At 46.2% G+C, this 143,026-nt stretch overlaps 3 protein-coding genes across 8 annotated transcripts; 1 reads left to right on the forward strand and 2 right to left on the reverse strand.

Moving 5' to 3' along the window:
* The first annotated feature begins 4,552 nt into the window (after positions 1–4,552).
* Positions 4,553–15,519, forward strand: UBE2A (ubiquitin conjugating enzyme E2 A). Of its 2 annotated transcripts, none has more exons than XM_043973917.1 (6): positions 4,553–4,612; positions 5,075–5,216; positions 5,406–5,486; positions 12,791–12,880; positions 13,816–13,904; positions 14,193–15,519. In XM_043973917.1, exons 1-6 carry the CDS (start codon positions 4,568–4,570, stop codon positions 14,319–14,321), a joined length of 576 nt encoding a protein of 191 aa, XP_043829852.1. In that variant the 5' UTR covers positions 4,553–4,567; the 3' UTR covers positions 14,322–15,519. The 2 variants fall into 2 exon arrangements, with proteins under 2 accessions (XP_043829852.1, XP_043829853.1); XM_043973918.1 differs by lacking the exon at positions 4,553–4,612 and adding an exon at positions 5,826–5,851 and having other exon boundaries at positions 5,028–5,216; positions 14,193–14,563.
* Positions 15,520–18,779: 3,260 nt separating this feature from the next.
* On the reverse strand, positions 18,780–35,129 carry NKRF (NFKB repressing factor). The gene is made up of 3 exons (XM_043973894.1): positions 34,493–35,129; positions 28,034–28,164; positions 18,780–21,090 (listed from the first exon to the last, which is right to left on the reverse strand). The coding sequence occupies exons 1-3, from the start codon at positions 34,729–34,731 to the stop codon at positions 19,163–19,165; spliced, it is 2,298 nt and encodes a 765-aa protein (XP_043829829.1). The 5' UTR covers positions 34,732–35,129; the 3' UTR covers positions 18,780–19,162.
* A 12,177-nt stretch (positions 35,130–47,306) lies between these two features.
* On the reverse strand, positions 47,307–111,859 carry SEPTIN6 (septin 6). 5 transcript variants are annotated; one of them, XM_043974025.1, is made up of 11 exons: positions 111,590–111,859; positions 92,654–92,768; positions 81,148–81,343; positions 79,139–79,325; positions 78,040–78,201; positions 71,309–71,405; positions 69,779–69,947; positions 68,188–68,320; positions 64,599–64,783; positions 60,565–60,609; positions 47,307–48,323 (listed from the first exon to the last, which is right to left on the reverse strand). In XM_043974025.1, exons 1-10 carry the CDS (start codon positions 111,617–111,619, stop codon positions 60,606–60,608), a joined length of 1,278 nt encoding a protein of 425 aa, XP_043829960.1. In that variant the 5' UTR covers positions 111,620–111,859; the 3' UTR covers positions 47,307–48,323; positions 60,565–60,605. The 5 variants fall into 5 exon arrangements, with proteins under 5 accessions (XP_043829960.1, XP_043829958.1, XP_043829959.1 ...); XM_043974024.1 differs by lacking the exon at positions 47,307–48,323 and adding an exon at positions 48,514–50,376 and having other exon boundaries at positions 111,590–111,858; XM_043974023.1 differs by lacking the exon at positions 60,565–60,609 and having other exon boundaries at positions 47,308–48,323; positions 111,590–111,855.
* Positions 111,860–143,026: the final 31,167 nt, after the last annotated feature.

The raw sequence follows: 143,026 nt of genomic DNA on the forward strand, positions 1-143,026 counted from the left end.
TATCTGTCCTTGTTTCCATCTTCTATACGCATCTTCAAATCTAAAAGATCTAAAAGGTTGGTGAGTTCCCTTCACATCCAGTTCAGTGAAGGGGGCTGAATAATGGGATGGATGAATTCCTAGCCTATAGAATCATTCATAGGCTTAGAGAGCTCTAACAGAAAATATTCCAAGATCATTCAGTTCTCCCTGCTGCCTAATGCCTTCCAGGAATCAGTCCAATACTTATTAAGCACCTACTATGTACCAAGCACAGTGAAGATTAGACTCCCTTCTGAATTTGAAGATTCTTGTGGCCAGAGATTCCACAGCCTCTCATATTTCAAAACCCTCACTTTTGTGTTCAGGTCAGGTTTGAGCGGAAGGCTTAGGACAGAACTAAATCTCACATCTTGGCCTGAGCATTCACTCTAAACCTGAGAAAGGCCCCTCTGGAGAAGCTTCGTGTTGGGGACTGAAAGACGGTTTGGAGTCTAGTCGGGCCTGGGTGTCTGCCAGGGGCCTGTTGGAAGCAACAGAGGAAATGACAGGGATGCTTTTAGAATGGAAAATGATGTCATTCCCTGGCCCCCTCCCTCTAGAAAGGGCACCCAGAAGAGACCGTTTGGATGGGCACAGAGATGTCAAGGTGGGATGGGGGTGGTAGGGGCTTTGCAGTCAACAGAGCTATAGTTAGGTTGTACCCGCCTGGTGATTGTCTGCCTCAGAGAGTTCTGCCACTGGCCCATTCACTATGGCAACCTTGCTTCTGGGGAGGAGCGTGGGGGCACAGTCTTCCTGAGGCACAGTCCCTTTCTGAAATCCGGCTCTTCTGGCCACACACAGGGAGGCCACACACAGAGGCTTTGGAAACAACTTTTGCCGATGTCTCCGAGAGGTTTGTTTTGTTTTGTTTGGCGGGGGGTGGGGGGCTGAGGGGGGTTGGTCAGGTAGTCCAAGGGAGCAAGGAAAAAATGCTACATGGAAGAGAGGCAAGCCCATCAAGTCAATCAATGGATCGATCAATCAGCATTTATTAAGCACTTACTATGTACCAAGCACTAGGCTAGGTGCTTGGAATACAAAGATAAAAGTGAAATATAAGAAACATGCAGCTCACGGTCGTTCAGGGCTAGGGGCTAGGCTTATTAACCTGGCTCTAGGCTTCCAGTCTCTTTTTGCCACCCCCTCCCCTTGGCAATCCTCAAAAACCTATTTTTGTCATGACACTCATCCTAGTTCAAGGACCTGCAATAAATAAAAACTTCTCAGCCTAGCATTCTAAGGCCCATTATCAAGTATCCCCACCTCCCCCTTCCCTCCTCCACCCCCAGGCACTTTTCCAAGTTCCTCTCTCATTTCTCCCCGGGGAAATTCTGCAGCTCCAGTCATGCTAATCTGCCTTCCTACTCGCTACACGATTTACTTCCATACCCCTGTATAAGCTATGTTCCTTAGTACACAGTAAATGCTTGATATTTGTTTAATCGGAACCGTGAGGTGTAGTGCAGAAAAGATTCAATTTGGAGTCAAAGGGCTTCAGTTTGGATCTTGGTGCTGCCACTTACTGACTTTCCTTCCCTGGGCCTCAGTTTCCTCTTCTGTAAAATGAGAGGGTTGGACTAGATCTAGGCCTTAGAGGGCCTTGCCAACTCTAGAGCTGGGATCCATGTTGGAAAGGGAGGTGGGGAACAGTATCAAATTCTGCAGAGGGAGTAAGACAATGAAGACTGAGTAAAAGCCATTGGTTTTGGCAACTGATCAGTGAATTTTGAGAATAAATTAGTTTTTATTTTTTAAAATATTTATTTTATTGATGTCTTTTCCTTTTACATTACAGTCATTCCAGTATACTTCGATTCGGTCCCATCATCGAATTAGTTATGTAGCCAAGAAAAATATGAAAACATTTAAGGAAAACTAACCGACGTGGTGACTGTGTTCGACAGCATATGCAACATCCCATCCAGTGGTCCCCACTCCCCAACCTCCCTCTCTACTGAATAGAGAGAGGTGTCTCTTCACTTAATTTCCAAGGCCAAGACTGGTCATTTCAATCACTCAGTCATTGGTTTTGTTGGTTTGATTTGTTTTAATTCTTTATAATATATAATTTCTTTTACTCTCTGCTTACATTCTTCTTCTGGTTCTGCTTATTTCCATCTGCATCAGTTCAAACAAATCTTTCCATGTCTGAAAGAAAGCAATGTCAGTAGGAGAAGGTTTGGATAGGGGGAGATAGAAGCCAGATTTCAGGAGTTTGTAAAGCGAGGCTGAAGAGATAATGACTGTAGAGGACTTTTTCTTTTTAATATTTGCTGATAGCTTTTGAACTTATATCGACTAAAAAAAACTTATATCAACTTCATTTCCAAACATATCCATTTCCACTCCCACCCCAGAGAGCTGGCCATCCCTAGTTACAAAGAATACAAAAAGAAAAAAAAAAGTACTGTGCTAAAACTAAGGTTAACCACATATGCAATGTCCCACATCTACAATGAAGTGCTTTTTATCCTTACTGTTGTCAATTTCTCCGGAAAAAGTAATTTATCAGCAGAGAAAGTTACCTCCTAGTCCTTGTGAGTTAGTTTTGCTGAACTGTTTTTCTTGCCTTCTTTCTTTTAAATTCTTTGTAAGAAGGCATGGCTCCCTGGGGGAGCTGTGTGATTCTGGGTAAATTATTTAAAGTCCTTTCTCCTCCACATTTCTTTTTCGTTTGGAAAATGACCATAATAATAGCACTTACCTCACCAAGTCTTTGAGGCCAATTAGAATGTAAGCCCCTTGAGGGCAAAGATTGTTTCACTTTTGTCTTTGAATCCCCTGAGCCTAATTAACATCTAATAGATGTTTATTGATAGTTGCCCCTTGATCAAAAGTGATAGTGAGCAAATCCCTTTGCAAACCCCAAAGTTCCTTAGAAATGCTAACTACTTGGTGTAATTGTTACCCCTCTGTTTTTTTTTTTTATGGGTAACATCCCTTGTTTTACTTTAGCTTTAAAATCTCCTTTCGGTTGTTGATTCAAATTTCTAAGATAAAGAGCCATTCCTCAATAGTTAAAAATGGTCAAAGAATATGAACAGGAAGTTTTCAGAGGAAGAAATCCTAGTTATGATTGCTCTAAATCACTAATAATTAGATGTAGTAAATCATTATTAATATTATTTATTAAATTTAATTTATTATTTTTTGTTTGTTTTGTTTTTTGGTGAGGCAATTGGGGTTAAGTGACTTGCCCAGGGTCACACAGCTAGTAAGTGTCAAGTGAAGTTTAATTTACTTTAATAACTAATATTGATTAAATTAAAGCAACGTTGTGGTTCCACCTTGCCAAGATGACCAAAGAAGAAAATGACAAATGCTGGAGGAGATGTGGAAAAACAGGTACACTAAAGCAGGAACTGTGAATAGGGCTAGCCATTCTGGAAATCAATTTGGAAGTATGCCCAGAGTTACCAAATTTGTGTGCCCTTTGACCCAGCGATGCTGCTTCTAGGCCTATACCCCAAAGAAACTGAAGAATTCAGAAGTGTCTATAAATTAAAAAAATAAAAAAGATAGCAGCTCTTCAGGTAGTAGCCAAAAATCGGAAATTGTAGGGGTATCCTCCTTTTGAAGAATGGCTAAACAAATCGTGGTATATATGTATGTAATGGAATGTTATTGTGCCACCAGAAATTAAGCAATGGCCAGTTTCAGAGCAGAACTAGAACGGTTTATACGATAGCATTTTAGACAGAAACAACCTTGAAAGACTTTAGAACTCTGATCAACTCAAAAACAAGGAAGGAAGGAAGGAAGGAAGGAAAGAAAGAAAGAAAGAAGGAGGGAGGGAGGGAGGAAGGGAAGGAAGAAAGAAAGCCGAAATGAGCCACTCTTCCTGAGAGGTGATGAACTTGAAATGCAGAGACTTTTTTTTTGGACATGGCTAACGTAGGGATTTGGTTTTGCTACATGATTATGTGGGTATCTAATGAGAGATTTGTCTTTCGAGTTTTTTACGTGCTAATAGGGGCAAGGGTAGTGGGAGGGAAAGACCACTTAAAAAAATACTTGCTATTTGAAAGTAAAAATAATAAACTCAAAAAGAGGGGAGGTGAGAGAAGCTTTTTGGGGGATGCTGTTTCCCATAACTGCTAGCGTCTCCCCGGCCTGCTGCTGTCCAGGCATCCTTCTGGATCCCGGACGAGACAATATCTAGTCTATAACTGAGTCCTGGTTAACGGGTGTTTGTAAACGTGGCTGCAGAATCACAGGGCTGGGACAGAGTAGTTGCTGGCTCCTTTTCCGTCCCCTTTCCCTCCCCATCTCAGAGGGTGGCCCACCTTGACTCCCGATACTTAGGGCTTCAAGTTATATTTTCACTCCCCGTGGCCTCCCCCCCCCCTTCCCCAAGTCAGCAGACTCAGTTGAACTCTCTTTCCCTCGGGGCCCCTTTGATGTCGATGGTACAACCCTCCTCCAGGATCTCGCTGCCTGGTCCCGTGGGTGTAAGCAAAGCTGGAGCTCTGCTCTTCCCCGGCCCCGCTCCAGGCTGGGCTGGCGGGGCGGCTCGTACCCCCCTGAGAACGCCTTTCGCTAAATGGTACAGCCCCAGTGTTTCTGTGGGAGCGCCCTAGAGCAGGAGGTTGGCGGCCGGGACCGGGCGGGGGGGTGAGGGTGTGTGTGTGGGGGGGGGGGTTGGTTTAGGACTAAACCCATCCTTCCATGGACGCCCCCAGTATGGCCCCTCCCTCCCTCTCCCTGGAGTTGCACTGTTAATTATTGCTCCTGGGAGCCTGCTCGTCCCCCCCCCTTCTGGTGACTTCGCGCAGCTCTTGTCACCGCCTTCCACCCGTCCTCCCCCCCGCCTCGGCAGTGGTGCAGCCTCCTCCTCCTCCTCCTCCGTCTCCCCTCTGGGGCCACTCGGGTTGGTATCGGCCCTCCCTCTTCTGGGCGCGGGGCTCCAGCGTTCCCGTCCGAGTCCGACTGTGCGCCGGCTGCGTCTGTACTAGGTCCTCCTTCTCCTCCTCCTCATCTTCCTCCTCCTCGTCCTCCTCCTCCTTCTCCTCCTCCCCTTCCTCCCCCTCCCCCTCCTCCTACTCCACAGCCGCCGCCTCAGCCTCCTCCTCCTCCTGCTGCTGCCGCCGCTGCTGCTGCCCGGCCGCTGGTCTATGCCCCACCCCTGAGCCCGCAGCAGTCCGCGACATGTCCACCCCGGCTCGGCGGCGCCTCATGCGGGACTTCAAGCGGTAAGGAGGGGCAGCGGAGGCCGGCCGCGGGCCGGGGGCCGGGAGCCGCGGGCCTCGGGGCGCGGGGCGCGGGGCGGGGTCCCGGCCGGGGGCAGGGGCAGCGGCCGGGCCGGGCTAGGTCGGGCCAGGGGCAGGGGCAGGGACAGCGGCCCGGGCCGGGCTGAGCTCCGCTTGCGCTCCCCCCCTCAGGCTGCAAGAGGACCCCCCTGCCGGGGTCAGCGGAGCCCCGTCGGAGAACAACATTATGGTGTGGAACGCGGTCATTTTCGGGTGAGTCCGCCGGGCGAGCCGTGAGGCGGGCGGGTGCGCGCGCGTGGGGGAGCGGGAGGAGGGGGGGGAGGGGGCCCGGGAAACTGGCAGGAGCGGAGCCGGACGGGACAGGAGCGGAGAGGACCGGACGGGACTGCTCGCCCGGCCGGCCTGCGGGCCGGCCCGAGCCGGGGGCTGGAGTAGCGGCTGCCCCGAGTGCCGCTAGCCCGCTGGGCCGTGGTGCGGCGCGGCGCGCCCGGGGCGGGAGGCCCGCGGCTGGCGATGCCCGCGGGGGCCTTCGGGGCGGGAGGGGGCGAGGGCAGCGGGGCAGCCGGCGCTGACTCGGCCTCTCTCTTGCAGGCCCGAGGGGACCCCGTTCGAAGATGGTAAGAAGCGCTCTCCTTCCTCCCTTTCAGAGCCGGCTGTTGAGCTGGGGCAGGAGTGGGGCCCCGCTCACCCTGCCCCGTCCCCCTCTTTTCTTCTCCACCTCCTGCAGGCGAGAGGAAGCTGCCCTTGTTTGGCAGGTTGTTCAGGCTGCTGACCACCTGACTCCACTTTGGTACCTTTTATCGGGGCTCGAGAAGGGGGCACTAGAGCGCTGATCGCCGCTGCTTGCTCACTGGGGGACTTTGCCTGCGGGACGGCCGGCCCCTGGCCCGGCCTTGCAAACTCCTTTCCACCCGACCTGTTGTTAATGAAGTCGGAGGATCTTTTAAAAACCATATCGGGGACCGTAAAGCTTGTGGACCCTATTCGTGCTCTGAACCAATGCAGAGAACCCACCCCCTTGTGTTCGTCTTCGCCTCTCACCGTGACTTCTATCTAACATCCGCATTCTCAGGGAGCCCATAGGAGACCTTTTTTTTTTTCCTCGAGTAGCTCAAGGATTGTCTAGACCAGGGCTTCTTAAACTTTTCCCACTCCTGACCTGAGAAATTTTGACTCGACCCCGGGTATGTAGATATATAAAATGGGTATACGTAACTTTTACTGTTGCCAAGTTTTTCTCCACCCCCACATTTCGTTACGTGACCCCCCCCCCCCCCGTAGGATCTAGATTCACAGTTTAAGAAGCTTTGGTCTGGAGGAATCGAGATGAGGCTAGCTTGAATTCAGAGGACAGGAACTGGGAGTGATGGGAAAGGTTGCAAAGAGGCAAACTTCTGAACAATTACAGGGGAATGGGCTGTCTCAGGACTTAGAGTTTCGGAGGCTTCCTCCTCATTGGAGGGGATAGATTATGGAGGGGATTCTCATTAGGGCTGTGGGTTGGATTAAATGGAGTCCGAGGATCCTTCCAACTCTGAAATTCTGGGATTTTTGCTTTTTTTTTTTTTTGGCCAGACTAAAGTAAACATAGTCTGACTGTGTCCTTTAATGGCAAATTAAGGTAAAATACAAGGTGACCCCAAGAGTCTTAGTGCAGTTTTAAACTATTAAAGATTGAATAATGAAAGCTTTTGTTTCTGCAACATTTTAAAAATTGCAGTGGGTGAAATTCACCATCTTGGTACCTCTTCAAATCTTAAATTAGTTTTCATTTAGCCCGGCATCTTGGTGGTGGTCGTGTCTAGAACCAACATAAATTGCCAGCTGACTATCTTGAGAGTGTCCTTTCCTCTCTCTTCAGTTGCTGTTAAGTGAAATAAAAGTACCAAGATGAAAAGAACTGATAGAACATTGGAGGGCAGTTTGCAGAGGCAAGGTTAAGTGGATAGATAGATAGCCTCTGAGGCAGAATGACCTGGGTTCAACTCTGGCCTCTGACTGGCCAGTCTGTGGGAGCCTGGGTAAGTCACTTAACCTCACTTAACCCCAGGCAGTTGAAGATCAGCACTGGTAGAAGTAGTTTCTTCATCCAGAGTTCCCCATAACAATCCAATCACAGATCTGAAAAAATCAGTTGGATTATTTTTTATATAACAACAACAGTTCTTACTTGCACCTATATTTGATTTTTCACTGATAGATTTGTGTTGCGTTCTTTACACTTCAGTCCTATGTGCACATTAACAGTGTGTATTTGTTTTAGTAGCTGAGCTCTCACAGCATTTGTTTTGGTTGGCTTCCCATCTCATTTTCCTCAGAAAGCTTTCTGCTGGGCACAGCTTTATTGTGCAGCAAGCACTGTGATGGTTGTTGGCAGTTTAGCTATTTCACAACCTTGTCTGACTTTGGGGTGTGGGGGGGGAGTGGTGGGGTGGGGAGGGTTTCTTACCTACCTGGACCTTCCCTTAAATAATGGCTGTGTTGGTGATGATGTGATAAGTGCATACTGACCTCATTATTAGGTCTGAAAGGCACTGCCCATGTTGACTGTCATTCCCCCCCTACTTAACAATCATATCCTTGACACTGTACTTCCTCGGGTATTTAGGGTACTAACCACCTGTGGCTATCTATTGCCTGTCTCTATCTATGCAATCTTTTTACCAGTCTATGAATACTCATTTATCAGACAAAAGATTTGCATAGAAAAGACTGACCTACCTGATGCATGATTGCCTTTGGCTATTTCAAATATATCATGGAAATAAGGAGCAAGAGAAAATGTCAAGAACAGTTGTTAGTGGATAGTCTACCCATAGAAACTTCAAAGCTCACAGGGGCTTACTTATCAGTCTTTGGAAGTTTCTGGAACGACCAGTTGCTAAGGAGAAGCGCAGCTTGAGCCCGAGGGAGCAAAAGAGAGGGGTTCTTGAAGTTATTTTGAAGTGAAAATCGTGGGGAGATGATGTCTCATCATTTACATGAATCCAAAGGTTAGACAATCCCTCAGATCACAAAAAAATGGTGCCAGATGCCAACGAGAGGCTTCTGAGAGTTCACTTGCATCACTTCATTAACCTACTGAAAATTGGCACATACAAAAGAAAAGAGAAAAAGTTAAGAGCTGGAGTCTCATGCATTTCTAAATTATTGCACAGGATTATTATTTAAAGGAAACTGTGGGGGGCAGCTGGGTGGCGCAGTGGATAAAGCACTGGCCCTGGATTCAGGAGGACCTGAGTTCAGATCCGGCCTCAGACACTTGACATTTAACTAGCTGTGTGACCCTGGGCAAGTCACTTAACTCTCATTGCCCCGAGGGAAAAAAAAAAGAAACGAAAAGAAAAAAAAAAAAGGAACCCTCCATAAGCACAGCTCACATTTGTACAGGGCTTTAAGGTTACAGGGTGCTTTCCTCTCAACAGTTCTGCGGAGGTAGTGCAAGTGTTATCATCTCCATTTTACAGATGAGAGAACTGAGGCTTTGCTGAAAGGGAAAGTGACTTGTCCTGGGTCACACAGCTAAGCATCTTAAGGCATGATTCAAACCCAGGGCTCCTCGCTCTAAGTTCCTCAGTATTCTGTCTAATATACCATCCTGTCTCTCAGCCCATTAAGCCCTTCAACTATAACTTTAAGAAGAGTGGCTCTAGTGCATCAAAGACCTCTTACCCCATGGTTCCACCTGTGCAGATCAAAAGTGAGCTCTAATTTAGGAGATTGCCTGAGAGAAGTCGTTTTTTTTTTTTTTAAATCAGCCGGCCATCAGTCTGGTGGTAGTGAGCCTCTCAAAATCCATGCTGCTCTTCATGCAGCCTGTATTCCATCTCTCCAGCTCGGGAGGACCTGCCAGAACTCACAGCAATGGCAGGCAATGCAGAAAGGCTTTCCTAGGGAGGGAAAAATACCTTCTTATTTTAGAGATGTGTTCTTAAGTTATGTAGAAACCTTTTTAAAAAAACTTAATCACTTTAAATGTTCTAAGGGAGTTCTCAGGTTATTGGCTACAAATTCAAATGTAGCCATCAGATTTCTCTAAATCAGGGTACTTTCTCCATAACATTTTGACCTTTCTGGCAGGCTTAACTTAAACCAAAATAGATTATATAAAACTAGGGCCTAATTCTTACAGTTATTTAAAGATTAAACAAGCTAAATTTTCAAGGTACTAAAGAAGAGTTAATATAAATACTTTCCATTCACAAAGTGCTCTCCATTTATTACTTGAATGGGGTGTTGCAGTCATTCTGGCTGTTAGGTACTAAAGATGTTCTGGTTTTACAGGAAACTGAGCCTCAGAGGTTACAGTAACCATTCTGGGTTACATAGCTAGCCAGTATTTTTTTTTTTGAGGCAATTGGGATTAAGTGACTTGCTCTGGGTCACACAGCTAGTAAGTGTCAAGTGTCTGAGGCCAGATTTGAACTGAGGTCCACCTGAATCCAGGGCCAGTGCTTTATCCACTGCTCTATCTAGCTGACCCCTGCTAGCCAGTATTAAGAGATAGGATTTGAACCCAGGACTCTATTGACTCCTAAATTGAGTATGCTTTCTACCACATACCCTTGCCCCATGTCTTTGAAGACACGGCTTTAGTGCCAAGATGTTTGTCACTCCAGTGTTCATTGCTCATATGACTGAATTAGTGGTCCTGACTTTGGGAAGGAAGCTCAGTTCAAGATGATTTTGTGAGTCCCTAGTTCTCACCTGGCAAAGAAGTTTGTGCTTTTAGTGTCACCAGAGAAGAAGGAGCCTCTTCAATTGAGGACATTACAAAAATTGGTGTTAAGTTCCCTTTCTAACCAGTAGGTCTGGAAAAGATAAAATTTAATCTGAGCCCTTTGGAATTATTATTCATATGTATCTTAATACATATGTGATATAGTCAGATTCCTGCTTTAGAATCTTAGAAAATTAGGGCAGCTAGGTGGCGCAGTGGATAAAGCATAGACCTTGGATTCAGGAGGCCCTGAGTTCAAATCCGACCTCAGACACTTGACACTTACTAGCTGTGTGACCCTGGGCAAGTCACTTAACCCTCATTGCTTCACACACAAAAAAAATCTTAGAAAATTGAAATTTAATTAGATTCTGAAATTGGAATTAGCATACCCTTTTGGAAGGGATGAGAACGCTTTGAACTCTCTGAAGCTTCAAACACTCATGCTGTTGCATATACTTAGAACGGCCCTCCTACTGAAGAAGAGCTTAAACTTTTTCCCCCTACATCCTCTAGATGTAGAGCAATTGCAAAGATTGATTTGTGGCCAGGTGGTAATAAAAAGTGTATTCGTTTATTCCATGACATTTGAGTTTTTTCCTCAAAAAATACTTCAAATATCCATAATTTTGTTGGTGTGAGTATTCCATGTCTTTCTTTTACTGACAGAGGATAAGTCTTCTGTAAATGAAATGGCTGTCAAGAGTTATAGTATCATAGAGTACTCAAAGCCCATCCAACTGGGTGTAGGGTTTGAGCTTACACTCTTCTGGCATAACCTTTGGGAACTTAAAGGCGTCTCCAGGCCATGGTGAGGATTTGGGTGAATATTATTAAAATAGCGAGGAATAATGTAGGGTGGAGCCAGACTGTAGAAGGCTTACAATGCCAGATGGAGCAATTTCTATTTTATTCAAGGCATTTGAGAGCCACTGTAGGCTGTTAGGCAACTGGTGATTGGTTTTTCTTGGTGGCAGAGAAACTTGGGTGCTTGGGTGGTGTATTTGTTTCCTCTAAAATTTTAGGACATCCCAATTGACATGTTTTGGACAGAGAATTACAAAAAGTACAGTGCTGTTATAATTAGTCAGGGCTGTGTTGTTCAAATTTTCTGACTAGTTGGGATTTTTTGTGGGGGGAGTGCAGGGCAATGAGGGTTAAGTGACTTGCCTGAGGTCACACAGCTAGTAAGTGTCAAGTGTCTGAGGCTGGATTTGAACTCAGGTCTTCCTAAATCCAGGGCCAGTGCTCTATCCACTGCGCCACCTAGCTGCCCCTAGTTGGGATTTTTTAAAAAATTCGATTTAAAACATACCTACTAGGAGTAGTCTGTGTCTTTTGCTGTGACTTTGTTCTGGCCTGATTGTTAATTTTGTGTCAGATCTAGACTTTCTGTGTTTATCCATGCATATGGACCATCCCCCAAACTGGAAATGGGATATTGTTTTCTGGAATCTGAAGTGTTTCAGGAATTGTACTTCTAGTAGTCATTGTTTAACTAATGTTCCATATTGAACTAATGTTTAAAAGTGAGAGGTTTATTTTTTTTTACTTGAAATGAATCTTGAGTCTGACCATGTTTCCTTTAGAGCAAAGGTGTCAAAAGAGGTTGCCCACAAGAGCCCTGAGTGCGGCTTGGACCAGAGTCAAATGTCGTTGGGAAATATTTAACAAAATAAATGAAATACGATCAATCAGAGACAGTATTAATAATGTGATTTTCTAAGTCAGCCCAGAGGGACCCTTCGGTACAGTTTGGGAGCCCCCGTTTTCTATTTGAGTTTGACACCACTGCTTTAAAGGACTTAACTCTCAGTTTTTGTTACCTACTTTTGGTTAAAAAATAAAAAAGAGAAGCAAGCGCTTATATAAGCACCATATACTATTGTAGACATTGGAAGGAGGAGCAAATATAAACAAGATCCCAGCCCTGAAGATGATAGTATGGAAGATAGGGATGTCTATGATTAGCATGATCGTAGTTTATGTATGTACACACACACACACATACTGCCTATGAGGATTATAAAATGCTATAGAATCACATTGCTTGAATTCAAAGGACATTGGAGCTCAGCCTAGGAGGGTGGATAGATCGACAAGTTGAGAGGGGAGAGGGGAGACATTACAGGAATTAGAAATAAGAACTGGGGGGAGAGAACACAGGCTCCTGTTGGGGAGAAGAAACAGGAAGAACACCTCTGGGGGACAGAGGAGGAAGTAGTAAGGGTCAAGCCATTTCGTGGTGGGCCTTGTATGTCAGGCTAAGGAAAGTGGACTTCATATAGTAAATAGTCTTTTTAGAGACTTGCTTTATTTCATTTTAGGTTTGTTGTGGCGTGTTATATCAAAGTTAGCAATTCTGAGCCCAAGATGGACTGGTCTGAAGTTTGAGGAAAACAGTTTAAGCAATTTCAACATTTAGAGGAGTAAAACAAACGTTGGGTTAAAGGGGTTGTCACACAAAGGAACAAAATTGTACCTTTGGAAAGGGCTAAATGGTATCATTTCTTTAGGTCTCATTTTGCTTCCTCTTTTCCTTCTTTATGTGTTTATGCACATACACGTGAATAAGTAATATACATAGCCACGTATGTATCTGTTTTGCTTAATACAAATTATATTAGCTATGATCATGGGCAAATCTCTTCACCTCTGAATCTGATTTTCTCATCTGTAAAACAAGAATGGCTTTTGTACTCCCTACGTGCACACTGCTGTGAGGAAAGAGCTTTGCAACCCCTAAAGCTGAATACAAATGTAAGTTATGATTAAGCAAATCAATATTGAGCTGAAATGCTTGTAAATATGGTGGTTTAAACTTTTCTGTCTACAGGCACATTTAAACTTACAATAGAATTCACAGAAGAATATCCAAACAAACCACCTACAGTAAGATTTGTCTCTAAAATGTTTCATCCCAATGGTAAGTATGCTGATCGTTTTATCTGTCTTTCTGGTGGGAGGGTACTTATCTGTACACAAAGCATTCGAATTGCTTTAGCTGGCTTCTAGTTCAGTAAAAGCCTAGTCTTTTGTTTGGGGTGGGGAAGAAGACGGGTAGAGGGAAGTGAAATCACTTTCCTGGACCAGCAGTCTCAGACCCTAAATTCTCCCTAAAGACCTTTAGGTTTTACAGGCCAAAAATCTTCAGGGGCAGATTGGAGTTGCCTTTTGGTGTTGGTCCCAAAGGAAGAGCAGTTAAATGGCTCCTGGATGAGGCTTTCCTAGTAGTTGGGCAGGCTCCCTCTTAGGCACAATGAGATCCATAGTCTATAAGCTGAGTCACAATTCCTGCAGTTTGTAGCTGTGAGAACAGCTAGCAGAACAGGTGAGGGATTATGTTATTGGGGGGCGAGGGGGAGAGTTAAATTATGGAAAGGCCTGAAATGGCTTAAGATCAACCCTTCTTTTTCAGAACACCTCTGAAGCACAGCCAGCTTGACCTATAGCATGTTTTTAGATTTTGATCATCCTTCAAGGACATCTTAAAAGTTCTTCGTTCTGACACTTGCTTTTTTCTAATCCTAATTATCAGTTGGCATATTTGAGCATTACTTGCCCTTCTGCCCATTTCTTTTTCTGGGTGAGATAGATGGTATCTTCTTTCTAGCTGGAGACAGAGATGGTTTCTCTTACCTGACCGGTATCGGCAGTTTAGCCAAACAGTTGCCCACATGAGGGAGGCCCCCGAGAATCAGAGTAGCCAAGTTGTGTGTGACAAGATGCTGAGCTTGCTGACTACAGTCACACAGTTGAGTGCCTGTTAACATGCTCTACTAAAGAACCACCCCCAACTTTGTGTACACAGTCATAATAGCAGTGGATACTGTATGCACACTGATACAGCTATGCTTTTAGTCTATGCAGATGGGAGTATATGCCTGGATATACTTCAGAATCGTTGGAGTCCAACCTACGATGTTTCCTCCATTTTGACATCCATACAGGTGAATTTTCTAATTTTCACTGAAGTCTATTGAACATTTATATACATGATTTAGTTTAATATCCTAAAGGAAGGGAAAATTATAGCCATTTTCCTTGCTTAGTTTTGTTGATGTTTGTAAATTATATTAAGCCCCAGGCCACTAGAAAATATTCTGCTAGAATTAAGAGACTAGACACATTTCCTGTCTGGGCACTTGAGCTCAAATAAATAGCCCTGGTTGATAGTTTAGCTTTATTTTGAAATGGTTTTTAATGTTGGCAAGTTGAACCTTTCTCTTTTTTTGTAGTCATTATTGGATGAGCCTAATCCCAACAGTCCAGCAAACAGCCAGGCCGCTCAGCTATACCAGGAGAACAAGCGGGAATATGAAAAACGAGTTTCTGCAATAGTAGAACAGAGCTGGCGTGATTGTTGACCCAGGACGATACAAACGAACAGTCTGGTCACAAGGAAAAACAAATCTGTCTGGCCCCTGCCTTCTTTTCCTGTTAGCATCATTACATTTATTTTGTTGAAAACAAAACAGCCGCTATGCTGTTGCCACCCTTCCTTGCTGAAGCTTTCTTTCTTCCCTCCCCTTCTGACATCCGAGAACACCTACTACAAAGTCAAATGTATTGTACTTGGGTTACTTGTAAAAGAATTACTAATACTGAATTCCTTTGCTGTGGTGCTTCATCTCCAATTTTAGGGTAGTATCGTACATTAAATGTACTTCCCAGTAAGCTTTAAAAATGATAATGGTTATACACAGGGGTACTTACTTATGTATGTAGCTTGGTTACATATTCCTATGCACATATGCACATTATATATATGTATATATATGTATATGTATATATATATATATATATGTATATATTAAAAACCCCAACTGATTAAAGTGATGAAAAATTAGTCCAGGCTGGCCTTAGGAACAGATTGAAGCACTTACTCTACCCCACTTAGAATGGAAAAACTTGTTTCCATGTAAAAGAAGCCATTTATAAAGTTAGTCTGGGCTATTCCTCAGAGATGGTAGGTTAATGACAAGAAGGAAAGTGTTGTTAAATAGGAGCATTGCTTACAAAAGAAAAAGCAACCCCATCCACCCACATTTGCAGGCTCTAACTGGTCTAGTAACCAGGTATTGAAGGGACAATCTCAGGTTTGAGCTAGGGAAGTAAAGAACTCTCCCTCTGCTTTGGATGTTGCTGAAAAATGAGATCCATTTTTGGTTTTTGGAGGAGGCCAAGCTGTCCATACAGTTTTCTCTGTTTCTTAGGAGTTTAAATTACCCAGGAAACACCGAGTACCTCTTGGCAAAAAAAGCATCTTGTGCAATCCAAGGCTCTGGATCAAGCACTAAGTATGCTTTTTAGTCCCTTCAGATTCCCAAAAGGCTCCCTCTTTTTGGGTCAGAGTCCAGACACCCTTCAGGCTAAGGTCGTTTGGACTTTCTGATAAATGATACCTTTATTAGAACAGTGTGGGACACGGCTTATAAATGTTCTGTTTACATCCATTGTCATCTTTTGTGCAGCTCAGTCTGTTCAAGTCATTTTGCACAAGTAGCCCATGTAAAAAGTGTACATTTTTCCGGAAATTGTAAATAAAAAGTAACCTTAAATTTCCAGGCAAGCTCTCCCAGTACTACTTTTTTAGCTTAATGTAGTGGACTAGTGATCAAAAAGTTAGCAGAGGAGCAGCTAGGTGGCGCAGTGGATAAAGCACCTGCCCTGAATTCAGGAGGACCTGAGTTCAAATATGACCTCAGATACTTGACACTTACTAGCTGTGTGACCCTGGGCAAGTCACTTAACCCTCATTGACCCACCAGAAAAAAAAAGTTAGCAGAATCTTGGTACCTTCCCAAGAGCCCAGTTATTGCTTAAGATCAATACCAACACCAAAAGGTGACCGACCTTTTGGAAAGGGGCAATAACATCAGCATAATAGCAATTTTAAAAAATGTGGAGGGGCAGCTAGGTGGCGCTGCAGTGGATAAAGCACCAGCCCTGGATTCAGGAGGACTTGAGTTGAAATCTGGCCTCAGACACTTGACACTTACTAGCCGTGTGACCCTGAGCAAGTCACTTAACCCTCATTGCCTCACCACCACCACCCAAAGTATGGAGAGATGAATCTTGGAAGATATAAACTGTCAGCAAAATAAAGATATATTAGGAGGTGGGGAGACAGTATGTGCAATCAATCTACTAGGCTAAAAATCCGGGTGGACTCTTTAATTCTTAGACAAAGCTGGGGCAATAGGAACATTATTCCAGGAAAGGCAGGCCTTTTTCTCAGTGTCTCATACATAGCCTTTCTGGTGGATGCTGCCACTAAAGAACATGGGGAGTGTCTCAAAGGACTTAGTGCAGTTTTAAGCTTAACGTACTGCATTTTATCTTCACAATCATAGGCATAAATGCCACCAGTTCAGTGAACTCAAGTCATATAAACAGCCAGGTGGGGAGTGGATAGAGCACTTGGCTCTCTTCTTAACTCATCTTCCTGAGCTCAAATCTGGCCTCAGATACTTACTAGTTGTGTGACCCTGAGCTAATCACTTAACTCCATTTGCCTCACTTTCCTCATCTATCAAATGAGCTGGAGAAGGAAATGGCAAACCACTCCAGTATCTCTGCCAAGAAAACCCCAAATGGAGTCACTGAGAGTCAGACACAACTGAAAAATGACTGAACAAATTGTACAACAATAAGGGTTATTGGGGGCCTACACTCTACATCCCTCAATAGCACGTTTGAGAAATCTACATGTGCCAGGTAGCAGTTTGCCTTTTGCTGCCTTTGTTTACACCAAAGAGTCAGGATCAATCAATCACCAGCTTCCAAGCCACAAATTATTCCAAATATTCTTTTGCATTTTTCTCCATATGAAAATGGGGGGGGTGGAGGTGTTAGTAATAAATGTGATAGCACAACATGGGCAAAAATAATTATTTAAGGTGGGACACAGCTCTGAAATATTACAAATAATTGGAGTTAATAGCAACTAATACTTTGGAAATGGGCCAGCTAATAATATATGTGAACTCTTAAGTATGTTGGTGGCTGCTGCTTATTTTCAGCTTTGGTGGAAAACTAGAAACCTTCCTCATTGCAAACTGTACTTGTACTATAATACTATTATAATTTCTCACATTTATATAGTGCTTTCCTCACAGCCCCTCCAATCGACATAGGGAAAATATAATCAGATTTTCACCTCTATTTTGTAGGGGAGAAAACAAGTTCAGCAGTCAAGGGAATTTCACAGGGTCACAAGCTGTACCTCCCAATTCCAAGACCAGAGTTCATTAGACTGTGAGGTCCTTGAGGGCAAGAACTGTCTTTTGCATCTTTTTGTAGCCTCAGCAATTCATGTGCACAGTGGCTGGCACATAGCAGGCGCTTAATACACCATTCAGAAGAGTTGGGGGACACCTAGGTGGTGCAGTAGATAGAGCACCGACCCTGGAGTCAGGAAGACCTGAGTTCAGATCCAGCTTCAGACACTTGACACTTACTTGCTGTGTGAGCCTGGACAAATCACTTAACCCCAATTGCCTCCCCCCTCCTCCCAAAAAAGAAGAGTTGGAATAATTGCTGGTGTCTTTCCTGTTCCCAATTCCTAGCATCTTAGGATTTGGGGGAGCAGGAAGGAAAAACTCAAAGTTGTTTCTTCTAAATTTCCAGACACTTTGATTCAGAAACTCAACATTTTAGCAAAAAAGGAAAACCAGAAGTTTGTTCTACTCACTAAAGGAGTACAACTATAAGGTGCCTTTAAGATTCTTAGCCATGGGGAAAAAAAAACACCAAAAAAACAAAACAAAGATTCTTAGCCATGGCATTAAGGAGTAACATTCACTGGCTTTCTACAGAAAACAGGGAAGCCAATCTATGCTCTTAGCAAACAGTGAAACTCACTTTTGTTTTCTTCCTATCAGAAAGGGTAGAAGGGAGAGAGGCCAGATCCTCTGGAAGGAGGGTGGTTAGTAGTTGAGGACCACACAGGACATGGTAGGTATGAATAGCAATTGAATACATTCATCTGTGAAAAAGTAAAAAACAAATAAAACAAACCACACCACCACCACCACCACCACCACCACCACCCCCCCCTACCATGGACTAGCGACTTCTGATGAAGTGCAAAGTTAGATAGGTACACAACAGTCAGACTAAAGACAATCATGGTTCTATTTTAGCTCAATACCTCATTGTCCTGAATGATACTTTATCTCTGTTATTCACATTATGGATTTAAGGTTACAACCTGTAGAGTCCAAAAAAAAAAAAGTTTCAATAATAGTCTAAATACATTGCCTCGATCCAAAGAGAAAGTTGTGTGATGGATACTTCCAAGGATAAATGACCATTCTGGTACAAAGTTGTTCAAGTGTTTAAAATATCTTAATGCTTCAAAAACAACCTGTCCATTTCCCAGGTGAGCTCCTGCTGGTTTTATAGGATTTACCACTCAAAAAACATTCCTTTAGGAATACGTGAAAAATAAAGGCTAGAGATACAGTATCAAATTGCCCTTTTCAAGGGAAGGGGTGTTCATCTGCTTCATGGCTATCTGTGGATATGTAATGAATACAAATCATTCAAGCTTACTTTCCTGAGCTCTGATTTTTCATATATTAAAGAATTCTTTCTATGGTTCTCTCTCAAGTGCTGTTTTCCTATAAAATGTCAATTCTCAAAAACTCCCTTAACTGTACACTTAAGAGGATTCGGTAACTACCTCATTCTAGACAACATGGTGACTAGGTTAAATTATATGGATTACTGGCTGATGCTTTTTTATACAAAGCATGTTTAAAAAAGAAATTTAAAAATTTTAAATCACCTTAGCACAAAGTACAAGCTCAAAGACAAAGTGTTGTTGACAGTTGTTGTTTTATTGTAGTTATCATTATTAGCACATTTATTCCAAATCGCTTTGCTCTTTAAAACAAATTAAAAATTCTTGTAGGGCAAAATACAAGGTATACTTCAAAGGGAAAGGGTACATTTGGGTGTATTTTTTATCACATGATCACATCACAATATAAAATAACTAGTAACATCAATGACATCAAGGACAATTGTCTTCTGGACTATATACTAGTACAACTTGAACAGGAGCCTTCCTACAAAAGCATACGTAAAAAGAGCAAAGTTTTACAACACTTTAGAATGAATATTTTCTACGACCAGAAAATGCAACATTTCTAATTTGTGTCACAAAATGTTAGGAAGTGTTTACATGATCATTTTGGTCTCAATTTGCTTGAGGCATAACAAGTTCATAATGTCCGACATGGCCTTCCTGTTTGAGCTGATCTAATAAATCTTCCTTACGCCTTTTTCTACCTACCACCAAATATCTTTCACGGCCTATTCCATGAGATTTGCTCCTAAGACCATACTTCTGGGCAATCTGATGTATTTGTTTCCTTTCATCATTGGTAAGCTCCGTAGAAAAAGTTAAATCGGTGTGGCTCTCCGACCGTGCATAATTTCTGATGATCTGTTCAATATCTTTCTTGGCAATTTTATTCCCTCTCTCTACATCAAGGCCAAGCCCTTCCCGTTTATGCTGCTCTTTGACAGAGATGGGTTCGCGGATACCCTCCCCACACTTCCCTAACCCACCCCCTGTCCAACCCATTTTTCTTAAGAGCCGATTCCCAATGTTATCCTCTTTGATTTCTTGTTTATAAGCTTCTTCTGCTGAGCGACCCCGAATCTCATTTCTTGAAATCACATCCTCAATGGTACCTTTCTTCAGGTTGTTAATGACAGTTGGCTGTGTCTTTTTAAGGATCTTCACAGCTTCTTCTGCAGCTGCATGCTTGACAAACTTTTTCACCCCAACTGCTTCGGTGATGAATTCATCCTCTAGAATCACCTTGCATTTCCACCTTGAGTCTGTCAGCCTTTCAAAAACATATTTGACAGTCATTTTGTTGAACTGAGCCGTATCATTTAGTGTGCATACAGGGTTGGAAGAGTTCTCATAAATTACAAGATCCTTTAAATCTTTGTTTCCAGATCCCTTAGGTGAATAGCCTACTGTTTGAACCTGTGTAGCTTGGACAACTGGGGTATCAGATTGTGTCTTTTGAAGAATTTTCAATGCTTTAGAAGCAGCTGCATGTTTGCTTATTTTTTTGCTTCCATAACCTTCAGCTAAGCAGTGCCCTTGCAAAAACACCTGACAGCGCCACGTGCGGTTTGGCATCATCTCATGCTTGTATTCGATTGTCATTTTGTTGAATGAGGCGGAATTGTTTAGGATTCCAATAGCATCATTTGCGTTTTCTATGAGGACGAAATTGGTCCAATGTTTGGAACTGGAAGCAGAGTCTGACTGCTCAGCTCCGTTCTTGACAGAGAGATCTTCTGGGGCTTTCAAGGCTGGAGGAAAATCATATGAGGATACGCCAATCTGACACACCACAAGGTCATCTTGATAAATATGTTTGAATTTCCTCCTAATTACTCTAACCTCAACAGATTTTTGCAAGAGCTTTATGGCCTGCTCAGTAGCTCGATCCCTAGAGCCATTTTTGCTGCCAGCGTAACCTGTAGTCAGGTAGATACTCTGGCATCTAACTTCACAAGCAAAGCCGTCAATTAAAAGTTTCTTACTTCTGGGGATGTCAACAGGGGGGATTTCTTTTAAAGAGGCATATATATACTCAGGATTTGTCTTACATGCCTGAATGCAACGAGTTAACATATATGTATAATTGATTTTATCAGCTCCAAGATTCATCCCTGACAGGCTCTTGCAAATAACTGCAGAAAGTCTTTCAATAAACTGTTGCTTGCCAGCTACCTCTGATTCTGAAAATTTTACTGATGGGGGAGCAGCAGCAGCTGACTGAGAGGATGGAGGAGGACGGGAGGTACCACTTAGGGCAGGGGTCACACTATCTGATAACATGCTGGTACTTGCAGTCTGGTTATTAGCGAGAGCACAACTTGTTTCGGAATACTGAGACTTTTGATCTTGGGAACTGCTGTTAACATCATCTTGGTAGGTGTCTAACGGCGTCATGGTAGAGTCTGCTTGCTGTGTTTGGGTGTCTGAAGGATCTTCCATTCTTTCATCTTTATTACTACTAGCTACAAAGTGTACAGGTTCAAAACGAGGTTTCACCTGGAGTCTGGAAGCAGCTTGCTTTTTGGGAGGGATTTGACCTATGGAATGAGTGAAATTTATAGTTAAAGAAAAGAATTTCAAGTATCATTCCCCAAACACCATACTACAGGTAGCTGTGATGTTGTGATTCAAAAGAGAATCTTCAATAGCTTATTTCAGGTTTTTCAACTTTAACACATTTTTGGATTAAGAGATGGATGTTTCATTAATAGACTATTCAAAAAGGTCTTTAGTTTCACAGCTGACAAGACTTGGCTTACCTCCAAGGAAATGGTAACAGTGTTACACAGGTCAACTTAATTCTTCTGTGTAGGGGGAATGCAACAAGATAGAAAAAAACACAAACTACTGATCTGAAGAGGCACTTATTAGTATTACAATAGATTAGAAACATCTACCCAAGTTAAAGAAAATCTCACTAGAGCCCAGTTGCTAAATAAACCACTCCCATCATCTCAGCCCAGGCAGTACTAAGACACACAGGATATCAGAAGCTGGTAGGAACCCCTTACCAACCCCTATCTCTTCAGCATCCCCAACCAGAGAGCGTCTCGTTTTTACTTTGTATTTTATGACAGGAGTGGCAAAATACAAAGCATTCAATTCCCAAACCCTGCTTGATCTTTAAAAAAAAGTCATAGCTTGCTGTCCTCCAATCTAGAATCTAGTCCACCAAACATGACAGTTAACAGTTCCAATTAAGAGTTCTGTACATGGAAGGCAATGAAAACAACACTAGACTGGATATTAAGAGACCTAGATTCTGGTTGAGGGCTTGAATGAGATTGTTTCTAAGGGTCCTTCCAGTTTTGACATTCTATGTCTACCATAATTTATAAATAATTTAGTGGTGAGGTCTGGAGGGGGTCAACATAATATAGCCAAAATAATAAATGGTTGTGAAATGGTAACAGAAGATGCACTATTAATAATGGCTAAAAATATGTGTATGTGTGTGTGTGTGTATATATATATAAACATAAATGTGTGTGCACGCGTGTGTGTATACACACACACACACACATATATAATGAATCTTAATACCACACCTCCAAAAGTCAATGAAACGCTAAGGACAACAGTGTACCATGTACCCAATCGTGGCTTGACATAGAAGGAATGTGAAAGTCTAAAGAAAGGAGACACCCAGTGGTTATTCACTGGTATAAAGAACTATAATGTAATATGCTGTATCTCTGTACTAGGAAGGTGATGTCACCTTTTCAAAGGGAAGGCCATTCATTATTTGGACTACCTTGTGAGACTCTTTCATCTGCCTGGACTGAGAGGAATGAAGTGACCCCCCTCCCCTCCCCAAGAGCTAGACTTCTTTAAATCCAGGTGGGAGTACAGAATTAACACAAGAGCACCCTCTATATAACCTAGATTTGGGGTCATTTTTACAGGGAAAAGTATTCATTTTTCATGTTTAAATTCTGTGATGTTGGTTAATGAAGGACTATCAATCGATATAAATTCAATATACAGTAAGTCTGATCTATGTACCTCCAAATCAATGAAATACATTCCTTTTTTGACTTCGAAGGCTCCATGGTTTCTTTGATCTGAATCTTTCTGCCACCAATTTAGATCATAGCCCTTTCCAGAGATCCACCACTTAATGTTTGATCTTAATCACTCTCATGATTTTCTATTACCATATTTTACCTGTACAGTCTGCACACATTTGGAATAAACTTAAGTTGATTAACTTTTCAGACCTTCTTTTGAACAACCTAATTGTCTCAAGACTGAATCAGATCATTGAACCACCGAGGGGATCCAAACAGGAAAAATTATCTCTCTGGATAGTTTATGTCTGATTAAGCCTTGGGCAAAACCCCGTTTCCAGTATCCTTGTTCTCTACTCAACCCCCAACCCTCAGTGGCAGCTTTTGCCCTGGTTTCCCTTTCCCAACACGTTCCCCATGTGAGGGGGACTGGATCTGCTCCAGTTACTGGAAGCCTATTCCTTGGAGCTGTTGGAAGCAAAAAGAGCATGTGTTCCATCACGTTCAGCTTCTTCCAGCCTATGGCTCGCCCAACCTGAGCACAGTTCCACCAGGCTGGCCCCCTCTTTTCCCCAACTTGAATCATTCCCTTTTGCCTCTGATGAAGACTCCAAGATGCTGGTAATTCAGAGTCCAGTAGAGAGGCAGCTTGGTGGAGTGGAAAGAACGTTGGCCTTAGGAGTCAGAAGAGAACTGAGTTTGAATCCTGCCTCTGACATTTACTAGCTGTGTGACCTTGGGAAAGTCACTTAGCCTCTCTAAGCCTCAGTTTCCTCACCTGTAAAATGGGAACAATATCACCCAAAGTAATGTAAAAGTCAACATTAAAAAGCAAAACAAAGCAACTACCTTGGGTCAAATGTTAACTGACAATATCGGTACCATATCAAAGTTATAGGCTATATCCTTTCTGTCAACAGCTACAAAAGTGATGTGGAGTTTACCAGTTATTTAACTGTTTGGGGCTGGGATGGGGTTGTAGGGGAGTTTGTGTATTTAGGGTAAAGGAAATTAAAATGTGTAAGAAATCTCTGTAGTACCTACCTCAAGGGGTGGTTGTATAGCTCAAATCTGGCAATATGTAGCGAGTGCTCTATACACCTTAAGAGTGATCTCTTTTATTATCACCATCCTTGGTCTGGGTTTTCTTTATAACATTCACCCACCTTGCTGGTTGTGCTTAAGCATCCTCCCGCCCCCCCTACCCCCCCACCCCCCCACCTTGTATCTACGTTCTCCAGGGCCCACAAACCCTTTAACAGCTAGAAAACCGAGAGTAAGGAAGGCCTTGGGCCGAGGCACATCAAGACTGCCAGGAGGCCTGTTGAATGGCGGTGTTAACTTCACAAAGATAGATCACCTACTATGTGCCAGGTGCTAATGGGGACACAAAAAACCAGACATAGTCACTTGGCTGTGACAGAAATACAAACATTATATATATACCCTATGCAGGTCACTGCAAAATTCTCCCTATTCTTCATTCTTGCTGGGTGCTCGCTGGCAGTGAGATCCTCAGTTCTTTGTCCTTCTTGCTAGGAGCACGTCCTGGAGAAGTGCTGGGGCAAGCTGATTGGGGGAAGGGGGAAGGGAGGGAAGGAGGGAGGGGGAGAGGGAGGGAGGGAAAGGGAATCTTCAACTCTTGAGTTGTCATTCCCCTTCTCACTTCATTAGCACACACACCCAAGTTCCCCTGAAGCAGATTTGCCTTCCGCATCTGTCCACTCACATGGCCACCACCCTAGTTCAGGCCCCAACATTCCCTCAGCATGCATTACTGTCATTGCCTCCAGTCTTTCCCCACTCCGGTTCTCCACATGACTGCCCAACTGGTGTCTCTACATCCCAGTTCTGACTGTGGGACTCTCAAGAAGCTTGGATGGCTCCCTCTTTCTCAAATCAATATTGAAAGTCCCTCACAGTCTGGCTCTGCCTCATCTCTCCTCCCCACCCAACAATCTGGCCATCCTGGCCTACTTACTGTTCCGTGCACATGACACGCTGCTGCATGCCCCTACACCTGGAATGCTCTCCTCCTTCCTCATCTCCACCTTTGGGGAACTTCAAGGCTCACCTCCAAGAGGCCTTTGGGGATTCCCTTTGTGGTTGCTCGTCCCTTTCCTCCAATTATCTTGGTCTTTAAAGTTGTATATTTTTCATCTTTACTTATCTGTGTACATGTCTCTTTACCCCAAGTACAATGGAAGTTACTTGAGAGCAAGGATGATTTCATTTCTGTATTTCCAGTGATGCATAAAAAGCTTATAATAAATACCTGTTGAATCCTGCCCTCAAGAGCTTGCCAGAGGAGAAAAGATGTACACAGATACCTAAAATGTATAGCACCAGAGCCATACAAATAAAATGTCATGGCACTTAAGAAGAGGGAGAGACTGTTTCTGGCTGGGGACACCTCTAGTAGGCAATAGCCACATGTGTTGCACACACACAAATCAAGGGGCCATTGTTCCTAACCCTAAAGAAAATTAACAGGGCCAGGCTTGTCCAGCGATATTCAAATAGTTTTTTCATTTAGGCTCTTGCTACCTAAAAGAGACACCTATTTGACTAGCACTCAGGAATTCATTATCTGCCAGGACGGAATTAATCAATTAAGATGATCTTATTATATTGACTTTATCAGGCTTGGGCAAAGAGATCCAGAACCCCATTCAAAAAGTAGAGAAGTTGTAATATTTGAGACCTTGTGACCCTATTCTCTCCTTTGACACTTGCTATCTTGTTTAACCATGGGTCTGGGCGGGATGGTAGTGGTAAAATACCTGCCTGTGTTTTACAATTTCATAAAGAAAAAAAAAGCAGTCTTAAGTCAAATATCAACGGGGAAAATCTAACTTAGGTGTTAACAGACTTTCACAGACGTATTTTGGTCAGCTTCCTATAGTGTCGAATGGGTCCAATGTCCAAGTTCAAAGCCTTCTGGCTCTGTTCTTTGTGACTAATTCATCAACATGTGAAAGGTAAAGAATCAATTTGTGGTGTTGTCTAAAGAGCTGGGAAAGAGATCCCTTCATTTTTGCAGATGAAGAAATTTGGGGCCCAGAAAGGCTACAGAGCTTCCCCAAGGCCACACAGCTAGTCTCGGCTCTGGTTCTTTCCATTCAAGCATCTGTTAAAACTCCTATTATGCGCAAGATATCGGAAGAGGCCAAAGTTCCAGTTGTCAAGGAGCCCGGAGTCTACTGGGGTGATAAACCGATCAGTACAATATAAAGCAGGGAGTCAAGAAGAGCAAAATATTCTTTTCAACTTCAAATTATTCTAGAGCTAGAATTTTCAGTTAACACATTTACCCCAATTCTCCTATTCCAGAGCTATGAAGGTAAGAAGGCTTTGGTTAGTATGGGGCAGATTTCCCATCCAGAGACTCTCTGTAGGTTTGTATTTTCACAGCAACCTGCAGGCTAAAGAAGTAGGTACATTTTTAAGAGCTCTAGGCTGTTATCTTTTAAAAATCAGCAGAAGCAGTTACTGGGACTTGCTAAGTCTGTCCATTTAAACGGCTTTTTAGAAATCAAGATGAATAATTTTTGCCCCTTAATTAGTTGTTTGGCCAGTCTTACTGAATAAGTAAGACTTCATACTATATCCACACATCCCAATTGCTTTGATATAGGAAAGAAAGCTAAACAACTAAAACTTTTAAGTACTGTAACATTATGGATTGTCATTTCATTTAACTGCTGATTTTTAAATAGGAGAGGTTGAAAGCAAGCTGCACCAATGATTTTATACAAGTGGTATAAAAACAGCATCAGGAGTGTGTGTGTGTGTGTGTGTGTGTGTGTGTGTTGAAGATGGACCAGTCTAAGGAGAATGGGACACAATAGATGGAGAGAATCCCACAGCTATCATGGTACCCTTGACATATTAAGAGAACCAGAAGATGGTTTATTGGCTAAATTAAATTCTCCAGGGAAGACAGAATCAAGAACTACACAGAAGCAGTTACTAATCTGTGTACTGTTTGTTGGGGGCAGCACCAAATCAATGAGATCAAAGGTCCACCCAAAGGGAAAAAGTGAGGAGCACGAGTCTTCTTTATCACTGATCATTAGTCATAATGAAGAAAATGTTTTTCCTAAGAGAATTCTTAAGAGAAAACTGTCAATTTCTAACCCCTGCCTCAAAGTCTGTTTTCAGAAATGATCTCGGTCCTGATCCATCATCCAGAAACAGAATCCATTTTATTTTGAGGAGAAAAAAAGAATAACATGGCTGGATTAGGAAAATGAGGGTGCCAAAGTTAAAACTACAGAAGAACCTGCTCCAGAGATCTTCATTTAGAGATATAGGTATATAGTATATTACACTTTACATTTGTGCACGAATGCCGATTACCTCATCTGTGCAAAGCACTGTGCTGGGTCAGGGGCTGAGTGGTGTAAAGATACAAAAATGCCAAGCCAGACCCACCTTTGAGGAAATGACCATGGAGTGAGGGAGATAGCCTATGTATATAGAGAGAGATCATTTTAAGAAGCTAAGTGCGTGAAGGAGGTGGAAAGCAAATGCTCTTCAAGTCCAGAGGCAGGAGCTATGACATATATCAGGCTAGGCAGATCAGAGCAGGGCAAGCAGCAAGTGGGCAGCTGAAGGTGCCGGCAGGTGGGCCTATGGGGATGTAGCAGCATTGGGCTTGCCCGTTTGGGGAATGGGCAGTAGTACAGCTGGAATAGAACCAGAGATGTGAAAAGCAACCTGAGCAAAAGGGGAGTAGAGAAAGATAAGGCCAGAAAAAGAGCCTGGGGTCAGAGCCGTTCAGAGTATAATGAATGCCAGGCTAAAGAGTTTGGATTCAATTGGACAGGCAGAAGGTTTTTGAGCAGTTAGCAGTACATTAGGAAGATGATTCTGGCAGTGATGGATAGGCTGGACTGGAAGGGGTCAGGCACAGAGAGAAGTTAGGGAAAAGCTATTGCAATTATCTAGGCAAGAAGTAATGGGATCTTGACCTAAGGTGGCAGCAGTGGGGAAGCCCCCTGAAGCCAGGAATCCTGTCATACCTAAACCTGGCATTCCCCAGCCCAGCCCTGCCCAGCCCAGCCCAGCCCAGCCCTGCACAGTGCTCTGCACAGACTAGGGCCTGAGTAAAGGGCCCTGGTCACCCGCTACAATGCAAGAGCATCGACAGAGTGTGTGTGTGCGCCATCATGAGCAAGCTCCATCTTGGGGGATTTGATTTCAGTATGACTTTAAGGTTTTTCTTTATAAAGGTGGATCTCATTCCATGGGCCTCAGTGAGGTCTAGGATATTTTTTTAATGTTCTATTAAGTGCCTGTTCTCCTTAAACTGTTAATAAATGAAGGATAACAGAACTAACAGAACTCTCAGGTCCCAAGTTTGAAAGTAACTTACAAGAATTAAGTATCACCCTCATTTTACCAAATGAAGCAGAGACCTCAGGTTTCTTCAGATCACACATCGAGGAAAAGGAAATATACTCACCAGCACAAGGCGAGGGGGGACGTTTTTGAGCTTTGGGAGCATTAGGCAATACCAGTTCATGTGAAGGCATCTCCCCAATATCAATACCTTCAGCCATCTTGAAAATTTTTTCCATCAACTGTGGGCTATACCTATGTTTGAAGTAATAAAAGATGATGTTAAAACACGTAAGAATTAAACTAACTCCAAAACTTCTAAATGGGCTATTGCTGTTGTACGCCATGGATGGAAAACTATGAAGAGGGTTTCAGAAATGGCCATGCCTACATTGGCTCTAAGTTCTGACACATAACTGCTTCCCACTCTTACCTTGGGGTCCCATGATTGGTCATGGAACCAATGCTGTCCCTTGGGGAGAATTTTTTTTAAATGGATGGCAAGTGCAGGTGCTGAATTTGAATGAGAGTGAGAACTTGTCATTTCTGGCATAGCATGCTCCTCAGACCCAACAGCCCCTTTTCCAAGCAAAGCAGAGAAGTCAGTACACAGATAAGCCTGTAAAGGTCCCTCAGCAGAGCTTACTGAGAACCTGCTCAGGGCTAGTCACTTGTTTTGGAATTGTTCTTCCCAAAGTTAAAAGGAGCAGGACCCTCCCCGTCTGCTTAAGTCCTCTCCTTGATACCTTTAAACATCACTGTCTACTCCAGAGCTCCCCATCTGGCCAAGTTCACCCTCTGTACCAGGCTGGTATTGGTTCCACTGTGCTAGCCTTCCCTCTGGGTGGTTCTGGGTAACTCCCCCCCCAACTATTCCAGGAGGAAAAATGCTTTGATACAAACCCACCAGCACTGCCTCCTGGCAGCTACTGGGGTGGCATATTTCCATACCTCCTGTGACTTCACTATCTACTCTGAATAGATGGATTAAATAGGACATTTACTCTATCTGAACTTGGGGAACCATAGCAAGTTATATATTGTGGGATCAATTACAAATCAGATATTTGAGGGTCAGATTTTCAAGGTGTGAAGAAAGCAGAGGAGGATAGGAAAAGCCCAGACAACTTCAAGTGGAGGGAGCTGCCTTCTTTCACCGTCCTTATATCCACTATCAGAATCTAGGGCCGTAAACAGTCATGACCGCAAAACTGGCCTTTTGGGCCATCCAATTCCAACATACACGTGCTCTCTGCAGGACCCTCTGCACGCGTTTGCCCATTTCTTTATTTTTTCTTTTCCTGCAATGCTATGTGGGGACCAATTAGTGAGAACTGCTTCATTCACTGCTATGAAACCCAAGCACATTCTAATCAGAGACAAATATACCTCGATGTAGGATGGAAATAGAGTCAGTTTCTTCATCCTTTAATAGGAAGCTACTTAAGAGTTTATTTAACACTTGGTAATTGTAATGATCAAGGTTGGCCAGAAAGAGAGGAGAAAATGAGCTTCCTTCCCTGTTCTGCAGGATGGGGTGGGGGTGGGGAGCTCTGCATGTGGAACTTGGCATATATTGGGTAATTGGAAGGAACTGCTCTCTTTCCCCCCCCCCCTCCTTTTCTTTTATAAACTTTGTTACAAACTGGAGAGTGGAGGATAGATTTAGAAATGAAGGTGATGGAAAAACAATAGATCAGTAATTAAGGTTGTTGGTTTTTAAAGCTTACCTAGCACCTAGTTAGCAGGAATAGTTTACCTAGTGATCCCTCTGGTAGCTCAAAAGAATGCCTCTCAATTACTTTTTGCATTATTTTCACTTCTTCATTTGCAGAGTTGCTGCAGTTAATCTTGACTTATGAGGTTGATATGGGGAGGGGGTGGGGAACCACGGCCCAAGCAGCAGCTTCCTCTGTGGCTACTTACCAAGGAAACCTAGCCCCCCACCCCCCAGTGTCAGAAATTACTGGGCACAGTACTTAAAACTTTACCAAAGAAGACTTCAAATACCATCATGGATGACATTATTCCAAAACATATTGCTATTTACTTTTAGTTTCCACAGGAAAGCAAATCAGTGTACCTACAAATCTGAAACTGAAGCAAGTGAGAAAACCTTTGGTCCCCTCCATTGTCTATCTTGCCTCCACACTCACTCAAGGATGTGGTGATGTAACAAGTGGGGTGTCTCTCTCTACCAAGAGGGGGGGGGTTTGATTTAGGACAGAGCACTTGAAAACCTGTATAGCTTTGGCTAGAAACCCCTTTTCCTTTAAACCAAATAAAAAGCCTCTGAAAAGTCCTCAGTCCAGTTTGAAATGCTGATTTGCCATATACTGCTAAGTCAAACAAGAGACATACTTCTAAACAAACACATGCAAACTGGGACATTCGCCCTACAGTACCTTCCATTCTGGGATCTGGAACACACACACACACACACACACACACACACACACACACACACACACACACATACCATTCAGCAGCATGTACAAGTCAGCAGTGTACAAGAAAAAAGATGATAGATATTCTAGAAGAATGCAATGTACTGTGATTTTTAAAATTCATGTGTTTAAGCCGTTCAAAATTCAACAACCCTAGGATTTGCCAGTGTGCCTGGAGTTTAGCATGTTCAATATACCAAGAGAATCAATAGCATAAGCAAAAATGAGGATACAACAAGATGCAGAGAGAGGATTTCATAGTTTGACTAGGAATGGCTTACCAAAGAAATGCAGAAAGGATTAAATTGCTCCAAGAGGTCCAACCAAGTAAATGAGAGTTGGCACTTGAAAATTAAGCAGAGGTTAGGGTTTGCAGTCACAGAATTACTTGTTCAAAACTATTTACAGACTCCTGCCAGAAACCGAACCAAAACGTATGTAGCCAAGCTACCAATAAGGGAAGTCACTGGAATTATTCAGGATTGGCCTTTTAAGTAATGAACCTACCTCTTCTGAAATGATCAAGAACTCCCAGATTTGAAAGAGGAAAACACTTTCCAAAGCTCCCCCACTTACTTTATCAGCAAGGGGACTCATCCACCTGGCCTGCTAGACCAATTGTTAATTTCACAACCTATCCCTGGCCGACATCTACCACCTAGGACCACTTTTAGACTAGTATAGCAGAGATGTTCATAATAAATAACCAAGGCAGAAAAGTCTACTGGATTTCATTTTAAGACACCTTTCACGATAGCAAGAAATTCCTCACAAACAACCTAATGGCCAAAAAGGGCTGCTTGCTTGGTACATACAGCATTTTAACAATGCTTAGGGAAACAAACTTCTAACTAACTGAATATTCTGGGTAACAGAGTTCCCATATGTACATATATCATTTGTCAAAGAATTAGGATATGGCAAAAATGCCACAGACACTAAAACTAACTAAAACTATAATAAACACAGCTATTACTCTCATGATTCCAAAGGCACCTCCAGAGCATTATCTAAACAAACACCAAGGATCAAGTGATCATGGGATCTTAGATCTAGAGCTGGATGGGATCTGAGAAACCACCTAGTCCAACTCATTTTACAGAGGAGGAAACTGAGGCCCAGCAGAGGGAAGCGATTTGTCCCAGGTCACACATATGATCCTAGACCTAGAACTGGAAAGAACCTCAGAGGACATGTATTCAAACCTCCTCGTTTTAAAGAGGGAGAAACTGAGGCCCAGAGAGGGGAAAGGACTGGCCCAAGGTCAGAAAGATAGTGACCAAATCTGAATCCTGGCCTTTGGACTCCAGGCTGGGAGTCAGTGCTGCTCACTGTTCGACAGTCGCTACACTTACAGTTGATATTGAAAAGAATACAGTTTACCTCAAACATATCCAAGAAATGTCTTTCCAGAATAAATTCCTGATACTATGTTATCACTTTGTTTCTCTTTCGTGAAGAGGAGACCACAAGGGGAAAGCTCCCAGTATCTGAATTTTCTAGCAGTTCATATTTTACATAGAAGGAAGTTTGGGGGCTAATCCTTTAAAACCATGATTGTGTTGAATAATCCTGTGAAATCTGAGGCATATGAGCCATACGGGTTTGAGGATTATGAAGATTAGGGGTCAAAAATCAGACTAGAAAACTTTATGCTTCTTTTATAGGAAAATTTCACAGGAAAATAGTTAGACCTGCAAACCACGAGGGGGCTTAAATACAAACCTCACCACCTCCTGGAATGTTTTTTTTTTTTGGGGGGGGGGGGGAAGAATTCCAGCTTCATTTTAACTTAAATAAGTTTGAAATGTACATCAATTAGAAGGCGTAGGGACTGGACTCTCACAAGCAAGGTATAAAAGATGTTTTGCTTAAGGAAAGGAAAAGAAAAGAATCTCTCCTCGTTCCTGTTATTAGGCTAATTAAGGCTATTAAGAGCAAGTTCTAGGAGGTAGTGAAGTACTGTGGCCCCGATCTTGAGTCTGGGGATCTGGATTTGAACCCTGCCTTTGTCCCTTACAGCCCATGTGGCTGTAGTTCCCTGGGCCTTGATTCTCTCATTTGTAAAATGAAAGGGTCAGCCTAGATGGCTCTGCATTTGTGATGCTCTGAAGCCCTGAGGCTAGCTAGTTCATTCATCTCTGGAAATAGCCAACAAAGGAAAGAACAATTCAGTAACATTTTCTACATGGAATACATCTCAATAGGGTTGATGTTTCTTATCTGGATCATCCCTCTGAGGCAGAAATGATATTGCGCGGGAAGAACAGAAGGAGAAATCGTTTGGGAGGGTGGTTGCAAACTGAAGCACCATTAACAACAATGGAGAATGGTAAACTTACACTGGCATTAATCCAAGATAGCTGAAATTTTGTTCGGCCTATGCCTCGTTAACTCAATTTTTCATTAAGGAAAAAAAGTCCCATTGAGTTAACTGAAGGCCAAATTTCAGTCAGAAAAATGCTCAGCCTAGCTTAGATGGGGTTTTAGTATTTTGATGGGTGGAGCTGCTCATGGCTAGTTTAAAGAAAAACTCGACCTATGAAATGCCACATGGCAGTTTCCGTTGGATTGAACGGGATGGTCCAAATACCTCTATCTGGGAGGCCCCAAAAGGAAGGGGGTGGAGGAAAAAAAGACCTGCAGCCCAATCCCCAGGCAGGATGCTGCTGCTACCGAATCCCACTTGGGACAAAAATGAAAGAAATCCTTTTCTACAGCAGATTTTCCAGTTCCTCAGCCAGCTTCACTGGAAAAAGCAGGAGGCCATGTGTGTGTTGTGGCCCAGGATGCTGAGGAAGGAACCTTCCAAGCTCCTGAGAGCCAAGAGCAGCAAAGGGACAGGGGCTAAGCAGTGCAAGGAGAGACACCCTTCCCCCTCCCAATGAGAAGAGAAAGCCACGGAAGGCCAGAAGGGTGGCTGGAGACCAAGGTCCCTGCAAAGGGGAGTCAGAGCCAGGGCCCTAGACCCCCCAGGAGGGCAGGGGGAAGAAAAGAATAAAACTTGAAGGAAAAAAGATGGGAAATGAGAAGAGCGGAAGAGGAAAGGAAAAAAGGAGAAGGGAGAGGAAGGAAAATGGGAGGGGTGAAAATGGAAGAGGAAGATGCAAGGAAAATGGAGAGGATGGGAGGGGAAAGACAATGGGAGGGCTAAAAGAAGGGAGAGGAAGATGGGAGGGGTAAAAATAGGAGAAAATGGGAAAGGAAAAATTGGAAGAGGAAGATGAAAGGAAAAATGGGGAAGATGAAAGTGGAATGAAAATGGGAGGGTTGAAGAAAGGGAGAGGAAGATGGGAGGGGAAGGAGAATGGGAAAGGAAGATGGAAGGAAAAAAGGATGGGAGGGGAAGGAGAATGGGAGGGGGAAGAGAGAGGAAGGAAAATGGAAGGGTTGATGGAAGGGAGAGGAAGATGGGAGGGGAAAAGGAGGATGGGAGTGAAAGGGAAATGGGAGGGGGGAAATGGAAGAGGAAGATGGAAGGGGAAAAGGAGGAGGATGGGAGGAGAAGGAAAATGGAAGAGGAAGGCAAAAAGGAGAGAAGGATGGGAGGGTGAAGGAAGGGGGGCGAGAGGGAGAGCCGGGCAGGGACCAGGGGAGAGGGGAGGGGGTGAACAGGGGAGGGGGGAGGGGAGGAGGCGAGCCGGGTAGAGGGGAGGGGCGGAGTCGGGGAGTGGGAGAAGAGGGGAGGGTGGCAAGCTGGAGGAGAGGAGGGGGGAGAGAAGGAGGCCAGCGAGGGGGAGGAGGGGGAGGAGGAGGGGGAGCCATCGAGGAGAAGGAGGGGGCCAGCAAGGGGGAGAGAAGGAGGGGTTGAGCTAGAGGGAGATGGAGGGGGCCAGCGAGGGGGAGAGGAGGGGGGCGATCAGAGGGGGAGGAAAGGAGGGGGCGAACAGAGGGGACAGAAGGAGGAGGCAATCGAGGGGGAGAAAAGGAGGGGGCGATCAGAGGGGAGAGAGGGAGGGGGGAATCGAGGGGGAAAAGGAGGGAGGCGAGCGAGGGGGGAAGGGAGGGGGGCGAGCGAGGGGAGAGACGCAGAGGGGAAGCGGGGAGGGGGAGCGGGGGAAGGGGGTGCCAGGGAGAGTGAGGGGGAAGGAGGGCTCCCCGGACCCCGCCGACCCCCGGGCCCCGGCCCCGCTCACCTGCAGCCCAGGAAGATGTGGTTGGTCCAGGCGGACGAGAGCGCCAGCAGCTGATCGAGCGCGGCGCCCGGGTACTTGTGCAGGTGGCGGCAGATGAAGGTGCGCCGCAGCCCCCACTGCCAGTCGCTCTCGTGGCTGTAGCGCCACTGGCTCACCACGGCCTCGGGCGGCATCACCGAAGAGGAGGGCGGCGGCAACAAGTCGCCCTCCCGCAGCAGCCCATCGCCACCCTGCGCCATCTCCGAGTCGGCTCTCCGCGGCCACCCGCGCTACTGCCAGCGACCGAAGCGGGGGTGGCTGCAAGGCTGGAAGGCTGCGAAGCGGGGCTCGAGGGCTGCGGCGCCGGGGCGGTCCCCAGAGACCACTCTTAGAGCAGGGAGCGGAGGCCGGCGAGCCGAGGTCTCGGGGCGAGCCGACGGTTGTGGCACATGGGGAGAAGAGCGGGGATGTGGGGAGACGGCGAGCAGGGGAGCTTGGGAGCAGGGGGCGGGGGGAGAGAGGGGCAGGGCGCAGGGGAGCCAGGGACGCGTGCGCCGGAAGAAGAGCGACGGGCTCGAGAACCGCCCCCCCTCCTTGCTTCACGCAAACTCACACGCTACGCGAGACCATCCGCTTTCCTCTGCTCCTCGGCATGCGGCCCGAGAGCGCCAGTGCGCACGCGCGCCTTTCCACCCAGCTTCCTAAACTCTCGTCCGAGCGTCTCGCGAGATTAGGAAAACGACCGCGACCGATCACGCCCCGCTGTGACGCCACTATACTGCAAGCCGTGGGGCTCAAGGAACTTGGGAGAATGTTCTAGAGAGGAGCACCCCCCCCCCCTCCTCGCCCTGGAAAGGAGTCAACTGGTGTCCCTCCCGCGGCCAGTGGTGGTGGTCGCGGACGACCATGCGCGCGAGATCCCTAGATCTCCGCAGTCACGTGGGCCCTCCCGCGGGGCGGGGCTTAAAGCCCTCCAGCTTCATTTTGACACTTGCCGCAGTGTACGTTGCGAAATGCGACAGAAAGAGAGACCTTTACCTCCTTGATCTCTTCCCCGCCCCCAACCATCCTAGGAAAGAGGATGCAGGATGAGCCCCATTTTATAGATGAGGAAGAAGGCTTAGAGTGCAGGAGGACCCACATCTACCTGACTCCCGTGCGCAGCACCCCAGCCACACCACACTCTTCCCTCCCTAGAAACAAATCAAGCGAACATACATCAAACACCCACTATGTGCCAGGCCCTGGCCATACAGAGACACATGAAAATGAACTCTGCGCTCCAGGAGGGACAACAGGCACACGTATACACAGAATATACAGAACCTGACCCTGCAATTGCACTAATAAAGGGAACGCCCTCTACAGACATTTATTAAGTGCCTACTGTATGCCATGCACAAAGATTTTAAAAAAAAAAAGACCCTGTCCTCAACGAGGTCAATCCAATGGGAGAGACAACATCCAAACAGATATATACAAAGCAAGCTATATACAAGATAAATGGTAAATAACTGAGAGATGGCTCTAGAATTAAGAAGGGCTGGAAAAGACTTTCTGTAGAAAACGGAATTTTAGTTGGGACTTACGTTGTACAGAAATAGGTACCTGAAAAATACAGGCAGAGTAGATAGAAGCTAACCTTAGAGGAGAAGGCTTTAGCAGCTAAAGGGACTTGGGAATAGCTTCCTGAAGAAGATGGCATTTGAACCGAGTCTTGATGGAAGCCAGAGATTCTAAGAGGTGGAGATGAAGAAGGAAAGCCAGTGCAAAAGCATCGAGATGGGAGATGGAGTGTGTGTGAAGGAAGAGCAAATGGGCCAGGACTGACATATCCTTTCTCAAATGAATAGGAGATTTGATTACTGTGTCCAGAACAGGGTTGGGGGAGGGGGAGATGGTTAAGAAGATGGTAGTAAATCGTGGTTAGGTGGATGGGACAAAATATATGGGAGGCTCTCCCTAATCAGGCCAGCATGACTGAAAGGCATGAGCTGGGGGTCTGCATGGAAGGGCACAGGTTTTCATCACCAAACCAATCCCAAGCTCATGGTGGCCAGCTAGAGCCAGTCAGTCAGCTAATAGTACTTGTTAACTGCCTACTATCAGCCAGGCACTGTGCTAACTACTGGGAATACAAAGAAAGTCAAAAGACTGTAAGCTCCTCATAAGTAGCTTGGGGGAGACAACAGGAAAACAGCTATGCACAAACAAGATATATACAGGGTAAATTGGTGATAACAAAGGAGATCGGGAAAGACCTTTCCTGGAAAGTAGGATTTTAACTGGGACTTGAAGGAAGCTTGGGAATTGAGGAGATGGAGATGAGGAGGTAGAGAATTAGAGGCATGGGAAACAGCCAGTGAAAATGAATGGAGTAGGGAGAGGGATTACCCTGTTCAAGGAACATCTAGGAGGCCAGTATCAATGGATCTGAGTGTGTAAGGGTGAGTAAGGTAGAAAACTGGAAGGGGTAGGGGTGGGGGCAGGCTGTGAAGAGCTGAACAGAAAACCATTGGAGTCTATTGAGTAGGGGGAAGACATGGACTTTAAGATCACTTTGAGGGGCAGCTAGGTGGCACAGTGGATAGACCACTGGCCCTGGATTCAGGAGTACCTGAGTTCAAATCCAGCCTCAGACACTTAACACTTACTAGCTGTGTGACCCTGGGCAAGTCACTTAACCCCAATTGCCTCACTAAAAAAAAAAGATCACTTTGACAACTAAGTGGAAGAGTGGAAGGTTGAGGATGGGGAAACACTTGAGGCAAAAAGATCCATCCACCAGTGGGGCATTGCAATCAATTAGAGCCTGCACCAGAGTGGTATCAGTGTCAGAAGAGAGAAAGGGACATATACAAGAGATATTATGAACATAAAATGATCAAGTCTTGGCAACAGATTGGATATGGAGGGGGCAGTGAGAGGGAGGGAGAAGCTGAAGATGACACCTAGGTTGGGAGCCTGGGTGATTGAGATATTGGTAGTACTATCAACAGTAATGAAATTAGGAAGAGAAAAGGGTTGAGGGGTTTGGGGGAGAAAGATAATAAGCTCAGTTTGGGACAAATTGAGTTTTAAGATATCTACAACATTTTTTGCTAGAAATGTATCTAGGGAAAGTTGTAATTCCTTAAAGCTATTGTCCTTTAATTTCAAGGACATTCCCCTAGGCACTAGTAAATCTAGACAAAAAGAAAATTTCTTATAATTTGTTTAGCAGCTTATCTCAGTAATTAAATTAGAATTTCACTACTTTATCTAATCTGGGAAGATTTCTTCATCTTTCCCAAAGTGTGATCATGCTATTTTCTGCCCACGTTTTGTTGTGTGTTTTGTTTTCCAGAACTCCATCCTAAACATATTTTCCCATCCTAAACTGGAATAAGAAAATGAGCCTTCAGATCCCAAGTTGGCCATCCCATCCAACTAATCCCACCCACTACCTTAGAATCTCTGGGAACTAGAAAATTGTGTGTTAGAGTTGGGACCTTTTCATTGTACAAAGAGGGAGATCACAGATGCCATTTGGGGCCAGTCCCTGGAGCTAACACTAGGTACCTATTACTGTTTTGGTCCATCCTGTCTCCCATGAATCTGAGGCCTTAGCTCTTGCTGAATTGTGGTGGAAAGTCAGATACTTTTGGTGCCCCAAACTCGGGAGCCTCTTAGTTTCCACTGAACCCTCCACTAGCCATTTGGGGAACTGTCACCCCTTCCCACTCCCTTCCCCACTAAGAGATCAGGCCTCTGTTCAGATAGCTGGTGGAGCAAACCAGAGGCACATACCTGGGAACCCTGTCTTATTTCTGGCTCCTCTACTGGTTTCAGAGAATATCCTTCAACAAACCTCATTAGGTTTAGTACCTGTGGCCTGTTTCCATGAATGATGGCTAGTTGATCACAAAAATCACTTCATCACAAAATCATTTAGTGGCAATTGTCCATGAAAGTAAGAAAGAATTACTGTCAAGGTACATGATTGCCTAGGTCAAAACAACAACAACCACCACCTGCCTGCATCGCCCAAGTCTTGGGGGAAGTGTATGAGAATCAGAGAGGGAACCTCTGTTCTGGCAGAAAAGACAGAGCCTGGCTAATGTCCCTTAACTAAAAAGATTCATTGGAACTCCCTGGGTACATTTACGTGTCTGGGTACAGGTTATAAATACTTGCTCTGAGGCTTGTTAGAAACTTGAAACCAAAGTATTAAAAAGCCATTTCTCCTAGAAAGAGGGAGTAATCTGAAAGAAAGGTCTCGCTGGGTGGCTGCTCCCGGTAAATCAATAGGGACCCTCGCTGAGAAAGGTCTCCTCCACCTCCTCATTTTGCATATGGGGAATGAAGGCCCAGAAAAGTTAAGTGACCTTACCCTAAATTACATGGGTAGGGAGTAGCAGAGTTAGAATCTGAATCCAAAACTTGGGAAGTTAAGGCTCTACTCCATGTTCCGCTCTACCATCCTGTCATGAAGCTAGATAAAGCATTTATTTAGTGCCTCCCATGTGCCCAGTACTATGCCAGGCACCGACAATACAGTAGAAGCAAGACAGTCCCTACCCTCTTACATTCTAATGGGAGAAATCATTTATAGCCATTATATCTTTGTACTTTAATTTTTTTTCGAGGGGCAATGAGGGTTAAGTGACTTGCCCAGGGTCACACAGCTAGTTAAGTGTCAAGTGTCTGAGGCCGGATTTGAACTCAAGTCCTCCTGTATCCAGGGTCAGTGCTTTATCCACTGAGCCACCTAGCTGCCCCCCTGTACTTTATATTTATTCGACTTTTTTTATACTGGAGTCTGGAGCACATTGTGCTGAGAGGACTGAGGCCTTAAATAATAGTGTTCCGATGGCAGCCCTTCCCCCTCCACTCTTCAGTTTTCTACTAACTTTACTCCTCCCACTGGTTTAGGGCACATCTGGCCCCCATCAGTCCTCAGCTTATTCCAAGAGCTAAAGTGATTGACACACCCTACTCACTTGGGGCAGAAGAGGCTACATTTGATTGGTTTTCTAGAAGGGCTAATTACCTCTCTCCAGCTGAATCTCCGGATGCTTTCCAGAGCCTTCCTAAGGGGGGGGGGAGGGAGAGAGAGAGAGAGAGAGAGAGAGAGAGAGAGAGAGAGAGAGAGATGGGAACTTGAGGGGAAAGACAGAAGAGGAATGGGATCTTCCCCCCTACTTCACGCTCCAGTTCTTTCTGCCTTTATATAGCTTGGCTGCATTGCATTCATTGTTCTACTTCAGTTCCCTTGATGGGATCCAGGGGGATTGAGTGTTGGGGGGTGGGGAGGGTATGAAGAAAATGGTCTGTGTTCTTCTCCTGCCCGTGCCCCCCTCCCCATTTCATATTTCCTCAAGCTCATTCCAGTGGGTTTAATAGCCAAGCTTGTGATCAGCCAGGTGGAGGCCCCCCCTCCTTGAGGGACAAAAGCATTGAAATCCCAAAGTAATATTGCCTCCTCTTTGGCAGGGCAGTCAAAAAAGAATGTATCCAGCCTTAACTGTGTATCCATCACTGTGCAGAGCACCAGAAATACAAAGAAAGCAGTCCAGCTCTCAGGAAGTTTCCTTCCTAGTTGGGGAAACAATGCATCAGCAAGTAGGTACATACAAGATACACAGTGTCTATGGAAGGTAATCTGAGAATCGAAAGGATTCACCACTGGGAGAAGCCAAAAAAGCCTCCTCCGGAAGGGGGACCTTGAGCCAAGTCCTGAAGAAAGTTGGCAAAAGCAAGAGGTGGGGGTGAGGGGGCAGAGTGTTCCCAGCATGGGGGAACAGCTTTCACAAAGACAAGGAGATGGAAGATGATGGAGTGGCCTGTGTGAGGAATGGCAATTATTGATGGACTGTGGGGTGAATGGAGAGGCATAAGGTGGTAGAAGACTGGAAAGGTAGAAAGGCACCGGGTTGTGAAGAGCTCTATATGCCAAACAGAGACTTTTCTATTTGGACTAGAGTGAGAAGAGCCAGGCAGGGAGTCCAGTTAGAAGCCTACTACAGGGGGCAACTAGGTGGCGCAGTGGATAAAACACCGGCCCTGGATTCAGTAGGACCTGAGTTCAAATCCGACCTCAGACACTTAACACTTACTAGCTGTGTGACCCTGGACAAGTCACTTAACCCCAAGTGCCTCACAAAATAAGAAGCCTACTACAGTAGACCAGAGTAGAGGTCATACAAGAGCCATTGTGAAAGAAGCAACAGCAAAATTTGTCAAGAAAGAGAGAGAAAAGGAGAGAGATGGGGGCAGAGGGGAGAGGGGGAAGGAAGAGAGAGGGGAGAGGGGGGAAAGGAGGGGAGAGGGGAAAGAAGGAAAAAGAGAAACAGAGAGACAGAGACACACAGACACACATAGACACATACAGAGACAGACAGGCAGACACACAGAGACAGACACAGACACAGAGAGACACAGAGATGTCAAGGATAATATGTAAGTCATGAACCTGGCTGACTGGGAGAATGTGGAGGTATCCTTAAAAGAGGCAAGTTGGGAAAAGGGGAGGCTGGGAAGAGGATGAGTTCTGTTTTGGACATATTGAGTTTGAGATACCTACAGGACAATGTTTCAAAATATCCAAAAGGCCAGTGGTGATTCCCGACTGGATATTAGGAGAGATTAGTCTTGGCTAAATGGAGGTGAAAATCATCTACATAGAGATAATCATTGAACACATAGGAGCTGATAAGATCACTCAAGGAAAAAACATATGGTGACAAGAGAAGAGAGTTCAGGACAGAGTCTTGGGTTTTTCTAAGGTTAGTGGGCTCAACACAGATGAAGAACCAGAGAAGGAAAGGTCAGACAGCTAGGAGAACTAGGAAAGAGAAGTGTCACCAAAACCTAGAGAGGGGAACATCTCTAGGAGAGAAGATTAGCCAATAGTGTCAAAGACTGCAGGGCGGTCATGAAGCGTAAGAGTTGGGAAAAGGCCATGGACCTGACAATTTCCACAGCTAGTTTCTCCTGAATCCCCGTCTGAGACTTTGTTCTGTTTCCCTTTAGTGAAAGTCCCTAGGACTTTAGCTTGTTTCCCAAGTGGGGCCCCCAATGAGTGGGTGGCATACAAGAAATCATTAACTAGTTGTCCGGGTGGTCATGGACCTGGGCCAAGGCCCTTCACCTCAGTTTCCTTATCAGCAAAACTAAGGGGTTTGGATTCCATGGTCTCTTAGGCCCCATCTACATCTGGAAGCCTATGATCCTTTGAAAATAACATAATCACAGCTGATCTTGCCAACTTTTTTCAATGCCCAGGACACTGGTAGGTTATAATAGTAGCTGCATTTATTTATCCCTTGAAGGTTTGCAAAGCAAATCTGCCAACAACTCTCAGATATAGGTGCTATTCTTATCCTCATTTTACAAGTAAGGAAACTGAGGCTCAGAGAGGTTAATTGACGTGTCCGGGTTTAAATATCTGGTAAGTGTCTGAGCTGGAATTCAAACTCAGGCCTTCTTGACTTGAAGTCCAGCACTCAGCACCATGCGAAAATGCCTCTCAGTACTAGCTGAAGGGTGGTTTGTGCTTCCTAGGGGTGTTCTCCTCTAGACTCGTGGATTTAGAGCTTGCAAACGAGAGGCCATTGGATCCAACCCTTTGCACCTCCCCTCATCTTAAAGAGGGGGAAACTGAGGCCCAGAGGGAGCTAAAGTGACTTGCCCAAGGTTTGCATAGGATTCTAGGTCTGAAGCTGGAAGAACCTTTAGAGACCCCCCCCCAACTCTGCCACCACATGTTACAGGGGGATAAAGTGTCTTGCCCAGGATTACAGAGATCATAAATGCTCCAGGTAGGATCCGAACTCTGATCCTCTTAACTTCAGGCTCAGTGCTCTTTCCACTGTACCAAGCAGCCTCCCTTATCTAATTGTCTGTGATGCATTTTCACTCTTCCCCTTTTTAGAAGCTTTACCTCTTTTTTTAATCAAACCTCAGGGGCCAACAGGACTGTTGTGGAGTCTGTTGCTTGGCCTTAAAGGGGTATCACAGAAGAATTAGTCATTCATGCTGAAAGTCACAGTCCCACAGTCTCTTTTATTTTGGCTTAAGGAGAGGCTTACCTGGAGATATGTGGGGTGGGAGGTGGGGGAGAGGAATAGGGCAGGAGTAACAAGGGAGGGATCTTAGGGCACTAACCTCCCATGGCAAGGAAGGATGGAGCAACACCTCCAAAGTGGGGCAGGGAAGGGATAAAATCAGGGATCTTGCCAGGCCTTGGCCTGAAGGAGGAGGGGGCCCACAATGGTGTTGGGAGCACACGGCTCCCCAGCTCCATAAGTAGGATTCCTGGCTGTGACATCTCTTCATGCTGCAGAGGTGCTCAAGGGAGCTAAACAGAGCCAGGTGTGGAGGATGGAGGGGGAAGGCTTTCTCTTACCTTCATCTGATTGGTTTCCCATCTTTGACGTCACAGGCAAGGAGATGCCAATGAGCTAGCAAGTTGGAATTTTCTAGCTTGGAAGGTTCCAGACATAGGGGATTTCAGAAAATGGGCAGAGGAGGGAGGGGACATGTTTGTGGCAGGGCTAGACTATGCAAATCAGGGCTCCTTTTCCCCCGCCAGACTGCAAGGATTTTGTATGTAGTAGACATGTTCTTTCTACCCTATAGTGAACAGGGGCTGATCCCCTTATACTCCAGACTAGCACGCGCGCACGTACATACCCTTGAATAAAATATGCAAAGTCCCTTGGCCTCTTTCAGTTCTGCAGTGTTTCATTTAAAAAAACTAGGTAGAGAACTGGTTTTTTTTTAAAAGTTTTATTGATGCTTTTTACAAAAAATATCACAATTATTTCTACATAGTTGCCTTCCCACCTCAACCCCATGAGCCCTCCCTTGTAACAAAGAAAATCAGTTAAGAAAAACCAAATGATGACAGTGCCAACGCCTGACGAGATACTCAACATTTTGTACCACTAGTTCCCACCTCTCTGCCAATAAAAGGGAGATTTCAGCACCTGTTCCTCTGTTGTCAAGAGCCAAGATTGGCCATTCCCATTTCAATTAGCCATCACCGTTATTCAGTTCCCTGGGGCTTATTGCTATCTCCATATTCTCCCTCTCCCCAAACTGAAGCCTACCTGACCTTTACCTCATTCCCTCCAGCTGAAGCTCTCTTGACTTTTAGCTAAATTCAGCCACACTAATGCAAGAAGGGCCCAGGAAGCACCCTCCCCACCCCCAAACAGCTGTGCCCTTGGCTACAAGCTGGATATGGGTCAACAATGTGACACGTCTGTCAGTCATGAAAGCTAATGCAGTCTTGGGCTGCCTTCTAAGAGGCACAGTGCGGGGACTAGAATCCCATGTTACCTTTCCTGGGACACCTCACACCTTCAGTATTACATTTGTTTCTGGGTGCTCTGTTTTATAAAGAACATTGGCATGCTAGAGAGTAGCCAGGATGCTGAGTGGCCTGAAGCCCAGGTCATTTGAGAAAAAGTACTACGGGTGTTTGGCCTAAGGAAGAGAGACTTGGGGAGATAAGATGGCATTCTTTGAATATACAGAGGACTAGATACATGGAAGAGTTTCTTTAGGCAAAGTGGCCTAGACAAAGCAGCAAGGCACCCAGAGGAAGAAACAGGAGGTGGCATGGCAGTGGGTCAAAAAAGCATGTATTGGGGGAAGCTAGATGGCGCAGAGAATAAAGCACCGGCCTTGGATTTAGGAGGACCTGAGTTCAAATCTGGCCTCAGACATTTGACATGTACTAGTTGTGTGACCCTGGGCAAGTCACTTAACCCTCATTACCCCACAAAAAAGCAAAAAAACCAAAATTTAAAAAGCATTTATTGGGGCAGCTAGATGGCACAGTGGATAGAGCACCGGCCCTGGATTCAGGAGTACCTGAGTTCAAATCCGGCCTCAGACACTTAACACTTACTAGCTGTGTGACCTTGGGCAAGTCACTTAATCCCAATTGCCCCTCAAAAAAACAAAAACAAAAAAAAAACAAAAAAAGCATTTATTAAGGACTTACTATGTATCAGGCACTCTTCTAAGTGCTAGGGATACAAAGAGAGGCAAGATCAGTTCCCTACTCTAAAGGAGTTCCCAATCAAATGGAAACAGTAACATATAAACTATATACAGAACAAATTGGAAATAATCACTAGAGGGAAGGCATTGGCATTAAGGTGGATCAGAAATGCTTCCTGGAGAAGGTGGCATTTGAGTTGGAAGGATTCAGCAGAGAGGCCGGGGTCACTGGATCACAGAATAACTACAGAGAAGAAGACTGGGAAGGTCGGAGGGCACCAGGTGGTGAAAGTCTTTTAAGGCCAAACAGAAGATTTTATATTTGATCCTAGAGGTGAGCCACTAGAGGAGGGGGAGGTGGTGGTGGTGATGTGGTTATATCTGAACTATAGGAAGATTGATTTGACATTTGGGTGAAGGATAGAGTGGAGTGAGGCAGAGAGACCAATCAGAAGGCTATTGCAATAGTCCACTAGCATAGTGATCAGGGCCTTCCCCAGGGTGGTGGTTGTGTGAATACAGAGTTGGGGAGCACATAGGGGAAATGCTGTGAAGATAGAAATGGCAAGACCTGGCCATAGATTGGATATGTACAGTGGGTAAAAGCAAAGAGTCGAGAATGACACTGAGATTTTGAGGAGTCAACCACCACCAGAACTTCCCCACAGGTCCCAGTGGAGACAGGACAGCCCAGGACCCTGAAACCAAAAGCCCCTTCCAGCTTGGCCTTCCAAAACCATCATAAAGGGAACCAATCCTCTCAGTGAAGGGGCCTAACCCTTCCTTGACGCCAATGGAAACAACATTATAGAAGAGATGTTACCATCTGCTTGGCTGAGGTACCTTCAGGGCCATGGGATCCCTCTATCTGCCTTGTCACTGAAACCTTCCTTTTCTGTTTTCTGACCCATTCGAATTTGAGCTCCTCAGGCACAGGGACTGTCTTACTTTCCTATTTCTATTCTTGATCGGTTAACACAATGCTTTACACATAGTAACTGCTTCATAACTCCTCATTTGTCTATTCATTCTTTTTTTCAGCTTTGCCCCAGAGGACAGGATTAGTGGCAGAAGTTAGGTAGATTTGGGCTCTATACAAAGGAAAAAATCAATGATGATCATGATCATGATACAGGTAGCATTTCTATAGTACTTTATGATGCACAATGCATTTTATGTGCTCTCTCATTTGATTTTCCCAGCAACTCTTTGACATAGGTATGACTATCACCATGATTACTGGAGATATTCTTAAGTGCCTAAACTGGTGCTGGTATCTCCCTCACTAGAAGTCTTCAAGAAATTGCTGGAATGCCATTTATTTAGGGAGATTACAGTCAGAGTTCTTGGTCAGATATGAGTTGGAAATCTTTGAAGATATTGGAGGGGGTGGGCCCACTAGTGGGGCTCACCTTTCAAAACTCTCAAACACCACACCCTGTGTCTTGAAATCTGGCCTTGACATAGATCCTTCCTCAGAATTCTGGGTTAGCTGATCATTCTTTTTTTTTTGGGGGGGGGGGAATGAGGGTTAAGCGACTTGCCCAGGGTCACACAGCTAGTGTCAAGTGTCTGAACTCAGGTCCTCCTGAATCCAGGGCCGGTGCTTTATCCACTGCAGTGCCACCTAGCTGCCCCTAGCTGTTCATCCTTACCCCATGTCCCTTGAGTTTCTGTTTGTTTTTTTCTTTTTGTGTGGCCCACTCAGCATGGTATTTATGGTTACATCAACTTGGGCTTTGATAATTGACTACATTCAGCTCATCTTGTAATGGATAGCATGGCTCCCATTTCCCCTGCAGTTTAACTTAGGCTGGCAAACTTGCCTCCATGCCCATTAGGCCACCACCTTCTTCCCCAGCAGATGCCATTTATGGGTGACAGTGAATGTAACCTACAGGTGACCTGTATCTGTGGCAGCTTGTAAGGGCAGATTAGCTCCCAGTACACTAGTTCTTTCCAACCAGCTAGAAGGGGAGGGTGAGACCATGGCAGGGCATTGAGGGATATGTTAGAGGGATTTGGGTACCAAAGTAATGCCCCTCAAATCACACACCCTGTACGTGGCCTCTCAATTTGCTTGACCACTTCATTTGAAGTTCTGTCTTGAGCCCTGGGATGTTAGCTTACACTGTGCCTCCCCCAACCAAAATCTCTTCCTCAAATAGAAACTGGGAGTTCAGAAGACCATAACTCAGGTCTGCTGTACAAGTTAAAACTGATCACCATAACTGACTAATCTCATTCCCCAGGTAAGAATTCTGATTGCACACTCCCACAATCCTAGTGGCATGGAGTATTTGGGATAGCAGGTACACATTCCCTTAATTTTTCTGAGCTTTGCACTCCCACGTGTCTCACTTGCCTTGCCCTTGTTACAGCTCTGCTTTCCAACAGTGATCTTACCTCCTGTTGGCATATACTGGGTGGGAAGGGATTCTCAAAACAGGTTACCCCCCTGCCCACCCCAGGGCCCAGTACACAGCTGGGGCTCCCAAGTTTTGTCCTTACCTGCACAGCACTCACTCACTCACTCACTGAAATCACACACATGTGGAATTCGTGTTCCACACATACATCTCTCCCTCTCACTGCACCCCACAAGCAGAATTCTCTCAAAACAACTCCTAGCTCTTTGGACACCCCCCTCGCAGTGGCTCTCAAAGTGGCTCTTCATCTCCAAATTGTCCGGCGCCAGCTCTGAAGTCACCACTCACCAGCCTATACTCTTCAGTTACCCTGTTGAATTCGATGTCAGGCCCTATGGGTGATACTTGTCCCTTTTCCTCCCTCTAACCCATAGAAAGCCAAACTCCTCAAAGATGAGATGGATCAGATCACACCACTATTTTGCACATTTTATTTTATTGAAAATTGACATGGATTGTAGAAAGGCTTTGAGCTAAACAGTGCTGGTTCGGAGGTGTAGCTTTTGGCCATAGAGAGCCTTTTGATCAGTGACACCTTTGAGCAAAAAGGGCAAAGGAGAAGGGGAGGATAAGGAAGAGCCTGGAAAACATGCAGAGGGGGGGGGGTCCCTCAAGAGACAGCAGAACAGTGTCAAGGGATGGGGGTAGGGAGTTGTGCATGAGAGAATCTAAGAGCACATGTCATCTAGGTGGAAGTGAATCCAGTAATTCAGGACAGATTGACCACATATGGCTAGCTCTTCCTCCTGGCTCCCAGTCTGAGCAGAAACCCTCTCTTAGGATCCCAAAGGGTCCAGAAGCTTGTGTTAAGAGGGTATCTTTACTCCTATTTGATTGAACACCCTCCTGGCTCTCCCGCCACCTGGGTTTAGCTGGTAGATCCATTTTTTCCTCACTTGTTGAAGGATAGATGATGTCTCTTGAATTTCTCTTCCAGGTTTAAGAATGTAGGATATCAGCCGAAGACAGAAACCCTTGAACTGACTTTAAAAAAATCCAACCCAACCAACCCACTTCTCCCACACCCATGTGTGGTCTCAGATTGGCCATGAGCCCAATTGGACCATGTGGTCTCTGAGACCATAACCAGGTCTCAGATTGACCCTTCGTTGCCTCTGGGCACTTATGAGGTGGGCAAGGCTGGCATTGGGCTGAGGTTGGGTAAGTGCTGCAGCTGTCTCTGCATGACTGATGTTTGGTCCCCATCAAAGCTGGTTCTCTCGTGCCTTGTTAGGTAATGACAAGGCACTTGCATATCAGAAGATGGCCTCTTGCCCGGCTTAGGGACACATGACCATTGGTAATACTCGTGGGAGGGGGGGACACTTGGGGCTGTGTTGTGAGACAATATAGGACCCTAACTCTTCTACAGTGGCAGTCTTCTCCTTTACACTTAGTGCGGCTGCCGAAGACAAGATTAAAAAAAGCTAGAGAGGTAGAGAAAGAGAGAGAAAGAAAACACGAAATTAGCCAAAGAAGTGCATTAAAAGCAAGAAAGTGGGGGAGGGTGAGAGAAGATCCCAGCACACCATTGAGTGTTGTACTCTGGAAATCAGGGCTCTCCAGAGAGCCCCAGGAAATCTGCTGAAAGGGGCTTGTAAGAAAAACACACGCAAGTGAAAATCATTTTGTTTTAATTAGAACATGCAAGCACTTTTTTTTTTTCCAAATCAGCATTTCATATCAAAATGATCTCAAGCAATGGTTGGCAACACAAGAGCCAACTTCTTGGCCCCATTTGCAGGGAGCTGTCCAAGGTACACGTAGAAAAAAGCACTGGCCATTATGAGGTGTGCCTAAAGGCAAACTCTTAAGGCTGCCTTTTGCTTTATATCATAGCAACAACCAAAATTTAGAAAGCTTTCTAAAGGAAAAATGACATTCCTTTTGTCTTTACAGTAAGATTCGGTTACCTGAGAAAGTAAATGTGTTCATCGACAGTTTAATAGCTGGGGTCAGAATTTACTTTCACACATGGGTCATAAGGGGAAAGGGAAGGAAGGGCCTCTTCTATTCTCACTGGAAACACCAAGGGGCCCCTGACACTGGATATCCATCCCCATCTGTCAGATGAGTGGGGGTTAGCCTACATAACCACTAAGGCCCCCTTTCAGCTGTGATGGGCTTTGGTTCTCCAATCCCCACTAAAATAGAGTTCTGAATAAGGTTGTCCATTTTTAGAATCATGGCAAAGGCGAAGGACCCTGTTTTCTAGAGAAACAAACTAAGGTCCTAGGAGGGAAAAGGCCTTCACACAATCAAAGAATGTTGGAGCTAGAAGGGAGTTTGGAAGTCCAATGATCTCATCTGACAGATGGGGAAACCAAGGCTCACAAAGGGGAAAGGGATTAGACCAGGATCACCCAGAGAGTTAAATGAAAGAGATGGGACTGGAGAACAAGTCAGTTTGGTCCCACTGCTGCTGTGTAAATCATATATCCAGAGGAGATGCAGTTTGATGTGGTGGAAGGAAGGCTGGCTTTGAAGTCAAAGGACCTGGCTTTAAATAACCAGCTCAAAGACTTTCGTTTTTGTTTTGGTTTGGTTTTTTGCAGGGCAATGAGGGTTAAGTGACTTGCCCAGGGTCACACAGCTAGTTAAGTGGCAAGTGTCTGAGGCCGGATTTGAACTCAGGTCCTCCTGAATCCAGGGCCGGTGCTTTATCCACTATGCCACCTAGCTGTCCCCTAAAAGACTTTCTATCTGAGAGACCTAGGATGAATCTTGGAATCTCCATGAGCTCTGCAGTAAATCAGAGATTCTCACCTCCTCTGCTTCTGCTAAGGATCAAGATTCACAGATCACCACCCTATAGGGGCATTTGCTTCTTGAATGCAAATAGTCAACCATCAGTAGCAGCCATTACTGCAGAATATACACTCTTTGGAGTCTTCTTTGGAGATATTAGGAAGAGTTGAGATTTTTGGATGTCAAATGGGGAAGCCACAAAGACCTCCAAGAATTTGGCTGTTTGGGAGGGGAGCACCACTGGGTGTTCACTGGGGCCATAGGAAGTATCTTTGCCTGAAGGCCACTGGCCCATTGGCCAACTGAGGTGAAGATATGTCCATGCCCAAACAGCATTGGCATTTGGTTGGCAAAAATGTTTATTGGTATCTGATTTTCACTTTTCCCTAGCTTGGGGGGGGGGCGGGAATCCTCTAATACTAGCTATCCTAAAGGCTAAGCGGGGGGGCCTTCCCCCACTTCCCCACTAAAAACTCAAAGCAAATCCATATGCCTGTGTATGAACTAAATAAATGAGCAATGGGAGCTGCTGGCTGCACTGGGGAGGGCGCCTTAGGCTACGGGATGGGGGTAGGGCAGGCAGTGGTCAAGGGAAGGGCTGATTATTGCATGGGGGGCCATAGCTGGCATGCTAGAAGAAGCTCTCCAAGAAGGAAGCTCAGCTTAAAAGGCCAAGTGTGGGTCCATTCCAGCTGTAGCAGGGAAAACTATTCTGTACACAGCCACGGGTTACTGCAAAGGAAGGTCAAAAAAACGGCATGTTAGCTACAATGTCATTGCCCCAAGATTCCTTTGCTTTCAATCCCCAGAGATTCTTCCAAACTCAGAAGCTTCCTGGCACATCTAAGAACTAGCCATACCCTTCTTATATGGAAATGGGCCACTCATTTTAAAGGACTCCTTTTTTGTGGGGCAATGAGGGTTAAATGACTTGCCCAGGGTCATATAGCTAGTAAGTGTCAAGTGTCTGAGACCAGATTTGAACTCAGGTCCTTCTGAATCCAGGGCCGGTGCTTTATCTACTGCACCACCTAGCTGCCCTATAAAGGACTTCTTGAAGCCCCTGTTATGTGGGAACCATTTGAAAATAAGTCTCTGATGGTTAACATTTTTTTAAAAATCCAAACTTTTGGCCAGAGGCCAAGTTTTGGACCTTCCTTTGGATCTCTAGTATTTTTTTTAATATGACTATATAGATAATTTTAATTTCCTCATCTGAAAACTTCCCATTCATTTCCTTTTACCATTTATCAATTGGGGAATGACTTGCATTCTTAGAAATTTGACTCAGTTCTCTATAGATCTGAGAAATGAGGCCTTAATCAGAAACGCAGGCTGTAAAAATTGTTTCCCAGTTTTCCACTTTCCTTCTGATCTTGGCTGCATTGGTTTTGTTTGTTCAACCCCTTTTTAATTTAATGTAATCAAAATGATCCATTTTGTACTTCATAATGTTTTCTATCTCTTGTTTGATCATAAATTCTTCCCCTCTCTATAGATCTGCCAGGTAAACCCTTCCTTTTCTAATTTGCCTATGGTATCACCCCTTATGTCTAAATCATGCTTTGTATCTCCAGTAGATCCTATTTGCACTGAGCACTTGCTTTATGTATTTTATGTGCTTACCATTTTAAAATTGGAGATGATTTGTCAAGAAAATAAATGAAGAGGTAATAAGAGTCACCAGGGTAGACTCGAATACCCACATATTTTGTGAGATCAGTTTTTGAGTCTGCAGAAGGGAGCTGCCACACCTGGCTCTGGCCAGGCCTTGTGGGCCATCATAAGTAAAGTGCTCCAACATCTCCAAAGAGAGAAGTCCTGGCACTGTATCCTGTTACTATTGATAACATACAGCCCCATTCTCCCTCTGGGCTCCAGAGGAGTCTAACAACATCCCCTATGGAGCTCACAGGAGAGAAACCTGTCCTTGCACTCCTATTCCAGTTGAGGAGTGAAGTGCTTTGGTATCCATAAACTTGCAAAGAGGTTTATACCAACCCAAAGCCTGGAATTTGGCCTTTCTGACAAGGGGTTTGTTATTGGAAGTACCAAAGGGACCTTACTTGGTATCATGCTCAGTCTCATGACAAGGCCATGAGGACACATGTGACAGTGAAGGGTCATGGTGATAGCTATTTCACAAGAGTAGTAGAGGGACTCAGGACTGAAAAAGGGTGAAGGAGTCGGGTTAATGAGGAGATGAATGATTTTATCGAAAGTCCTCAAAGCAGCAGGTGAAAAATGTAAAAGTCATGGTCCCTTAGTGAATAAGCAAGTTAGAACATTATGATATTAGGCAGGACAGTCTAGAGCCAAGTCAGAACTAGGGGGAGGAAAGGGAGGCAGCTTTCTAGGGGAGAACACGCGGTGGGAGAAGACAGCCTAGAATGTTTTTTACTCATGTATTGTTGATGCCATAAACCAACCAAGGGACTGCTTTTGTGCCCGTTAGAGAAGTGGTGGCTCCAGTGAATGGCAAGGTCTGGAGGCAAGGTTCTCAACCCTAGCCTGGGGCATCTGAGTGTCTTAGCTCTGGCCTGGAGGTTGAGGGCAGGAGTGCAGGGTCACAAGGTGGAGGAGAATGGTTGTACCCAGGGACACTCACCCAGGCACTGGAAAATTCAAACTTCTGGGAGGTGCCCTGCAGTAGCCAGGTGGAAAGTGATAGGAGCCAGCCTTCTGGGAGTGCCACCCTGCTGGCTGATAGTAACATGGAACTTTGCTGTCTTCCTGAGGCACGTATCCAAGGTGTGACAGAGAACCTTTCAAGACTTGTCAAACCAGCTGATTACTACTGGGTGATTCACATGGGCACAAATGACACTGCCAGAAGGAACCTAGGAAGCGTGGCTAAAGATTATAAAGTCTTTAGTAAGAAAATGAAGACCTAAGGGATACAGGTGGTGGGCTTAGCTGCTTTTTTTAAATCAAATTAATTTGAAAAAAGTTTAAATCATGGCTATCCAGTGAAGGCAAGGTATTCTGAAAGGAAGAGTGGATTTGGCAAGTGAACCTCCCTTTAACAATGTGCTGTCTGAGAATGGTGATTTGCATTTCTGGCCCATGGCTTAAATATAGGAATGACAGGGTCAAGGCAGGGATAGAATGCACCTGAGAAGACTTGGGAAGAAGAGATTTGCCTGTAATCTTCTTGCAAGATGAACTAGAGGCCCTAATGCAAGAAGGCAAATTGGACCCCACAAGTGTCATGGAGATTGGTAGAATATGGTTCTGGAAGAGAATCCATATTTTTTCTAAAAGATCCAGAATGGGGAAAGGTGGGACAAAGCAGTATCGTCTACTATGAAGATACCCTCATGAAGAAATACAGTAACCAGAGTGGGGGAAGTGTGGTGGGGAAGATTTGAGTTATGAGCAACTGAGGCAGGAACAGACGTGATGTTAACATCAAAGTATATAGTACAGGCCAGCTGCACAAAGAAGTAGTGGGGCAGCTAGGTGGCGCAGTGGATAGAGCACCAGCCCTGGATTCAGGAGGACCTGAGTTCAAATTTGACCTCAGACACTTAACAATTACTAGCTGTGTGACCCTAGGCAAGTTATTTAACCCCAACTGCCTCACCAAAAAAAAAAGAAGTAGGGAAATTTAGCAGACAGATCACAAGCAGGACCCAGAATCAGCTTAGGGTAGAGGCAGCAGGGAAATAACCAGGATGGCTACTGTTGTTCTTTCTGGAGAAGGCAAAGCCCTGAGAATTTCCTGACTTGCCTTAATGATCATTTCATCCTTCCAAAGGTCAAGGGAGCAATGTGGGTACATTCTCTTCTGAGTCTGAGTCTCACCAAAAGAAAGGAACTGGTTGTTAGGGTGGAAATGATGGGAACTCTGGGGAGAAGTGTCCACTGAATAGTAGAGTTTGTGATGTTGTTTGTCCCTCGTTTTCTGAGAGGACCATGACGTAGGGAGGTGACTTGCAGTGAACTGGATTTAAGTGAGGGAGGGCTGTGCAGAGTCACCAGCCTCACTCTCTCCTCCACAGCCATCTGCATCCAATGGCAAGATATACATCAGGACAACTGGAGATGGCCCAGGATGTTTGAGGCAATTGGGGTTAAGTGACTTGTCCAGGGTGACATAGCTAGTAAGTGTCTGAGGTGAGATTTGAACTCAGGTGCTCCCAATTTCAGGGCCAGTGCTCTATCCACTGTACCACCTAGCTGCCCCAGAGTTTGTGATAGAAAAAAGAGGAAAGGAAAGCTGGGCATACAGAGCCTGACACATATCTTAGATCTGGTGAAAGTAAATTATAAAGGAGTCAGGGAAAAGATAGGTAGGAGCTATGGCTTACAATCTGTAGGAGCAGTAAACACAGGAAGGACTGGAAGTTCTCAAAAATGGAATTCTGAAGACACAAAGGGAAACAATCCTGATGAGGAAAAGGGGGAGCTGTCTGCACCACTGATGTCCAACTCATAGACACAGGGGCCACAAAACCAGATGTAAGCATGTCTGCTGGCTGTATATTGACTTAGAAGACCACATATTCACATTATCTGTATTCTACTGTATTTTTATTTCTTAAATATTTCCCAATGACATTTTAAGCTGGTTGGGCTACAGCTGGTGGGCTGCCACCTGTTTGCCCCATCTGCTCTAGAGAGATCACTTGGGATGCAGAGGGAACTCACCAAGCAATGGAGGTCTAACAACCCCATGTACTAGAGATGTTAGCAAGGGGGAAAACTGGAAGATGAATTCAAAAGCCTCACACAGTCCGGCCAAAACAGTGTCAGGAGTGGTAGAACACAGAGGGAAGTGAGGAGAGCAAGAAAAGTTAAGGACAATAAAGAGGGGTGTGTGAGGGCATGTGTGTATGTGTTCATACATACATGCGTATACATGTACATGTATGTGTAAATGAATGCATATGTGCATGCATATATGTGGATATGTACACATATGCATATGCATGTGCACTTCATGTCTATATGTATAGGTGTTTGCATGTATATTTTAAAAGATTTACTGGGGCAAACAGGAGGTTCAAAGAAGGGTGAGAATGGCCACTCAGGGTGTGGGAGATGACGACTAATGATGGAGAGAAGATGTCACTCAACTCTTTGGAGAGGCGGGCTTTGGTTTTCTTTGCTAATGAAAATTTCCTTGGGCTGGAAGAGAAAGGAGAAAAATGCTAAAAGGAAACTTCTTAGTAAGGGACTCTCCTGTTGCCCTTGAGCACCTTGAATCACCTGACCTGGATGAGAACAGACAAGGGTCTAAGGGGATGAAGAATCCAGATGAAATTTCCTTTTCTCCTAGGAACAGAGACTCACACATAGAATGGGAGAATGCCAGAAATTGTCCAATGCTACTCCTATGGACAAGATGGAATGATGTGGGCTAGAAGCCAGCAGGCCTCTGTGCCTGGTGAACACTTGTATCAACCGATCAGTAAGGGCAAAGATGCGTATCAACTTGGCAGATGAGATAAACATGGGAGGGCTAGGTGAGGGACACAGTGACAGTCAGGATTCCAAAAGACAGGCTAATAGCAGACAACATGAAATATAATAGGTATACATTCTTACGCTTGGATTTTTAAAAAAATCATCTTCACAGGGACAAGAGAGGGGATCCTTGGCTAGACACTAGTTCTGGTAAAAAGGATGGAGGGAGGGGTTAACAGACTGATAACCACAATTTACAGAGAACTGACAGATCCTCACCTATCCCCCATGCCCAGGCCAATGAATTGCCTGAGGCTGATTCCAGTCAATTCCGGACTCTTGATTTGTTTTATGGATCTTCCAAACAAACTATCCCCTCCCAAAGATTCCCAGGCTTACTTCCAGGACTTTAGGCTATTATGTAAAAAGTTTCATTTACATTAAGTAGTGAGAGAAACTCACTCTTCCCTAGAACAGTCTCATAGCTCCCTATATAAACCCCGTCCTCAGTCCTCATCTTTGGATATTCCTAGCTTTGTTTGGCCATACTCCCAGTTATAGCTCCTCTGCCCGGATTAAAGATCTTAATTCTGTTATATTGATGAGGCAATTGGGGTTAAGTGACTTTCAGTAATTTTCAGGTTGACAACTGCAAACTTAGTAAGGATCAACGGGCTCTCAGTCTGCATGAAGAGAATGTTGTTTCCCTGGGGGGAGGGGGTGGGGTGGGGGTCACGTCTTAGGCAGGACACTGATAAGCTGGAGGTCCCTGATGAAATACCATACAGGTTTGAATGGAAGGAATTGGACGTTTAACCTAGAGAAGACTAGGGGACTGCTAGAAGTATTTTCAAGTATCCCAAGGACATCATGTGGAAGAGGGCTTGTTAGCGGGGGTTCCCCTTTATTGGAAATGTCAAGCACATGCTGGAGCTCGCTCCCTCATTGGGATGGGGTGGGGTGGCGGAAAGGGCATCCCTGTTTAGGTATCCATTGGTCCCCTAACTCAGATACTTTGCCAGAGCTTCAGTGTACTGTGGGGACCTACAGAATTCTATAACCCTACAGAGACCAGAAGAGAGGGGGGAAGGTGTTCTTAGTATAACCCTGGCACATGTCAGAGCACTCCCTCCTCGGCAGCCCCAGAATGAACCAGCAGCTTCATTTAACACTCCCCCTGCCGCCATGATTATTTCCCCTTCTTCCTGAGCATTGGGTCTGAAACTCACTACTGTGCTTCCCGATCATGTGGCTGGTCAAATTCGCAGGAAGCCATGGCTGCCTTCTTAACTGGGGAAATGAGAAAATTAGGCCTCCTTGTCCCCTAGGGCAGGCCCATCTAAGCCCTTTTCTTTTCTTTTTTGTTTTTTGGTTTTTTTTGGTGAGGCAGTTGGGGTTAAGTGACTTGCCTAGGGTCACACAGCTAGTAAGTATTAAGTGTCTGAGGTTGGATTTGAACTCAGGTCCTCCTGAATCCAGGGCCAGTGTTCTATCCACTGTGCCACCTAGCTGCCCTCTTTTCTTTAAAAAGAAAAAAAATGTTGAAAACTATCTTTACATGTAACTGGAAAAAATACTATTAATACCCAATAATACTCAACTAATACCCAATAATTGAGCCCTCTCTTGCAGCAAAAAATAAACAGAAACATACAAAAAAGTGATTGGATCTGACAAAAGTATACACCACCCTACCCTGCCTCTCTGCATCGGAGGAGGGAGGGAGGTTTCAGAGCTGTTCTATGGGACACCCCCCCATACACACACACACACACACACACACACACACACACACACACACACACACGTTGAGTTTGGCTTTTTAAAAATTACTTAAGAGGGGCAGCTAGGTGGCGCAGTGGATAGAGCACTGGCCCTGGATTCAGGAGGACCTGAGTTCAAATCCAGCCTCAGACACTTAACAATTACTAGCTGTGTGACCCTGGGCAAGTCACTTAACCCCAACTGCCTCACACATACACACACACACACACACACACACACACACACAATTATAGAGTTGCATTTCCTTTTAGTGTCTAATGCTTGGGGGGGGGGGCCTGGCTAACTGCAGTTCTGGCCTGTCCTAGGTTGAAAAGCTCTGGCAGTATCCTGGGTGGGGAGTGGGGCGGGACAGAGACACCAGACTAGTCAGAGGAATATCACAGCACTTTAGGCTTTAAAAGAGATTTCATCTTATTTGAGTGTCAAAGACCTGTTAGGGAGGCAGGACAGGCAATGCCATCCCCATCTAACAGATGAATCACAGGGCAGGCAAATGCACTACCCAAGTCACCCAGAAAAGTGAGTAGGCCAGGACGGAAGCCCAGGTCTCCTAGTTCTTTCCAATGGGCTACGTTGGAAAGTGGATCTTAGCCTTTTAAACTCAAATTATTAGCAATTTTACGGACAGATATGTATATAAGGATGATAACTGTACACGGATATATTCATTAGGCAGTAAGCCTAATAGCCAACAATAACAATAACTCGTTTTTCTAGAGCTTGAAGGCTTACAGACTACAGGCTGCAGGCATTCCCATTCCTAATTTATAAATCAGGAAACAGGCCCAAAGAGGCCAAATGTCAGTCAAGACACAGCTTATTAGTGTAAGCCAGGATTAGGGCTTTTCTAACTCCTGGCACTTGACACGGTAGAGGAGAGAGAATTGGATCAAGTTGTCCAATATCTCATAGCCTCAGTTTCTCTACTTGATTTTTTTTAAAGGTTGGAGGAAGAGGATGATAACTGCTTGCCTATCAATTCCAGGGCATTGTTGTGAGGATCCAGTGAAGTTCTAGATGTTTTTTGTTGTTGTTCAGTTGTGTCCTATGCTCTGTGACTCCATTTGGGGTTTTCTTGGTAAAGATACTGGAATGGTTTGCCATTTTCCTCTCCAGCTCGAGGAAACTGAGGCAAAGAGGGTTAAATGACTTGTCCAGGGTCACACACATAGTAAATATCTGAGGCCAAATTTGAACTCAGGTTCTCCTGACTCCAGGCCTGTTGATCTATCTACTGTGCCACTTAGCTGCTCTAGACAAGACATAACTGTCATAAAAATCTGTAGGCAGTGGCCTGGGAGGGAGTAGGCCCTACCGTTCCAGCTGCAGTTATGTGCTTGCTGGGAACAAAGAGCCTCTCTTTGATGGTAAGCCTTACACAGGAGCCAGCATGCATAGTCCCACAGAAGGGGTGCCTCAAGCCATCCTGAGAGCAGGTAGCAACAGCAGGAGGTGAAAGAAAGCCTTGTGCTTGGCCCGTAGCAGAGAGGGTTTTCAGGGTTGGCTGCCTACGGGTCCCAGGAAGGACTTGGGGGCTGGTCACCAACAGCCGCCTATAACCTGGGAAAGGAGGCCAAAGTTTCCAACGAATCGGGGTTTGGTTTGGCTTTCGGTTACAGCAGAACTGTCTGACTTCACGTGCTACAATTTGACACTAGTTTGCCCAAGGTTGTTTCCAAAGGTGACCAGAGGCAGATTTGCTCTGAGAACCCTAAAGGCACCAGTGGCTGCCCAAGTGCAGAGAAACCCTGGTTCTTTGGAACCCAGCTGAGTGGGTCCCCTTCTGGCTCCTCTTGACTTTGATTAGGAGGACCCATGTCCAAGATCAGCAGTTCAGGGATTTAGGACAAAGAGCATCATCCAGGACCTGGCTTGGACTCCCGCCACCCTTGGTTCCATCTCCTGCCCCTTCGTCTCCATCTCCAGGACTGGGCAGTGAGCTCTCAGAACAATGACACCAAGGCCTTCACTGAGAGGCAGCATCAAAGAAGTAGACTGGGCCCTGTACTTGCAGCCAAGAAGCTGGGTTCAAATCCTAGCTCTGTCACCTACTACTGTGTGACCTTGAGCAACTCACTAGCCTTTTCTGAACCTCAATTTCCTCAACTGTAAAATGGGAATTATCCTATTTGTCATACTTATCTCACAGAGAGGTTGTGAGGGAGCCCTAGAGTGCTATGGAAATTGAGAGTGAGGGTTGCCATACTCTATTTACTGAGGCAGAAAAGTAGCCTTAGACCTTTGAGAAAAACTTTCTCTTCAACTTAAACATTCATTAAGCACCTACCAGGAGAACACTGTGCTAGGCACCGAGAGTGAGACCAAGTTTCAAGAAGGAAAAATAAAGTTTTATAGGAAATTAGCCAATTTTTCTGTTCCCCAGAATAAGCCATTCCCTAAATTTTCCAGTGAATTGAGGTTTGATCTAATTACACAAAGGAGTGGGGGGAATACTTTGCCATTCTTGCCTCTTCCCTAGGCTTTGAGAAGAGTTGATAAGGCCATACTCAGGCAAGCGAGAAGGTACTGAAAAGACTGTCCCTGTTTCATGTCTGAAGGAAGCGTGAGGGGGCTGACCTTTCAAGCCAGGCTCAGCATGTCCTCATGAACTCTGCCCCCCAATCTGGTGGCTCTTGGGCTGCTCCCCATCAATGCCGCCTGCCTGGTGAAAGTGCCAACATGCCAGCCACAGGAGAGGGCTTGGCCACTGCCAACGTTGCCTCCATCTACACCACAGCTTTGTCCCTGGTTGGACCTATATCTCCTAATTACTCTGGATTTCTCTTCTGCCAAGAGAGTTCATGACCCAGAATGCAATGAGTGCTCAATAAATGGGTGAGTGAAGGTCCAAGGATTTGCTGAGCTCCAATTAACCTAACCGAGGAAAGGGCATCCCCTTCCATCTCGGGGTATTCTCTCTGCCCTCTACCCCTCCCTGAACCAGGCTACAAAGAGAGAGAACAGGTTGGCCTTGGCCTTAGCGCCTAAGAGAGCTTGTTTTCCAGCTTCCTTTAAGGCCTCTTCTGACCTGAGAAGCAGCTCTTTCGAGGGGCTGGAGAATTCCAAGCACTAGGGTAACTACTGCCCAAGAAGAAGCATCTTGTGCTGAAAGGCAGAAGAGGAGACTGGTCTATTTTGAAATGAATCAAAGGCACCAGGGATCCTTAAGGGACTTGGGGCAGCCCAGGATTTCTATTCAAAACATTGAACCAGGACCACGAGACTTTTTAAGAATTGGAAGATGTCACTCGCTAGAGCTGAAGGAAGGAATATAGTGTACCCATCCCCTCCAAGCCACCTGGGTCTACTCTTGCCAAGCTCTAAAAGGCTCACCAGTCAAACCTTGTATCCTCACAGTTCCTAGTATGGAATTGGGCATGGAGAAGGTGCTCAGTCAATATGTTCTGAATGGTTAAAAGGAATTTATCTTTAGGGTGGCCTCAGAACTGAGGCCTTCTGCACATGGTGGATGATGGGGTCTCGTCCCCTGGCCACCAAACTCATTTTTCCCTTTGTGAATTTCCCATTGTTAGCAGTCAGGGGGATACTGGCTTGCGCCAAGGGGGAGCCCCTCTCGGACTGTAGCTACGTCAGTCTATTTCTTCATTCCAGGGAAATCTGAGACAACTGGGAAGGTGGCTCTTTTTTTTTTTAAACGGAGGAGGGAAATGCCCCAGAACCCACTGCCAGGTCTATTTGAATTAATGAATCACGGAATCTTACCAGGGCCCTCGTGCTCACGCAGCATGCAGCAAACAGCAGAGTTAACTGTAAAACAGTGAGAACTGATGAAGATGGGAGTGAGGAAGGGAGGGGGGCAATCAATACATCATGCAGGTTAGAGATCAGAGAGAAGACAGGTGGGGGTGGTGGGAGGCTCGGGGTCACGGTCCCTTCTGCCAACCTACCAGCAAACATCTCTGTGTGCGAAGCACACCTTACCTGAACCCAATCACTTGCCCTCATGCCTAGAGGAGACAGCCGTCGCCCCCAGCTGGCCTATTCTCCCAAGCTCCCGAGCTTCGGGCAGTGGAAGGGCCACACAGGGCCTGCCTGAGCTCTGCCGACTTCTCAGGGCCCAAGGTGAGGTGAAGGCAGGGAACGGGGGCACTGGCTCTCATTTTGAGGCTGTGTGATCTTGGGTGAGGAGTTCAGCTGCTCTGAGCTTCAGTGTTCCCATCAGTAAAATGGGAATAACTGCCCTGGCCGTACCAACCTCACGGCGTAAGTGATGAGGTCACATACAGGACAGGGATGGGGCCTGGACCTGAGATTTCATTGACCTAGGGAACTCCCAGATCAGGAAATTCTCTCCATCAATGCAGCTTGGACCCTCCTCAGCAAATGTCTAGGCTTAGAGTGTCTTAGAACAGCGAGAAGGGAAGAGCTTGTCCCAGGTCACACAGCCAGTTTGGGTCAGAGGCTGGACTTGAACCCAGGGCCTCCTGCCTCTGAGGCTGGCTCTTTATCCACTATGCTGCACTGCCTCTATAGTCAAGAAGGGTCTTCAGGTGAAAAAACCCAAAACATTTAATTGAGTCAGATCAGGTTCTAATCCTGGCTCTGTCACTAACTTGCTGGGTAACCTTGGGTACGTTCCTTCCTCTCTCTGAGCCTCAGTGTTCTCATCTGTAAAATGAGAGCATAAAAACAAATATCTTCTATGTTCCCTTCCAGTTCTGGCATGAAACACACCTGTGCAGTACAGCGCCACATGCATGTGTGACTGCTTTTCTTCTTTGTGTGTGAAAGCAGCCCATGGCGATGTGGAAGTGGGCAGCCTCTACCCTCTTAGGGCCCTTCCTTCCTAGCTGCCTGCCTGACCCATCTTACTCAGGCCCCGATTTTACCAACGTTTTTCTTAGCTCTCTTCCTCCCAGAATCTCCCTCTAGCAGGGGTTCTTAACCTTGGGTGCTGGGCCCCTGGGGCCATCTGGTGAAACCTACATACAGATTTCTTCTTGGAATGCAGAGAATCAAATACAGAGGGAAATCAATTCTACTGAAACTAAGCCATCAAGAGTGTGAACAAGTTCTTGGACCCCCAGGTTAAGAAACCCTGGACTGGAGACCAATATTTTCCCAGATGGTTCTCAAGTCTGGGGGCCTGGAAAGCTGGTGGGGCTAGGGAAACACCAAAGGGTCAGGAGAAATCCTGTCCAGGAGTACTATCCCTCCCTCAATGTTCCTTCCTTCTGTTATGGGAATTTGAGACTATTAAAGGGTTTTTGTTTTGTTTTTGTGGGGCAATGAGGGTTAAGTGACTTGCCCAGGGTCACACAGCTAGTAAGTGCCATGTGTCTGAATCTGAATTCAGGTCCTCCTGAATCCAGGGCCAGTGCTTTATCCACTGCACCACCACCTAGCTGCCCTGCCCTCAGTCTTTTTTTTTGTTTTTTGTTTTGTTTTGTTTTTTTGCGGGGCAATGGAGGTTAAGTGACTTGCCCAGGGTCACACAGCTAGTAAGTGTCAAGTGTCTGAGGCCGGATTTGAACTCAGGAACTCCTGAATCCAGGGCCGGTGCTTTATCCACTGCGCCACCTAGCTGCCCCCCCTGCCCTCAGTCTTAATGGGAACAGGAAAGCCCTGAAGTCCAGGAGACCGCCCCAGCGTGGGAAGCAAATGGCCTCAGGGATCTTGCCACCAGAGAGTGAACAGGATGCCACTGAACACCAACAGGGCAAATGGAGGCTTACAAATAAGGTTCCATCCCTTTCGTTTATCTCATTTAGACCACAAATCACCTCCCACTGAATGCTGTTGAAAGAGGAATCTAGGCACACTCTGTGGGTCACGGACTCACAGGCCCTAAATGGGCCATTCAGGGTGTTTATGGAAACAGCTATCTCCTGGAACCCATGCACCCCTCGAGACAGGGTATACCTGTCTACACGTGCATGCATGGATGGAACATGACAAAGAGTGGCTTCTTCCAGGTTGCAAGCTGATTCCACAAGGCATGTCTGCTCCTTTTCAAGGATTCATGTTGGGGACGGCTCCACTGTACAGGGTTACCAAGTCAGTAAAAACATAGTTCCTGACATGATCGCTGAATGAAAAAGATAATTTCTAAAATCAAGAACCCTTCAAATGGTCCCTGGAGATGAGGTGGAGGGAATTCAGCTGTGACACTTCAATCACTCTCTTGTACAGACTCCACTGAAGGCTTTGGCTAAGTGGAAAAAGGAGGCTGGGATCTAACCCAGGACCAAAGGGATAATAATAAGAACCACAGCAGCTTATGTTCCAGAGGGCTTTGCAGTTTGTACTGTGTCTCTTTGGCCTTTGTACCAGCCCTGGGAGTTAGGTAAAGTAAGTAACATTATCTCTATTTTTCCTGTGAGGAAACTGAGGCCAAGAGAGGGGAAATGACTTTCTCAGTGTCTCTTTCTTTGTCTCTCTGTCTCTGTCTGTCTCTCTCTTTCTCATACATACACACAAACACATGTGAGTGCACACCAACAAGGATGTAGTAGAACCATGACTCAAAGTCTCAAGCCCAGTGCTCTTCCTGCTATCCCACAGGGCCTTTCCGAACATGTCCCCCATCTCCCTGGTCTCCTCTGGGGGGCGAATAAGCACAGTCACAAAACACCTTTTCCTTCTTCTGCCTCTGCGAGAAGAGGCTAAGGATGCACTAGTCTCGCCTAGCTGGAAGTCAGCAGAGGAAGCACAATTAGGCTCTCCTTCTGCTAGCTTGCCAACTCCAATGATATGTAAATCAGCTTCCTAAAAGCTGCAAAAGTCTTCCCCTTAACTTGGGGCCAAGTTCTAGACCAGACAAATATGCTACACCAGCCAAAGGGCCTACTGTGGAACCAGCCAAAGAGGGGGCATGGAAGCGTTAGGGTCAGTGGGGAGCCTGGGGCATTGAAGGGTGGGAACAATGGGGAGGCTGAGGTATGGAAGAATAGGGACAATGGGGAGGTTGGGACATGGAAAGGCAGGAGCAATGGGGAGGCTGGGGCAATGGACAAGGGACCCAGCAGTGCTCGCTTGGGTAAGCTCCCCCGTCTGCTGTTAAGCTGTGTTGGCCACAGCTGCTGATAGCAGCATCTGGATTAGAGTTGAGTTAAACAGCAAGCATGGGCCAAAACCTAAAGTTGGGAAGAGAAGAATTCCCCTTGACCTATATGCTGAGCTCACTCTAAATCCCAGGCAATATGGTTCCCATTTGGTCCCTTCTCTCTCTTTCTCTCTCTCTGCCTTTGGCTTTCCCTTCTGGCCCCTCCTGATCTTTCTTCCGGCTGCCTCTGCTCCTGTATTCTCTCTCTCCTTTCCTTGCCTTACCCTGCCAGCAGGTGATCACAGAAAGGGTCAACCCTTCTGGAGAAGCAGGGCCCCTGGGGCCACATTTCTCCATGCTCCCCAGGCCTCTACCCCAGAGGACCTAGGAGCAGCAAGGCTATTCCAACACAAGAGCTGAGTAGGCTCAGCCCACCTCCCTTGTGAGAATTTGGGGGAGTTGTGCAGACAAGACTCCCAACACCATCCTTCCTCCCCCCAAGGGCCTGTTCATGCCTGAAACAGCCCTGGGGAGAGCAAGAGGAGGAAGCCACTAGATAACTTTTTGGGGGTGGGGTGGGGCAATGAGGGTTAAGTGACTTGCCCAAGGTCACACAACTAGTAAGTGTCAAGTGTCTGAAGCCAGATTTGAACTCAGGTCCTCCTGAATCCCGGGCCAGTGCTTTATCCACTGCGCCACCTAGCTGCCCCAGGAGGAGGAAGCTAAACCAAAACCCCAATCAGCCACTTACTTCTTCTTCTCTTTGTCTCTTTTGAGAGTCTGGGAGCTCCCTGCCTGCTGTCCCTGGGACAGCTCGGCCGCTGACTTCCTCTGTTTAAAGGCATTCATTTCTTCATCCAGAGTCTTCTTCTTGTCCTCCAGCTTCTTCTTCTCCTCCTGGTGTATCTTCTTCAGACGATCAAATTTCTCATGCAGCTGTTAAAAAAGAATGGACAACAGGAAATTGTTTTTAAATATGCACGGACAAAAGTAATGCAGCTCAGACAAGAAAAGGAACCTGTCAGTTGCAGGGAGTAGGGTGTGTGTGTGTGACATCTGCATCGAATATCTCTGATGAAGTTCTTGTAGCCAAGAAATTTAAGGAACTGATACAAATCTATAATGTCCAGAGGTAGCAGGGCAGGTGGGTCAAACTCAAATAGAAAGGGGGACCATAAGGATCCCTGCTAGTGCATATCAACTCAGAAAACCACATATTAGGATTTCTGGGGTGGAACCAAGATGGTGGAGGAAAGGCAGTGAGCTCTCAGAACTCACAACATGATCACTCCAAAAAACCTCCAAATAATGCCATAGGACAAATCCTGGAGCAGCAAAACATACAAAAGAATGGGCTGAGATCATTTTCCAGCCAAAGACGGCTTAGAAGGTTAGCAGGAGGGGACTGCTGTGACAGGGCAGGAGTGGAACCCAACCCCAAAGTCACACTGACACAGATACACATTTTTCTTAATTTTTATTTTCTTTGACAATTCCTTAATCTGAAGTTTTGTTTTTTAACTGTTTTCTCTCACAGCCTAGCTAATGGGACTTCAATGAAAAAAGAGGACTTTCAAGTATGTGTGATGAAAAGACCTGAACTGAAGAGAAAAGTTGACTTTCAAATATAAGACACTAGAGAAGCATAAAAAGGTAAACAGGAAAAAGAAATTAAGAGGGATGTTAAAAGGTTAAACTTTTTACATTCCTACATGGGAAGATGATATGTCTAACTCATAAGAACTTTCTCAGTATTAGGGCAGATGATAGAAACAAATTTAGACAGAGGGCACAGGTGGGAATTGATTATGAAGGGAGGATATCTGTAAAGTATTTGATTTTTGTTTATCTTTTTTTATGGGGTGGTTTGAGTTGGGTGATATGCCTGGGGTCATGCAGTGGGTGAGTATCTTGTGTCTGAGGCCAGATTTGGGCTCGGATCCTCCTGGGTCCAGGGTGGGTGCTTTGTCTACTGTGTCACCTAGCTGCCCCATGATGACATCTTTAGGGTAAAATTGAGACGTGAGAGGACTGCACTGGGGGAGGCGGAAGGGGAGAGGTAGAATGGGGTGAAATCCCACAGGAAAGAAACAGGAAAGGGCTTATGGAGTGGGGGGAGAGATGGGGGAGGAGAAGGACAGTAAATGAACCTTACACTCATCAGAATTGGCTCAAAGACCTTAATCTCATCAGAGTTGGCTCAGGGAGGGAATAACATACACACTTAGTTGGGTGGAGTAATCTATCTAACCCTGCAGGAAAGTAGGAGGGGAAGCAGATAAGGAGGGAGGGGTAAAAGAAAGGAGGGCAGATTGGGGGAAGGGGGCCTTTTGAGGAGGGATAGGGTGAAAGGAGATAGAAAATAGAGTAAATATCATGGGGGTAGGGAATAGGATGGAGGGAAACAGTTACCAATAGTAACTGTGAAAAAGAGAAAAGGAAAAAAATGTACAAAAAATATTTATAGCAACTCTTTGTGGTGGCGAAGAATTAGAAATCGAAGGAATGTCCATCAATTGGGGAATGACTGAACAAGCTGTGGTATATGATTGTAATGGAATATTATTGTGCTATAAGAAATGACAAGCAGGATGATTTCAGAAAAACCTGGAAAGACTCATATGAACTGATGTATAGTGAAGTGAGCAGAACCAGGATAACATTGTGCACAATGACAACATTATCGCTCTATTAGCAATTGTGAATGACAACTACTCTCAGCAATACAATGATCCAAGACAATCCCAAAGGACTAATGATGAAGTATACTATCCACCTCCAGAGAATAAACTGATATTGATTGAACACAGACTGAAGCACGCTATTTTGCACTTTTTTTTTTACTGGAGTCTTTTTATGTGAAATGACTAATATGGTAATGTTTTACATAATTGCACATGTATAACCTATACTGATTGCTTGCAAACTTGGGGAGGGGAGAGGGGAGGGAGGGAAGGAATGAGAGGGATAGAATTTGGAACTCAAAACTTTAAATAAATAAATATTTTAACCCCCCCCTACATATTAACACTACGTCCTGTTGTATTTTTATTTATTTTGTTAAATATTTCCCAATCTGGTCCCCTTCCCCCTCAACTCAGGAATGTTGCTGGCCAGGATGTGGACACCACTGATCTTGGATCCACAGGGGGATCAGAGTTCAAGTCCTGGCTCTTAAATGTACTAGCTATGTGATCCTTGACAGTGTCCAGGATGACTCTCTAAGACTATATATTGCAGAGAAGGTGCCAATCTGTTTTTGTTTTTGTTTTTTTTGTGGGGCAATGAGGGTTAAGCGACTTGCCCAGGGTCACACAGCTAGTAAGTGTCTGAGGCCGGATTTGAACTCAGGTCCTCCTGAATCCAGGGCTGGTGCTCTATCCACTGCGCCACCTAGCTGCCCCGAAGGTGCCAATCTGAATTGGTAGAAGGAGTTTTCTCATCTGAGAGTTTCCTAGACCAATGCAATCCCAAGTCCAGTGCCTATTCCTAAAAAAGACTAGTTTTCAAAAGTAGAATTGCAAGCTATTAACAATCCCATGATAAATGTCCCAAATTGCTAACACTAGATATACAAAGATCAAAACAGGAAATTGATGGAATGAAATGCTTGGGATGATTGGGCAGAACAATTTAGTAAATAGCTATTTATACATTCAAAACATGATTCTAAGCAGGAGTGCAGAGGCTTTACTAGTTTGCCCAGGGGATCCAGAACACACAAAAGACCAAGAAATCCTGACACGGGCTGTCTCTCACTGTGTGAGGCCACACTAGAACCTTGACCTTCCAAGACTGGTTCAGAGAAGAGAGTCAGGACTTTGCCTTTAGGCCTGAGAGGCCAATGAGCCTGTGGTCTTTTCTATCCAGGCAAAGAATACAAGTGCTGGACAACAGCTGCCATCCTCAATATCCTGTGAGGATGAAGGGATCTCATCAATTTCTTTCTGGGAAAGGAAGACGCCTCGTAGCTTGGTCCCTCCCCCCCCCCCTTTTTTTTTAGTGAGGCAATTGGGGTTGAGTGACTTGCCCAGGGTCACACAGCTAGTTAAATGTTAAGTGTCTGAGGCTGGATTTGAACTCAGGTACTCCTGACTCCAGGGCCGGTGCTCTATCCACTGCGCCACCTAGTTGCCTCTAAATTTATAGTCTTTTTTTTTTTGCGGGGCAATGGGGGTTAAGTGACTTTCCCAGGGTCACACAGCTAGTATGTGTCAAGTGTCTGAGGCCGGATTTGAACTCAGGTACTCCTAAATCCAGGGCCGGTGCTTTATCCACTGCGCCACCTAGCTACCCCCCTTCCCTGTTAAGAGAGAAGCCAGGGCTGGGCCTCAAGTTACCTCTTTCTCAGCTTCTTTGAGCTCTGCTTCTTTCTCTTTGACTCTCTGGACAAACATCTGCCTCATTTCTTCCTCCTTTCTCTGGAGCTCTCCCAGGAACTCATTCCTTTTGGCTTCGTAGGTTTCCTGCAAACTATAGAGAAGACTAGTTCATGAGCCCATTCCTCCACATGGCTTCTGTTTGGCCCAAGGAAAGAAAAGACCCCTGATAATAACACCTGCTTCTTACTGGCTCCTTAGAGGCTCCATCCCACCCCCAGTTCTGTAGGTGACTGAAATACTGGGTCACAATGCCTGGCCTACCTGAACATAGGAAGCTTCAGAGTGTGGCTGGAGACAAGGAAGCAGGGGGCCCACCCAGCCTCCGGCATCAGGATCCCAGTCCCCTCTCTCCCTACCCTCCTAGAAGACTACACTGACTTGATCTCCAAGGTAGGGCCTGTATGTTCCCTTTTCCCACAAAGTATCCCCTGGACCTGCTTGGTGGTGGGAAGTGACAGCTTGGGATCAGATTGTTCTCAACTCTGGGCAGATGTAGTGGGAGGGCTGGATGCCAATGGACAAGAGCGCTGTCTCCAGATTCAGGGGATTCGGGCTGAAATCTGCCTCTGGTACTTACGTTATAATGTTGGCTGAGTCACTTCACTTGAGCTAAGCCTCAGTTCTAGCTGGAGCCTTGATCTGTGTGAATGTAGCTAAGACCTTTCATCCCTCTGGGCCTCAGTTTCCCCCTCTGTTTAGTGGGGAAGGGGTAGATGGTCTCTGATGTCCCTTCCTGTCAGGGGCATGCTTGGGCCCGCTCAAATTGTTGCCCATAGTTGAAAGGTAGGTTTTCATTGTGGGCCACCAAATGCTACCAATCAGGGATGGATTTATTGTTTTGGGTGACTGGCTAGATCAGAGCTGTTGAGCAGGTAGCTCCTGGGCCACAACACTGCCCAGTGTAGCCAGAACCGATTCAAATATAACTAGGAAATGGTTAATAAAATCACTGAAAAGACAATGAATATTTTAAAACGAAGTCAATGTGGTGGGGGGGATCCCTATGTATGATTTGGTGGCCTCCATTTCTATTTGAGTTTGATGCCACTGCTCTAGATTTTAAAAAGTGAGGGGAAAATGTGAATGTGCAGATTAAACTAAAAAATGTGTTCTATGCCTATTTTCTCCCTGGAGAATTGATTGTTAAATGTTTACTAGCAAACCCCTGCTCCTGGCTCTAGAATAGGGTCCTAGATGAGACTTTGGACAATTCATTTCATCTCTGTGGGACTCAGTTTCCTTCTCTGTAAGACGAGGGGGTCTAGGGCCACAAAAGAACTTCAGAACCTCTGCATTCTAGAAAACTCCCAACTCAAGCTAATCTGACGCCCTCTGGTGGCAGCCTGAGAACTTGCTAGGCTGTCTGCAGGTTGATCCTCTCCTAGGTCTTTGCTCTTTCCCCACTAAGAGCAGGCTTCATAAATAGGCCCCAGACCCTTGCTAGACCCCAACTAAACTGCTCTAGAAGCATCCTAGTGTATCGTGTCCCAGGGCCATGCTGGGGCTCCCAGGTCTCCCTCTGGAGCTGGCTACTTGGGCCAGGCTGTACCTAAAGGGTTTGTTGTCCGGGTCCGTGTCCTGGAAGCCCATCTCCTCCAGTTTGCAGCGACGATAAAGTTCATAGTGCCGGCTGTGGGTCTGCTCCCGGAGGTCCTCCATATTCACTCGAATCAGCATCTCCCGGAGCTTCACAAAATCACAGTGGGCCTCGTTCTCCACTGTGCAGTTAGCATGGAGGCCCAGTTCCGAAGGAGGAGCCCGGAGATGGAAATCAAAGGCATTTGTGTTAGCGGGGGTCATCACAACAATGACTAGCAAGTGCCATTTGGGTTTTCCATCATATCTGACTGTTTACAAAGCTAAAAGCAGAAAGCCTAGTGGTCACGTCTCCTAACCTCACCCTAGGGCCCTTTCAGAGAAGGGGAAACCTAAGAAGGAAAGCTGAGGCCAAGGCGGCGGGCAGCCACGGCTGGCACCCAGGGCATCTCATGGCTAAGCCAGTGTTCTTCCTAGCACACCCTGCACATTCGACTTCACAATTGCAACTTTTGAATTTGAAAAACAAAAATGAAAATTCTAAGCCCCCGAATCTTTAATACTAGATTGTCTAATAAGTAATACAGCAGAATCTCTACTAAGCAAAACTCAACTAGCCTCAACCGGCACTTTATGAGGGGCCTCTTGCCAAAGCCCACTTGGAGGATCAAGAGGCCGATCGGGAGAAAACGAGGTGATGCCTGGGGCTGAGGCAGAAAGAGCAACCTCCAGGGAATGGTCTAGAAACAAGGACTTCCTAACCTTTGAAGTGGCACTGACCCCTCTGGCCAGAGTCCAGTGAAGTCCACGGACCCCTTTCTCAGAAACAGGCTCTAACTTTGCAGTTAGAGGTTAGTGAAAATGAAGATGCCCCCTTTTCCCCATCCTTGGAATCCATCTACAAAACCCTAGTTAAGTCTCCAGGCATGGGCAGGGCTCAGAATTCTGTCAGGGGGCAGCTAGGTGGCGCTGCAGTGGATAGAACACCAGCCCTGGAGTCAGGAGGACCTGAGTTCAAATCCAGCCTCAGACACTTAACACTTACTAGCTGTGTGACCCTAGGCAAGTCACTTAACCCCAATTGCCCCATGCAAAACAAAACAAAACAAAACAGAATTCTCTATCAGGAGCTGTTCAGCCACGTTCACTAGATTCTACTTACTCAGGTAGAATAGTAAGCGGATTCAAGCATTTCAGGTAGATTGCTCAAAAAACCAAAGGGGAAAAAACCCCTTTACTTAACCAGAAAATCCAAGGTGCCAGCTGCTGCCTCCCTCTCTGGGGCACTAGCTGGAAGAAGAGTGGGCAGCCAGGACAGAGGAGAATGCTATGATTTGTTGACAAGGGATGCCAATGTAGATGGCTCCTTCTGTCTAACATGTGTGCCCTATAGATTCCCCCACACTGTGCTGTTCCCCATGGGTGCTACCCTCTAGGTTCCCTTTCTCACCCTGCATGGCACCCCCTGTGGACTGCCCTGTACACCTTCAGTCACCCTGCATGGTGCCCCATGGGGACTGCCCCATAGCCCTCCTTCACTCACCCTGCACGGTGCCCCATGGGTATTGGCGGGCCTTCACCATCTTGTTGCCAATCTTCAGTTCTTCTGTGCTGCCCACCACCGCGAATGGCAGGTGGCCCTGCAATGGAAGATGTGTGCTCAGGAACACGGCGGGAGGTGGGGGGGGGCAGCATGCTCACAGACAAAGGGAAGCTGCCGCTGATTTCCTCATCCCCATCACCAGAATGAGTCACTGACTTCTGTGCATCATCACTGTGCTCAGTCAGGCTCTGCCCTTGTAGGGCTTACAAGCACAGACAATGCCCACATGGACAGAGAGACGTACAGAGGACAGAGAGATACAAAGGACAAACATCACAAGTCAGAGGGGACTGCTCAGATGTACTCTAACGAGCCTTACAGAATGTCTACTAGGCACTAGGGTTGACAGTCAAGATAAAAAAATAGTGCCTGCCCTCAAGAAGATTCAATTTTACAAGCTCGGAAATACTTATTTCCAGGGGGAAGTGCCCTCCTTCCCTTAACTGCAAAGGTGGTGGCCTATGGGTGAGGAATACTGTATATACTGGCAGACTCAGCTGACATGTTGGTTGGTTTGGCTAAGCTGTTTTTTCCCTCTTTCTCTTGTAATCTTCGTTATGAAGGAGGGCCCAAATGGAAGGGGCAATGACAAGGGACATATTTGGAAAGGGAGCTGATGAAATGAGCAGAGGCATCAATAAAGATTTTTTTTAAAAAAAGAACATGTCAAAAGAAAAAAAAAGATCTGTGTCCATCCTTGTGGGATGGGAGTTTCTTGTCACACCTCCCGGCCCACCAGTTCCTGTCCCCGACCTTTCTTCTGGCCTGCAGCAAGCTAAGCGTGTGGCCGTGTGATGTGGACAGCGAGCTTGGCAGTAGCCTCCTCTGCCAGCTTGGGGGAAGTGTAGGAATTCATCAGTGGATAAAGTCTAGAGCTTCCCCCCTCCCTTGAAGGATGCTTTTACCCCACTGAATCTGCTCTGCTCCCAGGACGGGGCTTCCTCTCACCCTTTTGCCTGTCTGCCTCTACCCTATTGCAGGCTAGTCTCTCCTTGGGCAGTGTCCCCCCACAATGGGCACGGAGCCACTTCAGCAGGCTGGTATGGGGCAAGGGGCAGTAGTTCTCCCCGAGCTGTTTTATCTTTGGGGACAAGGGGATGCCAGAAGCCAAGATGGGAGACTTAGCGCAGGGCTCTGGGACCACTGGTATGGCTATTTAGGCCAGGCCATTGTGGGAGAAGGTATAGAAGTCCCAAAGCTCTCCAGGCTCCACCACAGCAGGTAGGACTGGGCCAAGGTCAGAGGCCAATAATGGGCTGCACCCCCTGCCTCATCAGCAAGAGGGATGCAGAGGAATAAGTGAAGATCGGGGGCTATTCCCTTGTGCTCAGCCCCCCCCCCCAATCCCAGGGAGATAATGAAGGGAGGAAGATTCAAGGCTCCCTGTTCATCTCAGAGTGGCTGCATGATAGCCAATGTCAGGGGCACTGCAGCCTCCTCCCCCAAGTATGGCATTTCATGCCTGCGACTCCCTCCCCAGTGAAGCTGCTTCAGAAATGTCACAAGACTTCCCAGGGTGCTCTCTCTTTAAATTGGCTTCAGAGTCTGTTCTAATAATACTTCCCATGGTGTTTGCTCACTTCAAAATGCCTTCACATCTCAGACCTTATTCTAGCCTGACACATGCCAGTGAGTCAGGCCAGCCCAGCCCAGCATTCTTTGGTCATTCCCATTTGAAAGTTGGGGAAACTGAGGCACAGAGAAGTTAAGTGACTACCCAAATCATCACACCAGGTATTCACAAAGCAGGGAGAAAAGCCAGCCTGCCAACGCCCAGACAAATGCTTTTCATTGCTTGGTTTTCCTCTCCTGTCCCATGATGCCCCAGTAGTCAATCATGGCACTGTTTTCTTTTCCCAAGACACACAGGTCTTGGGATCTGGGCGGGGGGGGGGGGGGGAGGGAGGAAGAGACTGATGCGCCCGGGTTCTGCCTGTTGTCTGTCCCAGTGACCATCATGCCCTTGCCCAGGGGTTTGAGCATTGGCTGCCCCATGTCCCCAGGGCAGCAGGGAGGATGCAGTAAGCCCAGCTGCTCTTCCCGTTGAAGGCAGAGCAGCATCTGATGTGGCTCTTTAGCTAGATGATATCAGATGGAAGCCAGCTAACTTGTGCAAGGGAGGAAATGCAGATGAGACCTGGCCCTGACCCCCTTTCCCTCTGTTTTAGAGAGATGCCTAGGCAAAAATAGACCCCAGCATTGAGCACGGCAGAGTGGAACAGGGACACACACATGTACACACACGTGTACACATACACACACACACGCACATGCATTACCAGCTTGGGGGGAAATGTCTAATAAAACAAGGAACAGAGGAGATCACCTCCCAAAAAGATGATTTTGATTACACAAAATTAAATTGCTTTTACACAAAGACAATCAATAGAACTAAAAGGAGAAATCTGACTAAGGACATTTTTTTTGGTATAAAACATCTCTCATAAAAGTCTAACAGCCGCTAGACCTGGAGTTAGGAGGACCCGAGTTCCAATCTGATGTCAGACACTAACTGTGTTCTCTTGGGATAACCCTGATTGCCTCCCCCCAAAATAAAAATAAAGGTCTGATGGCCAAGATATCTAGGGAATTAACAAACATTTATAAGGTCAAGAGAGGCAACAGTGAATAGTGGGTAGAGCTGGGTTCAAGTTCTATTTCTGATATATATTGCGAGACCCTGGGCAGATCACTTAACCTCTCACTGGCCCCAGGATGCTATCTCAGACTATGGTTGCAGAGAAGGTACCAACTTGCTCTGATGGAGGGAGTTTCCTCATCTGGGAGATCCCTATATGAAAACAATCCCAGCTCTAGTTCCTATCCCTATAGAAGACCCAAGAGCCATTCCCCAGTAGTGATTGAAGCAGCAATAAACCATTCTTTAGAAATCCAGTGACTAACCAAGAGGTAAAACAAGACAAAAAGGAATCTGTAAGTCACAGGGCCTGCCTTCACGAAGCGGCACTGTACCAATGCCTTTTATTTATTTATTTTTTGCAGGGCAAGGAGGGTTAATGTGACTTGCCCAGGGTCACACAGCTAGTGTCAAGCGTCTGAGGCCAGATTTGAACTCAGATCCTCCTGAATCCAGGGCCGGTGCTTTATCCACTGCACCGCCTAGCTGCTCCCTACCAATGCCTTTTAAAGACTGGGGACCATCTCTCATCTCACAGATCTCCTCTAAAAGAAAATGTCAAACTTCTCTATTTGCACTTGAAAACCTTTCCCAGGCTGCTGGCAGTCAACCTTGCTCAGATAATTTCCCATGATGCCCCTGAATGCACTCCGAGGCCCAGTCAAGTTGGTCTACCTGCTGTTCTTTGTCCACGATATTTTATTTCCAGGCTCTGTACCTTTGCCTAGGCTGTCCCTATGCTGGACTTCACAGCCTTCTTACCTCCCACTTAAAATTCATAGCTACCCACAAGGCTCAGATCAGGTAACTCCTTTAATACTCTAAGTACTGTTTTCTTCATCCTCAAATTCTATTGTATATTTATCTGTTTACTATCACCTCCTCTCCCAGACTATCAGATCCACACCCACTTTTTATCTTTGTAATCCCATCCACACTAATAGGCCCTTAATAACTTTGCCAGCACAACCAAACCAACTCTAGCATTCACTTTGGGGAATGAGGCTGACCTCACTCTCAGAGCTTTCTGGGTTAGTGAGGACAACGGGATCTATCAGAGTGTTCCAGGGGGAGCAAGGTTTGGCCCACCGTGAATTTAACTGATGCTGTGGGATAATTAGTTGCTTTCTAATCCCACTAACACTATGTGAGTTCATTCTCTCCTGGACCAACTTTGCTTCTGACACTCTCAGGGCCAGGGGCCATTTGTTTGCCCAGTTTGGTGCAGTGGAGGCTTCTGGGACCCTCCTCCCCTGTTCTGAGAGACTACCAGACTGGACTTGGCCTCTTCTCAATTCCGCCATTAGCTCCCATAAGCCCTGTCCATTAGGAGCTCCCTCCATTCAAGCAGCTTGCTGCTGAGGCCACAGAAAAGCTCTCTGCCCATCTGTCTCTCTCATTAGTCACCACTCATTTCCAGGAAATGCAGGTGTTGTCTATGGAGATTATGCCACTGACTCATCATACACTTGGATTTGTGGGCTCTGCTCTCAACTCACACAGGGAGCCAAGGTGAAGGTAAGCTGGACAGGACACAAGTATTCTCTTCCCTGAGGGAGCAGGAGGCTCCTTGGGAAGGGGATTCCAGGCTGAGCTGAACTCCTGTGCCCCAGAAGTGGGCCCGTAGGCTGCTGATAGGGGAATTTCTGGCATGCAAGCATGAAAGGGGTCATTGGCATACAGTGTCCCCAAGATACTTTTGGCCAGGGCTAGACTCTGTTTCTCTTCACTATACCATGAAGCCCTTCCAGTCTTTCTGATCACAGCTGAGCTTAGCTTTATTCCATAAGCCTCCAAACAAGGGGCATGGTGGGGGGGAGAATGCTGCCACTATCACAATCCATTCTCTAGTCACCAGGCTATACTTCCCCCTGACTGGGTGCTGGACAGGACGGAATGAGACAGGACCAAGCCCACCAGTGGGAGCCACAGCAATGCCAATGGACTGGGGAAATGGCAATCTCTCGACTGACACTCATTAAGTGCCTACTATGTGCCAGGTGGGCCAGCCAAACTTGCAGAGATGTGATCCTCTGCTCTACTCATTTTCTGGCAGCCTCTCTAGCACTGCCTCGGACCAAAGGAACAGCGGGACCGCTGTGTAAAAAGGGCTTTTATTACCAGGTCTTTCCTGAGCTCGGATGCACAAGCCCATGATGTCATTAGGAAAACTGATGCCTCTCAGGAGAGGGCGAGAAAGCCTTTCCCCAAACAGAACTCTTCTGGAAGCCATTAGCTCGGCCAAGGCCCAACACTGGGGATTGAACTGGTGGGCTCTCTGCCGTGAACATTACTCATTCCTCCGGAAGGAGGGAGGCATCTGGCAAACTCTGGGCTTCATTCATATTTCCTCTCAAGTAAAACAAAATCTTGGGCAGGAGGAAATGAGAGAAAGGGAAAAATGGATCCCCAGCCAGAAGTCGGCCCTGTGCCCCTCCTCTCCCAGTTGCATTCTCTGCCCCCTCCCATGCCCAGCCTGGAACCTTTGTAATCTGAGGTGGGAACATGTCAGGGATACTTGACCCACCGCCTGCCACCTTTGCAATTTTTTCACGCCTCCGGTTGTTCTTGCTTCCCTGATAGCGCCACTGCTCTGCTGGGGTTAAACAGAGCATGTGGCAAAGGGGGTAGAAAGAAAAGATTGGCCTCTTCTTTCCAGAGCCTTTCCAGGACCTGCCTCTCCCCCTCCTTAACTCTCTTGCTTGTGTCTTAAGGAGGTGGACCTGAATGGGCACCCAGTAACTTTGTTCCAGGGGGCTGAAATGGGGACGGGCCAGTGGCTACCCTTAGGTTATGGCTATCTACCTGGTGCCCCACAGCAGGGGGAACCACCCCCAGCCTCCCATGATCCTCTTGTGGTAGCTGCAGAGGCTGGCCTGGTCTGACTAGCCCCAAACCCAGCATGATCAGACATGAGATCTCCAGCTCAGGCTTCCTTTTCTCATTTGCTCCCCTTTAGAAGGTTCCATCCTGTGTCAATATTAAAGTCTCTCTTGACACTTGGACATGGTCCAGAAGGCCTGCAATGGCCGAGACATTTAGTCGATCCCATAATCCCCCAAGTGGGCATCCAACCTTTGTGGGAAACCTCCAGGGAGAAGGCACCTTACTACCTCTCAAGGCAGCCTCTTTCCCTTCAGTCTGCCCCAGGGCCAAGCTAAACAAGGGATAGTCCTTAGAACACTAAAACAAGTACCCTGGCTTTGCCATTGGCTAGTTGCGCCATGACTTTGGCCAAGTAACCTTCTCCCACAATTATTTTTACCACAAACTAAAATATTCCCACCTACAACTCTGCCATGAGTTAACAGATGTGACTGGGGTTTGCAAATGATCAAACCCAGACCCACACAGAAGCCATCTAGTACAACCCCCTCATTTTTACATGGGAGGAAATTGAGGCCCAAGGAAGTGAAATGTGTGTCTGGGGTCACACACCTAGTGTCTGAGGAAGGATTTGAATGCAGGTCTTCCTGACTCCAAGCCCACCCCTCTTTCCACAGCAATCACTTTTGTTTAGTCGGTTTTAGTCGTGTCCAACTCTCTGTGACCCCATTTGGGGGTTTTCTTGACAAAGATACTGAAGTGGCTTGCCATTTCCTTCTCCAGACCATTTTACAGATGAGGAAACTGAGGAAAACAGGATGAAGTGACTTGCCCAGGGTCACACAGCTAGGAAGTTGTCTGAGGCCATATTTGAACTCAGGAAGATAGATGTCTTCTTGACTAAAGGACCTGCACTCTCTCCATTGCACTGCCATCTAGTGGCCTCTTTAGGCCTGGCACCCTGCTCACTGCAGTACCACCTAGCTGCCTCACCAGTGGTCAAGCTCACATCAGGTTCTAGTCATGTGGAAGCTCCTATGGCCAGCAGAACATCGTCAGCCTACCCTGCTGGCCTGCCTTTGTGTTAGCCACACTCCCTGAACTTGGATTGTCAAGAGCTGCCTGGCTGCTCCCACAATAGAATGCAGTTTTCCCTTTTGGAGATGACCCCATATCCCTCAAGCTGAACCTCGGATCTCTGACTCACATTCATGGTCCCGTTGAGCTCAGCCACCGACTCATCATCAGTAGGGAACTGGTAGATTTGTACTCCATTGCTCACCAGCTCGCTTGTGATTTTTATTTTGAACTTGGTTAGTTCGCTCTTGGCAATAGCATCTGATTTGGCAATGATGGGGATGATGTTGACCTGTGGGAGGGAAAGTGATGAAAAGCCAGTCTGTGGTCAATAATCTGGAGCTTTGGGATGTCCTAAATTCTAAGTAGCTGAGGTCAGAAGGTCGAGTCAGATCTATGATCTATATCAGGAGAGCAGACTCCCGGTTGGGATAATGGAAAACCTAGCAACTCCTGTAGAGGAGACAAGGGCTAGTGGGGCTGGAAGATGGCAGGCGCAAAGGGTCATGGAGGGGAGACGGGGTATCCTGCCTCCCTCTCTTACTTCCAGGACAATGAAGAATGGACTTGGTGAGAATCAATACCTAGCACTGGAGACTTTCATCAAAGGGGACGACCTTCAATGGCCAATGAGCTAGGCCCAAATGTCCAGGACAGAGAAAAAGCCCACGCCTTGAATGTGGTGATTTCTGGGTGGCAGGAGTAGTGCCCCTGCTGCTCCTCTTCTCAAACCACCCACACCTACTCTCTGGTGCTTAAGGCAAGGCCTTTCCTTCCAGTGTTAGAAGAGGCTCAAATGTATCTTCCTCCCTCCAAAGAGAAGGACCCCCCTAACCTAGTCAGTCACCTTCATGTGGAAATGAATGAGCAGAGCCTTCTCTGACAACAAGCGGTCATAGGGGAGGAGAGAGGCTTTCACCTGCTGGAGAGGGCACAATGCCTTGCTTCCAGAGCCCTGCCAACCATCACCACAGGTGTCCCTGTTCCCTGAGGGGCCAGGGAAGGAGGAGAAGGCCCAGCCTCACTAGTGGGAAAGGAAGGCAGGGTGTGGATCAGGGCCATTATCATGCTAGATAAGGGGTGGCCGGCTGTGGCTGTCCCACATTGCTGAGGGGAATGTGAGAGCCATGATGAAGCTCGGAGAGGCCGCCAAGGCTCTTCATCTAGCAGGAGTTCCCCTTGATCAGCCTGTGGCTAGCAGATCACCCAGCTGCCTTGCAGCCCAGTACCTTGCTGTCTAGCTTCTTCATGGTCACCAGGTCCAGAGACTTCAGGGAGTGGCCCGTGGGGGCGATGAAATACAGACAGACATGGATGCGGGAATCGTGATAGCTGTGCAGCACCCTCCGGATCTTCAGCTCCTCCTGAAGGTATGCTTCGAACTGGGCATCAATGAACTCCACAATGGGCTTGTAGCTAAAAGGTAAGAGGAGAAAGCATGGCTGCCAGATGGACGACAACGCCGTCAGAGAGGCCCCCCTGGCCTTCTCCCAACCTTCATGCCAAGAGTTAGCACTGCGTAGTGCTAGAATACTTGTAAAGTCCTATGCGACCTCATTTGAGCCTCAGAATGGTCCTGTGATATAGGTGCTCACCATATCCCTGTTTTAAAGATGGGGAAAAGCAAGGCCAGGAGAATTTAAATGATTTGCCCAGGGTCACAGAGCTAGTGTTTGAGGTGAGACTTGAACTCAGTTCTTCCAGACTCCACTCTCCTAAAGCTTGAACCATCTTAGTTTCCATTCCTCCCAAATAGGCCAATGACCTTCCAGTCAAGTCATTCTAACCGTCTCATTGGTAGCTACAATGTACAGGATCATTGCTATTTCGGGGCTTTTGCTCATAGGCTCCCAGATCTAGAGCTGTAAGGGACCTCACAGCCCATCTTGTCCAACTGAGAGTGGTACAGTGATTTGCCTAGGGTCACATAGCTAGTAAGCATCAAAGGTAGGATTCGAACCCAAGTCCTCCTGGATCCAAGTCCAGCTCTAGGAAGGAGGGGAAAGGAATAAGCATTTATATAGTACCTACTATGTACCAAATCCTGTGTTATGTGTTTTACAAATTTTATCTCAATTGACCCTCATAACAATTCTTTGAGGGAGGTGCTGTTATTTCAGAGTTGAGTAAACCAAGGCAAACAGTGGTTGATTGACTTGCCCAAGGTCACACAGCTAGTTAAGTGTCTGAGGCAAGATTTGAACTCAGGTCTTCCTAACTCCAGGCCTGGCACTTCTTTCACTATAGTACCACCTAGCTGCCACTACACTAAAACCTTATGGGGGGTGGGGGTGGGGGGAAAGAGGATGGACTTTGGCCCATTATTCTTCCAATTTGGTAGGAGTAAATAAAAGGGCCCTGGCCTAGTAGTCAAGTGACCCAGGATTTGGGTGCTCCCTAGGCAATTCACTTGACTCCTGGACTTCTTCCTTGACTTCTCAGTAAAAGGAGGAGGTTGGACTAGATGCCAACCCATATTGACTTTAAAAACCACAAATTAACATTATCTATGTTATATTCTATCTCTAAAAATTTTTGTTAAACATCTCCCAATTGCATTTTAATCTGGTTTGGGAGTTTTGACACCTCTGCCCTAAGTGACCTTCTATGATTCAATGATTTTAGGAGAGAAGGAATGGTGTCTGGGGAAAGAAAGGCTACACTTTGTAAAAGGCGGCTTGGGGAAAGGGGAATAGCACATCTGAAAATGCTGCCTTTCCTTCCCTTAGGTACTCCCTTGGGAGGAACACAAAAGGAAAGGAAAGGAACAGGAAGACAAGTGAAAGTGTTTCCTGTTCCAGCAGACTCTCCATTATTCACAGTCTGTGTATGGAGGTGGGGGATGGGGCAGATAATCCCAGGCCTCAACTAAAACAAAAATCTCTTCTATTTAGCCTTGGAATGCACTCCCCCGCCCCCCTAATTGTAGGGGGATTCAGGATATTAAACTGTACATGACCTGGGGCAGGGGGGACAGCTGGGGAAAGAAGCAGGCCTGGAGCTAGAGACAAATCCACTTTGGGATGACATGACAGGGAGCTCTGGGGAAAGATCTAAGATGACACATAAGGAAGCCAGGAATCAGCCTGTATCTGAATGAATGGAAGGCACTCCCTTGGAGGTAACCTGGGAGACCCAGATGGCCTATGGGCTCACTCCCCAGGGAAGCCCTGTCCTGCCTTCTGCACAGAAACCTTGAGAGGCCCAACCTGGCCAGCCAGCCCCTTCTCTGCCTCACCTGTCCTCCTTGTTGATCTGGTCTCCAAAGCCCACAGTGCTCACCACTGTGAGCTTAAGCCCCACGTTACTCTCCTGGAGGTCATAGGTGTTGGAACGGAGCTGGACGCCAGGCAGGTAGTGGGTGGTCGTTTCCCCTTCCAGCTTGGTGTTGAACAGTGTGTCCATGAGGGTGGACTTGCCCACGCCCGTCTCCCCTGGAAAATCCAAAGGCCCCAGGGGCCTGCCATTACTGCCATAGACCCTTCATGACCTCTTTACCACCAGCTCTGAGTATCCCCCCCACCCCCCGGCTCCCAGCCCCTGACTCCCACATTGCCACCTCCTGGCTTCCTTCAGGTCCCAACTAAAAATTCCACCTTCTACAGGAAGCCTTCCCTGATTCCCCTTCATGCAAGGGCCTTCTCTCTATCAACCAGCTTCAATCGATCCTGGACATGGCTTGTTTGTGCACATCTCTGCTTATCTCTCACATTAGATGGTGAACTTTTTGGGGACAGGATGCCCCTTTTGCCTTTCTACGTATTCCAGAATCTAGCACAGGGCCTGGCATGTAGGAAGTGCTTAGCAATGCTTATTGACTACTGACTAGACCAGGGCTTCTTCAACTTTTTCCACTCAAGACCCTTTTTCACGCGACCCTGGGTATATAGATATATAAAATAGATAGACATAAGCTTTTACTGTTTTGGGGGGGGTTGTTTTTGGTCTTTGTGGGGCAATGAGGGTTAAGTGACTTGCCCAGGGTCACACAGCTAGTAAGTGTCAAGTGTCTGAGGCCAGATTTGAACTCAGATCCTGCTGAATCCAGGGCCAGTGCTTTATCCACTGAGCCACCTAGCTGCCCACAATAAAAGTAATTCTTTTTTTTTGTTTTTTTGGTGGGGTCAATGAGGGTTAAGTGACTTGCCCAGGGTCACACAGCTAATAAATGTGTAAGGCTGAATTTGAACTCAGGCCTTCCTGCCTCTAGGCCCAGCTCTCTATCCACCTAGCTACCCCATGTCAACATAGTAGTAGCTTTTTAAAGAGGAATGTTATCTAGGTTTTATTGTATTTTTATTTTGTTACATATTTCTCAATTACATTTGGGGGGGCTTTTCAAATTTTTACATAAGATTGGGGTGCTTTATTATAAGCTTCAGGCAACACAATAGGCAGCTTCTTTTATGACAGCAATGAAAAAATGTTTCTTTCATGTCCCGAGTCAGAAATGAGCTAATACTAGAACTAGATAATTAATTTCAACATTCTCATAATTGAAATGATTGGGTATCACCAAAATAACCTATGTTTATTAGGACCTAGATTTAATCCAATCCCAATTACATTTTAATCTGGTTTGGGTGTGCTAGGAGTGTTGGAGACACCACCACCACCACCCCCCCCCCCCCACCGCCGATAGTTACATATTTAACGCCTCTGGACTAATGTGATATCTCTAAAACACAGAACTGATCATGTCTCTGGCCCTCAGCTCCACTTCAAAACCTTCACCAGCTTCCTGTTGATTTGAGGATAAACTACAAACTCCTCAGACTGGAATTTAAAGTCTCATACTCTGGTTCCCCCGCTACTTTTCCCGCCTTATCTCATATAATTTCCCTTCACAGTGGCCTGCTAGCTATTTCAGCCCTAATGCATCATGGTCCGGCATGATCCTCCCTCTCTGCCAAGAATTTTTCTCTCTCAAACTCAGTCTTTCTCCCACTCCTCTCCTTCTCTCCCCCCTCTCTTTTCTCCCTCCCTTCTTCTTTGTATCTTTCTCCTGTTTGTCTCTCCCTCTCCTCTTTCCTTTTCTCTTCTTTTTCTCTTACCTCTCCTCTGTTTCTTCCTCCTCTCTCTCCCTTTCTTTCTTTTTTTTTTGGCAGGGCAATGAGGGTTAAGTGACTTGCCCAGGGTCACACAGCTAGTAAGTGTCAAGTGTCTGAGGCTGGATTTGAACTCAGGTCCTCCTGAATCCAGGGCTGGTGCTTTATCCACTGAACCACCTAGCTGCCCCTTTCCTTTCTTTTTTAATACATTTTTGTTTAAAGTTTTGAGTTATAAATTCTATTCCTTCTTCCCCTTCCCTGAGGCAATAAACAATCAGATATAGGTTATACATGTGCAATTATGTAAAACATTCCCATATTAGTCTTTACATTTTTTTTTTATTGGCAGGGCAATGAGGCTTAAGTGACTTGCCTAGGGTCACATAGCCAGTGTCAAGTGTCTGAGGCTGGATTTGAACTCAGGTCCTCCTGAATCCAGGGCCAGTGCTTTATCCACTGCAGCTCCACCTAGCTGCCCCTCCCATATTAGTCATTTTGTATGTCTCTTCCTCTTTCCTTCTCTCCCCTCTACTTCTCCCCTTCTTAGTGGTCTACATGTTGTATGCCTGAGTACAATATACAATCCTTAAAGGCAGAGATTGATATATGTATGTATGTATGTATATATATATATATATATGAAATAGATATTATATATTTTACTTATATAGAGATTTATTTATCTCTATCCCCAGTGCCCTAACACCCTGGAGGTGCCTAATAAATTGAATTAAAAGAGTCTTCAAGATTCTCAAGACATTCAACGCCCTCATTTTACAGAAGAGGGAACTGAGGCCCCAGAGGCCTGAAGCACTGACTTAATATTGTCATTCCTATTTTAAGTGATAACCAGTCCAAGGCAGCTGGGTGGCTCAGTGCACTGGGTCTGCAGTCAGTAGAATCTGAGTTCAAATGTGGTTCAAGACACTTACTAGATGTGTGACCCTGGGCAAGTCACTTAACCTCTGTCTGCCTTAGTTTTCACAATTATAAAATGGAGGTAATAATAGTACCTACACCTTGAGGATCAAATGAAATAATATTGGTTGAGTCAGTGCCTGGCGCATAGTAGGTGCTTAATAAATGTGGATTCCCTTCTCTTATTCCCCAAGGTCTGGCAGCTAGTGGACTCTAGGGGCACAGCTGGAACCTCAATTTTTCTACTCCCAATCCACTGTTCTTTCTGCTCTACCCCCATGCCTGACCCTCCTGATCAAGTCAGGAGCTGTCCATCCCAGCTGGTTGACTGTGCAGGTCCTTTGGTGCTCCCCAGCACTGTTTCTGACCTTCACCTTTGGAGAATTTCACTGAGATTGCCTTTCACTTCTGCAGCAGGGGAGACAATTAGCCATCATGAATATCCAAATAATACCATTAAAACCACAAATTATATAGCAGAAATGAAAACATATTTCAATTTCACAAGTCATTTTCTGTCGATCAACATCAACATTTGCCAAGGATTTAACTATGTGCCAGGCACCGTGCTAAGCCCTAGAGATACAAAAAAAGGTAAAAAACCAAAACCAACCCAAACTCATCCCTGCTTTCAAGTAGCTTACATTTCAATGGGAGGGGGGAGGAGGAGAGTAGGAGGGAGTCCCATGGGACAGTCTTTGGATGACTGAGGCAGAGCTGCCAAACAAGAGGGCCGTTTAGGAATGGGGGTCTGGTGGGGGGGCAGAGGGAGAGAAAATGAAGATGAGAGCTATAGGAGTGGATGATAAGCTGAGAAGGGAACACCTTCCAGCCCTCCTTTTAGGCCAGGGTACCTGAGACACAGGCTCCATTGTATGACAGCATCCTCAGACGAAGGATGCAGAGAGTTGTCTAAGTGAGATTTGAGTTGTTTTCCCAGGAGTAGAACCTTCACCCTTTCTTTGACTGGTGCCCTCAGGCCCAATGGTAAACCCTGGGAGGTGGCTGGCTGAGGCTAGGGGTGGGGGGCAATATGTGGTTATGCAAGAAGCTATTATCAGTATTTTCTCTCCCCTTTAAAGACAAAGTTAGGGGCAGCTAAGTGGCGCTTCAGTGGATAGAGTGTGGGGGCCTTTAGTCAAGAAGACTCATCTTCCTGAGTTCAAAAGCATCTGAGTGGCCTCAGACACTTCAAGCTGGGTGACCCTGGGCAAGTCACTTCACCCTGTCTGTCTCAGTTTCCTCATCTGTCCTATGAGCCGGAGAAGGAAATAGCAAAGCACTCTGGCATCTTTGCCAAGAAAACCCCCAATGGGGTCAGGGAGAATTGGACACAACTGAAATGACTAAACAACAACAAAAGAGGTTATCAACCAGCCCTGGGTATGGGTGAATGTGTGTGTGGTATATGTATGTATAAATGAGAAATCAGGAGAGGAGAGGAGAGGAGAGGAGAGGAGAGGAGAGGAGAGGAGAGGAGAGGAGAGGAGAGGAGAGGAGAGGAGAGGAGAGGAGAGGAGAGGAGAGGAGAGGAGAGGAGAGGAGAGGAGAGGAGAGGAGAGGAGAGGAGAGGAGAGGAGAAGAGAAGAGAAGAGAAGAGAAGAGAAGAGAAGAGAAGAGAAGAGAAGAGAAGAGAAGAGAAGAGAAGAGAAGAGAAGAGAAGAGAAGAGAAGAGAAGAGGGAGCTAGGTCGCGGAGACCTGACAAGACTATAGAAATTCTAAAGAAAAATGAGAAGAGATAAAGAGGGGCAGAGACAGAGAGTCCTTGAACTGGCTCGCATCCCCTCCTCCCCATTTCATGCTTCAGCCAGGAGCAGGGGGCCATCCTTCCCATCCTTTCTGAAGCTGGAACCAGAGCTCCAAAGCCTCATGTCCTTCCTTCTCCACCCCCACCTGGCCCCCCTCCCACCCCACTGGGCCAGGCTGCTAATGTGCTTAGCAGACAGGGTGCATAGGAATGATGCCAGGCAGATCTTGTTTCCATCCAGGGTCTGCAAAACCCATTAGCAGAAAAAACCCACCAACACTAGCCGTTTTTTCCCCCCTCCAGAGCAAGGGAAAGTATTTGGCCCCTGGAAACGTTTGTTGAGGGCCACCTGCCTAGTATATCTGAGAGGTGGCAGACTTGGCCAGTTGGCTGGAATGAGTCACCCCCAAAACCGGGAGAAGAGGAAGTCAATCCAGACAGTAAGTGGGGACCAGGGCGCCTAAGTAGGAGATCACATTTCTAGTACCCAGACCATGGCCTCACCAGAGATTTTTTTTCCTAACTTGTTAGTACCTATGGGTTTTAGAACCAAAAGGAATGTGGGCCAATGTCGCCACCACCCTACGTGAAGTACACTGCCCATTCCACCCACGCTAGAAATCCAACAGCCACAGCACAGAGGGATATTGTACCAGCTCAGATTTTCCTAAGCAAGCACCATGCTTCTGGAGAACTCTCCCTCCATCAGCCATGGCTCTTGGTCTCGTATCCTTCTGTGGGTTTCTGAAGACTCCCAGAATCTCTGAACAGGAAGGGGTCTCAGAGGCTCATACCTGACCAAGAATCCCCTCCACACACATCCCTGACAAATGATTCCGTCCTTCCTTGGGCTGACTCCTCTCCCAGTCCTCTCCTACTTTTAGTAGCTTTTTCTAACATCAAGCCCAGATCTGGCTCTCGGTATTAGACATTTGCTGCTCCTAGGTTCTGCCTTTTAGAGTCAAGGAGAACAAGTGAGAGACAACATGACCTAGAGGACAGAATGTTGGACTTGGAGCCAAGAAGGCCTGGGTTCGAATCCTACCTTAGATAGATTGTATGACTGTAAGGAAATACTTTGACCTCTTTAAACCCCAGTTTTCTCTTCTGCCAAATAAAGAGGTTGGACTAGTGACTTGCCCAGGGTCACACAGTAAGTGTCTGAGGCCAGATTTGAACTCAGGAAGATGAGTCTTCTTGACTCCAGGCACTGCACTTTATCCACTATAGCGCCACCTAGCTGGCCCTAGCTTTGTATTTGAAGGGGAAAGAAAATACAGGTAATAAATGCAATGGCACAGAAGAGTTCCAGGGAACTTGTGATGGAAGAGGATCTCCAAATCCAAGAAAAAAAAAAAAGAACTGTGGAGTATAGATGCTGATTGAACCATACTATTTCTTTTGTTTTTGATGCTGTTGTTTTTTTCTATTTTGAGGTTTTTCATCATTGCTCTGATTTTTTCTCTTATAACATGACTAATGCAGAAATAGGATTAATGTTATTATGTGTGTATATATATATATATATATATATATATATATATATATATATATATAAAACCTATATCAGATTACCTGCTGTCTAGGGGAGGGGGGAAGGAGGGGAGGGAGGGAGAAAAATCTGAAATTGTAAAGTTTGTATAAACAAAAGTTGAGAACTATCTTTACATGTAATGGAAAAAATAAAATACTTTATTAATTTAAAAAAAGAAAAGAAAATACAGGTAATAGCTCTAGCTTCAGCTCTAAATCTATCACCCTTTCCTAAATCTGAACTCTCTTTCATGATACATTTGAAGGGTGCTATCCTGTCCCCTCCCACGGCTTCTCTTCTCCAGGCTAAGCACCTCTGGTTTCTTCCATCGCTTCTCATATATTTGACATTGGAGCCGTCCCAACATATGGATGCTATAAATCTTAGTCCTCCGTCTCAGCCTGGACGGTATGTACCTTCTCTATGTTCCACACGTGCGTCTTGTATTATGGGCAAAGACCCAGAAACTCCAACTTTCCCATTGGGTGGAGAGTCTATCCAAGAGGGCTGACTGTGGTTTTATCCATCAGACAGGAAGCTACTCAGAATGAGGGGGACTCCTTAGAGTGAGAGATTCTGAAGAGTCGCAACCGATACTCCCCCACTGCACTCATGTTCTTCTCCCTGCCATCTTTCTCTCCTTTCTTTTCCCTGCTTCTCTATTCGCTCTCTCTCTACCTTGCCAGGCTCCTCAGGGCTGGTGAAGTTTCTAAGCTCATGGTATGAGAGCATGAGAGTAAGAAAGACACCCATGGAATTCCAGAAACTCTAATGTGGATGGTCCCCTTCTCCCCCAATGGCCATGTGGTCTAGGGCATCCTGGAGCAAGAATGCCCTTGATGGCATCTTGAGAAGTGGGCATCCAGGCTCTTCTTGGAGACCTCCAAGAAGGGGGAGCTCACTACTTTCTGGCTTCTGTTATTCATGACCCCCAGAGGGACATGTCACTTCATCTCTCTCTGAGCTTCAGTTTCCTCATCTCACTCCAGGGGCAAACAAAACCAGCCTAATGCCTCTTTCATAAGGAACCCATCAAACACTTGAAGACAGCTATGCCAGCTTCACTATTGATGTACCCAGCAAGGCTTCTCTTCCCCAAGCCCAACACTCCTGGTGCCTTTCATTGCTCCTTGTGGGTCATGATGTTAAGGCCCTTCACCATTCTGGTTACTCTCCTTTGGACATTCCTCAGTTTATCAATGCTCTTCCTAAAATTTGGTATCCAGAACATAATACTCCAGATGTAGTTTAATCGGGACAGAGGAAACCAAGACAACCCCCATTCCACATACTACGCCTCCCTGTTGTAGTCTAAGCTCAAAACAGCCTTAGTTTGGGGGGACTTTTTTGGGCTACTATATCACAGTTGATATATATTGAGTTTGCAGTCCACTATGACCCCGGATCTTTCTCAGACAAACTGATGCCTATTCTTACCTTCACCATCTACTTGTGAAGTAACTGCTTGGGACTCAAGTGTGAGACTTCATTTTGGGGAGGCTAGACCTGCAATTTCATTGGTGTAGGGAACTCCCAGTCAGGAAATTTCCTCTACTAATGCAGACGGGCATCTGCTCTGCAACTTCTCATTCTAGAGAGGTTAAGGGGCAAGTGCCCAACATCATATGGCCAGAATGGGTCAAAGGGCTTCCTGACTCTAAGACAACACAAATGCCTGGTAAATGTGAGTTTTTATGACACGGCCCAACCTTGGAGCCTGTCCAGATCTTTTTAAGATCTTGAGTCTGTCAGCCTATGGTGTTAACCAGTCCTCCTCGATCTACACCTCCCCATGGTGAATAGCCCTCATTAATCCCTACAGTTCCATGTTACCTTGGGCACTTACCCCTCTGAGCCTCATTTTCTCCCTCCTCCCTCCCTTGTTTTACAAATGGGTTAGATTAGATCAGTTCAAAGGCTCTTTCTTCCCCATCTAACTCCAGATCCCACAATCTTTTACTTTGGGACTATAAGGACTGATGGCACTACTGCCCTTTGCCCTGCTTCCTATCAGTCCCCATCCCTCTGACTGACTGGGACTCAACCAAGATTCCTTCCCAACCAAAACGCTGGTTAAATCCCTGCAAGAGCTCCTGGACTATTTCACTAGACTTTTGTCCTGTCAAGTCTGGCTTTAAAAAGCAGGTTACCTACTGGGTCTTAGAGCTCAGTTTCCCTCTAGTGCACTGGCTGGGACAGGAGAAGAGCCTCGGGGCCTCTGATGACCCAGCTGGATCCACAGAACCCGAGTGCACCAGAGGAGGCAGGGACCTCAGGGGCCTCGGAGCTCTGCTCCTTTCCTTTAACACAGGAAGAAACTGAAGGTTCCAGAGAGGAAGGTCTTCTTTGAGATCTCTCTCTCTCTGATTAGTGCTTAGCGACACTGGTGGTCTGCTGACTGGTGCTGTGAACAGCAGTAACCGGGGTAGCATGCTTGTATACCCTTAGTGAGAAAGAATGAGGTGAGGTGATTCACGGAATATGAGAAGACATTACTGTCCTTTGTGCACAGGCCTCCACTCAGCTCCCAGGGAGATTCAAGAGAGAGGAGACAAAGTCTTCAGAGGGTAGAGCTGGAGGGGCTTCAGAGGCTGTCTGGTTCAGCCTCTTCATCTTACAGAGGAGGAAACTGAGGCCCCGGAGCTCACAGCTAGTGTTGGTCTGAGAGGGACTTCCAACCAAAGGCTCCTGCCTCTGAGGACAGTACTGATCCCACTATAGCAAGTTACAACCACATGGTAATGTGGCCCCAAATATTCATCCCCTCATGGCCAAGCCAGTGCCGAGCCTCTCTTATTTTTAGCCAAGAGATAGCCAATCCAATGCTGCTTCTCCCCTCAATGCCTTTGCCAGGGTTGGCAGAGTGTTTGGGGAACCAGGGGCCATGAGGCGGCCCAGCAGGCCTTGAGGAGAGGAGCGATGAAAAGGGCAGCTTCCATTGGCATGGTGCCGCCGCCAGGCTGGCACTAAGGAATGCAACATGCGCACTCACAGAGCACTGACACAGGATGATTAGTGAAGATCGTGTAAGCCCAGGCAAAAGAAGCTTTTGGGGAGCAATCAGGGAAGACTTCATGGAGCAGGTGCCATATGAGCAGGGGCCTAAGGGAACAGAGGAGGCACAGATGAGTGTGTGCGCTAGCCAGGCTGCCAAGCACAGCCACAGCAGGAGCAAAGGCATGGTTGGGGGAAAGCACCAGACATGGAGAGGAGACAGAACGGCTTATAAGCCAGTTTTGCTAGAGTTCTGCCCCATGGAGGGGAGAAGTGGGAAGAAAGGAAGGAAGCAAGAATTTATTGAGTGGCTTCTATGTCCCAGGCACTATGTTAATCCCTTTACAAGCGTGATCTCGCTTGGTCTTCACAGAAACCCTGTGAGGTAGGTGCTATTATCCCAATTTTACAGGTGAGGAAACTGAGGCAAGCAGAGACAAAGTGACTCACCCAAGGTCATACAGCTAGTGTCTGAGGCCACATTTGAACAACATGGATTCTTCCTGACTCCAAGCCCAGTGCTCCAACCAGTGGGTCACCCAGCTGCCTCTAAAGGATTATGACATAACACTCAGAAGGTAGGCTGGTGCCAGATGGTGAAAAGCCTTGAATGCCAAGTCAAGATTTGGTAGATTTGGTTTTGAACAGAGGAGGAACATGATCAGACTGAAGAATAAGGGAGAGAAACAGTGCGGTATAATGGGAAAAGTGTTGGAATTGGAGTCAGGAAAACCCAGGTTCAAATCTTGCCCCTGCGTGTCCCTGGGACAGTCACATAACTTCTCTGAACCTCAGACCCCTCATCTGTAAAATGAGGGCGTTGGGCTCCAGAGCCGCAAAGATCTCTTCTGGCTCCAAATCCAGCTCCAGATCTTCTGAGTCTGACCTCACTGTGATGGATGGGACAGAAGAGGGAAGAATGGAGGCAGGGAGACCCCTGAGGAGGCTTCTGCCGTGGCCCAGGCAGTGGGCAAGAAAGGCCTTCACAGGGCAGTGGCCATGGGAGGAAAGAGGAAGGGGAAGAAGTGAGAGATGCCCAAGGTGGCCTTGTATTCAATTTATAAGAAGAGTCAGTCTGTCTGGCTGTCTCTGTCTTTCTCTTTCTTTCTCTCTCTCGGTGAGCAAATTGGGGTTAAGTGACTTGCCCAGGGTCACACGGCTAGTAAGTGTGTGTTAAGTGTTTGAGTCCGGATTTGAACTCAGGTCCTCCTGAATCCAGGGCCGGTGCTCTATCCACTGCGCCACTTAGCTGCCCCCTTTCCCTCTCTCTTGTCTCTGTTTCTCTGTCTGTCTCTCCTTCTGTCTCTGTCTCTGTCTGTCTTTCCCTCTCTCTGTCTCTCTTTATCTTTCCTTTTCTCTGTCTCTGTCTTTCTTTCCCTCTCTGTATCTGTCTCTCTCTTTCTCCCTATCTCCCCTTCTCTGTCTTATCACCACAGGCTGACAGATTCAGGAACTCAACAGATCTGGATAGGCTCTAATATTGGGTTGAATGTTGTAAAATCACATTTGCCTAGGATCTGTATAAAGCCTTAGAGGCAGTGTGATACCATGGGTAGAGGTATCAGCCTGAGAGTTAGGAAGCCCTAGGTTCAAATCCTGCCTCCCTGCCCTGCCTCCTAACTCCTCATATTCATTCTCTCTCTCTCTCTGTATACATCTATATCTATATACATCCACATATATGCATATGCATATACATACATCCACACATATGTATGAGAACAAGGGACTGTACACATGTATCTACACATACACATAGAATGTATGTGTGTGTTCTTTGATTTAGAATGGCATCTCATGGAGGCCAGACCACTGGGTTTTTGGCTCTGTATGCCCAGAGTGTAGCACAGAGCCTGATGGCACAAAGTAGGTGCTTCCGAAATGCTTACTGATTCCCAAACCTCAACAACTGGCTGAGCGAGGTTAAGTCCCTCTGCTGAAGATGATGAAACAGGCCTCCACTCAGAAAATGGCGGGGTCCCAGTGCTGGCAGACCCCCCCCCAACTGGGCCAGGGCAGCCATGCCCGGGGCAAGGGGGTGTCGTGGCCAACAGAACTCACCCCGCCACCCCCAGCTCCTAGGCAAGCAAGGTTCCTCAGTGTGGAGGTAAGGGGCTTAGGCCAATTAACTCCCTCCCAATCGTATGCTGGCTCCTGTTTGCTGTTAAGGAGAGCTTTGGTAAAAATAAACTTGGCAGCAGAGTGATGAGCCTGCCAGGCCCCTGCAGAATTTCCATGGGGTCTCAGGCAGCGCTGTCCCACATGGCTCAGCCCCATAATTCTCCTTCTCTCTTGGCCAGGACAACCGTCAAGTGCAGCCAAGGCGAGAGCGGCTGCCTGTGAAAACAATCGAGGTGAGGAGCTAGAAAAAGCATCACAATAAAGCCATCCCAATGAGATGGGGCCGCCACATCATTTAACCTAATTACCTACAAAGCTTCGGCCTGCCATTAAAAAGCCCCATTCCGTAATAGAATTTCCTGATATGGAAATACTCACCCACACACAGGATGTTGAAACAGAAACCCTGGCTGACGGATTTATTCACCAGCTGGTCGGGCAAACTGTCAAACCCCACATGGCCACTGAGGGGGACTGTCCGGCAATTCTCATCCTAATTCGGGTGAGGGGGGAAGGGGGGAGGGAGAAGAGAGGGAGGGGGGAGAGAAAGAAGAGAGAAGAGGAGAGAATAAGACTTATGCCATTTTCAAAAAAGAGATCTGTGTTTCACTTCTCCATTCAAACACTCTCCACCCTAGGAAGTGACACCCACCCAAGCAGGCTGTGTCATCTCTTCCCTGTGCTGCCCCCATCCCAGAACAGCTCAGTAAGTCACAGAAGAAAGCTTGGCTCCCCCTTCTCCTAGTCACAAAAAATCCTCCCGGCTGCCCCAGGTGAGAACTTGAGGTGGGGATGGCAGCGGGCCTCCCGGACTGACCACATGTCTTCCTTTAACCCTCACGAATGTGACCCAAGGATGACGGCAAGGACACGCCTGGCCCCTCTGTGGTTCAGTGGCTTCAATTCTCTCCTCTTGGAGTTTGCCACACTCCTGGAAAACACACCTACCTCCCTGGCCTCAGTGGCTATCAATGTTAATACTATGACCTGGGAGCATGAGCACCCAAGGATGAAGCCAGGGGTGTGTGTGTGTGTGTGTGTGTGTGTGTGTGTGTGTGTGTGTGTGCATGCGTGTGCGGCGTGCATTAGAATCTGTTCATTAGGATGGCACATGGGAGAGGGCCTGAGAGAAAACAGGCACAAAGAGACACTCCAGGGAGACCTGTGAATTGGCCCAGCCATTCTGGAAGGCAATTTAGGACTGCGTCCCCAAAGCCACAAGACTGGATGTACTCTTAAGACCTGTGAGGGACGCTGCTATTGGGCCCATATCCCACAGACATCAGAAAAGAGGAAAAGGCCCCAAACATACAAAGAAAGGTTTCACAGTATCCCCAACCTGGGCCCTAAGGGGATGCCCACCTATTGGGGAATTACAAATTAGGGTACATGAATGGAACTGAACGTCAGTGTGCCGTGAGAAAGGACAAAATGGACAGTTTCAGAGAAAGCTGGGCCTACCTTGAACTGATGCCAAGGGAAGTGAGGAGAATGGGCAGGGGGAGCAATTTAGAAAGTGCCAACTGCATCACAGAGAAAGGCAACTGGAGAAGACTTTAGAATGCCTATCAATTCTGTGATGAGGCACGAAGCCAGAGGACGAAGTGGGGCATGCGCATCTCCCCCCACTCCTCACCAGGGAGGAACACATCCGCCGTGCATTTTGGGATAAGACCAATAAGGGAGTTGGTTTTGTATATCTGTAAGAAGGGGCTCATTTTTCTATTTTCTTTTTTCAGTGGGAGGTTAGCGGAGAAGGGAAGGAAAGGGAAGAAGCATTTATATAGCGCCTACTACGTGCCACACACTGTGCTAAGCAAGTTACAAATACTATCTCATCTGGTCCTAACAATGACCCTGTGAGGTGGATACTATCATGAACCCATTTGACAGATGAGCAAACTGAGGCAAACAGTGGCTAAGCGACTTGCCTAGAGTCACACAGCTTGTATCTTTCAGAGGAGGGAGGGCAGTGCATGTGAGAGAGAATAATGAATGCTGGTCAACATTCATTCTTTTTTCTTTTTTAAGCATCTGAGCTCCTCCACTAAAATGAGAGCTCTTTGAGATTAAAGACTGCTTTGCTTCAGGCTTTCTGTCCCCAATGCCCAGCATCACACTGAGAACATAGTGAGTACTTAATAAATGTTTGTTGATTGACTGATCAATTGTGTGTGTGTGTGTGTGTGTGTGTGTGTGTGTGTGTGTGAGAGAGAGAGAGAGAGAGAGAGAGAGAGAGAGAGCCCAGCACACATGAACACCCATCACCATAGACAAGTTGCCAGCACAGCCAATACATTAAGGAAAGGCCGGGGTGGGGATGGGGGACATGCTGGAGGAGAACAGAAAGGGAAAGTTGGGGTCTGTCAGTAACAGGACAAGACAAGACAGGAAGCTGGAGAACAGGGCGCAGCTTCCAGAGTGGGGTTCTGTACAACTGAGGCAGGAAGCCTGAGGCAGCATTTTGGGCAGGGTGGGATCTGGCCTCTGGGAAGACACAAAGACCCACTGCTGGAAAGGGAGGGCCTCTGTGGGCGCCTGCATGTGTGCGTGTGTCTCCTCTCTGTCTCTCCTCCCTCTCCTCCCCCTCTTTCCTCTTTGTCTGTCTCTGTCTCTCCTCTGTGTGTGTGTGTTCTCTCTCTCCCCCCTCTCTCTTTCTCCTCTCTCCGTTCTCTCTCCCCACTCTCTGTGTCTCTCTGTGTGTGTTTCTCTCCCCCCTCTGTGTGTGTCTCTCTCCTCTCTCTGTCTCTTTCCTCTCTGTCAGCAAGCATGCTCCTTCCCGACTTCTTCCAAAGTTCTTCTCCCCTTGGGAGTTGAAGCTCATGGTCACTGTTTGGTACTAGTGGTAGCCCCAGATCCCCTCACCGAGAGATGCCAACATCACATTTCCCAGAATTCCTGTGGGCCACTTCCCCCCAGAAGCCTCATCTCGCCTCATGTGTTCCCATTAGGCGGTGCAGTCCCAGGCCTCCCTGGCCCAGGGTAGAAGCTCCGGATAACAGACAGTCAGGCAGCCCGCCTTCTCAGTGAGAAGGCTTTTGTTCTTTGTGTGGCAGCAGCACCTGGGAAGCTTCCTACACGGGGCCTGCTCTGGTTACTAGCAGTGAGCGCTGCTCCCCAGCAGGGCCCTCGGCTATCCTGACAGCTCTGCTTCTTCATTTCCAAATACTTGTTGTTTCTTTTCAAAGAAACAAAGACTGACATGAAATCTCCCACTGCCAGGCCCTTCCTTCTGGTGGGGAGGGAGGCAGGGGCTTAGGAGCAAATAAATGGACTTTGGCCTTAGGATCTCACTTCACATCAGCATCCCAAACTGGGCCAGCCCCAGCCTTGGGGTTTCCGGAGCTGTTTTATCACCTCCGACTGCTCTTCCTGTCTCTTTAGGCAGCCAGCATCCTTGTACAGGAAAACTACTGCAAACCCAGAGAAGATTCCAGCCCAGTAGGTAGGGGCGCCAATGACTTTGTGGCCATGTTTCTAATCAATCACTTGATAAGAATGGACCCGGTGTGCCCAACCCTGCAGGTGAGGCTCATGCTCAAGATGGGGGGGGGGCAAGATAGGCAAAAATTAAACAAGGAGATAGGAAGACAAGACAGTGCAAAGTCGAGGGCCAAAATGCATGGTGTGGACTGCGGATGTTACAGGTCAGAGGTAAGAGCAGGGAGACCAGGGTGGGATGGGGGAACAGCCCAAGCACATACAGAGAAGGCAGAATAAGAGTTACAGACCATCCTGGTGGGAGGGAAGGGCTATGTAGAGGAACAGTGGGAGAAGAAATTGGTCAGATAAGATGTGGTCAGATTATAGAAGAGGCAGCTAGGTGGTAGTTGATAGAGCTCTGGATCTAAATTCAGGATAGATCTGAGTTCAAATCCTGCCTTGGACACTTACTAGATGTCTGGCTCTGGGCAAGTCACTTAACCACCGACTGCCTCAGTTTCCTCATCTGTAAAATGAGGAATTATTATAATAGCTCCTCCCTCCCAGAATTATGGGGATAAAGTTAGATAATGTTTGTAAAGTACTTTGCAAAAGCTTAAAGCACTATATAAATGCTAGTGAGTACTATGTTTGGCCCTGATTGCAGAATAGAAGCATTTAATAGTAGCAAAAGCAAAAGGGAGGCAGTCTGGGCACATGTATGAGCTATATCAAATTATTCGCCTTCTCCACTAGGCAGGAGGGGAGGGAGAGATTTTTAAAATTTTAGCCCAAACATTTTTTAAAAACTGATGTTAAGGGACAGCTAGGTGGCACTGAAGTGGCTAAAACACCAGCCCTGGATTCAGAAGGACCTGAGTTCAGATCCCGCCTCAGGCACTTGACACTTACTAGCTGTGTGACCCTGGGCAAGTCACTTAACCCTCTTTGCCCCACAAAACAAAACAAAACAAAACAACCTAATGTTAAAAATTGCAATTATATGTAACAGGAAATTAGAAAATAGAAAAATATGCACTTAAAAAAAGAGATAATGTATGAATCAGGCCATTGTCCAACAGTAAATATGTGACAGAAGCCAGTACTGGACAAACAATAAAACTGAGGAATACGATGAAAAAACACCAACGAGGCAGTCTGGGGGGTGAGGATCAGTGAGTGGGTCACTTACTTCCCCCTCTCTTGCCTTCAGGTTCTTCATCTGTTAAATGGGGATGATGATAATAGTGCCCCTACTTCCCTTCCAGGGAGGAAAGCTGTGTATGACTCTTTTTTTCAGCAGGGCAATGAGGGTTAAATGACTTGCCCAGGGTCACACAGTTAGTAAGTGTCAAGTGTCTGAGGCCAGGTTTGAACTCAGGTCCTCCTGAATCCAGGGCAGGTGCTTTATCCACTGTACTACCTAGCTGCCCCTGCTAACCCCTTTTTATACAAGAAGGTAAGGGACTCGCTTTCTTGGATCCAAAAGTCCTGAAGCACCAGCTCTCCCAACTTCCAGTTCAGTATTCTTTTCCACTATTCCTCATGACCCCTAAGGCAGAGCCCAACCTCGAACTAGCAGATTGGGTTCCTTGGCTTGGTTGGAAAAACTAATTAAGGGCAATTAGCTTTCCCAAAGTCAGCCAGTTAGTCAACAAACAATTAGTGAAAAAGAAAACAAGAAGAGATTTTGGAAAGGCTGGAATCTGAAAGTCAAGCAACAATTAGCCTACTGTGTGCCAGGCACTAAGTGCTGGGGAAACAGAGAAATGAAGAAAACAGTCCCTGCTCTCCAGAAACTCTTGGTCTAATGGGAGAGGAGATAGATGTGCAGAAAACCCTCTCCAAACAAGGCAGGACAGTTTGGGGAGAGTCTCAGAGGGAAAGGACTAAGATAAGGGAAGATTCATGTAAAAGGTGGGATTTGGGGTGGGAGGGCAGGAGGCCCAGATGAGGAGGAGAGGGCCAATCACAGAGGCCAGCCAGTGGAAATGATCTGAGCAAGTCAGGAGATGGAGTATCCACTGGTGAGTCACACCAAAAGTACTGGGGAAGGGCAGCCAGGTGGCACTGCAGTGGATAAAGCACTGGCCCTGGATTCAGGAGTACCTGAGTTCAAATATGACCTCAGACACTTGACACTAGCGGTGTGACCCTGGGCAAGTCATTTAACCCCCATTGCCCTACCAAAAAAAAAATACTGGGGAACTCCAGGTGTGGAAATCCACTCCAGAAAAACAAAATCTATTTTTCATGTTAACTGAGGGTTGAAGGTGGAGCCTCTCCTCCCCCTTGGATATATTTGCACACTTTCTTGCCTTAATAAGTCAAGGCTGAGTCTTGCCTTGAGTCTAATATGAGCTAATATATGTAAATGAGATCATAAATTCAACACACTGAGATAATGAAGGGTAAATGAGATGATATATGGAAAGAGCTTTGTGAAATTTAAAGCAGTATTCAGTGTTAGTCATTATTATTGTTGTTGTTGTTATGACTTCTTTGATCACTGAGGATTCTGCAGAACATCAGCCATGCTGCCAAATATCATTTTTGACTGTTGAGGGCAGCTGATGTAAGGGGCAGCAGTTAGACTGATAGCAGCTTTGATAAAAATCTCTCCTTGCTTTCTCCTTCAGGTCAAGCAAAGCAAATCCACTGTGGATAATGATGGGCCCCCATAAGCGTGGTTCCCATTCCTGGAGGTCTCACCAAAGTGCCAACAGCACACAGTGGGTACTCGAATAATGTTGCCTGCTTACTAGAGAAAGCCAGCTCTGGATGAACCGATTATGCTCACCAGGTCCAGCAATGGCAATGCTGGTTTGCCTGGAAGGCATCTTTGATGACAGGGGATACCATAATGGTCCATGATGAGGCCACACAAAGTTTCCTCATCTTGGCCCACACTAGGCTGGGCCTCAGGACACAAGTCTCTCCATTCCCTAGCAAAGCTTTTGGGGCAGCAAGTCAGAGTAATTCTGTAGGCAGAGCTAAAGGGCAGGCATAATAGAAGAGACCTGTTCATGAGGGCTTTCCTTTGAGAGCCACCCCCCCATCCCCCACCCCCACCCCCACCCCCACCACTACCTCTCCAGCTCCATTTCCTGTTTTCTCTTCTACAGGCACCTCTACTGTCGATGCTTGGTTATCTATCATATTTCATTTCGTAAGCAGATATAGTCATCCCCTCCTCCTCATTGCTTCATTAAAGACATACCAATTGAGTTTCTGATCGAACATATTCAGGTTCATCCTCCAAAGAAAGAGCCGCCAGGTCTCAGGGCTGGACTTCTCTCAAATTGCTACTGCTCTGACATATAGGCAGAGCCTGCAGAAAGCCCAATGCAGCTACGACAGCTAGTGAGCAAGCAAGATTCAAGGCCTCTGGGGACCAACAGTCTCCAGTCGGCATTTCCCACGTCCCTCTGAAGCTGTGTTTCCCAAGCCAGTGGCATTCATTCAAAAGGATCTCTGTCTCCCTCCTGTATACACACACACACACTCTCTCTCTCTCTCATCTGTCTCTCTGCTATCTGTCTCTCTCTGTCTCTCCTCTCTCTTTCATCTGTTTCTCTTACTGAATCTCTCTCTGGGTTTCTCTTAATATCTCACTACCACTCACTCTTTTTCTCTATATCAGTCTTTCTCTTTTTGTTTCTCCCCCCCCAATTCCCCATTTCCTCCCCCCTGCGCACAGACACACACACACACACACACACACACACACACACACACACGCACACAGAGCTTTGGAACTGCAATGAACTAGAGTTTGTAGAAATTTCCCTTGTGCTTCCTGCACCCAAATGCACAAAAAGAAGAGGAGAGAAAAAAAAGAGAGAGAAAAAGAAGAGAAAACCCAGTATGCATTTAGCTTCCCCAGCCAGGTACCCTGGGTGGCAGCCATCTTGAAGGCTCCATGCTGAATTATGGTCCTATTTAGGTGTTGAGCAGTAAAGCCTAAACTATATCCTTGAGGCTGTTTTCTTTGTTTGGAGGAGGAGGAGGAGAAGAAGAAGAAGAAGAAGAAGAAGAAGAAGAAGAAGAAGAAGAAGAAGAAGAAGAAGAAGGAGGAGGCAAAGGTCAAGCAAAGCAAATCCACTGTGGATAATGATGGGCCCCCATAAGCGTGGTTCCCATTCCTGGAGGTAATCTCCCTCCAAAAATATGTCATCCTGTCAACTCAGATTCACTAGAATCCTTGTGTGTGTGTGTGGGGGGGGCAATTGGGGTTAAGTGACTTGCCCAGGGTCACAAAGCTAGTAAGTGTCAAGTGTCTGAGGCTGGATTTGAACTCAGGTCCTCCTGACTCCAGGGTTGGTGCTCTATCCACTGTGCCACCTAGCTGCTCTGATTCACTAGAATCCTAAATTGAACAGATTTTTGGGGGGTTTTTCTATTCCAGAAAAAGGCACACCACGAGAATTCAAGCGAGTATTAGGGATTTAGTCAAAAGCATAACTTCTAAGAGGTTCATCCCAATTCCAGTAGAATGGAAGCTCCTCAAAGACAGGAAGGACTCTCCTTTTGCCTCAGTATCCCCAGCACCCACAGCGAGTACTTAATGAATACTGGTGCATGCATGAATGAATACTAGTAGATGAATGAATGAATGCTTGTGGATGAATGAATGAATGCTTGTAGATGAATAAATGATTGTGGATGAATGGATGAATGGATGGATGGATGGATGGATGGATGGATGGATGGATGGATGGATGGATGGATGGATGGATGGATAGATGAATGGATGGATGGATGGATGGATGGATGAATACTTGTGGACTTAAGCTCCTCGACCTTCTCCCTCTCTAATCTAGGACAGTAACCACTGGGGTTCTGAATGAAACCCTACATGATTCTCAGGCAGCAGACACTGATTGAAAGCTAGTCACTAGCCTCTGCTTATAGAACAGGTAGAAAAGTGAACTCTGGCTGTTTCAAAGCCTTCTGGCAACAAGGAAGGAAACAAGGGTAGGTTGTTGCTCCATCCATATGTGACCAGAATGACCTGTCCTCTCCCCCTCCTTAAACTATCTTACATCTACAAAGCATGATGCATTGTACTGAAATACTGGAAAATTCCTGAATAACACACCATGGCATATTGAGGGATGGGCCTGGATTTGACACAAGTGCCAACAACAAAAATGTTGGTCTGGCCCGGTTTGCTTAGTGTGCAGTGTGGCATAATGGTAAGAGCACTACATTTGGAGTCAGAGATCTTGACTTTGGATTCCCTTACTAATGGCTGGCTGTGTGAGCCTGGGCAAGTCACTTGACCTCTATGTCAAACAAAGGAGTGTGGCGGTGAGACTAGATGGTCTCAGATTCGGTGATGGGCTTGGAAACTGTGGGGAAGTGCCATGAACACAGAGAAATGAAATCAGAAGTTCTGAGGAAGAGAGAGCTCCAAAGGTGGGAAGCACAGACATTAGGAGACACCTCAGGGAGGAGAGGGCTTTCAAGCCACACCCAAAATGAAGGCAAAGATTCCAAGTGTCCTGGGTGACAAGGGGGAGCATTCCAGGCCTGGAAGCAGCCTCTGCAAAGGCACCCGGAATAAGGGATGGAACGCTGTGTCTGGGGAAAAACAAGCATGTCAGTGGCCCAAAATGGGGCTTGGGTGAGGAGGAGGAAGAAAGAGTCAGTGGGGAAAGTGAGAGTACAGCCAGCCCTAGAAGGGTTTGAAATGGCACTAGGGAGTCACTGATACTTCCTTAGCAGGGGATTGATGGATGGAGCAGCCCCATGCCTTAGGATGAGCAGTTATGATGACTGCATAGTACGGGGAGGACAGAGTGGAGACAGGGAAAGCTGGATTCAAGGAAACCAACTAGAGGCTTCGGCTTCCAGGGGACTGATGATAAAGGCCAGAACCAGGGTAAACAGAGAGGAAGAGACAGATGTGAGCGTTGTGGAAGAAAAATCAATATGACATCGCCACTGACCGGACATGGTGGATAAGGGGGAGTGAAGAGTTATGGATGACACGAAATCCGAAAATGTGGGTGACTAGAAGGAGAAATGGGGAAGAGGTGGGGAGGAGGACGGAGGAAAGTGAACAAGGATCTAACAAATACCTACTATGTGCCAGGCACTGCGCTAAGTGATTTACAAATCTCATCTCCTGTGATCCTAGGAGGGCGGATTTTGGCGAGGAGTTCTGTCTTGGACATGTTGGAGGTGCCTATGGGCCATTCCAATGGAGGAGTTCAAGAAGCAGCCGAAGATTCAGGTCTGGAGCTCGGGAAAGAGACTAGGGCTGGATAAATGGATCTGGGAGCCATCTCCAAGGAGATTATGATTAAAACTGTGAATGCTGATGAGATCACCAAGAGTGAAGGGCCAAGACAGAGGTTTGGGGATATAGTAACACATGCTGGGGGAGAAGGTCATGGATACACTCATAGATGGGGAAGGACGTGGATACACTCGGAGATGGGAGAAGGACGTGTATATACTTGTAGATGGGGGAAGGGGAAAGGATGTGAATACACTTGTCTATGGGTGGGTGGGGGGGAAGGAAGTGGATACACTTGTGCATTGGGGAAGGAGGGGAGAGGATGTACCATCAGAAGCAAAAGAGACAGAAGAAGAGAAAAGAAAGGCAGGAGAATCAGGAAAGAGGAATGTGAAAAAACTCGAGGAGAAGGCAGGTGACCAACAGAGCCAAATGCTCCAGAGGGATCCAAAAGCACGAAGACTAAAAACCAAAAAGCTGTTGAATTTAAGAGTTTAGCGCTAAAGGGATCCCAGTAACTAACCCGGGGAGGCCAGTTTCAGTTCAGGGTGGGGAGAAAAGCTAGACTGCAAGTGATGAGGAGACAGTGTGGGGCCCACGGTGTCTTTTAAGTCCTTTCAGTACCTGGGATGTATTTCCTCTGGGCCTACAATCTTGAACTCATTTAGAGCAACTAAATGCTCTCATTTCCCCATCTCTCCTGGGTTTCGTTTCCCTCTTTTCAGAACTGGGGAAGCAATATGGTAGAGTGGAAAGAAAGCTGGATTTGGTGTCGCAGGACCCGGGTTCCGACCCTAACTCTGCCACTCTCTGTGTGCAAGTCACTCCACTTTGATATGCCTCAGTTTCTTCATCTGTAAAATGAGGTTGGCATAGATGGCCTCTACGGTTCCTTTAAGTCCTAAATCTGGGACCCTAAGGCCGTGCCAGTCCTTTTCCTCAGCACCAGCTTTTTCAAAGGTGGCAGAAGGCCATGGTATTATTAATGAGGGGAACCCTCCAGCTCCCCCCCAAACAGCAAATATTAAGATCAGAGGGCACCAGAAAGGAAAACAGGGTTGATGAAAGACCTCCAACTTCAGTGATGAGAAACAAGGCCTCAAAGTCTGGCACTGCCCATGGCTGCTAGGTCCTTACAGCAGACTGGAGGCTCCCTGAGGGTAGGATTTTGTCTGTCTGTGTATTCCCAGTGGAGCAGCTAGGTGCCACTGCAGTGGATAAAGCACTGGCCCTCAAGAGGACCTGAGTTCAAATATCACCTCAGACACTCACTAGCTGTGTGACCCTAGGCAAGTCACTTAACCCCAACAGCCTTAAACACCCAGGGCCATCTCCAGTCATCCTAATGAATATTTTATCACTAGACCCAGATGGCTCTGGAGGAGAGAGTGAGGCTGGTGACCTTGCACAGCTCTCCTGCACTTAAATCCAATTCAGTACAAGTCATGACATCAATCTCATGTCATGGTTCTCTTTGAGAATGAAGGATAAACAACAACAACAAGAGTGTATTCCCAGCACCAGGCATAGTGCATAATAATTGTTTGCTGAATGAGAAATGTTGCAGGAACAGTTGCCTTCATGAAAGGCTGCACTGTAGGATTCCTCTAAGGAGGGAGGCAGCCCTTTATGGTACATTTCAAAGATGATGCCATTTCAGGACCTGGAGCTTCTCAACATACCAGCTGCCTAAAGCAAGGCAGACCTGGAGAGCACAAACCTAATGGATCACTTGTGTGGCCCCCCTTTCATTTCTCAGATAATCAGTCAATCAACAGGCATTATTAAGTGACTGTATGCCAAGAACTGTGCTGAGTAAAGGAGGCTCTAAAGGAAAAAACAAGAGGAGAAAAGAGGAGAGGAGAAGAGAAAAAAGATCATTCCTGCTCTCAGGGAGATTACAGTCTATCACAGGCATCTGGAATCAGGAAGACCTGAATTCAAACCCAGCCTCAGACACTTAGTTGTATGACCCTGGGCAAGTTATTTAACCTCTGTTTGCCTCAGTTTCCTCATCTTTAAAATGGGGATAATAATAGCAGTTGCGAGCACCAACTGTAAAGTGCTTAGCACAGTGCCTGACACATTGTAGGCACTCTGTAAATGTTTATTCCCTTCCCTATTGGAGTAAGAAAGATACATCCAGATAAATGTATCCAAAATAAACTCAAGATGACTTCGGCTGGGGAGCTCTCCGCAACTGGGGGGAGGAAGCAGGAAGGGCCTTCTATCAGGGTACCCCTTACACTGTACTTTTGGAGTATGCTAAGGGTTCTTGGAGGGGGGATTGCATTCTGAGCATGGGGTGAAAATGCTCTCTCTGAACCATAGAGCCTTCTGGGGATGCTTAGAGCACTAAGGTTAAAAGATCCAGGGTCATGCAGCAGGATCCGTCTTCCTGGCTCCACAAACAGGGCCCTGTAGCTATTAGGCTACACTGCCTGTCTCCCAACTGGAGGGGAGTAGCAACTGTAAAATGACTGTCTGATGCAATGATCCAAGATAATCCCAAGGGACTAATGACGAAGCTTACTATCCACTCCCATAGAAAGAACTGATAAAAAGAGCACTTGTGGATTGTACATATATAACCAGGTTGCGGTCTTGTGGAGGGGGGAGGAAAGGGAGGGAGAAAATTTTGGCACTCTAAATCTTATGAAAATGAATGTGGAAAACTACCCTTATATGTAACTGGAAAAATAAAATAAATGTTTGTTGCAAATGGCTGTCTGGCCAAGGAATACAATAACAAAATGATACATTGTGCATTTATGAAGTGCCTGTTGTATACCAGTGACTGCACTAAGGATACAGAAGGGACTTTAGAAATTGGCTACTCTGGCCCTGGCATGCCAAGCACTCAGAGCAGGGAAAGGGGAGGGAATTAATTTTGTCATCCAGCTAGGATGCACACCCTGAACAAGAGACTGTCAAGAAAAGACTAGGCCTAAAGAAATCAGGCAGAGGATAAAGGGAAATATGATTCAGACACTAGTTGGATGTGGAAGGGTGTGAGTAAGAAAGGCCCAGGGGTCTTTCTTTTTGTCTCTCTCCCAGGCTGGATTTTTTTTCCAACCCTTTGCTCCTCCCCCTACACACACACACACACACACACACACACACACACACACACACACACACACACACACACACACACACACACACTCCCTTAGGCCTTGGGCTGCCCAGTGTTTTATCGCTGAGCCCTCAGGCCTTGAGAGGTCACAGGGCTTAATTTTAGGTAAGATAGCATCCTCAGGCCAAGGAGACCCCTCCCTGCTCAGGGCTAGGTGACTCAGGAAGCAGTTTTCCCCAGGGGTCACTGCTCACCCACCTGGAAAAATGCAAAAAAACCAGATCATCTCCACCCCCACACCCATCTGCTCAGGTGAAAACACTCAGCTGCCCTTTGAGGGATGCCAGAGTCTCCACCAGGGAAGACAGCATGGTACAGTGAAAAGAGCACTGGACTTGAAAAGCCAGAGCCCAGGGGGCAGCGAGGTGGCACAGTAGATAAAGCACTGGCCCTGGATTCAGAAGGACCTGAGTTCAAATCCGGCCTCAGACCCTTGACACTTACTAGCTGTGTGATCCTGGGCAAGTCACTTAATCATCATTGCCCAGACCAAAAAAAAGCCACTGTCCCAAAGATCCGGAACAGGCCCTTATTTTACAGAGGAAGAAACTGAGGCTGAGGAATGTGAAATGATTTGCACAAGGGCACCAGTAGGATCCTAGATCAACAACTAGAAGGGACCTCAGAGGCCAGCTAGTTCCACCTCCTCATTTTACAGGTAAGGAAACTGAGGCCCAGAGAGGAGTCAGGAGCCTCCTAAGTAACTGGGTGAGTTCTTTCATTTCACTTGTCAGAGCCTCACTTCCCTCATATGTAAAATTTGTTGGATGAGATGTCACAGTAAGGCGCTCATCATCAAGAAACTGACCCTGTTTATGAGGAATCTGGGGAGGAAAAAACCCTGTTCTGTCCTCTCTGGGCGGCCTGGTGACCCCTCCAGGGCATCAACACCCCGGCTGGGCCCCAGCCCTGGCCCCTGGCGGCTTCCTTCAGGCAAGGGCCCCTGTGAGCCAGCTCGGGCCAGGCCTCTCTCCTCCAGCTGAGTGCTCTCCACAATTCAGCAGATGGCTGATTGTGTCTAACAAGAAGAGGGGAAGAGCATTTCTCACCCTCCCGAGCATGTGCTCCCCCATCCGTTGTGCGGGCGGCAGAGAAACCCGGTTTCAAGGCCCTGCGGCAGACACCTCCTCCTGCCAAGCTCAGGAGGAAGGGGCTGGGCTTCTAATTTATCCCCCCCACCACCAGTTGTTCCTTAAAATAATCTCTCATTACTTGGATGGTGGCTCCAAGATGTTTATTTAAAGCAATATGGAGGGGGGGTGGGGTGGAGAACCAAGACAAAATAGCCCGAAATCCATGACTGAGCTCTCTCACAGTTAACTATGCTTTCTACTGCTTTATGGGAGCAAAAGGGCGGGGAGGGTGGGGTGGGGAGGGTGGTGGAGACGGAAGGGCTCTCAGGATGCTTTCCTAGAAATACAATCAAAGGCAAGCCTTCCTAAAAGGTTGGGCCATCCTAAGGGGTCATGTGGCCTTCCTGTGCCTCAGTTTCCTCATCCTCAAAGGGAGGAGACCAATACTACTCCATCGGGAGGCTGTCAGGGATGAGTGACATCGTACGGCTAGGAACCCTTTAAGCTGTTAGAAAGAAGTGAACCATATTCAACTAAGGTATTATTTTTATTACATAATCCTATTATATAATATAGTCGAGTCGGTTATCCATACCCATGGTGCTTCTGTGGGTCATCCATGCACTGAGATATTCCTGCATCCCTTAAGAGTCTGGATGACACAAACCAATTGAAAGGCTGCTGGGAACATAGGGGGAAGAGCACCGCCTGGAGGTGGGGAGAAATGTCAGGGCCTCTACATTTCCTCTAAGTGGCAGGGAGACTCTGGGCAAGTGATTTCATCCCTCTGTGTCTCAGTTTACCTCCCCCTCCTCCTCCCCCCTCCACCTCACAGATTTCAAGCTGAAAGGGAGCTTAGAGGCCAGTGAGTCCAAGCCTCTTTACGGATGAGGAACTTGTCCAGGGTCCCATATGTAGGGAGTCAATGAGACAGGATTAGAATTCGGGTCCTCCTAATTCTGAGTCCAGCATTCTAGTCTCTATCTAGTCTCTATCACGGTATTCTGAGATGCAAAGAAATGACTAGATGGGAAAGGCAGAAAGCACTAGGAAAAAAAAAACCTAAGGCTTCTTCCCGACTGGTTACTTCCCATGTCGAAGTCTTCCCTTCCAGACAAGCCCCTAAGCTCTTGGAGGAAGCTGGTGTCGTCCCTTTGGATGCCCCACCGTGGCCTTAGAAATACTGTTTACTTAGCAGGGGCTCTTAACCTCGGTTCTGTGAAGCTGTGGGGTTTTTAGGGATACATGGTACAAAGAAGGCAAAGGCCCTGCTACAGCCTGGAAACAGTTCTGCTGGCCAGGCCCGGCCTGGTGCGATTCATCATCACAGGACTCGGTTATAGCCATGAGTTAACCTCCCTGCTTTCCCAGCTTCCCTATTTCTGTCAAGGGCGCCATCATCCTTCCTTCCTTTTCCTGCTGGTTCCCAAGTATGGAGTCATCCTCAGTTCTTTGCCTCCCACCTTCACATCCAACCAGCTGTCAGATCCTGCCAATTCTCCGTCCATACCTCTCCCATGTGCCCCCTTCTGTCCACTCATCCAACTACCACCTCCATTGCCCAGGCCCTTACTGGCCCTCCCCTGAACTACCACTGCCTCCAGATTGGTCTCAAGTTCCCCCTCTCTTTTTTTTTTTAAAGTGAGGCAATTGGGGTTAAGTGACTTGCCCAGGGTCACACAGCTAGTAAGTGTTATGTGTCTGAGGCCAGATTTGAACCCAGGTACTCCTGACTCCAGGGCCGGTGCTCTATCCACTGTGCCACCTAGCTGCCCCAAGTTCCCCTTCTCTTTAGCTCATCTTCCACACAACTGACAAAATCAGTCTTCCTAAATTAGCCATGTCACTCCCCTGCTCCAGAAGCTGCAAGGACTCCCTATTGCCTCTTAGGTAAAATACAGACCTTCCTGGCTTCTGAAGCCCTTCACAGTCTGACTCTAGCCTCCCTTTCTGGGCTCATCACACATTATTTCCCTTCACACACTCTGCCTTCTAGCTAAAGTGATCTACTGGCTGTTCCTCACCAACAGCATCATCCATCTCTGTGTCTTTACCCCAGGAAGTCCTCCCCATACCTGAAATTCATTGCCTCCTCGCCTCTGCCTCTTTGTGACCCCATTTGGGGTTTTCTTGGCAAAGATACTAAAGTGGTTTGTCATTTCCTTCTCCAGCTCATTTGACACATGAGGAAACTGAGACAGAGAAGGTGAAGTGACTTGCCCAGGGTCACCCAGCTAGGAAGCATCTGAGGCCAAATGTGAACTCAAGAAGATGAATCTTCCTGACTTTGGGCCTGGCGCTCTAACTACCGCACCACTGAGCTGCCTCTTAGGATCCCTCAATTTCTTCAAAGCTTGGTTCAGATGCCACCTGCTATTTGAGCCTTTTCTGATCTCTGTCCCTCCCCCTGCCCCCCACCTGGCAACAGTGGTTGCTCACTCTCAACCACGGCCCAACTGACCCCGGCCTTATTTTCTATACACGTTATTATATTTATCTGTCTGTGCATCCATTTTCCTCCCTGACTCTACCCCATCATGGAAGATCCCTGAAGGACAGGGCAGTCTTCCTTCTGCATATATAGGCCCAGGGCCTAGCACCAAGTCTGGCACAGTATAGGTGCTTCACAATAGCTGTTTACTGAGCAGTTCACCCTCAACTGTGGCTCTGGGTTCTCTCTGACCTTCCAGTGATGGGCTCGCCTAGCCATCTCCCCCATTTGGGCCCAGGAGGCCAGCAGGGCCTCTCACCCACACTTAGGAAACCCCACTGTCCCCCACCCTTGTTCCCAGGAAGGAACAGTCTGCAGCCACATACTGGGGCTCTCCCCCACTATCAGACCCAGTTCTCCTGATCAGGGGCTCAGCTATAACCTCGAGGAGCCAACTAATGATCCATAAACAAAAGACTGCCCTATAGCTGCAAAGGACATGGGGGTAAGGAGAATAAGGAGTGCTACAAGTATTATCCAGAAACCCATATAACATTGTAGCAAGGACTGGAGTCCATGATTTCTTAGTATTCAGAGATGAAAGAGAATTTGGTGAGGTGCTTGCCCAATCCCCTTTTTTTATTCAGATGGAAAAACTGAGACCCAAGGGGAGGTGACTTGGCTATACTTGGCTATAGCAAAATCAGAATTGGAACTCAGAGCCTGTGATCCCAAGAGGAGGGCCATACTTCATCCTATGCTCTGTCGCTGCCCTTAATACAGTAAGTAGGGTCTGGGAAGATGGGAGGGAAAACAATGAACTACTGGACAAACAGGGTGTTTGTAACACTAGGGTTTGAGCTTTTCTTAAGGGGAATGCAACTTGGTGATGACATTGCCCCCCCCCTTTAGAACACCTGACCCACAGCCATTTATCCAGAGGGCCTTGGGCTCTTCCTCCCCGCCCCCCCCCATCTTGTAAGAGGTGGAGGACCATGGGGTTCAGAATATCAAACATACAGAAAGACACCGGGCATGTGTGGATTGGTTTAACTGAACTGCTTTTCCCCCTCATTCTTTTAAAATATTTATGAGAAGAAATGGCTCCCTGGGGAAGGAAGAGGGGAGGGCTGAGCTCAGAAATGAATGTGATAGGAAAACAAAAGGCATAATAAAAACATTGAAACACAATGGAGTGGTGAGAATGACGTCAAATTCACAGATTCCTACCCCAAGGTGGCCAGTAAGCTCTAGGAGGGAAAATGTTGTTCCCAGGCTTTTCACCCTGGCCAGGTTGGACACGGGATTGCTGCTTACCACCTGTGTGACCTTGGGCAAGTCATTTCCTTTCCTCTTGGCCTGAGTTTCTTCCTCTGTAGGATGAAGGCTGGAATTTGATGATTTCCAATGACCCTACCAGCTCTAAATCCCACAAAACCTTTGGATACATAAGTGGCGGTCAGAAGCCCTGGGTGGGGATCCCTGCTCATCTATTTCTTTGCTTTCAGGCTTTACACAAATCATGTCCCCTCTCTGGGCCTCAGTTTCCCCTCTCTGTAAAATGTGGGAGTCAGAGAAGATGATTTCCAAGGTGTCTTTCTTCCACCTTAGAAGTCTATGAAACACACAGACAAGACAGAAAAACCAACTCCAAGATCCATGGAAATATTGGAATTTGTGGCATGGAGTCTTTCACTTAAATAAGTGTGCCACCAGCCAGAGCCTGGACTTGGTATCTCTTCTTGGCATTGCCACTCAGTAGCTTATGTGACTCGGGCAAATCTCTTTCACTCTTTGATCTCTATTTTCCCCATTTACAGATCCTAGAAGGAGAGCTGAAAGGGACCTCAGAGACCATGTAGCTCAACCCTTTCCTTTTACAGAGAGAGAAACCGAGGCCCACGGAGGTGAAGGGACTTCCCTAAGGTCATCTCTAGAATCCTAGAACTGCAGCTGGAAGAGTCCTCAGAGGTCATCTAGTCCTCAGGTGACTTAAGCACAGCAACCCTGTGTGAAATCGTCAGCTCTGCCAACCATAATTCGGTAGAGACACTTGAAAAAGCCCTGCTTTGGTGGGTGCGGGCATTTCTTCCACTAACTCTTCCTAGACACGGCAGCCGGCGTTTGAGTTATTATTATGATTATGATTATTATTCCTATTCTTCCAAATGTGCTTGTAGTCTGCAAAGCAGGAATGGAAGGTCCTAGGTCACTGGTATGTGATGCTGGGCACCTCCCAGCCTGGAAAACTTGAGGTTTAAAAATGGACATTTTTCCAGAGTCGGCTGCCAACCCAAAGAGATGCAGAGTTGGAGATCCGGACCCTTTCCCTGCATCCCACTGAGATGGTCTGGCTCCCCGGGTTCGGGCAGCAGAGCAGTTACCGACGAGAGATGGGCCGTGCCCCGAAAAGCCCCGAGCCACCCCCGAATGCGGGCAAGGTCAGGGCAAAGGTAGAGGGGCACGGCCAAGCCAGCCACCCGGCCGCCCGGCCGCCCGGCGGCGCCCCCCACCCCCCGCCCCTGAAGCGCAGCCGGACCGCCCCAAACGCGGAGCCCCGGGGACACCGGTGTCCACCCTGGGTGCTGCGCGAGTGCGCTCGCGCGCCCTCCCCCCCCCCCCGCACTCTCGGGGGGCCCGCATGCGGACCCGCACCCCGCTCCACGTGCGGACAGACAGGCAGAACCACAAAGACTGCCGAGCGGGGAGCGCTCCGGAGCCGGGGCCGGGGTCGGGGCCGCGCGCTCCGCGGGGCGCTGGGCGCGGGGCACTGCCCTGGCTCGCGCCCTCAGCCTCGGCCCCGCGCACCGCCCCGGGGGGCACGCGAGCCCCGCAGCCGCCTGGGCGCGGGCACCGAGCGGGATGCTCAGGGGGCGCGGCCGGGGGTCCCGAGGCGGCCACGCGTCCACCGGCAACGCCCCGGCAGCCGGCGGGGACTGCAGCTCCTGGGGGGCCCGGGCAGGGGCGAGCTGGGGGCCCGGCGGGCCATCGGGCCATCACTCACCACCTGGCGCGCCACATCGGCCGTCGCCATCGCCCCCTCCCCGCGGAGGAGCTCGCGCTCCGGGGCTGCCACCGTGCCGGCCGCCGTGGCTGCTCGGGCCGTGGCTGCTCGGGCCGCCGCCGCCGCCGCCGCCGGGACTGTGCCTCCGCTGCGCTGCCTCGGCCGCCGCTCCAGCTACTGCACAGGAAGCCGGGCGCTCCTCCGACAAAGAGAAAGTGTTACACTTTGGGCGCGACCAAGTCAGGCGGGGGGGGGGGGCAGCGCCAAGGGGACGCCCCCTCCCTCCTCCGCCCCTGCCCCTTCCCTCTTCTCCCCTCCTCCTCTCCCCGCCAAACTCAGCCTGCCTCAGAGCTTCCACCCCCTCCGAGGGGCCGGCGGGCCGACCGCGGCCTCTGGGCCCGGCCCTTCCCCGCCTCAGGCTCCTCCTCCCTCGCTTCGCCCGCCACCCGGGCCCGCGACCTCGCTCGGAGGGCAGCGGGGGCTCAGGCTCCCCTCCGGGGCCTGGCCGTGCCAACCCCCCCCCCCACTGGGCTCCGTGGTACGGCCCGAGCTTGGCCCAATGGTCACACCCCCCTCCCCCCCTCCCCTGCCTGAATCCCTAGTCCCGGGGTTGCGGGATAGGGGGCCCCCACCCCCAGCCCCGTGCCCTGCTCGGTCCCAGTTGCCCGCTGCAGTCCGCATCCCAACCCCGTGGGCGCGCGCGCGCTCACACACAAACACACACATACCCCCCTCCACACACACACACACACACACACACACACACACACACACACACACACACTTATCAGCTTCCCCATTAACACACACGAATGAGCGCACACAGACGTATTCACACTCACATACATGCTTACACACAGACACACGCTTGACCAACTCACACTCTCGAGAGCGCACACACACTCGCTCGAACACACGCACACACAAGCCCCTCCACCTCCCAGGCCAGGACTCCAGCCATGCCCGAGGGCCAGCAGGGATCTAGCCCTGGGGCTGCGGCACCTGCCATCACCAAAACCAAGTGCCCAGGGGCTAGAGAGTAAGGGGGTACACTTCAGCCACTCGGGGGAGTCCCTGGAAAATCCCTTCCCCTCTAACCTAGGACAATACAGAAATGACGAGTTCTTTATTATACATGTAAGGGAATCCCAATTCAAAGAGCCGACCTCTCAGAACCATGGGGCCTCCCAGCTGCTCCAGGCTTGGGGCTCAGTGTGTGCCCCCTTTTCTGTGGGGCTGCCAAGAGAGAAAGACTCGGTAAGTGGGGAGTGGGGAGGAGGGATGAGAAAGAGAAATGAGTAACCTCAAGCTCTCTCCTGTCTCTACAATCTGATTTCCTCTTACTGGTACCCTTACTTGGCAGGCTGAACCATGCGAGGGGAGCCAATGAAGCTTGGACCAGGAGCCCCAAAGCAAAGGCTTACCCCCTCACATACCCCCAGTCTTCTCCTCCCTACCTCCCACCCATCACACCCCCCCCCCTTTTCATGCTCTTTTCTCCCACCAATTTGTTCTTTATTCCTCCCGGTTATGATCAGTGCCTTGTAAGCCTTGGGTCTCTACCCAAGGGATGGGAGCTAGAAACTCAACTCATTCACTCTCCCTAAACTAGAATAGTGTTAGACAAGCCTGGGATAGTAAGAGGAAAGGGGATGAGAGACCAGGAACAGGGGGCCAAGTTAAGAGAGAGGTCAAGGAGAAGGGAACACTGAGGAGACAGGGAGAAAGAAAGTAAACAAGAGGAGAAGGGAGAACCAGAGACAGGAGACAATGGGATATATTGGAAAGAACACTCATTTTCAGAGTCGGAGGACTTAAGTTCAAATCCCAGCCTGCTCTGTTATTTAATACTACCTGTATGACCTTGGGTAAGTCATTTGTCTTTGGGTTTCACTTTCCACATTTGTAAACTGAGGGGGTTGGACTAGCTAACCTCTGAGAGTTTTTCTAAATCTACAATCCTAAAGGTGACAGAGAAGATCACAGATTTAGAGCCAAAGGGACTTTATAGTCCTACTCCTTAGCTGTACAAATGAAGATACTGAGGCCCAGAAGAGTCAAATGACTTGCTCAACATGACACAGCTATTGTGTCCAAGCCCCAATATCTTACTCACTACCTCATGCTGTCTCCCATGGGAATGAATACAGGACTAAATGCCTTCCAAATGTATGCTACTTGGAAGAGAGAGAATTTGGGGGGGAGGGGTCAAAAATAGGGAGTCAACAAATATTTACCAAGCCCCTATTGTATACCTAGCACTATGCTGGGTGCTGTGGAAATTGGAGGGTGGGGTGATATAGGAAAACATGAGACCCATGCCTAGCTGGGTGTTGGACAGATAATGGCTATTAGAGAATGCTATATAATGCAGGTGACACTGCAGTAGATAGAATGCCAGGCCTAGAGTCAGGAAGACCTGAGTGCAAATTTGACCTCAGACACTTACTGGCTGGGTAACCCTGGACAAGTCACTCCACCCTGTGTGCCTCAGTTTCCTCATCTGTCAAATGAGCTAGAGAAGGAAATGGCAAACCACTCCAGTATCTTTGCCAAGAAAACCCCAAATGAGGCTTTGGACATGACTGAACAACAAAAAATTTGTGGTGATAAGGGATAGGAAGTGGATGTGGGATTCCAGTGGCATAGGGAGCTATGGGAACTCCTGCAATGCAAGTTGGCACTTTTAGAGAGTTGTCTGGGTTCCAAGAAGGTTAAGCAGTTATTCAGGGTCATGTAGCCAGTATGTTTTGGTTCATGAGGCCAGCTCTACCCATTACACCACACTGCTTCAATTGAGCTAAGAGTGAAAAATAGCCCTAGTCATCAAGCAAATAATTGACAAGCATTTATTTATTTTACTATTGTTATTTTTTGGAGGCAATTGGGGTTAAGTGATTTGCCCAGGGTCACACAGCTAGTAAGTTTCTGAGGCCAGATTTGAATTCAGGTTCACCTAACTTCAGGGTTGGCACTTCATTCACTGGGCCATCTAGCTGCTCCCACAATCATTTATTAAATGCCTACTATGAGCCAGGCACTGTCATAGAGTATTGGAGCTTCGAGGTCCCTTGGAAATAATCTGGTGCAAATAAATTTATACCTGGGGGGATTTACAAACAGGAAATGGCTTGCTAAAGTCACTCTGCCAAGTAATATAAGAGTCAAGACTAGTGGGTGGGAATGTCCACTTGGAGATCCAGCTCTGAAGCTAGAGTGAAAGTACAGTATTGGCTACATCCCCCACACCCACCCCACCACCCACATACCTCATACCTCCTGCTTCCTTAATCCCTGTTATGCAGAACTATTGCCCTTCCCTTTACTACCTTCCTCCTCCTTATCCAATTTAACCCAGCCCTGCTTGCCCTTTCCCCATTGACCAACCAATCAATCAACAAGCATTCATTAAGCTCCTACTGCATACCAGGTGCTGTTCTAGGTTCTGCTTATACAAAGATTAAAAATGAGACAGTCTCTGACCTCAAGGCTCTTTCCTGGGAATAGAGTGGAGGGGGCAGAGACATTATTAAGTGTATATGAAATATAGACAAAAAGAAATCCAAGGTCAAATGAAAGGGAGTTATAGGGGACTACTGGGTGAGCAGATGAGGAAAGGCTTTATGTAGGAGGTATCACTTGAGCAATTTTGAAGGAAACAAGGGATTTTAGGAGGTGAGTACCTTCTAGGCACAAGAGACACCAATGGAAAAACCGACTCTGAAAGTTCCACGTTGAATTGATTACAGATGTTTTATACACACACACACACACACACACACATATATAATGTATAATGTATAAGCCAGTTGTACATAATAAGACATTCTTGGTTGCATGTAGAATTATTTCTGATCTATAACATATATGGAAAAGATCATTTTATTCTGGTGTTTGCTAATTTTTAAAAGAAAAAAGAGAAGCTAGAAGTCCAGTTTCACTAAGAATGGAGTGCAGCAAGGGCAGTTAATGTACAATAAGGTTCAAAAGGTAGGTTAGGGCCAAGTTGCAAAGAGCTTTAAAAGCCAGAAGAACTTAAATTGGATCCTAGAAGAAACAGGAAGCCATTTAAAGTTTATTGAATAGGGCACTAACATGGTCAAAGCAATACTTTTTTTAAACAGATGCTTTTGTTATGAATTTTATAGACACAAATATTTCCATATAGAAGAACAGAAAAAGATTACATGTGGAATTGTGTATCTCTATTACATATAGCTTGGTTTTTTGAAAAGTATATATTAAATCTAATATGGCAGTACCTGCCCTGGTCAGCTTGTCAGACATTCTAGAAGAAAAATCACTCAACCCTTCCTTGTTCTGGCTTCATTTCCCATCATTAAGAGTCATATAGATTTACAACTAGAAGATACCCCCCAAATCATCTAGTCTAGCCCCTTAATTAAGAAAATACCTCAAAATTCATCTAGTCTAACCCCTTAATTAAGAAGGTACCCCCCAAATCATCTAATCTAATTCCATACAGTTAAAAAAAACCCAGTCCCAGGGAAGTGAGGTGATTTCCCAAGGTCTCTGGGGTAACAAGTGTCAGAGGTCGGATATAAACTCATGTCCTTTTACTTTTTTTTTTTTTAGTGAGGCAATTGGGGTTAAGTGACTTGTCCAGAGTAACACAGCTAGTAAGTGTCAAGTGTCTGAGGTCGGATTTGAACTCAGGTCCTCCTGAATCCAGGGCTGGTGCTCTATCCACTGGGCTACCTAGCTGCCCCTGTCCTTTGACTTTAGAACCAGTGTTCTTTCCACAATACCATGACACTTGAGTCATTCCTCTACCCATGAATTCTTCACTGCCATTCTGCCCTACTAATCCTTAGATAGAGCAGCTAGGTGGCACTGCAGTGGATAGAGTGCCAGGCCCCAAGTCAGGAAGACTCCTTTTCCAGAGTTCAAACCTGACCTCGGACACTTACTGGCTGTGTGACCCTAGGCAAGTCACTTCAGCCTATTGACCTCAGTTTCCTCATATATAAAATTAACTGGAGAAGAAAATGACCAACCAGTCCAGTATCTTTACCAAGAAAACCCTTAATGGGGTCAGGAAGAGTCAGATATGACTGAAGATGACCAAACAACAAAAATCTTTGGATAACCCCCACTATCCACCTTTTCTTCCCCAATGCTTGATGAGGGCCCCACTACAAATTTACACCATCTACTGAGCCCTTACAGCTATGTGGCAATTGTGTCTTATTGACACCCTGTCATGTCCTCCACAGCAGCTGTTCCAAACTGTCTTCACTTTCCTCTAGCTCCTCAATTCATAGTCACTGTGCTCACTGTCAGCAAGTGACCTCAAAACCTACTTTACAGAGCTCAAGGTCACCTGACATGAGCTTCTCTCAACTCCATGTCCTCTCTTGCCCTCGTCTCTTTCCCCTGCAGCCTAAGAGGGACCAGATGCCTCCCTTGTAAAGGCCAACCCCTCTCTGCCAATGCCCTTGATCCCACCTCCTGCCATCTCCTCAGGGGGCTCACTCCATTAAGCATCTCCTGCCTTTTATCTTCAGTGTCTCTCTGGCCCTCTGGTTTGGGTCCTTCTGCTTACCAACCCCTGCTTATGGTTAGGTTGTCCTTCTCCTTGCCATAAATCTCTGACTCTGCTACCTCCGCAAGTTATTTCTTTTTCTTTTTTTAAATTAAAAAAAATTGTTTTCAGGGGCAGCTAGATGGCGCAGTGGATAGAGAACTGGCCCTGGAGTCAGGAGTACCTGAGTTCAAATCCAGCCTCAGACACTTAACACTTACTAGCTGTGTGACCTTGGGCAAGTCACTTAACCCCAATTGCCTCACCAAAAAAAAAACCTAAAAAAAATTGTTTTCAGATTTCTAGAAAGAGTAGTAACTACCATTGCCCCACCACCAGCTCATTCCTCAACTCCTGCTAATCTGGTTTTGCATCACTGTCCTTCCACCACATTGCTTTCCCCAAGGTCAGCAATGCCTTTCTTATCATCCAGTTCAATGTATTTGTTCTAGGTCCTTAAGGCAACTTGATAACACATCTACATTTGCCACTGTTGACCTCTCTTTCCTTATCATAGGACCAGAAATCTGCCCTGGGAAAGGACCTTAGAGGCTGTGGAGTCCAACCCCTTGGTTATGCAGAGGAGGAAACTGAGGCACATAGAAATGAACTTACTTGCCCAGAATCACACAACTAGTAAGTATCTGAGGTTGGATGTGAACCCAGGTCATCCTGACCCTGAATCTGGTGCTTCTTTTCTCAGTGCTTGTTTTAACATTAGTCTGCCAGGCATTGTGCTAAGCACTAAGGATACAAAGAAAGGTGGGAAAAGTTCCTTACCTCAAAGGAGATTCTGTTCTAATCTGGGAGACAGGAAGTAAATAGATATAGACAAGATGTGTACAGAATCAATGGGAGGTAATCTCAGAGAAGAAGGCATCAGTAGCAGGGAAGATGGGGAAAGGCCTCCTACTGAAGGTGGACTTTGAGCAGAGTCTTGAATGGAGCCATAAGAGGAATAAGTGAGAGGGGGGAGCATTCCAAGCATGGGAGATAGATGAAGTGTGTGTGAGAGAGGAACATCAAGGAGGACCGTGTAGACAGATCATGGAGTGCATGGAGGGCAGTAATATGTAGCAAGACTGGGAAAGTAGGAGGGAATTAGGTTCTGAAGAACTCTAAGTGCCAATCAGAGATGTTTATATGTGATACTGAAAGTAGTAGGGAGCCACTGGAACTCTAAGGAGGGGAAGGTGACATGGTCAGAATTTTGTTGTTCAGTTGTTTCAGTCATGTTTGACTTTTCATGACCCCCTTTTGAGGTTTTCTTGACAGAGATACTGAGGTGGTTTGCCATGTCCTTCTCTAGCTCAATTTCCAGATGTGGAACTGAGGCAAACAAGGTCAAGTGACTTGCCCAGGGTCACACAGCTATTAAGTGTCTCAGGCTGGATTAGAACTCAGGAAGTCTATCCACTGTGCCACCTCGCACCCATGGTCAGAATAACAATTTTTTAAAAATTACCTTGGCAGCTGAGTGGACTAGGGAGAGACTTGAAGCAGGGAGACTAATTAGAAGTTTATTTCAAAAGTTCAGTCAAGTGATGATGAGGGCCTGAACTAGGATTGTGGTTGTATGAGTGGAGAAAAGGGAATCCTTAGGAAAGATGTGAAGGTAGAACTGATGAGATTTGACAATAGATTGGATATAGGGAGGGAGGGAGGGAGGGAGGGAGGAGAGGGCAATACCAAGGTCGAGTAATTCTGGTCTCCCCTCCTTCTCTTCCCAAGTGTCCTACTGATCATCAGTTTCCTTTGCTGGCTCTTCATCCACATCATACCCTCTAACTGTGGTACCTTTAATAGTAATGGGGACATTCTGGAAAGCAATTTAAAACTATGCTTAAAAAGCTATTAAAATGTGCATACCTTTTGACCCAAAAATACTGCTACCAGGTCTCTTTCCCAAAGAGATAAAAGAAAGATAAAAAGGACCCACATGTACAAAAATATTAATAACAGTTCTTTTTTGTGGTGACAAAAATTAGAAACTGAGGGGGGTGCCACCCATTAGTTGGAGAGTGGCTGAACACGTTATGGTATATGAATGTAATGGAACACAAACATGCTGTAAGAAATGATGAAGGGGATGGTTTTGAAAAGACCTGGAACATTTGCATGAACTGATGCAGTATGGAGTGAGCAGAACCAGGAAAATAATGTATACAGTAACACCAATGTTGTAAAGATAATCCACTATGAAAGATTTAGGAACTCTGATCAATTCAGTGACCAGCCACAATTCCAGAGGACTCATGATGAAATATACTGCCCAACTCCAGTTAGAGAACCGATGGGCTCAGAGGGCAGGTTGAAGCATATTTTTTCTTTTCCTTACTTTTTTTTTGTTTGAAAATGGCTAATGCAGAAATTTGTTTTTCATAAGTATATAAATTTGTAAGGGGTTTTGTTTTTCTTGCCTTAGTGGGTAGAAGAGGAAGAGGGGAGAGGGAGAGAATTTGGTACTGAAAATAAAACAAAATTGAATTTAAAGAAATGGCAAAGTTCAGAAGGTAGGAGGGGATTGAGGAAGGGGAAGATATTGAGTGGTGTTTTGGACATGTGGAGTGAGAGATGCTTATCAAGTTTATCAAGCATTAAGGTCAAGATGTCCAAGAGGCAGTTGGAGATGTGTGATTATAACTTAGGAGAGAGGGGAGGGAGGGAGAAAAATGTGAAATTGGAAATCTTATCTAAAGAAAGGTTGAAAGCTTAAATAAATAAATAACTTAGGAGAGAGACATGGGCTGGTTTTCTAAGTCTGGGAATCAAGTGCAGAGAGATGCTACTTGAATTTATGGGAGCTGATGAGTTCACCAAGGGAGAGAGTATAGAAGTAAAAAGAGAATCCAGGACAGAGGCTTGGGGATGCCCACAGTTAGAGGGTGTGTTGTGGATGAAGAGCCAGCAAAGGAAATTGATGATCAGTAGGACACTTGGGAAGAGAACGAGGGGAGACCAGAATTGAGGGGGTGATTAAAGGCTGTAGAAGAGTCAAGAGGCATCAGGATTGAGAAAAAGCTATTTTCAAAGACTTGAAGGGAAGGTAGACCAACCAGCAAGCTATTGTGATAGTCCAGGTGTGAGGTGATGAAGACCTACCTCAAATGAGAGGTTAGTGAGTGATGGCAGTAGTGAGAGATTTGGGAAGTGGTGTTGGGGAGCAAGGAGTATTCCAACTCCCTGACCTGGACCAAAGAGGCCAAAGATCACCCACTACATCCTGGGTCATGCCCAGTTGTCTTGATCTTTGCCTTGTCACTGGACTCCAATAACTGGAGGAGAGGGTGAGGCTGATGACTTTGAGCAGCTCCACTTCACTCAAATCTAGTTCATGGGCAAGTCACAATTGAGATGTCATTGGACGGAGCAGCTAGGTGGTGCAGTGGATAGAGCACCGGCCCTGGAGTCAGGAGGACCTGAGTTCAAGTCCAGCCTCAGACACTTAACACTTACTAGCTGTGTGACCCTGGGCAAGTCACTTAACCCCAATTGCCTCACAAAAAAAAGAAAGAAAAAAAAAAGAGTGTTAAGGGCTAAAATTCTAGCTAAACTGTCTAAAATATCTAATGAGTGGTCGCCAATAAATTATAAGCTTTAGCAAGAGTTAGGCTTTTAAGCATTTATTAAGGAGAATAAGAATTTGGTAAAGAGAGAGAAAGGCCTAGATTCCTATATATTAAAGGGAGAGCGCATTTCTAGCTCTGCTCTCTACCAGAGTCCAAAGGCAAGAGAGCGAGACCGAGCACCAGTCTCTTCCTTCTTCCTCCCACTAGCCTGCGTCACTTCCTGACGCCAAAGAAAAGATGCATGTTCTTGCCCTCAAAGACCTTCGCTTCATGGGCAGAACTTTTTGCATCATCTGCCTAATTATCCTCATGCCATTATGAGAAATTTAAAAATCTAATATAATTGGTAACAGATGTCAAGGAATTATGGGGGTTACCATAAAAGAACACTAGCACAGGAGAAGCTGCAAATGCAGGTAGGGAAAGTTGCGCATGCGCATAAAATTAATATTAATATAGTCCTCCCTTATGGAGGGTAATTGAGAAGACAATTGCTGCGATATTAATTTTTAAAAATAATTTTTATCTTTGTTTCATCACTTTTAAAATACAAGTTAAAGCACAACACAATCTCAAAGAAAACTTTTTTTTTTGAAAAAAGAAAACTTTTACAAATGTTCCCCTCTTTTTTTTTTGAATATGCTTATCAAAAATAATTCCATTGCCTTCAGCAATGATTCCAGTCGTTACAAGAGATGTCATTGGACCTCTTCAAGAACAAAGGATGAACAACAACCACCTTGGTGTGATGGCTGTGTGAGCGGAGAACAGGAGACGTGTAGGAGAAATGTGGCAAAGGTAGATTCTATGACAAGATTTGATGAGGGAACTGAGGGGATTAGAACAGCAAGTGGTTAATTGTGGGAAGTGAGTAAAGCACACTGACTCCATCTCTGTGGCTCAGTTCTGGGGGTAGCTCGGTTCCCTTTCTTTTCAATTACGGGTCTAGTCCAAATTCAGTCTTGTGAGAAAATGTTACTCAGTTTGGGGAATTGGGAGAAAACCTTATTGTATTGTTTGACCTTATCCCTGATTGTCCGGAAAGCTGGACCACCTCTGCCTGCTGCTTAGCAACCCTTAACTAAGGGCCTAGGTTATGCTGACCAAAAACCCAGTCAGATCCAAAGATGGATGCAAGGAGTTTTCTCACAGTTGTGCATCTCGAGCAAACCATGTGTCTTATCTGAAAACTGGCCCTGTACTGATCAGTCAGTTACTGTTTCCATGTTCCAGTGGTTATCCACTGACCCCTGGGAGGAGTGGGACACTTCTTTTTCTGATTCAGGAAATTGTACCTGTTCACTCTCCCCCTCTCAACCTGGAAAGTCCCTAATCTTTCCTCCAGTTAGAAACCAGATCACCTAATTTTGTATCCTGGTTAATTGTTTCCTTTTCATTCTATGTTCTTATTTGGTTGGTTTTAATATATAAATGTCTGTCTCCCACTGTGCTCAGGATCCAGCCCTAAGCTGAGAAAGGGGGCCTGGTCATGATCTGTTGGGCAATTGGCATGCTTCGCTTAATAAATAGATAAGCTTGAACCTTTGTTTCCTGACCTTTCACCTTTCACCCACCACATTGGCAACAGATTAGACCGTGTGGTGTGAATGCAAGGGAGGAGATGAGGATCAGATCAGAGGTAAGGAGCCTAAGGGAGCTCAGGATTTGGCTTCAGCCAGGGCTGTCTCTGCATCTGACTCTTTCTTCCCCCATGGAGAAGGAAGTTGGAGTGGGGCCTACAGGGAGCAGCCCATCAGTTCTTGTATCAGCAGCCAGTCAGAGTCCCAGAGGAGGGAACAGGGAAGCTGGTGGCGAGAAATCAGCTGCAGCTCAGTGCTCAGGAGGGAATGCAAACTCGTCTCTTCCACCTTCTTTCTTCTGCCTAGAATTCTCTCCCACAATCATTTCCACATCACCAAAACGGGTGAATTCTGGGAAAGAGTCTGCTTGCCATAGTCATTTTCAGAGCTTGGCATCTTTTATGGGGGGAAGGGTGGAAAGAGAACAAGTCTGTGTTGAGCACCCACTCTATGCCAGGCACTATCCTAAGTGCTTTATGAACATTATCTCATTCGATTCGCTCAGTCACTCCAGAAGAGTTATTATTATTATCCCCACTTTACAGCTGAGGAAACTGAGGCAAACTATGGTTAAATGACCTGCTTAAGGGCACACAGCTAGTAAGTATCTGAGGCCAGGATTGAGCTCAAGTCTTCCTGACTCCAAACCCAGACCTCTATCCGTTGTACCACCCAGCTAATGGCCATGTGCAGCTGTATGTCTCATCGTTAAACTCAACACATCCCAAACTGAACACATCTTCTTCCCCTCTAAACCTGCCACCTTTGAACTTCCCTATTTCTGTTGCTAGTGCCTTCATTCTCTGAGTCTTTCTTCTCCCTCAACCCCCATATCCCATTAGTTACCAAGGCCCATCTTGGAGGTTTCCTGCTTTTCCCTCCTCCTGGTACCATCCTAGTTTGGGCTCTCCATTATTGTCATTACCCTTAATTGGTCACCCTGCTAGCAGAGTCGCCAGCAGAGTCATCTTCCAAAGGAGCAGGTCTGGTCATAGCAACCCCTGCTCAATGGCTCCCCATTGATATTTAAAAAAATTTTTTTTAGTGAGGCAATTGGGGTTAAGTGACTTGCCCAGGGTCACACAGGATTTTTTAAAGTAATAAACATTTTTATTTATAGTTTTGGGTTCCATTTTTTATCCCTCCTTCCCTCCCTCCCCTCCTCCCTCTCTGAAGTGGTAAGCAATCAGATATAGGCTATACATATATGATTATGTAAAACATCATATTAGTCATTTTGTATAAGAAAACTTGAATAAAAGAAAGAAATGAAAGAAAGTAATAAATAGCATGCTTCAGTCTGTGTTCCATCAATATCAGTTCTTTCTTTGGAGGAGGATAGTATGTTTCATCAATAGTCCTTTGGCATTGCCTTGGATCATTGTATTGTTGAGAATAGTCAAGTTTTTCACAGTTCTTCATCAAACAATATTGCTGTCTCTGCGCACAATGTTCTCTTGGTTCTGCTCGCTTTACTATACATCAGTCCCTACAAGTCTTTCTAGGCCTTTCTGAAATCATCCTGTTTGTCATTTCTTATAGCACAATAATGTTCCATCACCATCATATACCACAGCTTGTTTATCCACTCCCCAATTGATGAGCCATCACAATTCTTGTTTATCCACTCCCCAATTCTTAGCCATCACAAAAACTCCCTATTGTTTAGAGGAGAAAATCCAAAGCCCAGGGACTTTTACTTTTTTTCCAATTCAGCAAACATTTCTTAAATATTTATTGTGTGTCAAGAATAGCTCTGAGTGGGGAGAGAGAAGGTAACAAAGTTTAAATGACACAGTCTAGAACTCATGGAATTTGTAGTCTAGTGGGGGGTATGACCCACTCAGGTAAATATTATACATATTTATACGACTGACCTTCTCATTTCCTGATCACATGTATCCTTGATAATGTTTTTTTGTTGTTGTTGTATGATTGAAAGAGCACTAACTAGAGATAGAGGGACCAAGTTCAATTCTGACCTCTGACATTACCTGGGATTGCCGCACTTCAGTTTCTTCTGTAAAATAAGCCGGTTGGACTACATAACCTCTGAGGTCCCTTCCAGTGTAAAACTATGAAACTATGTGTGACCTTGAACAAGTCATTTCACCTCCCTGGGCCTCGGTTTCCTCATTTGTAAAAATGATAGACTTGGGCAAAATGGCCCCTGGGGTCCCTTCCAATTCTAGGTCTGTGAGCCTTTCATATCATGTCTTTTTTTGTCTTTGTTTGTTTGTTTGTTTGTTTTGGGATTTGTTTTTGTTGTTGTTGTTTTGGTTTTTTTTGGGTTTTGCTGGGCAATGAGGGTTAAGTGACTTGCCCAGGGTCATACAGCTAATAAGTATCAAGTGTCTGAGGATAGATTTGAACTCAGGTCCTCTTAAATCCAGGGCTGGTGCTTTATCCACTGCACCACCTAGCTGCCTCTCACATCATGTCTCGACGGAGAGTCGACCTGAATATGCCCAGGCCTATATCCATCCACTTTGTGACTTTTCATCATCCTTTCAGTTAGCTGTGATTCCTTGAAGATTGTATGGCTGCATGATCCATGTGGCATCATGGAGGAGACCATTGGAGTCTGTAGGTTGGGCTTCTTCAGTTTGGGATCATTGAAAGTATTTCCCAGCCACAATCCAGTACAATCTAACCCTTCTACTCAGGTTTAGGCCCATGGTCAGTGCTTTGCCAGGAAACACATGTTAGGTCCAATCTCTCTCTCTACCCTTCCCATACTTCTATATTCAAGTCAAGTCAGCAAGCATTTTTTAAATTTTTAAATTTTTTTTAATTTTACATTTTTTTTTGTGGGACAATGGGGGTTAAGTGACTTGCCCAGGGTCACACAGCTAGTAAGTGTCAAGTGTCTGAGGCTGGATTTGAACTCAGGTCCTCCCGAATCCAGGGCCATCCCTTTAACCACTGCACCACCTAGCTGTCCCTACTTCAACAAGCATTTTTGAAGTGATTTTCTATGTGTCAGGCATGGTGCTAAGCACTGAAAATGCAAATCCAATAAAAGAGAAGGCAGACCCTGCCTTCAAGGGGTTTACATTCCCACAGGGGAAGACAACACATGAAAAGGGAGCTGAAAGAGTGGGGAGAAGGTACCCATTCCAGGGGCATCATGGAGAAGGCCAAAGAGTCAAAATTGGAGGCAGAAGAAGAATAAAGAAATGAGTGTGGCTGGCTTGGGCACCTCCTCCAAATGAATGTTCCAGAAGGAACTCATCAAATGGAGGAAGGGGCCACAGGGCCAAAGGTATGCCCCAGGGTGATAAGATTTCTAGGGTTTGGTGGAGATGTACAGAGAGTTAGGGACAGAGCCAAGAGAGGAGAGCAGGCCAATCAAATTGGACCATGGTTCAAAGCCAGCCTCTGGCACTTACTAGCAATATGATCCTGGGCCTTTTTGTTCATTCAGTCCTATATAGGATAATAAGATCTTAGACCTAGAGCTGGACGGGACCCCAGAGTCTATTGAGTCTGATTCCTTCGTATTTCAGAAGAGGAAGCTGAGGCCTAAGGAGGAGAAATGATTTTCCCAAGGTCACACACAAGAAAGGGCCTCGGAGACCATCTAGCTCAACTCTCATCCCCCCCCCCAATTTTTCTCCCTCCCTCCCTTCCCTCCCCCCTCTCCAAGATAGTAAGTAATCTGATATACGTTCTATATGTACAATCACATTAAACATATTTCTGCATTAGTCATGTTGTGAAAGAAGAATCAGAACAAAAGGGAAAAAGCTCAAAAAAGAAAAACAGAAACAAAAACAAAAGTAGAAACAGTATGGTTCAATCTGCATCCAGATTCCACAGTTCTTTTTTCTGGATGTGGAGAACATTGTCTATCATGAGTCCTTGGGAATTGTCTTGGATCATTGTTTTTCTGTCATCTCTCATTTCATAGGTTGGAAATGGATACTTTCTTTAACCTCCCTATGCCATCATTGCCTATCAAAATTCTGACTATCCTTCAAAGCTCAGCTTAGGTCCCATGTCTTCTATGAAGTCTTCCATGTTCTCCACCACCATCCCTGTTCCATCTAGAAGGAGGCCCTCCCCTTCCCCCTTCTCCTCCCTCCCAAATCTGTCTTAGCACTTTGTTTGAACCTCTCCTTTGGAGTTATCACGATATAATTTGTATTCTTTTTTATCTGGTAGCTACTTGGAGCATTGGATATAGTGCTGGGCCTGAGGGCAGGAAGACCTGAGTTCAAAGCCAGCCTCAGACACTTACTAGCAATATGATCCTGGGCAAGTGAGTGACTTGTCCTCCATCTGTCTCAGTTTCCTCAACTGTAAAATGGGAATAATAATGGCACCTATCTCCCCAGGTGGCTATTAGGATCAACTGAGATAACATGCTTGTTTCCTTCCTTTATATGCCAATCTTATATCCCTTACTAGATTGTATCTCATTGTTCTTTGTATCAAAAGCAACCAGCACAGGGCCCTGTGCATAGTAAGTAAGTGCATCAATTACTGTTTGTGTCTGTTGTTTCTGGTCTGTCATCGTGGACGACTAAAACAGTGCTTAGACCTGCCCTGGGGGCAGCGAGGTGGTGCTGTAGTGGATAGAGGGACCAGTCTGGAGTCAGGAAGACCTGAGTACAAATCCGACCTTAGACATTTCCTAGCTGTGTGAACTTGGACAAGTCACTTCACCCTGTTTGCCTCAGTTTCCTCATATGTCAAATGAGCTAGAGAAGGAAATGGCAAACCCCTCCATTATCTTTGCCAAGGAAACCCCAAATGGGGTCATGAAGAGTAAGATACAACTGAACAATGATAATGACAACAGCAACGGACCTGAACTGGTAAACCATCTACTCATCTACTCAATGAAAGGTGGTGCACAAAAAGGCCTCAGCTAGGTCAATCATGTGGGGTGCCCACCCACATGGCAGCCCCAACTTTGAAAGCCAGTTGGAGGGAGTCTTCCCCTCTGGCTATTGTCTCTGTGATTCTGAACCTTATTTCCCTACACTGAGGCCCAGACATTCGATTTCTGGCTCATACTGAGTGATTCTTGGAGTTATCCAGTAATCTGTACCACCCCCTCCCCAGTATGTGTGTGTGTGTGTGTGTGTGTGTGTGTGTGTATGTGTGTGTGTGTGCTCATGAGTGTGCCTTGGGGGTCTTGGGGGCTGCTGCCCAGAATCAAGAGCTTTGGTATCTGGCCTAAGATGGAGATGGCCCATGCAGGTTCCCAGGGAATTGACTTCATTGTGGATCCCTGCTGTTCTGCTGAGGCGAGGAGCATCCTCTGTGTTTAGGGTTTTTTTTTTTTTGTGGGGCAGTGAGGGTTAACTGACTTCCCAAGGGTCACACAGCTAGTAAGTGTCAAGTGTCTGAGGCTGGATTTTGGAGCATCCTCTGGAAGAATTCAGTGATGAGATCTGAATCAAAAGCTGCTGCCTGAGATGGAGCTAATGTAAGAAACCCAACCCCTACCACCACCTTAACTTAGGAGGAGACCTGAATCACAGGGCAAGCTTCTTCAGGAGCTGCCAGTGTTGTCAAAGCTATGAAAATGGATGAGTTCTTTGTGGGAGAAAAGAAGGAGAAAAGGGAGAAGAGGCAGAGATTGGAAGGCTTCCTGTTTCAAACACCCCCTAGCATCCTGTTGCTTATGCTAACTACACTGAGTCCTCATAGTGGGTGACACCAAATGCCGTGACAATTCCGAGATTCAACATTGACTTGCCTCTCTTTGTTTAGTGTTTTCTGAAGGAAGGAAGGAAGGAAGGAAGGCATGTATCATAGAGCTACAGCTGAGAGGGACCTCAGAGGCCACCTACTTCACCACTTTACTCCTCTGGGCCTCAGTTTCCTCCTCTGTAAAGGGTGGGGGCTGGACTCTGAGATCCTTTCTAGACCCAGACTTCTGATTCTAAGTCTTTATCCAAGGGAGGTAAGAATATAAGACCAGTTGTTCAAATGAGGGTGGGTCCAAAGCCTAATGAAATGGGAGGAGGGGAGGGAGAGGAGGGAGGAAGCCATTTTGTTACATCTTATAGGGATCTGAAAGTAGGAGCTCTAAGGATCCTCGGGGGGTCAAAAAGACCCCTTTCTGCCTCTAAAATGCCTATGTTCCTCGCTTTGAAGCATTCGAGGTTATAATATAAGGAATAATTGATTTTGAGCTCGATTCCGGATGGCCTTGCTAACACCACTGACTTACCAGGTCTTCCGCCTGACACCTGGAGTGGGGAACGATAGATAATGGAGGTCAATGCCTCATTTCAACAGCCATGAAAGCACCAGTCCCCTTTGCCAAGTCTGCCCCGAAATGGCTTCCCAGATTGACAAATCCAGTTGGGGAGAGGGGAAGTTCCCAACAGTACAAGCTTTGTAATCTCATCCTATAATGAAAGCTATAGACGAGAAAGAAGGCACACTCATTGTGCCACAGCTTCTTATGGGAGAGAATGTAGGAAAATGAGACTCCCACCAGCTGAAGACTCAGTATGAATCTCAGGCTCAGCCGCCCATGTTACACAAGCTGAAATGTAGGGAAAATAGGGATTTGAAGGATTCAGAGATAGCACGATGCCTAGGTCCAAGGATCCCCCCAACCGGGAAGAGGAGACCAAAGAAAAGACCGAGGGGCGGTAGCCAGCTGGGAGGACAGGGTCTTTGTTCCAAGGAGCTTGGCTGCTACAGAGATGAGAGGCTTTAGCAGCTAAGACTCTCCTGGCCCCAGAAGGGCCGGCTTTTTGCTAGTTCCTGGGGCAAAGGTTTTCTACTTTGAAAGTAGCTGGCGATGGGGGGAGTGGAGGGCGGGGGGCTCTGGCTGTAAGCTTTAAGCTAAAGAAAATATGGCAACAGGGGCTTCTTCCCAGAGGAAGGGCCAGCTGAGGATTTCAATTAAGACAGAGGCAGTTCCTTCCATTTGTATGTGGCATGGTGCTTGATACTGCCCGGGGCTATTGAATTTGTGAAGTGGTCTGTTGCAAGGCTTTTTCAGAAGAATTAGATGGGTGAGCAATGTAAAGCAATGGGCCTTTTTCCTTGGAGGCAACTTTTAGCCTCACAAAGCAGGGAATCTAACCCTAAGAAATATATTTGTAGATTGTTATTTTCCACTTGTCAAGAGTCAATTTGGGAAACAGAGGCAAGGAACCGGGGCTAGCCTCAGGTCCAACTATGGCCCATGGGAAGTCTGGATTTGAAAACTCCTGGTTCCACTTTCAACCCCAACTGGGTGGTGGTGTTGAAAGTGGGGAGGAACAAGGTGGGTGAGTTACACACTCCGGAGCTGCCAGTTTTGGGGGGGGGCAGCTGGACTCTGGACATGTCGACTAAAGAGAAATGATGCTTTGGATCTGGGACCAGGAATCCTGATTCTAGCAGCACTTAACAGCCAATTATATATGGGCAAGTCACTTCCACCTGAGTTTACTCCTCTATAAAAATGAGGGCAAGAATCCTAGCTAATCTGTATCGATTTTTACATGCACATCATCTGATTTGAGCCTTACAGGTACTACATCTACATCTCTCTCTCTGTCTCTGCTCTCTCTTTCTCTCTCTGTCTCTCTGTCTTTCTGTCTGTCTGTCTCTCTCTCTCTCTCTCTCTCTCTCTCTCTCTCACACACACACACACACACAAAACACACACAGGCATGTTTCCTCCAAGGAAAAAACCGAGGTTCAGAGAAGTTAAGTAATTGGCCATTGGTCACACATCAGAGTCAAGATTTGAACCCAGGTCTTGCCTAACTCCCATTCCAGCATACTTTAAAAAATTATATTGCTATCTTTTAGTTTTTATTGTCACCATTTCCATCTATCTATCTATCTATCTATCTATCTATCTATCTATCTATCTATCTATCTATATCATTCCCCCTCCCCTACTTCCTTTGCAACAAAAGTTAAAAGAGAGGGGGCAGGCGCAGCTAGGTGGTGCAGTGGATAGATCACTGGCCCTGGATTCAGAAGGACCTGAGTTCAAATCCGGACTCAGACACTTAACACTTACTAACTTGGGGCAGCTAGGTGGCATAGTGGATAGAGCACTGGCCCTGGAGTCAGGAGGACCTGAGTTCAAATCCGACCTCAGACACTTAACACTTACTAGCTGTGTGACCCTGGGCAAGTCACTTAACCCCAATTGCCTTGCAAAAAAAAAGTTAAAAGAGAGAGAGAAAAGATTTAGCAAAATCAACCTGTACATCAACTGAATCTGATGGTGTATGAAATATTACACTTCCTTAGTCCCCCACATCTTTGAAGGAGGGAAGGAGGCCATCATATTTTCTTCCTTTAAAAAAATGTTTTATCTGGGGAATGGTGAAACAAGTTGCAGTATATGAATGTAATGGAATACTATTGTGCTGTAAGAAATGATGAGCAGGCAGATTTCAGAAAAATCTGGAAAGACTTAAGTGGACTGATGCTGAGTGAAGGGAGCAGAACCAGGAGAACATTTTACACAGTAACAGCAACAGTGCGTGATGATCAACTGTGATAGACTTAGCTCTTCTCAGCAATATAATGATCCAAGACAATTCCAAAGGACTCATGATAGAAAATGTTCTCCACCAATTTGGAACTATGCCCAAAGGGCTATAAAGTTGTGCATACCCTTTGACCCAGCAATACCACTATTAGGTCTTGTCCCAAAGAGATCATAAAAAAGGGAAAAGGACCCACATGTACAAGAATATTTATAGCTGCTCTTTTTGTGGTGGCAAGTAATTGGAAATTGAGGGAATGCCCATCAATTGGGGAATGGCTGAACAAGTCGTGGTATATGAATGTAATGGAATACTATTGTGCTATAAGAAATGATGAGCAGGTAGATTTCAGAGAAACATGGAAGGACTTACATGAACTGATGCTGAGTGAGATGAGCAGAACCAGGAGAACATTGTACATGGTATCAACAACATTGTGTGTTGATCAACTGTGATAGACTTGACTCTTCTCAGCAATACAGTAGTCCAAGATTGTACCAAAGGACTCATGATGGAAAATTCTCTCTAAATCCAGAAAAAAAGGAACTGTGGAATCTAGATGCAGATTGAACCATACTATTTCTACTTTTTTTGGTTTTCTTTTTTGAGGTTTTCCCCTTTTGCTCTGATTCTTCTTTCACAGCATGACTAATACAGAAATATGTTTAATGTGATTGTACATATACAACCTATATCAGATTGCTTGCTGTCTTGGGGAGAGGGAAGGGAGAAAAATTTGGCCCTTGAACAAATACATTCAGTACAGTTAAGCAAAGAATATCATCACACTGATTGGGTATCTAACAATGTATGCCTCAGTCTGCACCTATAGTTCACCACCTCTATACTGAGGCATACTTCAACATCAGAATTCAAAACCTGTCATTTCTGCATTGATCAGTTATAATCTTTATTTTTTTGGTGAGGCAATTGGGGTTGTGACCTGTCCAGGGTCACACAGCCATTAAGTGTTAATTGTCTGAGGCCGGATTTGAACTCAGGTCCTCCTGACTCCAGGGCCGGTGCTCTATCCACTGTGCCACCTAGCTGCCCCCAGTTATAATCTTTTAATGATATTTTCCTTTGCATTTCTGCCCAGTATATTTGGCACTTTGATACCATGAATTTGCATAATTACCTCTGCTCTGCCTTCCTCACCAGAGTATCTTGAGGATCAAAAGAACTGGTACATATACTATAAAAATATCATCTCTAGGGATTATTAGGAGTGGAAGAAAGCAAGGTGTATATTTCACCTCTAGGGACTAGGAAACATTGTCCAGAGTTTACCTCGGAGATAAATACATCTTGAAGACATTGCTGTTGTTGTTCATCCTTCATTTTCTTTTTTTTTTGTTTGTTTTGGTTTTTTTGAGGGGCAATTGGGGTTAAGTGACTTGCCCAGGGTCACACAGCTAGTAAGTGTTAAGGGTCTGAGGCCAGATTTGAACTCAGGTACTCCTGAATCCAGGGCTGGTGCTCTATCCACTGCGCCATCTAGCTGCCCCTATCCTTCATTTTCAAAGAGGACCAATGACATGGAGTGATGTCTTGACTCCTTCAGGAATTGGATTTGAGTGAGGCAGAGTTGTGAAAAGTCATCAGCCTCACTCTTTCTTTCAGAGTTATCAAAGTCCAGTGGCAAGACAAAAGTCAGGATGACTGGCTATGGCTCAGGATACAGCTGACAACCTTTGTGTCTTTGATGTCTAACCAAGCTCTAAACACTCCACAGTGCCTGCTTAGCCAACTTATCTTGAAGATAATATACAAGTCGAACAGAGATAACAACTCAAAAGCAAAGGCTTAACAGCACTGCAAATTGTTGGGATGGGTTTCATAATAGTGGGATGGAATATGACTCTGGAAGGACATACAAAGGGAGCAGACTAGATAAGAGAGGGGGCAGAATGGCATTAGTTAAGAAGGCATACTTGTGTTAGGAAATTGAAGAGGGGAAAGATGGATGGAAGTATTTGGGTGAAGACTGACAGAGAGGGAAAGAGAAGCATGATTATTGTGGGAGCAGAGTATAGGACACCTGAACGAGAGACAAAAGACGGGGAGTTTGGGAAGCAGACAACCCCAGGCTACAGGATAAGGTGGTGGTGAGAGCCTTCAATCATCCAGACATCTGCTGAAGCTCCCTCTCCACGTAAAGTAGAGCAGCTGATAAAAATCTTGCCTTGCCTTAATGATAATTGCAGCCTTCAAAAGATGGAGGAAGTGCAAATTAGCAAAGATGACAAAATCCAGAAACAGTCTTGGGGGAAAAGGGGGAGGGCAGTGAGAATGCAGGCTAATCCACCATCAGAGGAGCTGATTTGGTCCAACCATGCTTGGAAAACAATTGAGAATTATGGGAGAAAAGCATCCATATTGTTCATACCCTTTAACCCATTCATTCCCCTACAGGGCATAGACCCCAAAGAGGTCAAAGACAGAAACAAAGATCCAATAGAGAACAAAATATTTATAGCAGCACTTTTTGTGGAGGCCTGAAGAGCTGCAAGCAAAGTGGGGGCCCATCCATTGGGGAATGGCCACACAAACTAGGACATGTGTGTCTGCAATGGAATATTACTGTGCAGTGAGAAATGACCAATGTGAGGAATTTAGAGAAATGAGGAAAGATGTGCATGAGCTTATGGGCAGTGAGGTAAGCAACGACAGAGAACAACTACCGCAATGGAAATGAAAAGGTCACTAAAGAGAAGCCAAATTCTGAGTAACTGAAAAACCCCTAATGGTCCCAGAGAAGAGAAGATGCAGCCTATCTCCCTGTTCCCTGCAGAGAAGCGGGGGAATCCAAAGGCAGAACATTGTAGACATTGTCAGATGTGGTTGCTGTATCTGTTGGTTTTGCTTAACTGGTTTTCTTTGTTACAAGGGAGTGTTTGATTCCATCCTGGGGGAGGGGTGGGAAATGGGGCTGGGAGGTATGGCAAGCAAGATCTCAGATCAAGGCATCAGTAAAACAAAAATTAATAGAAGTTGAATGAAGGGATAATGACAATTGCTATTCTGGGTCAGGTTCTGACCCAAAAGGAGGAGCAAAATTAGGAAATAAAAGCAGCTTAGTGAGCTGGACAGGGCACTGGATCAACAGGTTCAAACCTCACCTCAGTCACCTACTAATTGTGTAACCTTGGGCAAGTTGTTTAACCTCTTTGTGCCACCATTTGATTTGCACATCTGGAAAACAAAAGGGTGGGACTCACAGGTTTCTAATATCCTTTCCAGCTCTAGACTCTATGAGGCAGGATAAAGCACTGGGCTTTGAGTCAAAGAGGGAAGCTAGATGGCGCTGCAGTGGACAGAGAACTGGGCTTGGAATCAGGAAGACTCATCTTCCTGAGTTCAAATCTGGCCTCAGACACTTCCTAGCTATGTGACCCCAGGCAAGTCATTTTACCCTGTTTGCCTTAGTTCCTCATCTGTAAAATGAGCAAGAGAAGGAAATGGCAAACCACTCCAGTGGCATGGCCAAGAAAACCCCAAATGGGGTTACCAAGAGTCAGAATAACTGAACAACAAATATTAGCCCTGCCTTCAAGTGACTAAATTCTAAATTCCTCACATTTGTCATTTCTCACTGCATCAGAGAACTCATCTTCCTGAGTTTAAATCTGATCTCAGACACTTCCTAGCTGTGTGGCCCTGGGCAAGCCAGTTAAGTTTTATTTGCCTCAATTTCCTCAAGCATGGAATGGAGATAATAATAGCACCTGCCTCCCTGGGTTATTGTGAGGATCAAAAGAGAGAATATTTGTAAATCATTTAGCACCATGACGGGCACATAATAATGTTTCTTTCCTATCATCCTATAATAAAACTTGGCGGGAGGGAGGTGGAGAAGAGAGGAATTATTATTTCATTTTAGAATTATGATTGAGGGACAGCTAGGTAGCACAGTGGATAAAGCACTGGCCCTGGATTCAGGAGGACCTGAGTTCAAATCTGGTCTCAGACACCTGACACTCACTAGTTGTGTGACCCTGGGCAAGTCACTTAACCCTCATTGCCCTGCCAAAACAAAACAAAACAAAACAAGCAAGAAAATAAAATTAGGATTGAGAGGACATTGAGCATTCAATGGGCCAATAGTGTCCCATGGCCTAAAATTCAGGAAAAATCAGTCCAAAGGGGATGGAAACATCTCAAGGGTGAAATTCTGAAAAAGCAAACAAATGATTCTGAATGGAAAGAAAAGAGGGAGCTACCTAAAGAGACCAGTGTGGATATTCAGAGGAATCATGGTCCGACTTGGACTTTCAAAAGTTGTGTCTCAAAAGAGGAGACCACAAAAAACAGGCCAAAAAAATTTTTAAAAAGAAAGAGGAGGGGCAGCTAGGTGGCGCAGTGGATAGAGCACCAGCCCTGGATTAAGGAGGACCTGAGTTCAAATCCGGCCTCAGACACTTAACACTTACTAGCTGTGTGACCCTGGGCAAGTCACTTAAACTTAACCCCAATTGCCTCACTAAAAAAACAAAACAAAACAAAAAAAGAAAGAGGAGACCAAGAGGATAATGAAGGATGAATAATGTGGCATGGGCCTGTAATTATAGTCTCAGGATCACTGACACTCAGAAAGAGCAAGGGCTAGTGATGTGAGCTAAGGACAACAAAGTGGTGGTGGCAGTTCAGTCATGTTTTACTCTCTGTGGCCCCGTTTGGGGTTTTCTTGGCAAAGAAACTGGTGTGGTTTGCCATTTCCTTCTCTAGCATATTTGACAGATGAAGAAACTGAGGCAAAGAGGGTAAAATGACTTGCCCAGGGTCACACAGCTAGGAAGTGTCTGAGGCTGGACTTGAACTCAGGAAGATGAGTCTTCCTTACTCCAGGTCCAGCACTCTATCCACTGCAGCACCACCTAGCTGCAAGGACAACAAAATGAGCTTTAAAAAAAAACTATCTTTTGGTTTTGTGTGAAAGTGATCCTGATCAACAAATAAGGATGGTTTTATCTTATCTTTGCCTATCTTTTTTTTTCTGTGGGGCAATGAGGGTTATGTCCCTATCCTGATAACTGATTATTAAGGCAGGATCAATGGAGTAAGACCACTGCTCAGAGTGCATGAGGCAAGAAGGAACAATGAAATCAACTGAACTCTGATCAACTCTGATTTCACTTCTGATTTCTCTGCCAAGGAGAATGGTCTACTGACTATTAAGAATAGAATGGGGGAAACTAGGTGGTACAGTGGATAAAGCACTGGCCCTGGATTCAGGAGGACCTGAGTTCAAATCTGACCTCAGACACTTGACACTTCCTAGCTAGGCAAGTCACTTAACCCTTGTTGCCCTGCCCTGCCCTCTCCCCCAAAATTGAAACTCTCCCCTCTAGCTCTCCTCCCTTTCACAACCAAACTCCTAGAGAAAGCTGTCTACACTCACTACCTCCACTTCCTTTCCACCAACTCTTCAACCTCTTACATTCTGGTTTCTACCTCACCATTCAACTGAAGCTGTTCTCTTCAAGGTGAGTTACCAGGATCTCTTTAGTGCTAAACCCAATGGGGTTTTTTCTTGACTCCCCCACCCCAACCCGAGCATTTGATGCTATCAGTCATCCCTCTCTCTTATATATTCTCTCCTCCTTGAGTTTTTATTTCACTATTCCCTCCTGGTTTTCCTTCTCCATGTCTAACTACTCCTACTTCATCTCCTTTGCAGAATCATCAGCTGTGTCCCCTCCCCCCGCCTCAAACTCCCAACCATGGTGTCTCCCAAGGTTCTCTCCTGGGTTTTTCCCTCTCAACAACCTCCCTTGTGGATTCACTTATCATCTCCCAGATCTGTTTATCCAGCCTTAGTCTCTCTCTGGACTGCCAGTCCTGAATCACCCCCTGCCTGCTTGTCATCTATGCCTGATGTCAAAGAGGCATTTCAAATTCATGTTCAAAACAGACCTCATGCTCTTCCTTCCATACTCCCCTTCCCCACTCTTCTAAACTTCCCCATAGGGGATTAGTCACCCTCACTTCCTGTAGCTCATCAGTTACCAAGTATCAATTCTACCTCTGAATCTCTGCTGGTCAGCTCCTCCATACTCACAGCCACGGATGCCAGTTCAGGACCCCATCATCTTTCACCTGGACTGTTGCAACAGACTCCTAACTGATCTCCTTTTTCCCCCATCTCTCCTCTTTCCAATACAAACTACTACTAAAATAATCTTCCTAAGACTATATGAACGGATATAGAATGAGACAGAACCAGGAAAAATGAGCACCATGATGACAATGTAAATGCTGAGTGAATAGAGCTTTGGCCTGGCCTCAGATACTTCCTAGCTGTGGGACTCTGGATAAGCCACTTCACCTCTATCTACTTCAGTTTCCTCATCTGTAAAATGGGAATCATAACAGCACCTACCTCCCAGGGTTTTTTTGAGGATCAAATGAGATAACATATATAAATGCTATTATTATTTTTTTTTGCTGGGCAATGAGAGTTAAGTGACTTGCCCAGGGTCACACAGCCAGTAAGTGTCAAGTGGCTATTTCTTTCTGCATTAGTCATGTAATGAGAGAAGAATCAGAGCAAAAAGGAAAAACCTCAAAAAAGAAAAAGAACAACAACAACAACAATAGAAATAGTATGGTTCGATCTGCATCCAGATTCAACAGTTCTTTTTTTTCTGGATTTGGAGAGCATTTTCTATCATGAATCCTTTGGAACTATCTTGGACCATTGTATTGCTGAGAAGAATCAAGTCTATCACAGTTGATCAATACATAATGTTGTTGATACTGTGTACAATGTACTCCTGGTTTTGCTCCTCTCACTCTGCATCAGTTCATGTAAGTCCTTCCAGGTTTCTCTGAAATCTGCCTGCTCATCGTTTTTTACAGCACAATAGTATTCCATTCCATTCATACACCACAACTTCTTCAGCCATTCCCCAATTGTTGTACATCCCCTCAATTTCTTTGCCACCACAAAAAGAGCAGCTATAAATATTTTTGTACATGTGGGTCCTTTTCCCTTTTTTATTATCTCTTTGGGGAAAAGTCCTAATAGTGGTATTTCTGGGTCAAAGGGTATGCAAAGCTTTATAGCCCTTTGGGCATAGTTCCAAATTGTTCTCCAGAATGGTTGGATCAGTTCACAGCTCCACCAACAATGCTTTAGTGTTCTAATTTTTCCACAGCTTCTCCAACATTTATTATTTTCCTTTTTTGTCATATTAGCCAATCTGATAGGTGTCAGGTGGTACCTCAGAGTTGTTTTAATTTGCATCTCTCTAATCAATAGTGATTTAGAGCATTTTTCATATGGCAATAAATAGCTTTGGTTTCTTCATCAGAAAACTGCCTGTTCATATCCTTTGACCATTTCTCAATTGGGGAATGACTTGGATTCTTATAGATTTGATTTAGTTCTTTATATATTTTAGAAATTAGGCCTTTATCAGAAGTACTGACTATAAAAATTGTTTCCCAGTTTGGCTTTTATTTTTTAATGAAAAGAACAAGGAATTCAAATTGGATTCCATGTAATTTTATAGGCCAAATTTGGCCCCAGGGAAGTGTTGATAAAATGCACCTCTCAGTTCTTTGCAGAAGTGGGAGGCTATGGGTCCAAAATACTGCATATGCTGCCAGACATGCTCAATGTAATAGTTTTGTTCAATTGCTTTTTTCTCCTTTTTCTTTTTAAATCTGTGCTACAAGGGATGACTCATTTGGTAAAGGAGGAGGAAGAGATATTTTCAGAAATAAGGTGGCGCAAAAAGAAAAATCTCCAATAAAAATGACATTAAAAGAAATAAATAAAATAATCTTCCTACACATGTTCAGCCACATTGCTCCCTAACTCAAGAAGCTTCTGTGGCTCCCTGCTGCCCCTGGCATAAAATATAAATTCTTCAGCTAGGTATTTAAAGCCTTGCACAATCTGCTTCTAGCCTACCTCTCTAGGTTTATTGTGCATTACTCCCCTTCACACGAGTCACCCAAACTGACCTACTCAATCTCAGCAGTTCCTCTCCCATTTCTAAGCTTTTCCCCAGGGTGTTCCCCATGCCTCAAAGGCCTTCTCTCCTCACCTCCACCTCTTAGAATCTCTAGTTTCCTCCAAGGCTCAGTTCATGTACTACCTGGTACATGTACCACCCTGTTCCTAAAAGAACACTTTTCAGATTTCCCTCGTTGAATGTGTCCTTTCCCTCCTCAAAGAATTGAACATATCCTTACATGTTTACATGGAGATGGGTCTACTCCTTGAGCTCCTGGTTTTTTTGTTTCGTTTTATCCAGGGCTATGTAACTTGGAATCTGAGGCTAGATTTGAGTGGGGCAGAAAGGGGATCTGTGAACTTAGATGGGGGGAAATTATATCTTTCTTTCGCTTATCTCTGATCGAAATGTAACATTTCCTTCCATCATGAATGGAGGCAACAAACCCCAGTAGTATTGGACTTTGCCAGGATGACAGAGGGACCTAGGACACCAAAAAAGTTCAAACTCTCTGCTCTGGGCCTGGCAGAGGGCATTACACGTGAGAGGTGTCTCATAATTGTGGGCTTGAATTGGCTTAAATTGGGTGGAATTGGAAGCTGAAAGCTGCTTGGCCCTTCTACCCTTAGACTGGTATTCCAGGCTCTCAGTCCTGGCCTCTCCTCCCCCCTCCCAATCCCCTAAGTCACCATGAGCATCATGGGCTTCCTTGATTGACTGTGTTCTTGGGAGCCCTGAGAAACAAAGGGAGATTCAAGAGGCAGCTCAGATGCTTCATTATGCTTTAAATGCATGTGGAGTGTGAGACAGGCTCTGCTTTTGCTGCCTGGCTCCACTCAGACTATGTGGGACATCTCTGTCCTCAGAAGCTGCTTCCGTTCTCACTACGGACCATTAAGGAATGAAACCATGACAAGTGATTCTACAGCTGTGATTTTACAGCTGTTCCCAGCATTTGGCGACCAGCCAAGGGACAACATCGATTGGCCAACCCACCCCAGCTAAGCTGGAGACAAGAGACCCTGCAAGTGTCTCATTTCTCCCAGGGATACCAGCTCTCTAAGTGGAATGGGAACATGCCAGGCTTGGACAAGGTAGACACGTTGACGTAATGAATTTGGGGAGACCAGGCCCAGTCCCCAGAAGGACCAAAATAACCTGTCACATTTGGGCCTGAGAAGCAGGCTTAAGGGTTGAATGAGACCACCTGAGCATGTAACCCTGGAGAAATCCATGCAGAGGAAGTTGGTGCTCTTTGCCACCTAGAACAGACTGATGTTCGGTGGATTGGCAACTGGTTTTTGTCCACATCTTTCAGTAAATCCTCCAGAGTGGACCCACCAGACATACAGAGGCCTTCCTCTGGAACTTTAAATATTTCGGGGAGACCAGTGCTCAGGATATTCATCTCTTCCCTCTCACTCTCAAAGCATGATCCAACCCTCTTCCCTTTCCCATCCCAAATTCCACAATATGAGAGGGAGTGGATAGATAGAGTAGGACCTGCCCCTTTAAGGGGGTCACAACTCCATTGAAATAGTAACTGGTGACCAGGTTGCTGAGGGGCCTTGAGACCATACAGTGCAAATGTAGCAGAAATTATGCCCCACAGAGCATGCATAAGAACAGGCCTCTAGGGGGTGGCTAGGTGGCGCAGTGGATAAAGCACTGGCCTTGGATTCAGGAATACCTGAGTTCAAATCCAGTCTCAGACACTTGACACTTACTAGCTGTGTGACCCTGGGCAAGTCACTTAACCCCCATTGCCCCGCAAAAAAAAAAAAAAAAAAAAAAAAGAACACGCCTCTAGGGGGTCAAGCCAGAAAGTGTGCACTGAATCTCCCCTCTAAACTTCCGGGGACTCTAGGGTTATGGGTGATTCAATGCTGAAAGAAATTGCTGCTTTGAGATGACAAAGTAGTCCCCTTATTGGCCATGGAGCAGGAAGAAGTACCGGGAACCTTTAAGAATGAGCCACTCTGCCCTTGTTCTCTCTTGTCTTCTCTTGTCTTCTCTTCTCTCCTCTCCTCTCCTCTCCTCTCCCAGAAGATATTGTTTTGACAGTACAAAGATGAGGTGAAATGTAAAATGTTTATTCAGCAGTCCCACAAATTGCTTCAGGCTTAGCTGTTTAAGTTTTGACCGCCAGAGAGAGGTTAATAGCAGTGATGTTGCTGCTACTGCTTTCCTGTTAATGTTCTCTTGTAGGTCTTAGATGGGTTAAACATTTCTTTTGTATAAATAGCTATCCTATTGCTACTGTACTTTTTTTTTTTCAGGGCAATGGGGGTTAAGTGACTTGCCCAGGGTCACACAGCTAGTAAGTGTCAAGTGTCTGAGGTCGGATTTGAACTCAGGTACTCCTGAATCCAGGGCCCGTGCTCTATCCACTGCGCCACCTAGCCGCCCCACTACTGTACTTTTTTATTCCCCATTTTGAGAAAACCCTAGATATGAGCCAAATTCACATCTTAAGTGATGTTCCCCAGGACTGGGATTGGGGGTGGTGGTGGTGAAAAGAACCAAGGAGTGAGAGACAAATAATTTGACCGTTCTTTTTGGTAGCCAGGCTCTCCCAAGCCAAAGTGTGTGCCTGGCTCCAGAGCTGAGAGCAGCCCCTTAGTGAAAATAGAGAGGGAACGTCATCCCAACTCCCTGAGTCCAGTAGTCATTATTATTGTGAAACAAAGTTCCCCGATCTCTTAAGTGAACGTATCTGCCTCATGCACTGGAGCCAGGGAGCATCAGCAGGGATCTACCCTTCTGGGCTTGGCTCCTGGTGTCATAATAGGGAATAATTGGTGAAAACTGAACAGAAGCAGATTTAGGCTCAGTGTCAAGGAGAACTTTACAATTGTTGTTCAGTTGTTTTCAGTCATGTCCAACTCTTTGTGGTCCCTTTTGGGGGTTTTCTTGGCCAAGATACTGAACTGGTTTGTCATTTCCTTCTCCAGCTTATTTTACAGATGAGGAAAATGAGGTAAACAGAGATGTGACTTGCCCAGGATCACACAACTAGTAAGTATCTGAGGTTAGATTTGAACTCGAGTCTTCCTGACTCTAGGCCTGGTGTATTATTCATTGCACTGCCACCTATAATTATCCAAAGTGAGCTGGTGGTTCATTCATTCATTCAATAAATATATATTAAGCAAGCTCCTGAGGGTGGTGGGGAGAATACAGCACACATACAAGATAAATGTGATTCTAGAGGAGGAGTGACTGAGTTAAAGACAGAGCATTCTAGGAAAAATTGAGTGGGGGAGGGAAAGAGAGATCCTTCTAGCCGTGAGAAACATCACAAGTGCCTAGTATAGGGACTTACATAGGGCGTGTTATCAATATTTGCTCATTTAAATTAAATTGTAGAACTAAAGGCAGAACTAGGATCTCTCTCCTCTTTTGTCTCTCTGTCTCTCTCTATATCTCTGTCTCTGTATCCTCTCTGTTTTCTGGGTTGGATGTCTCCAGGCTTGGAGACAGCCTTATCAGTGGAATATTGTGGAGATAAAAATTCAAATGCCTTCAAGGAATGGGGGGAAAAGTGTTATCATTTTACTTCTTTTTTTTTTGTGGTGCAATGAGGGTTAAGTGACTTGCCCAGGGTCACACAGCTAGTAAGTGTCAAGTGTCTGAGGCTCGATTTGAACTCAGGACCTCCTGAATCCAGGGTGGTGCTTTATCCACTGTGCCACCTAGCTGCCCCCAAGTGTTATCATTTTAAAGAAAAAAGTGGAGGGGGCTGCCTTGGTAGGGTTCCCCTCTCTGGAAGTGAAGACTGACTGAGCACCTGCTGGGCTGGTTGTAGTTCTGATTCTTCATTAGGCAAGAGATGGTATAGATGGCTGCTGAGCCCCCTTCTAGCTCTGGAATTTGGGGCTTTACAGGCCCCTGCTTACTTGTAGCTGGTAGGTGTCACTGCAGGGGATAAAGTGCCTGGCAGTGTCATCTTTGTGAGTTCAAATCCGATCTCAGACACTTACTAGCTGTGTGACCTTGGGTAAGTCACTTCACCCTATTTGCCTCAGTTTCCCCATAAGTAAAATGAGCTGAAGAAGGAAATGGCAAAGCACTCCAGTATCTCTGCCGAGAAAACCCTAAATGGAGTCATGGAAGAGTCTGGTGCCACTGAAAATGACTGAACAACAGCAAAGCCCACTTGCCATAGTGCTGTTAGTTGTGAGTACTCACAAAGGACATCTAACAATCAGGGACTGAAAGGCACTCTAAATGTGGGAGCAATGTCAATAAAGGGCCCAGGGCAGGACTAAATGTGGCAAGTTTAGGAAAGAGTGAAAAAGCCAA

Source organism: Dromiciops gliroides, chromosome X, assembly GCF_019393635.1.
Source record: "Dromiciops gliroides isolate mDroGli1 chromosome X, mDroGli1.pri, whole genome shotgun sequence".
NCBI lineage: Eukaryota > Metazoa > Chordata > Mammalia > Microbiotheria > Microbiotheriidae > Dromiciops > Dromiciops gliroides.

Coding starts and splice junctions, on each gene's coding strand:
- UBE2A (XM_043973917.1), top strand. CDS start 4,568: ATGGTACAGCCCCAGTGTTTCTGTGGGAGCGCCCTAGAGCAGGAG. Junction 5,217..5,405: donor CTCATGCGGGACTTCAAGCG/GTAAGGAGGGGC, acceptor TCCCCCCCTCAG/GCTGCAAGAGGACCCCCCTG. Junction 12,881..13,815: donor TAAAATGTTTCATCCCAATG/GTAAGTATGCTG, acceptor CTATGCTTTTAG/TCTATGCAGATGGGAGTATA.
- NKRF (XM_043973894.1), bottom strand. CDS start 34,731: ATGGCGCAGGGTGGCGATGGGCTGCTGCGGGAGGGCGACTTGTTGCCG. Junction 28,165..34,492: donor CACATCTTCCTGGGCTGCAG/GTGAGCGGGGCC, acceptor CTTCAAACATAG/GTATAGCCCACAGTTGATGG. Junction 21,091..28,033: donor TCCCCCCTCGCCTTGTGCTG/GTGAGTATATTT, acceptor CTCATTCCATAG/GTCAAATCCCTCCCAAAAAG.
- SEPTIN6 (XM_043974022.1), bottom strand. CDS start 111,619: ATGGCGACGGCCGATGTGGCGCGCCAGGTG. Junction 71,406..78,039: donor AGCTCAACGGGACCATGAAT/GTGAGTCAGAGA, acceptor CTTCCATTGCAG/GGCCACCTGCCATTCGCGGT. Junction 69,948..71,308: donor CCCATGGGGCACCGTGCAGG/GTGAGTGAAGGA, acceptor CTAACTGCACAG/TGGAGAACGAGGCCCACTGT.